Source organism: Lepidochelys kempii, chromosome 2 (assembly GCF_965140265.1).
Source record: "Lepidochelys kempii isolate rLepKem1 chromosome 2, rLepKem1.hap2, whole genome shotgun sequence".
NCBI classification, from domain to species: Eukaryota; Metazoa; Chordata; order Testudines; family Cheloniidae; genus Lepidochelys; species Lepidochelys kempii.
In genome coordinates, this window is record NC_133257.1 from 127,104,069 (window position 1) to 127,248,247 (window position 144,179).

Consider the following 144,179-nt stretch of genomic DNA (forward strand, 5'->3'; position numbering starts at 1 on the left):
CTAGGTCACCAGTTCAAATGTGGCCCAGGATGGCAATGGCCAAAATTTGTTTTCAGTGTCACATAAAGCCTATTTGGTGGTCTAGATGAAAGAGGTAGCGGTCTCAGTCCCACTGCTAGTGAACAAGTGTCCAAATCATAAAAAGGTATCAGTACAATTAAATGCAGTCTCAGTAGAGAGGCCAAGGATTAAATGGATAAGAAGACTGATATATTGCCTCACCCCTAGAATTAAACCCACCTGGCCAGAGTTAGAGCCTAACTCTCTACACCGGCTTTTATAAGGTCATCCATCACTGTGGCATATGAGGAATTGATGGGGTAGTATAAGAAGCTTGCACTAGTAGGACCAGTGCTATTCCTGTGGTTAAATAGAGACCTTCATTGTTCAGAGTTACCAATTTGGCACTTTTAGTAGGAACTAGTTTAAACAAACATCTGAGCTTGTACAGTTGAATTATAAAAGCTGGCAGCAGGCAGTGTAAGAAATCTGAAACAACCTGTACCACAGGAGTACAAAGCACTACTGTTATTAACACTGTCTGTGATAAGGATTTGCTGAGGTACTGTAATTTTCTTTTATGAACTACTGTCGGTGATAGTTGTAGGCTATAACAAGTTTTCCTCTTTGTAACTCACTTTTAACAAAGCAAAGAAAATGCACAAGTCATCAGAACAATTATTATGAAGATGGAAGGGAGTTATGATAAAGATTCTTTCCGGACAGACATAAGAACAGACACAAAATCTCAACCTCATATTTATATTGACATTCCCTGCACTATTACTGTAAGTTTCAATAAGTGTATTGGGTTCTTGGAACTATAGGGCCAAATATTCCACTGTGCCAGATGTCTATCAGAATACATGAGGCAACGGGGTACAAAGGTAGCTTTAAACATGTGGGACTGCCCGAGGCCAAGTCAGATCCAGACACAGCTTAGAGCAGCCTCATGTAGGAATGTACGGACTATGAACAAGTCACCTCTTTAACTTCTCTTTGTTAAGCTAAATATATTGAGCTCCTTTTGTCTTTCAGGATAAGGCAAGATTCCCATCCTTGTCATTCTCAGGGCTCTTAACTGAATATTCCCTAGTTTATTAAAAATATTCTTGAATTGTGGACACCAGAACTGGACACACAATTTTGGTAATGGTGACAACAGTGTGAAATACAGAGGTAATATAACCTCCTTATTCCTGCTCAAGATTACCCTGTTTATACGTCCAATAATCACATTAGCCCTTTTGACCATAATGTTGTATCAGGAGCTCATGTTCAGCTGATCATCCAACATTGATCCCTGGGTCTTTTTCAGTTTCTTCTCCCCAGGATACAGTTCTTTGTTCCTAGATATATGACTTTATATTTGGTCATACTGAAAAACACATTGCTTGCTTGGGCCCAGTTTACCAAGCAACCCAGATTTCTCACTCTATATCAATGCCCTGTCCTCCTCATTATTTACCACTGCCCCAATATTTGTGTCATCTGCAAAATTTATCAGTAAAGATTTATTTTTTTCCAAGTCATTGACAAAAATGTTAAATAGCATAGCACCAGGAACCCATCCCATCCCACAAGGAACACACTACTCAATGATTCCCCGTTCACAAAAAAAAAAAAAAATTGAGACCTGTCATTTAGTCAGCTTTTAATCCATGTAATGTGTACCATGTTGATTTTGTATTGATCGTGTTTCTCAATCAAAATGTTATGTGGTCCCAAGTCCAAATGCCTTAAAGAAGTGTAAGTATGTTACATCAGCACTATTATCAACTAAACATGTAATCTCAACCAAAAAAGATATGAAGTGAGTTTGACAAGATCTATTTTCCCCAAACCCATGCTGATTGGCATTAATTATATTACCCTCCTTTAATTCTTTATTGATTGAGTCTTTTACCAGCTGTTCCATTATTTTGCTTGGGATCAATGGCAGGCTGACAGCCTATAATTACCCAGCATTCTCTGGTCACATTATATGCCAGAGGAGAGGATGGCACAGAGCCAGCTTCACCAAATCTATATCCCAGACTGGAAGGCAGGAGATAGGGGAAATTGGAAGCTACCCTGGTAGAGCTGCTTTCCTGCACATTTGTATCACCAGGGTAGTGAAAAGGGACTAGACTAAGGTGGGGAAGAACGGGCGTCAAGATCGGGACCACTATCTATTCAAACAACACACATACACACACACACAGAGAAAGAAATGTAGTAACATTTTAACACCACTTGAGCTTCTAAAGTACATTTCCATAGCCTCTTATTACTTCTTGCACACAGGATGACTTGGACAGACAGACCTGTAAAATAGTGCTCTGTAGCTCTGACCCGGAGTGGCCATTTACCTCTTTGGTTTTTTGATAGGCTTGCCCGAGCATCTTAAGTTTCACGTGGCACTGCTGTGGGTCCTGTTATAGCCTCTGTCCATCATACCCTTGGAAATTTGTTTCAAATATTTTGGCATTCGTCTTTTGGAACAGAGTTCTGATAGCATGGATTTGTCTCCCCCTTACAGCGATCAGATGCAGTACCTCCCATTCAGTCCATGCTGGAGCTCTTTTGCAATTCTGGGACTCCAAGATCACCTGTGCTGCTCAGCTTGCCACAGTGGCCAAACAGGAAATGAAATTCAAAAGTTTGTGGGGCTTTTCCTGTCTACTTGGCCAGTATATCCTGTCCAGAGCAGTCACAATGGAGCACTCTGGGATAGCTCCCAGAGGCCAATACCGTTGAATTGCATCCACACTACCCCAAATTCATCCCGGTGATTTCGATTTAAGCACTAATCCCCTCATTGAGGAGGAGTACAGAAATAGATTTTAAGAGCCCATTAAGTCAACAAAAATGGCTTTGTTGTGTGGACAGGTGCAGGATTAAATCGATCTAACACTACTAAATTCGACCTAAACTCGTAGTGTAGACCAGGGCTCAGAGTGGGGTAAAAGTGTACTCTCCCACTCCCCAAAAGGGATTCACTGTTGGGGAGGGAAGATGGTGTTTTCACCGCCACACTCTTCTAGGGATATGCCAGTGGACATCAAGCCATTACCCATGGGAACTATTCAAATATGAATCAACATATCCTCCTGCCATCTTCACTCACATATGCGACTGTAGTGGCTCAGTGAAGCAGGGATTGAACTACTGCAAGTTCCCTCCAGGGGAATTTCAAGCTCTAAGAATGTCAAGCACCAAGGGTCTGAAACCTTGGATAAGCAAAAAGAAGTCTATTTTATGGCTGAACCTAGCCCAGTATCTCCACCTAGAATGTCTCTAGGACTTGCGGTATTTTTAAATACAATGCTAACTCTAATTTCAATAATAAGATAAATATTTTTTTAATAACCCCATTCATCAGAGATTTATTTGCCGATAGATGTGGATATAGACATGAATTCAATAGACTTTCTAATATTTCAACACAGTGCAGCATTCACAATACTGGGCAGATTTTTCAAAAAAGAGTTCATCTTCCATAAGTACCAAAGTAAGGGGACATCTATTTAAAACAGTTCAGCAGCACATTGAGTGCTGAACTTCTTTGAAAACCTGGCCCAAAGTGTCTCAATTAAAGAGTGAGATAATCCTCTCACCGCAGAACAACATGGGATTTGTAAGATCCACATCCTGCTCTTCCTGATTTGGGTCAGGAACTTAAACAAGGGTCTCCCATATCCCAGCTGAGTGTCCTAACCAGCTATCAGGTATTCAGGGGCAGGATCATAGAATCATAGAATCATAGAATATCAGGGTTGGAAGGGACCTCAGGAGGTCATCTAGTCCAACCCCCTGCTCAAAGCAGGACCAATCCCCAATTAAATCATCTCAGCCAGGGCTTTGTCAAGCCTGACCTTAAAAACTAAAGGACTCTCAGTCTCGCCTGTTGAAGCTCTACCACTTCGTATAACTAATTAAATAGCTCTTGGCCAGAGAGAAGGATTGACTCTATAGTTCAAGTTCAACTCCCTGCATCTCCCAAGGAAGTACTTAGCTATCAGGGTAGGTCTCGCGCTCTTAAAACATTTTTGTTTTTCTTGAATTGGCATTTTCTGAAGAAAAACAGTTTTGTCAGAAAATTACTGACCAGCTCTTGTCACAAAGGGCGCTGTTGATGCTGATTGTTCTTAAACATCTGGCTCTTGTTGAGGTACTTGAATGGATCAGAGCTCTTCTAAAATCTGGCCTCAATTGTAGGTGCTGAGCACTTGAAAATCTGGTTCTTAATTATTTGGAATCATTTGTTCATTAATCGTGTTCCGCCTGAAGTAAATGGCAATATTTCCACTAACCCCACTGGGTATAACATTAGATCCTTAATACTCACAGTCTGTGATAACCACCATTAAATCTATTTAAATTTTACTTTTGTGTCTCCCTAAACCCCCCAAAGTATTCTGCTAATGACATTAGATTTGGCTCACGTCCGCTAGGCTTCTTAGTGCACACACTTTAATTGATTATTTTTTCACCCTTTTGTTCTTTTTAGTATTTTCCCCATTGTTTATATTTTGGAGGGGGGAAAAAAGGACACGCACTCCACATTACATCTACAAATATCTTGCTCTTTAAAAGTCATACTGATCTCACACCTAATTCTACAGCCTTTACTCATGTTAGTAGTTTCACAGAAGTCAGAGCCAGGGACTACTCACATGAGAAACGACTACAAAATTAGGCCCACACTGCTGTGTATCCTATATAAAATATGTGTCCCAGCTTTGTAGATTCTTTGGACCTTTAAGAACAAGAAGTACATCATTTTTATGTAAAGACTTAGGAGAGACATATCTAGTGCTTCTACTGCAGATAAACATACACTTTAGTCAGTTGAAATATGATGGACCATGCTTATGCATCTATATTCCATTATTTTTATTTTTTCATTTGGAATGGAACTTTATTTCAGTGTCAACAACTGAAACAAACTATTCTGCATGCTCTATTGTAAAGTTGCTGAAGGTTAGAATAGACGCATATCATGCTTGTGAGTGACTGTGCAGCACTAATTAAATACATTACCATGGTGATTGCTATAGTAACATTTAAATTGGCATCATTGCTAACAAATCCCTGCTATTGATCCCAGCAGGCCTTATTTCACAGTACACCTCAAGAATCTAAATAGAATGTTTTACATTCAAAAGGCTTTAAGAATTTTTTTTTTCAATTGCTAATGTATTAAGGAGATTTATGTCTTTCATATGAAGATAATTCATTTACCTGGAACTCCCTAAGGACTTTGATATCAAACTCACTCACTGCATTGGAAGATTTTAATGATTTCAGGTTACTTCCACAGACAGCAAAAAGCATTCATTTTCTACCATTCAAGAGCATCAGATGTAACTGGTTTGCAACCTGAAGAAAGGATGCAGGTCACAATATGTGCATTCAAGTGTCTATATGAATAGCGTGTCATAAATAATGTCTTTAACTCATATGTAACTAAGGAAATAAAGTGTTTTCCATTGTGTAAAACGAAGGATAGATCGATTGACTAGATGGTGGGAAAGACTCAAGCAACAGATGCTGGATAAATGCTGTAATATAGTATCTGACACAGTACATTTCACAAGTTAGAAAGAAAACAAACAAAACCTTTCCTTCCATTCTCAGACTTCCATGCCACGCTGCTCCTATTGAAAATCAGAGAGAGTTTTGCTATCGGTTTCAGTGTAGACATTATAACATCCCACCATTATAACACATTTAACTCTACAGAGAATGCATACATCTACAATATTATCACACACAATGGGAAAAGTTAGATCCATGGTTCATTAGCTCCCAAAACACAGGCCTCTACCGATTGAGATGAAAGAGTTTGGCTGACAGTACAAGACCTATTGCCCAGTAAGCAAGCCCAGTGAACCATTCACTAGAGGGCAGCACCATGCAGAAAGCCAGTTCACTATAGTAGTTTAACTCCTGCCCTGACTGGAATACAATGTGGAAGCAGACAGTCTTTCCAGTATATCCTCTGTTAAAGAATTACTGCTTAGCAGGGCAGAATTTCTCATTGCAGAAATTCCTAGAGCTGCTGCCTTTAACCTCACTCATGGGTAGAGCTTGCTGTTGACTTCAACCTACGTACTACCTAGCTAAGTGGGTTAGACATGTCCATTGGTCCATGGTTCTGCGTTGGAAATAGAGTGTATTGGCCGATGTTGAGTTTCTAGTGTTTTCTTGAGTAGGTGGATTTGGGAGGAATAATTATGTAATCCTAGAAGCCTTAAACAGAAGGCAGATTCTGTTGTGAGATATGTGGATGTATGGGGGTTCAATAAACAACAGGAAAAAGCCCATATATTCCATGAATATAATAAAGTATATTGAGAAAGACATGAAAAAATAAAGAGACAAAGTGGATGAAGAAATATATTTTATTGGATCAACTTCTGGTCCAGCTTTCAAGCTAAACAGAGCTTTCCTCGATTCGGGGGGTGGGGGTGGGGGGATGGAAGCTGAAGAAGAGCTCTGTGTAGCTCAAAGCTTGCCTCTTTCACTATTATTTTCCAGTAAAAGATATTTCGTCACCCATCTTATCTCCCTAATATTCTGGGAACAACACTGCTACAAAAACACTGCAAACAAATGAAAAAATAATTAAGCATTGTAAGTACAAAATAGCAGAAAGTAAAATGTACTCCCTAGATTTTGTCAAGAACACTTTTGTCCAAAAGTTGATCAGAAACTAATTTAATGTTGTATATTGCTCTTGTTGCTTAATGAATATACATTTAAATATATATTTTCACTGCAGAGTATTTGGAGTTGCTCATGGAGCTAGGCAGGAAAGAATTTGCCCTTCCTGAAAACATTTTTGAGATTTCAATAAATGTCCTGCTCCACATCAGGATGAAACAGATAATTTAAAAAAAAAAAAAAGTGAAAAACAAGAGGGACCCACTCCAGACTAGCAAATATCCCAGTGATTAGGGGACTCAGCTGTGATGTGAGAGACTCAGGCTTAAGTCCCTGATTCAAAACAGATAGATGAATACGGATCACCTGCTTCCCAGATGAGTACCCTATGCACTGGCCTATTGGCTAATCTGGGCTCACTCTCTGTTGTTTTGATGCCCTCCAAAAATGCATCCTGGACCTGAGAAACCCTCCCAATTAAAGTTTCAACAAAATGAAACATTTCTTGCAAAGTTATGTGGTTTCAACAAATTGGGATTTTCTGATGAGAAACTGTTTCATTAAAAAGTTCAAACCAGCTCTAGTTGCTGATAATTAAAACGAAACTTAGATGAGTTTGTCACTTAAAACAAAATAAATGATTTTTAAAAAAATAAACTCCATTGGATTTGAGTCAGGTGAGTCTGAGTTTTATAGTAACACACTATCTATTACGGGACACATTCTTCACTTAACAAGTTGGGAATTTACAGGTGTTAAATTAGCCACAGGAGAGCTCTTCCATGGTTCTCTGAACTCAACAGAAACATACTGAGAATAACAGGAGACAAAATGAGATATTGAATATACCTACAGAATTCAAACAAAACATGTTCTCTAATTTATGCCAAGATCTATGTACATGCACGATTTTATGCAAATCAGAGTTCATTCACTGTGTGCTTTGATTCTTCAATTAAAAAAAAGAAATGAAGAAAATTAGAATTTTCCTGCATTATAACTATAATTTTCTGCATAAATTAGACACCTATTAAAATGTTTTCTTTTTGTTTTTAAAACATGATGCTAGAAAGTGATAAATATTTCAAGCCTTCACTTCTTTCTCAGATAAATCTCTGATTGAAGTAACTAAAATACACCAAGGCTTTGATCCTGCTTCAGAATCCCTGTGTCCATGCAGAGGCTCACTGACAAACTGGATTCCCCACAGATGCAAGGATCTGTACTAGCCAGGCATGGTGAAGAATCAAGTCCAACTTTATAATCATTAAGCTCATCAACTTTTCCACTGAAACTGTTTGTTGACAGAAAGTTTGTTTTCAGCTAAATTCACTGTTTTGTGAAAAGTGTCTACTTTCTGCAGAACATTTTAACTTCTTAAAAATACAGACACCTGAAAAACAAAACAAACAAACAAAATTATGGCTGAAAACCACAACTTTGATTCAGAATTGTTGCCACTGTGCCTCATGGCAGTTCAGGTGCCTCATTCTCCTCTTTGGGGCAGGGTCCCCAGCCAGACCACATCTCCCGTGATGCATCATTGCCATGGAACTCTCATAATGGAGTGCAGCTGTTAAGAAAAAAATAAAAAACCATGTAGCTGCATGGGAGTTGTAGTCCAGCCAGGGAGCCCAGCCCATGGAAGAGAACGACGCCGTGGGTCATCTGAAGGAGAACTCCCATGAGGCACCTCAGTGGCATTTGCAAATCAAACATTTTGGTTTTCAAATGAAAATTTTCAACTTTTGGTTAGATTTTTAGGGTTTTTATTTTTCATTGAAAAGTTGAAATTTTCTGTGGAAAAATTAAACAAAAATGACTTTTTTTCTCTTTTTTGATTTTGTTTCTCTATGGGGGGTTGAGGGGTGGGGAGGTGTTGGGAGAGACATTTTCAGATCAGATTTACTCCAAATGCAAAATGACTCCAGTGGAATTTTCGGACATAGATATCTTACAGAATTCATCTAATAAATATAATTAATCCCAGTTCAGGGGACCTGCAGGAGGCCCTTTTCTTCATTTACGCTCTTCTGAACAAATCCTGCATCTATAGCACAGTAAGTCCCTTGGCAGAGGAACTGATGCAGTTCCACTGTATAAGCAAAGGCAGGATTTAGGCGGTGGGACACAAGAGGTGTGTGTCTCTCTGCACTGCAAATCTTAGCTTCTCTGGAACCATTGTGCAGAGGGGGAAGGTGGGATAGTAGCAGGCAGGGGCAAAGCCAAGGTGAGCCATGTGATTGAGTAAATTGAAATCTTTGTTTCTGTGTGGATTCTCCATTAGCATCATAGTAGCAGCTAGGAACTGGCTCTGTGATTAGAACCCAGCTAAACATTGTACCTAAATAATGGGAGCCTGCTTAATTTTTAAGATCAAGAAACATATTAACTGATTCAACAATTATTTGTGCATGAAATCATATACCTGGGAAAAAGAGGGAGAGAGAGGAGGACAGAGAAGACTTAAAGAGCCTGATACATACAAATTAATCTAATTTTAGTAACAAACTAAAATACAGTGGTTGTACAAATGATTGGCCCATTTCCTGTGCTGGCCTTTTGTGTGTGCAGTTTTCTGATTTACAAGCGCAGCTGTGGCAACCAACCGCATGTGCAAGTTAGGAATGCAGTTTTAACAACCAGGCTGCAAATATACTTTAACAAATATTGATCAAGAGATGATTACAATTCACCCAGAAACTTTTGTCCATTTCACAGGTCCTTTAAAAGTGGAATACAACCTTTCAAGAGTTTTGTTCTGGTGAAACAGGAGAGACATCGACCCCAGCAGCGTCCTTTCTAAAGCTGCAAACAATGAGGACTTGCTACTGCTTGTCATTTCTGTTCTGGACCTGTATGCTTCATGTGGTTCACATGACACCATCCCCCAAAAGGACTATCAAGTATTCACAAAAAGGAAGGATACTGGGGTTTTCACAGGATGATGGGAAAACCCTGCACCGCAGCAAACGTGGCTGGATGTGGAATCAGTTTTTCTTGCTGGAGGAGTACACAGGTCCAGATACTCAGTATGTGGGCAAGGTAAGCTTTGCATTTAAAAGACCACATAGGATTGACAAATCAGACAAGTGGTGCTTTGCACAGTTCTTCTTACTTGATTTCTTATATAAAACAGGTGGTCTTATTTTCTCATCAGCGCTAAAGCAAAGCACGCATAATGTATTATAGTTTGAGGGAGAAGGGTTAGGAACTGGGAGGCGGGATGTCGTGATGAAACGGCAACAGTTCAACCTAAACATTACTAATTCCTGGTTAGACAAACACACATTTGTGGGGGTGTTTCAATCACTGTATCATTTCAAGTCCGTGTTCAGTTGTCAAAGATAAATATTACAAGGGAGAGCTAAAAGATAGGTTCCCTCAATGACACCCAATCTTTTGTGATATTTGCAATTATGCAGAGATATATTTTCCACTAGATGCACACAAAATTCCATTTGTTAATAATGAAAATGTTATCCATGTACAGTGGTGACGTTATGATATTAAGAATGGTGGTTGAGAAAAGAAAAGATCTTCAGCCTTTTTTCCAGCAAATAAACTCTAATCTTTACTTAGATTACTTGAAAAAAAGTGAGTCCTCTTCCAGCTGTTAGCTCCAACAGCATCCCTGAATTCTAACTGAATCTTTGTGACTCCAAGTTGACCTCTTGCCTTTCCTGGTGATAATTACATCAAGGAGTTTCAGATTTGCAGCCTTTGCTGTGCCTCACCATCTGCCCTGACATTCCCTGTTTTCTGACAAGGCCTTCACAAAAACAGAAATCTCTGTCTTGGAAAATCTTTTTTAAAAAAACAAGAAATAGGAAACTGCAGCAAATTCGGACCTCAGTCACACAGGTGTGGATACAAAGTAATTTGATTGACTTCAATAGATTTATGCCAGTATAAATCTGGAATAACTGAGATCAGAGTCTGAATCTCTCTCTCTTTCTCTCTCTCTCTTTAAAAAAGAAAATGTATCTATGAAGGAAGGGACAACTTTGTTGAATCTACAGCAGATGGTATGCCCACCTCACCCAGTCGTGCATTCCTTCAATGCCCAAAATTCCCACTGACTTTCAGGAATGCACTACTGGACCAATAAAGACACACCCCATACTATGCTTTACCCTTAAGACCTGAGATCATTTAATGATCTGACAATGTACATAATTGCCATGATTCTGCTCTCAGTGTAAAACAGGAATAATTCCATTTCAGCCAGTTATGTTATCATAAAAATGGTGTGAGAGATGTAGCAGGCCCAAAGTGTGACAAACAGGAAAGTCATCTAAGGGTTTTGTTTTGTTTTTTAAAACAACTCTTAGAGCAATGTCTGTTCTGAGAAAAGCTTAAGTCTCAGTTTAGTATTCTGTCTCTGAATCTGATGGCAATTAGCAAATTGTGTTACATGTGAGGAGAGAACACTTTTATTCAGACTCATGGGGACGAGTCGGTAGCAAGAATTCCTAGCCAGCCCTTCTTTAATATGGAGAGACATAGACTGAAGGACTCTTAGAGTAATATAATAATGTTGTACTACAAAGAGAATGAAATGAATTCAGAAACTCTCATTGTAAGCACACTTGTTAGAGGATCAGATAGTTGACAAAATTAATATTTATTTTTCTCTATAGTGGATTCAATTTCTGATCAGTCCCACTGAATAATGTACAACTACATTAGTGTATTTTGCCTATGACATAACAATGTGTTATTAGGAATCGGCTGGGACTGGATTACTTGGCTGTGCTATCTGCTTGCATATGAAAGATATATTAAACATTATATTTATAGACATCTCATATAGGTGAGCATTATGCTTTTATGTCACTTAAAATTTTGACCTGACTTATACCTGTGGATCCCCATTTACTTTAAGTGCAGCACCAACTAACATCAATTTTGTGTCATTACTTCTGAACACACTTGTAACATATTCCACAGTAACTTTCAACACACTTGTTTCATGGAGTCTCAATTACTGGGATTCCTCTGGAACACATGGGTCAGGCCCGGATTCTCGTGGCACTTCTTTAAAAGTGATGAGACTGTGTTTGTTCACAAGAAGGCTTCCAAAGAGAAAATGTGCCATAAGTACTGGTGTGAAGCTCTGTTTGCATAAGGAGTCACATCAGACATGCTTCCACAGCCATCTCCTAAAAGCCATCTGTGGCTTAGGAGTTGGAAAAGGAAGGAGGGAGAGAAGCAGGAAGAACAATAAAATAAAATCAACAGTATCCATGAGAAGGTGGAAGAGTTGGTGGTAATTGCGGGGGAGGGAGGAATAACCATCCTTATCATTCCCTATCCCCAGCAGCAGCTGCAGCATTCACAGGGTAGCAGTACTTCCCAGGCTCTATCTTCAGTGTGTGTGTGTGTGTGTGTGTGTGTATGTGCATATGCACCCATGTGCATTGTACATTGTGTAGCCTTTTTTTTTAATGTAAAGTGAATTTTGTAATGTGGTGTTACACCACCGAGGGTTCAGCTACAGTTTCAAGCTCAACAGAGTGAAAGTCACATCTGATACTTGCTTCAGATTTAGAGTCTCTAGGATCACAAAGACCAAGGATGGTGACCACACATACATTTCACAAGTATAAGGTCTAGTCTGTTTTTACAAGTTTTATTAAAGTTACAGTTAAAGTTGTGATTACTCATGCATATAAAAATCCTATAAAGCCCTAAGAACAAGTTACAAATATAGTTATACTCACATCCATAAGGATATTCTTAAGATCTGATGGATGCGTTGTCAAGTGACCATTTGTAGAGGGATGGTTCCTGCTGGAATTTTCCATAGGAAACTCAATTTTCCTAATCTGGGCACATTCTTTTTATAATGTGGTTCTGACTATACCTCATTATCATTTACACATATATTGCACCCTGCAGTTAGGGCATGTGTTAGAAAAACATGACTGCTGGGTATCTTGTAAGAAAAAAAAATACTCTTACTGTGTTTTGTTTTGTTTTTTTTGCAATATTGCCCCTTGGTACATCTTTTCCCATAATTTTATGGCATCGGGTTATTCTTCGGTCACTTACTTATGTCAGCATTTCTTATCTGTAAGGCCTAAAATAGCTAAGCTAAAATCTTACAGGCCTCAGCCTACAGGTCTTGCATTTCAGCCTTCCTTCCTTAGATACTTTCTACACAATTATCCCTTCTAAATACTGATCAATCTTATACTTCTATAATCCTACAACTTAACTCAATTTAGCGTACAATGATTACATTGACATAATGTGAGTTAATCATAACATCACACAATAAATGAACAATAAACTAAAGTCATTGGCTGCAACTGCTACACTAAAGCAAAATATAGTCAAACCCATCTCTTCAAACAGGCACTGCAGTGAATATATGCAAGTTATGTAACAGAATCAGAAGCTGTGTTATTAATTGCCACATTACATAGAGGGCATCACATCGTATCACACAAGAATCAGGCCTAATCCTTCACTCACTGAAGTTAATGGGAATGTTGCTATTGACTCCGGTATGTAAAAGATGGATCCCATATGATGTGATATCATGTGAGAGGATTCAGGACAAGAACTCTACCAAAAACAACAGGAGCATTAGCAGCAATATGTCACTCATATAAGCATCACACAAACATATGAACCCCCGCCCTCCACCATCCTGTGACCGGTCAAGAGCATTCACTGCATCCTCTGTATTCAAAATTTCCCCATCTCAATCCTGCTTTTGCCAATCAAAATGTATTAATTATACTGATATTTCTCTACAGCACTGTGGTTTGCCAGTACCAGACAGGCACAGGAAATCTGTTGGTGGTGTCCTTCTTAGGTCTACTTCCTAGAAAATGCATGGGGCTTAATCATACATTCTTGGCTCATGCAGACCACTTTCTACTTCAGAACTATGAGAACCTCTCTTGTTTACTGTGTACACTGGTAACCAGCAAATGTAGTTATTAATGGGACACTGTTTAATATTAACACAGCAGGGGAATCCCAAGTTATTAAAGAGATCTGACAATACACTTTGTGTTTAGAACCAAGCAAGAACACAATTACTACAAGCTGTCTGTAACAATAACTATGTTAAATCTATGAGTCAATTCAATCAACGTACTTGCTCTATGTAATGTTGTTTATAGGATGCACCACAAACACAATAGTTACCCAAATTTTCCTGTCCTAGTGCTGAGGCTATTAAATAAGATAATAGTACGCTAACAGATCACGCATGCCCTACCAATTATTATTGTATTGCTTTTGTTAATAACAGTGGTGAATGGTGATATGTGGTAGAAAAAGGAGCTCAGTAAATTCAGTTAATGCACTTGGCAGATATAGGAAATATTGTTGATTAGGATACACATATGGGGTATTTAATACAGTTGGCCAAAACCAGGGCACTGTGTAAATTAACAAGCTAGGAGACACAGACCACAGTGTATCTTTCACTAGTAGGACACATATGCCACATGCCATTATTTTGTATCAATTGGCAAGAGAAAATTGAATGTAAATCTGCAGAACAGTCAATATATCTGTGATGTGTCTCTCTCCCCTTTCCCACACACTTGGTCAGAAAGGGATCCATGTATTTTTTTTTTTCAATCTGGGATCTACATATACAGCCAAAAATAACACTTGTCCATATACAAAAATGGAAAAGTTTAAAATGTCCTAAAATTCTCTAGGCTCACTACTCTCTCACTTTCTCTCCTGAGCTTCCCGTTCTTTTGCCCTTGAAAGGATCAAAGGCAGACTAAACTAACCTTGCCCTTCTCTGTATTCTTCTTCATCTCAATTATATTATGGTAGTGCCTAGAGGTTTCTGCTGATAACTGGGCCTCATTGTACTAGGCGGCATACAAACACATAGGGAGAGACAGCTTTTCTCCAAAAGAATTTACAATCTAAATAGGCAAAAGTAAGGCATGCAGAGTCAAAGAGCTACTTAAAGGCATCCAAACTGGGAATAGAAACATTACTATGTCACTTAAAGGGATCAGTCACCCAGAAGGTCTATCTAGTATCTAATACCAAAATGAATAATCACATTATTCATCTGAGTAATCCACAATCTTAAATTTGTCAAATACTTGCAAATGATGAGCAAAGCTGTCAAATTCATTTGACAATTCTCAAACACAGTAGTAATGAATTGTTCACTATGAGTTGTTCACCCAGCTATGTGTATACTTGGGATAGATTTCCTTGTTAGAATCCTAACACAAACACCTTTAGAAGAGAGGGGGTAAATCATTTTTTTGAGTTATTCTGGGGACAATAAAAATATTTAATACAAATCACACCCATTGGGTCCATAGGTCCCAAGATCTCCTTTGCCCTCTACAGGGAAGGAACACATATCCCAAAAACTCAGTTCCACTCCCCCACCCCACCATCTATATGCAAGAGTAGGGACAGAGCAGAACCCCTGACTTCTCTGCAGGGACTAGGGAAATGGCACTGCAACTATTATGAAGTCCTATATAATTTAGCAAGGATCAAACTGGTAGAATTCTATAGAATTTACTCCAAAATCTATAGAATTTAATAGAGAATCAGATCTGTTCCATAGTGGATTTTTAACCATTCTATAGAATTCCATGACACGTAAGTCTCATGGGGTAGTCAAAAAGGACCTAGAGAAAGGATCTCATTCTCTATTAAATTTGAAACAACTTGTTCATAAAGAAAGTGAAATAGCCAGGAGGAGAGAAAGGCATTATGATCCGGGAAAGACCTGAGGCCCATGCAGTTTCCTTCATAAACTGCTTTGTTTCAGTCCCATGTTCAGCCTCTTCGGAGAGTAAATCCCCACTGAAAATCTTTGGATTTCCACAAGATCGTATAACTCTCCCCTCAATAATATTTTAAAGTGGCTAATTATCTTTTATTCAGTATTTTTCTTTTCCAGTCCAAAGGAATACTGAGTCGGTGCAGGCACTTCATTAAGCCTCTGAAATCTAGCTCTAACTTGTGCAGCTTGGAAGCTGCTATCCAAAAGGTCAATCGAGAACAGTTTTCTATAATTCAGGCTCACACGTAGCCTAAGAACATATTGCTTACAAAATGAGATATTGGTTTCTATTCTTTCTTTCACTGACTCTTTCATGATCTGGGGTAGGTTCAATTTACCTGCTGCACATATTGCTGCCAAAAGCATTTCATGTGACCTTTACTCACCACCCACTGTTGCCTAAGAGAAGAAGAAGATGTCTAGATTTAGCCAAATCTCCCCAGAAAGCATTAAAACAAACCCCAAAGCATGCATCCAATACAAAAAGAAAGTACCCATAAGGATCATATTCTTTCAGAAAAGGCAAAGCTAAAGTAAATGAAACCAGGCTATGATCAGATAGTCTGTTAGTGATAATTACCTACATTTTTTAAAGACAATATGGAATTCAGGTTCCTCAGTTTTTGGGCAGCCAACTTCACACCCCTTAAATGGGCCTGATTTTCATAAAGTTATGGTGACCCAACATCTTAAATATCAAGACCCTAACAAAGGAGCTTCTAGGTGGCCAAACATTCCAGCAATGAAAACCACTCGTAGTTCTCAAAATTTTGTCTGTTATGACACACTGTAGCCAAGGCAATTGAGTCCTGAGCTGTATCCTTGTGGCTAGAGGTCACTCTGCAGTGCCTTGCTAATAACTTCTCCCTCAGCCCTGGTCTACACTACAGGGTTAGGTTGAATTTAGCCATGTTAGGTTGATTTTATAATCATAGAATATCAGGGTTGGAAAGGACCTCAGGGAGTCATCTTGTCCAACCTCCTGCTCAAAGCAGGACCAATCCCCAATTTTTGCCCCAGATCCCTAAGTGCCCCCCTCAAGGATTGAACTCACAACCCTGGATTTAGCAGGTCAATGCTCAAATCACTGAGCTATCCCTCCCCCATAATGAATGCATCTACACAAGCAACCCCGTTCCGTCGACCTAAAGGGCTCTTAAAATAGACTTCTGTACTTTTCCCCGGCAAGGGGAGTAGCGCTAAAATTGACCTTGCTGGGTCGAATTTGGGGTAGTGCAGATGCAAATCAATGTTCTTGGCCTTCGGGAGCTATCCCAGAATGCTCTGATGTGACCGCTCTGGACAGCACTTTCAACTCCGATGCACTAGCCAGGTACACCGGAAAAGCCCCAGGAACTTTTAAATTTCATTTCCTGTTTGTCAGCGTGGCGAGCTCAGCAGCACAGGTGATCATGCAGTCCCCCCAGAATCACGAAGGAGCTCCATCATGGAGTGAATGGGAGACACTAAATCTGTATGGGGAGAAGAATCCGTGCAAGCAGAACTCAAATCAAAAAGAAGAAATGCTAATATATATGCCAAAATCGCACAGGGCATGATAGACAGAGACTACAACAAGGACACATAGCAGTTCCACGTAAAAGTTAAGGAGCTCAGGCAAGCCTACCAAAAGACAAAGGAGGCAAATGGTTGCTCTGGGTCAGAGCCCCATACAGGCCGCTTCTATGATCAGCTACACAGTATTCTGGGGGGGGGGGGTACTCCACCACCTGTCTGTGGACACCTGCAAAGGGGGAGTCACACCACAAGGAGGAGGATTTTGTGGATGAGGAAGAGGAGGAGGAGAATGCACAGCAGGCAAGCACTGAATCAGTTCTTCCTGGCAGCCAGGACCTTTTCATCATCCTGGAGCCAATACCCACCCAAGGTGGGATCCCCTCCACTGAAGGCAGAGAAGGCATCTCCGGTGAGTGCACATTTGTAACTACAGTACAGGGTTTAAAAGCAATAGTGTTTAATGTTTGATTTGCCCTGAAGAATTGGGATGCATTCGCGGCTAGTACAGCTACTGGAAAAGTCTGTTAACGTGTCTGGGGATGGAGCGGGAATCCTCCAGGGACATCTCCATGAAGCTCTCCTGGAGGTACTCTGGAAGCCTTTGCAGAAGGTTTCTGGGAAGGGCTGCCTTATTTCGTCCTCCACAGCAGGACACTTTACCACGCCAAGCCAGTAGCAAGTAGTCTGGACCATTGCAGCACAAAGCATGGCAATGAATGGTCCTGGGTTTTGGTCGCATTCAAGCAACATTCGGTCTTTATCTTTCTGTGTTAGCCTCAGGAGAGTGATATCATTCATGGTCACCTGGTTGAAATAGGGGAATTGTTGTAAGAGAACAGTAAAAGGACCCTGTTCATGCTGGGCTGTTTGCACTTGGCTAATAGCTACGCGGAGGGGGGAGGGGTGAAGGCATCATCCCCAGTAGCCACGCGGAGGGGTTGGGGCAGGTGTGTGCCTCACGTCCACCCAAAAAACGCAGCCCCTCCTTTTAAATGGTAAACCCAAGTGACATTGCTTGTTACGGGAAAGGAGGATGCTGCAGTTTGAAAACATTCCCACATGTTATGAAGGCATTAGAAGCCAAACCCACATACCCTTTGGCTTACCATGGCTGCCTGGAAACTGAATTCTGTTGCCCAGCCGTGTGTGATGTGTCACCGTACCGGCAGGTGTGCAATATAAAAGGCAAAATGTGACCTTGTACCTAAAGCACATGTGCTGTCTGTTGTGAATTGCTTGATTCACTGTGGAAGAGTCTCCCTTTTGTTCTCAGAAATGTATCATCTTAAAATTTTACTCTCCCTTTTTTTCCCCCTGCAGATGCAAATGTGTCTATGCTCCCCCATCACCTCCATCCCTGAGATTATCGCAGATTAGAAGGCAAAAAATCTGCACTCGCAATGACATGTTTTCCGAGCTCCCACACTGATAGGGCACAGCTGAATGCATGGAGACATTCAGTGGCAGAGTCCAGGAAAGCATTAAGTGAGCATGATGAGAAGAGGCAGGATGCAATATTGAGGCTAATGGGGGGGGCAAACCAACATGCTCAGGTGCCTGGTGGAGCTGCAGGAAAGCCAACAAGAGCACAGACCGCCGCTACATCCATTGTACAACTGCCTGCCCTCCTCACCAAGTTCTATATCCTCCTCACCCAGATGCCTAGGAACACGGTGGGAGGCTCCAGGTGCCCAGCCACCCCACTCCAGAGGATGGCCCAAGCAACAGAAGGCTGTCATTCAAACAGTTTTGATTTGTAGTGTGGCTACAATAAACAATGTGCCTTCCCTCCTCCCCCACCCCACTCTACCCCACCCAGGCTACCTTTAAGTTATCTCCCGTTTTTTTTAATTAATAAAGAAAGAATGCATGGTTTCAAAACAATAGTGACTTTATTTCCTTTGCCAGCTGTGATCAAAGGGGGGAGGGTGGTCGGCTTACAGGGAACTAAAATCAACAAAGGGGGAGGGTTTGCATCCAGGAGAAACACACAAAACTGTCACACCGTAGCCTGGCCAGTCATGAAACTGGTTTTCAAAGCCTCTCTGATGCCCAGTGCTCCTACCTGTGCTCTTCTAATTGCCCTGGTGTCTGGCTGTTCAAAACTGGCAGCCAAGTGATTTGCCTCAACCTCCCACCCCGCCATAAACGTCTTCCCCTTACTCTCACAGATATTATGGAGCACACAGCAAGCAGTAATAACAATGGGAATACTGGTTGCGCTGAGGTCTAAACTAGTCAGCAAACAGTGCCAGCGAGCTTTTAAACGTCCAAAGGCACATTCAACCACCATTCTGCACTTGCTCAGCCGATAGTTGAACTGCTCCTTACTCCTGTTGCCGGCACCCAGTGCCCAGAAGCAAAACAACAGCAGGGGTTTGTTGCCCAGTCTGCGTCACCCAATAAACACAACGGGGTGGAGAAGCAGAAAAGTTTATTTGGAATTTTAAAGAAAGGTACAGGGAGATAAATCTTAAATCCTGCACACCAGAGCAGGTTATTATATACATTTTTATATTTTTTAATTCTACTGCATTACATATTAGCTAATTAAAGCTTTGCACAAATACTTTACCTTTTTATATGGGTTATAATAATGTTTATTTTTTGCAATTTTTAACAAGCATTTTTAGCAACTTAAACAACTAGCACATTCTGTCTGGCCTTGTAGCTGGTTCTTTTTTGTTATTTTTAATTTGGCATTAGCCAACTTTACACTATGAGGCATTATTTACAACTGCAACATTGTTTAAGAGCAAAAGAGCTTACTTAAACCAGCCAGGCCTGAGTTCTATTAAGGGGGGTTGACAAGAAGGCCTTCGGCCTTCAGCAGGGAGATTTTCTCGACCCTTATGGCCTTCCATTCTCTCGATTTAACTAGTGGCCATGCCCTGGGGTTTTCAACACTCCTGTCCAGGCTGCCTGTGTATGTCTTCATGAGCCATGGGAGCAAGGGGTAGGCTTGGTCTCCAAGGATAACTATTGGCGTTTCAACATCCCCAACAGTAATTTTCTGGTCTGGGAAGTAAGTCCCTTTTTACAGCTACTCAAACAGCCCGGAGTTCCTAAAGATGCGAGCATCATGCACCTTTCCCAGCCATCCCATGCTGATGTCGGTGAAATGTCCCTTATGATCCACCAGAGCTTGCAGCACCATTGAGAAGTATCTCTTGTGGTTATGTACTGGTTGACTAGGTGGTCCAGTGCCAAGATAGGTACATGCGTTCCGTTTATTGCCCCACCACAGTTAGGGAAACCCATGGCAGCAAAGCCATCCACTATGACCTGCACATTTTCCAGAGTCACTACCCTTGATAGCAGAATGTCAGTGACTGCTTTGGCTATTTGAATCACAGCAGACCCCACAGTAGATTTGCCCATTCCAAATTGATTCCCAACTGACTGGTAGCAGTCAGGCGTTGCAAGCTTCCACAGGGCTTTCACCTCTCTCTTCTCAACTGTCAGGGCAGCTCGCATCTTGGTATTCCTGCACTTCACGGTGCGGGAAAGCAACTCAGAGAGTTCCAGGAAAGTTTTGCAGCCACTGAGAATCATCCCATACCTGCAAGACTATGCAGTCCCACCAATCTGTGCTTGTTTGCCCGGCCCAGAATCTGCGTTCCACTGTATCAACCAGCCCCACTGCCGCCATGATGTCCCGATTTCCACATACCATGCTTTCAGGAACGTCTGTGTCATGTCCTCCTCACAATCGTCCTCGTGCTGCCGTGTCTTACCCAGGTATGCACCTACTGCAGTATAATGTGTGAGGTGTTTACAAGGGTCGCAATAGCAGTGGTGAGCTGAGTGGGCTCCCTGCTTGCCGTGCTATGGCGTCTGCATAGGTAACCCAGGAAAAAAGGCACAAAATGATTGTCTGCCATTGCTTTCGCAGAGGGAGGGGCAACTGATAACATGTACCCAAAACCACCCACGACAATGTTTTTGCCCCATTAGGCATTGGGAGCTTAACCCAGAGTTCCAATGGGCAGCAGAGACTGCCAGAACTGTGGGATAGCTTCCCACAGTGTGCCGCTCTGTAAGTCAATGCTAGCCATGATAGTGAGGACACACTCCGCCAACTTAATGCACTTAGTAGGGACATGCACGATCGACTGTATAAAATCAATTTCTAAAAATTGACTTCTATAAAATCGACCTAATTTGGTAGTGTAGACACACCCTGCCATTAGACTGCTGCAGTTGACCTGTGCCAGCTGACTCAGGCTCCTGCGGCTCAGGCTAAGAGGCAGTTTAACTGTGGCATAGACATTTGGGCTCAGGCTGCAGCTTGAGCTCTGAGACCCTCCCACCTCACAGGTTCCTAGGCCCAGGCTCCAGCCCAAGCCCAAAGATCTACACAGCAATTAAACAGCCCCTTAGCCCAAGCCCCTTAGCCTAAGTCAGCCAGCATGGGCCAGCCACAGGGTTTTAATTGCAGCATAGACATACCCTCAATGGGCTCCATACACAAACTCAGCGCAGATTTGTCTTATACGTTCACCACCCTTTCTCAGAGTTTATTCACACAAGTAAAGCTCCGAAATAAAATTCAAAGTCTCAAATCAAAATCCATCAGTTTTACCCTCTTGTCGGGGCACTCATGGGCTTTTCCTCCCTCTGGTGTCTTTAGGGAAACCCCATGACCCAGGTCTTCCTGCTGGAGACTGTTCCCTTCCAGCAGTCTCCAAGTCACCCTATTTCCAGGCCTTCTTGCATCTGGCCTTTCCTGTTTTGGCAGGCCACTCCCTGCTGGAGTCTCAAATTTCTGACCCTGACTTCTAGATCCTCTGGTATTGCAGTCATCCCTGCAGGAGCCTTTCTTACTACCTGCAATTTCCTAAATTTTCATGTTCATTTCCATTTTCCTCTTTTTTTCCCCTCTCTCCCCCATTACTGCAGCCAAATGCTGCCCTTCGCAGGGAATGTCCTGACTCCAGTAGGTTAGTCCCAGGCTCTCCAGCCCAGGGGCAAGCCATCCTGTTAAACTCGCTAACAATACATTTCTGTGATTTTTTCAAAGGAATAAAACATGTCCAGTCTTGTTAAGGACACAGCTTGTAGCAATGCTCAACCAGCTATATTGTCTCAACATGAGAGTTAAAATACCTCCATAGATGAAGGACACTGGCTTGCAAAATAAAAGACAGCTACTTAGCAGATAATGGGTGAAGGTCTTGATGATTTCTATTAGAACCCTCATAAATTATACAATTAAAGTCACCAGCTAAAATCTATTATAAGATGGGCAGTCTGATAAAAATCCACTCAGGTTTTTAAAGAAGAATCCTTTCTTCTTCTTCATCATAGGGATAAATGTCACTCAAAATGTTGATCAAAACTATCCCAAACCATGAATGACCTATCCTTAACAACTTTCATGACAACAGATGAATCAGGCTTCACTTTACCAGAAATAAAATATCAACCCAACCAACACTTATACTGAATCCCTGGCTAAGAAAAAAACTCTTCTCTTCATTCAGTTAACCAGCCATTTACATTCAAGACATTTGCATGTGTCCCTTGTTTAAAAACAAAACATGATAGCCCCACTTAGAAATTAATTTTCTTTTGCAACACATATTCAAACACAACCATTCTTTTCTCTATGTCTCTGCACTTGTTAGCATTCAGAGACAGGGCCGGATTAACTTTTTGTGGGCCCAGTGCCAAACATATTTGTGGGCCCCCATGGGGCAAAGTGCAGGGGGGGCAAGATGGTCAGTCTTTAGAGTGAAGGGCGGGCTGGGGGCAATGAAACACAGCGGAACGGGAGCAGCCCAGCAGGAGGGCACTGTTTACAAACCTGCAGCTGCCAGACGCACACTGGCCTGCCCAGCCCAGCCCTATGCTGCCAGCATGCCCCTTCCTCTTGAGGGCGGGCCCGCATCACACCACCCCCCTGCCCAGTGCCACACCCTTATGCCCAGCGCCCCCTCACCCAGAGACCTCCACCACAGATCTCTATGCCCAACCCCCATCCCTCCTAGAGACCTCCCCCGCTGGCCTCCCACCACAACTGCACAGCACCCTCCACACCACCCAACTCGCCCAGCGCCCCCCGCCCATAGACCTCCCCACTGCCCACCAGCTTCCTCACAGTCCCACCATCACACTGCAGAGCACCCCATATTCCTGAGGGGATTCTGAACCAAAAAATTAAAAATTCTGTGCACAATATTTTAAAATTCTGAAAATTTTATTTGTCAATAAATAAATGTGGAGGCTCCAACATGGCAGTGGGGAGCACAGGCCACTGGTTGCATGGAGGTGGGAGATTACCCTGCAGCCTCTCCCTGCCCCACACCCCGGGACAGGGACTCGGCAGTGAGGCTGCACCCAACCCTGACACTGTGCAAGGGCCAGGCCTGCCGCAGAAACAACCTGGGGCCCTGCCCCCCTGTGCCAGGCTCACCCCAGCAGCAGGATCTAAGTGCAGAGAGACTTAGTGTGGGGGGATCCAGGTGGGGGTAAGAGAGTTCTCTGTGGGGCAATCTGGGTGCAGGTGGCTGAGTGGGAAATCTGGATGCACAGAAGCTCATTGAGGGGTGAAGCAGCAATGGGACTCTGCAGGGGATCCAGGTGAAGGTGTTTGGTGCTCAGCACGGGGGGTCTAGGTGCAGGGGAGCTGGGGTTCATTTGGGTGGAGGTCCAGGTGCAGGTGGTTGGGGCACAGTGTGGAGGATGCCTGGGGGGCTCATCGAGGTGGTACAGATGTAGGGGGGCAGGGCTGGTCAGGGTGAGGGATCGATGGGCCTGCTTAACAGGGGAGCCCCAGCTTCTGCCAAGGGGATGCCGTATGCTCGGCTCCAGCTTCCCCCCTTCCCCCACATTCCCCATCCCTTTCTCTTCCCCATCCTATGCCCCTTCCCCACTACCCCATCTCCTCCCCATCCCAAACCCTTCCTTCCCCACTGCCTCTTTTCCTCCGCCCCCGCTTCCCCAGCCCATGCCCCTTCCTCATCACTCCATCTCTGCCCCAGGCTTGGTGGGGGCAGGAAAGAAATCACCCCCAGCACAAGCCAGCAGACCGGAGTGGGCTGGGTCCGTGTCGCTCCATTTTCTGCTGCCGGTGATTGCAGGACGGGCCTGACCCCACACTCATGGGATGGCAGGAAGTGGAGTGACCCAACCGCAGCCTGCTCCGCTCTGGTCCCCTGGCTCCTGGACTTTTGGGGACGCTCCACTTCCTGCCGCCTGGTGAGTGCAGGGCGGGCCCGACCACTGTCACCATGGTAAACCCGGTACTGTTCAGAGTTCCACAAGTAAGGTGGCTTACGATAGCAGTACTCATGACAAGACGAAGGGGAGAGACAAGGCAGAAAGAACTACAGAAGAGAAAACAGAATATTTCATTAGGTTACTAACCCCCCAGCATTGCTGCTATATAAAGTCTCACGATTCTCTGTCTCTCATACACACCACACCGACACACACACACACACTTCAGCCATCAGTTTCTACATTTTTTAAATCTTTTTTTCTTACTTAATTGAGCGGTAGAGTATTTCATCTTACTATAAAGCAAAACAGATTGGGATCTGGAAATTTTCTTTTACATCAACTCCACAATTCCCTTTGGTTACATTAAAAAAACAATTAGCATTTTCCAGGATATATTCTGTTTTAATATGCTGAGTAGCAGAGTGATAGAACACAGAGTCACTGATGGCATCATCACACCCATCACTCCCATTAGGCTTCAGCCATAGAGCTGAAGCAGGGAGCCCCAGACAGATCAGAAGAGAGAGGCTGCTGGCACTGAGGGGATGACACAGTGCTGGGTGCCTAACACCACTTAAAGTGCTGCACTGAGCAGAAACTTCATTTTGCCAAGTAGAATTTTAAAATATTTCCCCCCCAACCTCAAAACCAAGATGAATCTTTTTTTTTGCAAATATGTCATCACTCAATTTATTTTTAAAGATCTCTTTTCACTGTTGGATTTCAGTTCACGCTCTAGAGACTGACCTGTAACATCTATATTGCTTATCCTGAGCAACCATTACACTTAGGAACTCAATTTTTGGGGCATTCTCCCTAGTATCTACCATATCTCTCAGTGCAAAATTGGTGTCACCCTTTCTTGGGATGGATACATGTGAAACATTCTCAGGAGCATCTGTACTTTGCTCCCATCCAGTCCCGGCACAGCTTCAGTTGCAGATTCATCCTAAGACCTATCGGTTGTCGGGCTTAGTGTGTGGGTGCTTGGTGGCGTTGATGGTCTCTGATATATAGGAGGTTACACTACTTGATCTGATGCTGCGTTCTGGTTTAAACTCTATGACTGAGCCTCACTCCAAAACAAACCTCCTGTTAAACTCATGTGCATCTTCAGTTCTGCCAACAGATATAAATTCCCTCAAAGCTGCCTATTTCTTCCCCTGATATTGGTACCAATGTGCCAGACTTCCAGGCCACATATTCAGTTGAGCCAACACCAGTGTAATCACACTTTTCAAGCTTATAGTTTAGAAAATGTTTAAGGATTTAAAAACACAGTTCAATCTCATAAAGACTTCTTGGTGAAAATTCATAACATTTCACCTAATGTGCACTACAATCAAATGGCATCTTTTTACACAGAAGTTGTCAAAAAGTTTTTAAACAATGGTTTTTCATTGAAAAATAACCTTTTTTTCCTAAAACTAAATTTCACAATTCTAAGGAAATAATTCAGGTTTTTTTAAATTAAACCAGAAATGAAAAAAGTTAGTCCTCCCAGTCCTTTTCCACCACCATCCTCCTTTTTCCCCCACCTGCAACTGTCCTTTTACAGCTGTGCAACCTTTCATAAGTTCCAGACTGGCCAAACAAGCAAAGTATCATTTATGCTATATTGCATGCAGTGGCAAAACAGGAAAAGAAAAAGAAGGCATGGGGTGGAAGAAAAAAAGTGGGGAAAAGGCAGAGGAATAAGCACAGGGGAAAAGGATGAAAATGAAAATTCACTGTTTTTCATAAAAAATAAAAATGAAAACATAGTTCTATTTAAAAAGCTGCAGTACAAATATGTCTTCAAAAGTATCTGAATTTTTTATTTTCTTTTTCAACTTGTTCTGTTTTTAAGTGTGCAGTTAGCCTCACCATAACTAGCCAGATCAATAGCCTGCTGGTAATTACCAAATGGTGCTAGACAGGAACTTGGAAATAGTTATCTTAACAACTGATATGAAAAAAGGTAAACCATGAACAAAGGAATGTTAGTTTACAACAGTCTCCTCCTCAATTACTTTATTAGCTAAACTCAACAAACCATGAACAGGTTTGCTCATTTGAGAATCATGATTGCTCAAGAATCTTAGAGCATATGTATTATTTATTGACAGTGAACTGGGTTTTCTACAGACAACACTTCATTGAAACATTTCCTGGAAGCAAGGTCTTTAAAACCACAGCTGTGCTCCAAATCTTAGGGCTTTCATTCAAAAGTGGTGGCTTTCCCTGAATGCCAGAATGGCCAGGAGTTGAAGACTAAAATCCTGATAAGAGCTGGTTGAATTTTTTTAATAGAAACATTTTATAAAAATTCAAATCCCTTGATAAGCTTGTTTAAAAAAAATGATTTTTTTTCACAAACAAATAAATATTTATTATTGTTTTGCAAAAGTAATTTCAGCTAAATTAAAAAAAAAACCTGAAAATGTTTGAAATGGTTAAGTCCCTATCATTCATATCTTTATGCATGTTTTAACTTCATACTCACGGGTAATCTCATTGACCTCAATGGGACTATTCACATGCATAAAGATAAGCATGTCCATTGGCTAGGGAACAAGGCTAGAATTAGGGAGACTTGAGTTAAATTTCCTGCTTTGCCACAGACTTCCTAGGTGACCTTGGGTATCATAGAATATCAGGGTTGTAAGGGACCTCAGGAGGACATCTAGTCCAACCCCCTGCTCAAAGCAGGACCAATCCCCAACAAAATCATCTCAGCCAGGGCTTTGTCAAGCCTGACCTTAAAAACCTCAAAGGAAGGAGATTCCACCACCTCCCTAGGTAATGCATTCCAGTGCTTCACCACCCTCCTAGTGAAAAAGTTTTTCCTAATATCCAACCTAAACCTCCCCCACTGCAGAGGTAAGTGGTAAGTGAAAGGGGTAAGTAGTTTAGTCTCTCTGTGCCTCAGTTCCCCATCTGTACAATAGTGATAATAGTGCTTCACTACATCACCAGGGTATTGTGAGGATAAATATATTAAATAGCATGAGATGTTCGATTACTGGAGTGTTGGGGTGATAAGTATGTAAGTTAGTTAGATACTTATGAGTTTGCAAAATTGGGAGCAAAGTCCACTAAACCGCACATGGGAAACAAAAAAAAAAAACCCAAAAAATATTACAGAAGAAAAAAAAATGTAATTAAACAAACGTACAGCAAAAGGAAAAGAAGAAAAGAAAAGCAGAAGACAATTCAATTGTTGCTCAACCCAGCCTCCTTCTCAAACACTTTCATATTCCCAAGCAAGACAGGGATATTTTACTTAAATTGTAAGATCTTTAGGGAAGACACCAACTTTTTCTTATATGTTTGTACTGCACCTAACACAATGAGTTCCTGATCCATGGCTGGGGCTCCTGGGTACTACTGCAACAGAAATAAAAAATGATAATAATATAAGGGGTATGTGTATGAGAGAAATCAAAGGATATGTGTATGTATGCACAATTGTATAGATATTTGGGTGGTGTGGGGAAGGAAGATGTGTGTCTGGCCTGGTAAGTTTTCTTAAGAATTTTGCAAGGCTAATATCACCACCTTTATCCATATACATGATATAAACTGCACATGTGATAAACAAATGTATCATGCAATTTTTGATGTTCCTCCTGTCCTCTGACCAGCATTCCATCTCCCCTGGGTCTTATTCTAATAGTCCAAGTCCCTGGGCAGCTATAGGCAGCCACCTTTAAAGAAAAAAAATCAATAAATCCCAGAAAAGTTTCCCCCTTTCCACTCAAAAAATGTGGAATTTTCCCTAAATAATTACACTCACCAAAGGCCTCAGATGGGTCACATTCTGTCTTAGACCAGATTTTCTCTCCATAAAAATGCTTTATCACCTATTCCTGCAAGTTTAAGCCACTGGAAATGAGCGTTAGACCATGGAAATTTCCAGATGTATCATTTGCCTCTTGTCAGGCACTCATATGCTATATAAAAAAAGGGGGGGGGGGAAAGGCATTTCCTGAGATGCTTTCCACATTGCATTATATTTAATCACATTGATTACAACATCGTAGAGATGCTGAAAGGGGGAAGCATTTGGACTGTATTGTGGTTTTCTAGTATCTGCCAATCTAGTGATAAAATGAGTGTGAAACCCATCAGAACAAATCAACATGTAACTACCTAGAAAGGGCAATTTACCTGTCTGCCTCAGATGGTGGTATTGTGCAACTTCTTGTTTCTCCCAGGAAGGCTTTATGTAGGGAAAAAAGGGAAGCTGTCAACAAGCAACTGTCAAGAATATCAAATCTTTTCTTTGCCTCCCTGTACACGTCTGATGCATCAATCCTGTCCATTGAATGAATCAGCCCACAAAAAACTGAAACATAGTGAGCCTCAAAGAGTGATATGATATGTCTAGCCAAGATAATCTGTCAATTTAACACTATACCGTACACCAATCAGCAGAGCAATCTGTAATCTCTAATCAGTTCTTATAGGGATGCATTGCTACAGTCAAAGGGTTGCTTTATATGTGGACTAGGCAGAAATCATTTTTTAAAATAATTTCAACAGATAACATTGATGTTTATTTTTAAGCTTTTTTTTGTTTTAAATTTTCAATTATGCAGCATTATGGCTTTTAAGCTTTTTTATTGATTAAATTTCCACAGTGGGGGAAATTATGGAGTGAATCAGAAACAGGAGAAGTGAGACAATAATTATTTAGTGCAATAGACAAAGCTTTATAACCATTACAAAACAAACTGTCAACCACACACCTATAAATATATACAAAGTAAATATCCAAATCTAGTAAATTCTCAAGCAGCGTTTTTCTTACTTTGCCTATCTGTAATTTTTGATTATCATTGATGGAAAAAAGTTGTCTTTTTTAGGGGGAAGGATTTACAGTGAAATTGATATTGACTAACATTTACCACAAAAAATCTAATCCTTCCAAGTCTATTTATATGTATTGCAATGGCAAACAGATTTAGTGTGAGCAAAATTATGCTGTCAGTTACACCAGTCCAAATTGAAGAAACTGCTGAAGTCTCTCCTTTCTGTTTTTATATTACATAGAGGCAAAACGAGTTAGAAAACTCTTTAACCTCTGATAAACAGCTATATTTTTAACATGCCATGAATTATGAGCCCCTCCCTTGATTAATTTACTTCAGATCTCATGGAAAAACTCAACTTGAAAATTAGACCTCATATACTAATACAGAAGCAAAGATTCTGTGTGTGTGTGTGTGTGTATGTGTGTGTGAGAGAGAGAGTGTGATTTGAGAGAGGGGGCTAATGTCAGATTATAATGGAAACTGAGTTTCAGCCTTAACTCTGCACCAACTTTCTTTACGTATTCTCCATTTATATGCATGAACTTCACTTGTAGAGGGAATGCCATCAACTTCTAGATTTACATTGTCTAAAACTTCCCATAAAAAAAAACACAAAAACTTGCAAACTTATTTGGAAAAGCTGTTACAGATCCATGATCCAGGGGGGAGGGATAGCTCAGCGGTTTGAGCATTAGCCTGCTAAACTGAGCATTGTGAGTTGAATCATTGAGGGGGCCATTTAGGGATCTGGGGCAAAAATTGGGGGCCTTGGTCCTGTTTGAGCAGGGAGTTGGACTAGCTGACCTCCTGAGGTCCCTTCCAACCCTGATATTCTATGATTTTAAGGGCAACTTTGAAATTTGGCATCGGGATAGTCCTGGGATCAAAAAGGTGCCTTTTGCTGGACTCCCATAAATCCTCTGTTTGAGGTGAGTTACATAAAGTTAGTCCTTTAGATCAAGCAGAGGCTTGTGCTGCAGTGTTCAGATTTAGAGTTCAGATCCTGTTCCTGATGCATATTGATTGGAAGGAGGGGTGTATTACTGGTGCACATAATCCAATTTGGTTTTGATTTTTTTTCGTTTTCAGAAAAAGAACCCTAAGAAATTACAAACAAAAACTATGTTAAAATAAAATTATTCAAATTGTAAAACTAAGCACTCAAAAGTTAGGAAATGAAGGATTTAAGGTTGTCTGTGAAACCTTATGTTGGTCTCTTTCTGAATATGCCTCATGATACATGATCACAAATTACTTTTTCCACAGGTTCCTTGCCTCATTCAGTGCTTAGGAAATGAATCAAGTTTGTGCAGTGAATGAAGCTGTTATCTTTAGGATCAATTCCTTTTTCATGCTAGAAATTGAGGTAGCTGTGAAAAAAGAGACTGAGGCAACAGCAGGGATGGTCTTGTGGTTAAAGCAGGTGAATGCCACCTAAGATAATGCATTTCTATTCCTACCTGTATCACACAGTTCCTCTGTGATGCTGAACAAGTCACCAAAGTTTTCAACACAAATTGCATGTTCCTCATTTTAGGGCCCTGGGCCCTAAATTTTAGAAACTGTGAGCCTTTGCAATGGCAGCTGAAGTGAATGAGAGTTGTGGATGGATGCTCAGCACTTCTAGCAGTAAGTCAGTGTAGTCTGGAGAAAGGTGTGCTGTCTTGGAAGTCAAGATGTCCGGAAATCTAATTCTAGATCTACCACTGATACATTGTCTGACATTGGACAAATCACTATCTCTCTGTCTCAGTTTCCTCACCAGTAAACTGAGAATACTACTACTTACTCATCATCCTCAATGGAACAGTAATGATGAGTGTACCTACAAGATGCTAAGTACTCAAGAAATCAGGCTCTAGGTTTCTCAACATGGGGCAAAATCACTAAGTCACTGAAAATTAATGTGTTCTTCCCCTGGTATTGCCCTCCCTCTACCCCTTCTACATCCACCCTCAATCCCAAGCTCTTACCCAGAGAGGTGGTCAGGCTGAAGAGCACCATCCCTGCCAGAGACCAGGCAGTTCTGGGTCTCTAGTTCTAGTTCTGCCAGACCTCCTCCTCCTCCTGCATCTCCACTTCCCCAGGAAGCACCAAAAGCTTGGATCCAATCCTCCAACCCTCCTGGGGACTGGGGTTTTCTGGTGCCCCATGCTTTGCTTCTCCCTGGAGGCTGGCGCTGCCTGGTACCCATGGGCACCAGAAGGAATGCAAAGGTGTGGGGAGTAGCAGGGGGCAAGCAGGTGCTTGAGCTCGTAACACCCATGACAGTGAGGCAGCTAGGTGTGTAGCAACCAAGGCAAGGTACTAACAAACTTCAACAGGACTTTATTTTTAAAGTGGAAACCTCTTTACCAAGCTGCTGCTGCACCCTCAGTAGCTCTCACTCTGCCTCCTCAACTTCCCGCCCCTCCTTCCTGTTTCCTGTCCTTTCAGACTCCCAACAGCCAATGCTCCCAGTTCTAATAATAACAAGCAGCATCTAAACACCACATTCCCTCCTCTCTTAAAAAACTCTCCCAATTAAAATAAACATTGTTTTCCTAACCACAGGAACAAATATGAAACAAGACACTATACCGTAGGCAGAAATATTACACTGAAAACAGTGTAGATACTACATAACATAGTCTCTAGTCCAGACAGCTGGTCGTTTGGGTCTGACAAGCCGTCTCTCAAGCCCCGGTTCCAGTGCAATGTCTTGTTGTGTTGATACTACTGTGAAGTCATCCAATGCAGAATGGGTGTTGGCATAATCTCCTCTTGGTGCATAGGCAGGTGAAAATAAGAAGCATTCCATACCCACCCATCAGAAAGTTGATAGGTGTAAGGTCCCTTCTTCTCTATGATTTTAAGAGAAGCTGTGAATTTATGGTCCCCTTTGCATAAAATTCCAGGTTTTCGTATTCTAATGAAGGAACCACACTCAAACTTTGGTTCCTTAGCACCCTGCCACTTGTCTGTGAAAGCCTTATACTTTACTTGGTTCTGTTCAACTGTTTTTCTCACATCATCCTTGGTTGGGGCATCAGGTCATGCCTTTAGCAGTCCAGCAATGTTCAGTTTAGTATTCGTCTGTTTCCCTTGCAGTAACTCTGTGGATGATCTTTGCGTTGTGGCATGTCGTATAGCCTGGTATGCTTGCAAGAAATCAGTAGTGAAGGTTATCCACAATCACCCTTCCAGTTTAGCCGTTTGCAAACTGTCTTTCAAACTTCTGTTAAACCATTTGATTTCCCCATTGGCTTGAGGGTAGTATAGGGATGAACTTCTGTGTAAAATGTTCCTCTCTGCTAGAGAAGTTTCAGACTCCAGGGAAGTAAATTGACTACCATTATCAGAAACCAGTTCTTTGGCATTACCTTCCCTGCTAAAAACTGAAGAGAGGAACTTAATTACTGTAGCAGAAGAGATTTGTGATGTAAACACTACCTCAGGCCATTTACTGAAATAGTCAATTAAAGTGATGGTATAATGGCAGTCACTTGGAGCAGTATCAAAGGGTCCAACAATGTCAATTGCCACTTTTTTCCATGCAGATTCAGGAAGAGGAACAGGCTGTAATGGAGTGGTACACGTCACTGCTATCTTATCATGCATTTGGCAAGTGACACAGGATTTTATGAGCGCTTCAGGTTGAGAGTCCATCCCTGGCCACCAATACAGATCCTGTAGTCTTTGTTTGGTTCTAACAATTCCTTGATGAGTATCATGTGCTAGGTGTATGAGTTTTGACTGTAATTCTTCTGGCACAAGTAGCTGGTATGTACTTCGTAGCACACAGCCATCAAGCAAAGAAATAGAGTTCATCCTGAACTCTAAAATGAGGCAGCAAAACTGGGTCAAGGTTTTTAGAGTTATTGGGCCATCTCTTTGTCAGAAATTCCTGTAGTTTTTGTTGAATTGGACACGCTGAACAAGCAGCTTGAAATTGTTCTCTTGTAACTGCAGTGAGAGTGCTTGTAATAAGTGCAACTACTACATCCTCATCCTCCGGTGGACCATCTGGTGAAGGCAAAGGCAGGTGAGAAAGGCAATCAGCTACCGCATTTTGGTTTCCAGGCTTATATTCCAGTTCATAATTGAAACAGAGTAGTCTTGCAGACCATCTAGCAATATGATATCCTGCTCTTCCCAGTCCTCTTATGGTGAACAACGTCGTCAAAGGGCTGTGGTCTGTGCGCAACTTGAACATGCAGCTCCACAGGTAACTTTTCCATTTTTCAGGAGCCCAGACACAAGCAAGTGCTTGTTTTTTGACTGTAGAATATTTTCTCTCAGCATTATTTAGTGTTCTTGAAGGAAATGCAACAGTTCTCTCTGTGTTGTCCTCTTGAAGTTGTGTGAGGACAGCCCCAAGTCCATAATCGGAAGCATCAGTAGTTACAATTGTGGGCAATGCAGGACTGAATAGTGCAAGTACTGGACTATGTATAATCAAGTCTTTCACCGTTTTGAAACTAGCTTGTGCTATTGTCCACACTAAGGTTGAACTTGTCCATAGTAATTCTTGTAACAGTTCAATGACAGAAGCATAATTGTGAATAAATTTTGCATACCAGAAGGTAAGGCCCAAGAAGGAACATAAGGTTTGCAAATCTGTTGGAGGAGGAGCATTTGAAATTGCCAGGATATGATCTGGATCAGGTTTTAGTCCAGCCTCTGAAATTGTATGCCCAGAAAGGAGAGTTCAATTTGTCTAAACTTTCACTTGGACCTATTGAGCTTGAGGCCTGCTTTGATGATGCAGTTTAGTACAGACTGCAGGTTATTGTCATGCTCCTCAGAAGTATTTCCAAACACAATAATATCATCCAGATAGCACTGAACTCCATGTTGATTCTTCAGAATCAATCACATCATTTTTTGGAAGGCACTCGGGGCAGATGCGAGATGGTATGGAACACGTTTAAAATGAAATAGTCCCTCATGTGTAATAAATGCTGTGAGGTCTCTGCTATCTTCATGTAACATAACCTGGTGGTATGCGCTCTGCAAATCAAGAGTAGAAAACATCTTTATTCCATGGAGTTCTGAAAATACTTATTCTATGTGAGGAAGAGGATGCCTGTCAATCACAATAGCTTTATTTGGCTCCCTTAAGTCCACACAAAGGTGAATGCCTTCACCTTTCTTCTGCATCACTACTGTAGGTGAAACCCATTCTGAGGAGTCAATCTCTTCAATAATGTCCTCTTGAACAAGTTTTCTAAGTTCCTCTGAAACAGCTCCCCTGACTGAAAATGGTAAGCACCGTAATTTCTGTCATACAGGCATCACATTATTCCGCATTTTAACTTCATGCAGAAACCCATAAGCACAGCCAAGTTTCTCCTCAAGCTGGTGTTGGGTCCCAGCTGAAACTGGTGTGTGTACCGCAAGAGTGCTTTGCTGAGGAAGATCAATTCGTTCATTAACTACCCTGAAATTTAAAGCAGCCAATAAATCTCCACCAAGTATAGGAGTGCCTTTGTGGACAACGTAGAACTCTGCAGTTACACAGCAATCACCAAAAGTAACTATTGCTGGCAGGCAGCCATGTACTGGAATGTGGTTTTTCAAATAGCACAGCAAGTGAAGTTGTGTTCAGTAAGAGGCACATCTTTAAAGTAATGCAAATAGATGGAATCAGATAGTATAGAGACTGCTGAGACAGTGTCCAACATTAGCTGAATAGAGCGTGATTTGCCTGAGGGTATGATAGAAACATTTACAGTGCACTTTATTTGTTCTGGAATATGTGCAGTAGTAATTTTGCTCAGCACAGTAACATCTGGAATTGTAACTACATGCACCTGATAATTGAACTAGCTGCTGCGACATATTTTAGCAAAATGCCCAATCTTTTTGCAATGATTGCACTGAGCTACTTTTGCCAGACAGCCTATGTAGCTTGCAAGGTGTTGTGGGGATCCACAGCGAAAGCATGCTTTTACTGTATTTTGAATTTGCTGATTTGGTGGTTTTTCATTAGGTTTCCTCTTGTAATCATTTGTCTGCAGCAGTAGTGAACTTTTCTGCAAAGAAGTCACAGCCTGGACTGTGCCTCTTGTATCCATGCTCATTATTTTGGCTTCAGCTGTAGCTGACTCAATCTGAGTAGCAATGGTTATTGCTTTTTTTAGTATAAGTTGTGGTTCTAGAAGTAAGCTTTCTCTTACACGAAGCATGGTTGTTTTCTCAATGAGCTGGTCTCTAATCATCTCATCTGCCATATTCCCAAAATTACAATCAGACTCCTCAGGGAAGCAATATACTGCATTATAATCTCCCCTGTTTTCTGCTCATGCTGGCAAAATCTGTAGCGATTAGCTACTATATTCACTTTTGGCACAAAAAAGTTCTTTAATGCAGTGAGTGCAGTCTTGTATTTATCATCTGCAAGGGGAAAAGTGTAAAATATACACTGCCCTTCTGCTCCAAGGCAGTGGATTAGCAGAGCACGCTTTCTTACTTTAGAAATCTCTGTAGCACTGATTGCAAGCAGATAAGTCTCAAACATATGGATCCAAACAGTAAAAGCAATTGGAGGCTCACCTGGGCTTTGCAGAAAGGGTGCAGGTGGGTTCAGAGGCAGAAGATCCCATCCTCGTCACCAAAATGTTGTAGCAACCAAGGCAAGGTACTTACAAACTTAAAACAGGACTTTAGTTTTAAAGTGGAAATCTCTTTACCAAGCTGCTGCTGCAATCTCGGTAACTCTCACTCTGCCTCCTCAACTTCCCCCCCTTCTTCCTGTTTCCTCTCCTTTCAGCTCCCAATAGCCAGTGCTCCCAGTTCTAAACACCACACTAGGCCAAATTTCTAGCTCCACTCAGGGGCCACGTGGGGCCCCCTACTTCCTGCACATTGTACCCCTGCTAATAGAGGCAGCAAGATATCCCTGTAAGGCACAGATGTTCTCCTTTGTAGCATGTCTTTATGAGATATTCCGAGACCATATATCCCTAAATACCAGGCTGTCAAAGAATTCTTAAGTTGTTCCATTTATTAACACTGTTCTGTGAAAGGCAAAGTCATCTAACAGAACCTGTTAAAGAAACTGCATCCCAGGCAAAAATCATAATTAGCACACAGTTATGGCTGAAAGAATCTGAGACTCACTTCAGCTGGAAAATCCCTAAGAACATTGTAAATGTTTGAAACCCTGCAATCAACACACCAATCTCCATGACATATTCATGGCTTTAGATTTAGTGGGCTGTCTTGTTCAAGCTTCTAAGGGTAATACAGCTAAGGAGGGGTTCTAGGAGGAGAACAGGGCAAGTCAGCACTCAAGAGAGTGCATCTGAGATAGTGGCTGCAGTGTCTGATTCCCTCTTCGGTGTGCTGAGAGCACTGAGGGAAAAAGTAGGCAGTCAGAATAGCAAATCTTTTATGTTGTTTTATTTGCAAAGCACTCTTTAAATAATCTTTAGTGAACAACACTTCAAAATGTTTTGAGGGTTTGTCTATTGCATGGGAGCACTGAATGGCATTCTTACTCTGGGCTAGGAGCGTGACTAGGAAACTGTGGTTTTTTAATGCTTTCTCTGTTTTCTTTATTAAGTTGACAGTCTGTTCCTTGATTTGTGCATATGTTTTGGGAAAATATTATTTTCCATTGTTTTTGTTATATCATTGTAGTCAATAAGTAGAAGGTTCAATAAAAAAAAAATACCAACACCACACATCAAGTGCTCTCTCTTCCACTAGCACTGGTGAGCTGTCCCAGGGGTTATAGCAGGACATTGTTTTGATTTGTTTTTTAAAGCAATTGCTGTATTTTTCACTCAGAAACTCTTGTACAATATATGATGTTCTGTTAACTAGGACTATATAAAAATGGCATATTCTTAACCAGCGGGTCTGCTGCTGTTAGAATACTTTTCAATGCAGTTTAATCTAGATTCTATTCCTCCTTATGTATCTTTGATGGAGCTGTTTATTGTATTTCAAGTTATACCTGTGCAAACCTATTATTGGCAGTCAGGTTACATGAGTAACACTGAAGGCCAAATATGACCTGCAGAACCTTTAGTACTGGTTTTGAAGAACGGGGAGGAAAGAACTCAGTTTGTTTAGGCCTTCAGTTCCAATAATAGATTTGACAAGTGAAACTCATTGAAACACAGTAAACAAGTGTGCTGATGATGCACAAGAAAAACAGAATCTAGTTCACTCTCTTGAGTGTTTTGGCTCTGCAGGGCTAATAGAATTAAACTAGATTAAAAACTTATTTTCAGTTTGCAGAGCTAGTAGTTCAGGGGGAAAAAAATCTCCTTAGTTATCAGTTAAGCATGTTTGATCTGGAAATCAAGAATCAATAAATATAGAACACAATAGCATCACCTTTGGGGCCAGTTTTCAGGACAGAGCCACTCTGGAAGAAAAATACATTAAAAGTGTTTCATGGTTGGCTAACTGCTAGAGCTCTGTGACTTTTTTGGATGACTAGTTTATTTGTCAAAAAATGCAATTTTGGTTGACCTGAAACTATTTGTGAAATTGATGCAAATTCACCAAATAGTTTAACCATTTTTCCCAGCTAGATTCCAAGGGTATTTTGGCACTGTTCACATAATGGGGGGACAAAGGGGTGGCCTCCTTATAACTTTTAGACAAGTGGTTAGGGCACTCACCTAGGATTTGAGAGACCTCTGCCAGCTGTGAAGAAGTGACTTGAATTTCCCACCTAAAAGTGTCCTAACACTGGACTATGGGACATTCTGATATGCGTAGTCTGGTGAGAGCGTCTCTCAATCTTCCATGCTGTACAAAATAGTTGAATAATCATTGCATCAGAAAGTGAGAACGATTCTCTAGCCCTGTGCTTAGAGCACTCACCTGGCATGTGGGAGATGTAAATTCAAATCAGTGCTTCAATGAATATTTAATTTAGAGCATCTGTGGACATTTTGGTCATTCATAGAAAAGTAGAAGTGGGTGGATGGTTTGGAAATAATCTGAATTAGAATCTTCTGGGCTAAATGTAATTATTATTAATTTGTTTCAGAAGACATAGATTAATATTCAGAGTCTCAGATTGTAAAACCAGAAGGGATTATCTAATCTAACCTGCTGTATATCTCAGGCCATAGAATTTCACCCAGTTACACATGTATCGAGCTCAATAACTTGTGTTTGACTAACCATATCTTCCGAAAAGAGACCTAGTCTTGATTTGAAGACATAAAGTTACCCCTCCCCCCAAACACACACACACTTGTACAGTTTGTCCGCAGGAATGAAGTCCTTCATAGACCCCCTTATGATTCATATATTTGAAGACCACCAGGGACCACTGTGAACTTTTAGTCTGGCCCCCTGCATAATACAGGCTGTAGAATTTCACACAGTATTTTTTTCATTGAAGGGATATTTTCGGAAGACATTTTAAATGCTCTCAATTTAAAATTTCCATGTGATGATGAATTTACCACTTCCCTTGAAGTGAGCTGTAGCTCACGAAAGCTTATGCTCAGATAAATGTGTTAGTCTCTAAGGTGCCACAGATACTTCACTTCCCTTAGTTACCTGTTTCAATCATTGATTAAAGTGACTGTTTCATGCTGTATCATGATGTGATTATTTCAGAATTTTGAAGATACCTGGGGACTATACTGATATCTAGTAAGCCTGGATTCAAAGACTTGGGACAAGCAAATCAAAATCTAGACTGTTTCACAAAACACTGTGATGGGTTAGTACTGTAGGTTCGGGGACTACAATCCAGGGATATATCCATGGAATACGTTAAAGAGGAGAAAACCCTGTGCTTTAGGATCCAATTCTCAGAGTATAGGGAAAAGCAATGAGCCAGCCACATCGTCAGAGTTGGCCCAGAGACCCTGTAACCTGAAGTGCAGGAGCCAGCTGAATGGGGAAGCTGGAGGCCAAGGAAAACCCTGATCTCCAGAATCCTGTCCCCAGAGTGTAGAAAGGAGAAACTGGCCTCAGCAAGTGAGTTCACCAAATATTTTGGACATCAGAAGAACTCAGAAGTTACTGAGTAGGCTCTTCAGCCAGTCCTAATAGAATGGCAATTTTCCGCCCCTCCAGCCCCAGCAGCATCACTACTACTCAAGCAGGAATTGCCAACACATTTCAGAGTACAGTACTCTGAGAATTTGTAACAGTGGAATGATGTACACAAGAAGCATATGCTGGAAAACAGAAGATAAGGAAAGTAAATGTCATTTCTTTTTTTTAATATACAGTCACTTAGGTTACCCTCACACACAGACTAGCAATGTTTAATTAAGAAGTTGGTGCTGATGTCACAAATTCAGATCAGGTAAATATATTACCATTTAGTACATACATAAAACTTTTGCTTAAACACATAGGAATAGGAAATTAAACCAAACCAGATATTGCCACTGTAATCCATACTGAAGACCTACTGCAGTTATTAAGCTGTCTTTAGACTTTTAAATTAGTTAAAATGTTAATGTAGTAGAATATTGGCTGCTGCTGCTGTATAATTGACTGCTTTAAATTTCAAGGGCAGTTATAAAATCTTACAGTGGGAACACTGGCTTATTTCCTACCTGTAACTAGATCTCAAGATATTTTCTGTGAGGTCTCTGGATTGGCTGTGGGATCACAAATTATTATTACAACTGTAAGTTATCTGTATTTGTGATGGCAATTTAATTAATTTCTCATGATTTGTGGACCAAGTCTCTCTCCTTTTCTATCACCACCTTCTCTCTCGCATTCATGTGCAGATTTACCCTGAAAATAAGAATGAGAACAACCAGGGAGGAGTATCGGGTAGTGGTTATGCCACAGGACTGAGAGCTGTGATCCTTGGGGACCACGTAGTCTCTCTACCGATGCAAAAATATATGAACTTGTTTGAAAATCTGTGCTAGGGAGCATCCACACTAAACTCATTGACCATACCATTTGATTGCAGGTCCCATCTCCAGATAACCACTTTGTGGTTTGAATATGAAGACGCTATAGAGTTCATGGCTTTAGGAATATCCTGGTCTGCTGAACACCAAATTTGCACTCTACTTAGATGCTTCCCACCCCCCCCATCCACAACACTAAATGTCTTGGCTTTGAGATGATCTAACATAATTTCATATTAAGTGAATTGCTATACTGTACTAAACAAAGTTTTAAATCTGGAACTATATACTTATGACTCTTTTGCCCTAAACCATAAGAAAAGCAACATTATAAAGGTAGACTAAGGGTATGTCTACACAATGGAGACTGTACTGGCATAGCTATACCAGCTTAGCCAGGCAATGTAGAAAGGTTTTATTTTTTCTCTGTATAGGAATACCACCTCCCTGAATTAAATTAGCTATATCAAAGGAAACCCTCTTACACTGGCATAGCTGCATCTACGCTGTGAGTTATATTGACATAGTTACATGACACATGCAGAGATGCAGCTGGTGTGACCTCGTGATTAGAACAGGAGTCTGGCCCAGCAGCTAGAGCAAAATAACCAGAGGGAGAACCAGAGGCACGATGAGGAAGAAGACAATGTTAGGAGACAGAAGTTCTCAGGAAGGTAGGGACTATGGCTGGAGCACAGCAGACAAGGGTTGGAGCAAGAGCTGGTCAGGAAGCAGGTCTGGCACAGCTGTGGTTGAAGGACAAATTAAGTTGCCACTGTGATGCTGATGCTACAATGCTTAAATGGTGATTTTTTTTTTCTTTTTGGCCCTTCTGTTAAATGAGGGAGCACAGCCTCATAGTAAGGATTTATTGGGGCCACCTGAGCTCATTGTGTTGCAAGGCAACCACACCAAGAGCCAGCTGACTTCATGACATTACACTGGTCAGGGGTGTGTTTTTCACACTCCTGACTGACACAGATATTCCAATATAATTGTTCAGTGTAGACCAAGCCTAAAACTTCCTCCACAGCAATGCAGAATTGTTTGTATGCTAAAAATTAGATTTACAGATTGAACCTTAAATGTACCGGGAACGAGGAGGCTGAATGTAATGTGTTTTGGGGGGAAAGAAACAGTTTTCCATCTGAATTGCGTGGCCTGTTTCAAATATATAAAGTATAAATGAGCAGAAGTATAAATGAATACATGAAGTATAAATGAGCAGAGATGTGCTGAGATGACTGAGTTGAGGGCTCAGCAACACCTACATTACTGATATACTTTGTATGAAAACACAAAACCAAATCCATCCTTGGTTTGGGCTTTAGATTCATTTTTCTCAGTATATTTTTCAGTTTCTAAGTTTCCCCTACTGATGTGTGATAGATTTAACCCAAAATAATAATCTCCTTTTACATTTCAATTATTTATTGCTTTGCTTCCATGACCAGGAAGAGAATAAAATAAACTGCATGCAAACCCCAAGCTCCTTCTCACAAATGATCTTATCAGAGCACACAATGAAACACACCCAGAAGTGCCAGAATGCATAAAAAGACCATGAAGCAAGCCAGCCCTCAATATTGTTAAACTATTTGTCCGAACACACAAAACCTTACCCTCCACATTGGGCAAATAAGAGTAAAATCATACAGCAAACCAGATCTTATGGTAAAATACAGTGGACGTAACAGAGATGAAAGTAATAAGGCTCCATTGAAATTACTTTACAAAACTAAAGAATTCAATAGGGAGTGATGCCCTCTTGAAAGAATCTCGTAACTCTCCTGTAAAGCACTACAGAACAGTTATAGTTCCCTCAGTAATTTTGTACAATAAATAAAATTTGTGGAAAAGTTGTAGCTTTCTATTACAAGTTATTGGATTTTTTTTTTCATAGGGAAGCCGCAAGCATTACTGATATACATTGAAGAGCAGGTGGAAAAGGTAGACAAGCCCTAACCATTGCTGAAACAGAAAAAGGAGCATCCGGGGAGTGTAGGATCACACAGTAAATCAGTCCACAGTACTCACAATATAAAGAGAGGCAAAGGTGATAAACCATCTGCCCATATTAACAAAAATGCATTTTGGGACATGTAGTAAACTGGCTTTATTTCTAGCTTATTCTTATATCACCCTGGATCCCTAAAAGCACCTTTGCATCCACTCAGATCTGTATCTAACCCAGTACTCTCTCCAGTTGAACCTAATCCCGGAATCCCCTAAGTATCTTCCCTCCCTGCCAACAAAGTTCCCCAGATTGACTCGCCACTCTTCAGCTTTGAAAAGGGAATCATGGCGGTTTTCAACCTCTTGATCCCTCTTTTGCAGCTTCCTCCTACTGTATCATAGGGAGAGGAAAGGAATCATCCTCCTCCCCAACATAAAGTTGACCAGAGGGGATCGTAGGCTCCTCCTTTCCCCCTAAGGCAGCACATTCTTCTTTCCATTGCACCCCCTCACTGCTGTACAGTGAACATTGCTAAAGAAATCAACAGGTTCATGAGAGAATCGTATGGGTTCAGCAAATCCCACAGAGCCTGGGAGCAGAGAGAGGGTGAAGGCCACCTGTCATAAATATAAAGGGAAGGGTAAACCCCTTTGAAATCCCTCCTGGCCAGGGGAAAGCTCCTCTCACCTGTAAAGGGTTAAGAAGCTAAAGGTAACCTCGCTGGCACCTGACCAAAATGACCAATGAGGAGACAAGATACTTTCAAAAGCTGGGAGGAGGGAGAGAAACAAAGGGTCTGTGTCTGTCTGTAGTCGTCTTGGCCAGGGACAGAACAGGAATGGAGTCTTAGAATTTTTAGTAAGTAATCTAGCTAGGTATGTGTTAGATTATGATTTCTTTAAATGGCTGAGAAAAGAATTGTGCTGAATAGAATAACTATTTCTGTCTGTGTATCTTTTTTGTAACTTAAGGTTTTGCCTAGAGGGGTTCTCTATGTTTTGAATCTAATTACCCTGTAAGATATCTACCATCCTGATTTTACAGGGGGGATTTCTTTATTTCTATTTACTTCTATTTTTTATTAAAAGTCTTCTTGTAAAACACTGAATGCTTTTTCATTGTTCTCAGATCCAAGGGTTTGGGTCTGTGGTCACCTATGCAAATTGGTGAGGCTTTTTATCCAACATTTCCCAGGAAAGGGGGGGTGCAAGTGTTGGGAGGATTGTTCATTGTTCTTAAGATCCAAGGGTCTGGGTCTGTAGTCACCTAGGCAAATTGGTGAGGCTTTTTACCAAACCTTGTCCAGGAAGTGGGGTGCAAGGTTTTGGGAAGTATTTTTGGGGGAAGGACGCGTCCAAACAGCTCTTCCCCAGTAACCAGTATTAGTTTGGTGGTGGTAGCGGCCAGTCCAAGGATAACGGATGTAATATTTTGTACCTTGGGGAAGTTTTGACCTAAGCTGGTAAAGATAAGCTTAGGAGGTTTTTCATGCAGGTCCCCACATCTCTACCCTAGACTTCAGAGTGGGGGAGGAACCGTGACACCACCACAACACCTTCTAAAAAGCATTTAATAGCAAATAGGGGCAGAGTGTGAATGGAGTAGGACAGCCTGGGGTTCGAGGGTTGGGGAGAGCTGTATGGGTGGAAGGAGATGAGGTGGGGCATGGATGATCCAAAATTAGGGCCTAGGATGAAGACAATGCAAGAATAGCATATTTTAAAACCATTACCGTATGCAGGCAGAATGCAAAGCTTTCAAAACCAGTTGTATACTTTAATGCAATATCTGCCAACATGGAGGATATGTCTACTGCTCTCTTTGTGCACCTTCCTCCCCCTTCTCTCTTTCCTTTAGCAGCATCAAGATTTCTGCTTCTCACCTCATTTCACAAAAGAGCAGGTCTCTATTCTAAACTCCCATGACTAAATCAAGGTTTGTTTTCTCTCTCTCTATTTGTTCATGACAATGTCTTTAGCCACAAGTTGCTCTTTTGGATGGGTTGGGTCCTTCTTTCCCTTTTCAGCTATCACAGGAGTTGAACAGAAATGAATTGCAGATGGCATGTTCAGATTCAGGTGAAGTGTGACAATTTTGGATTCAGTAAGTATTTGTAAATCTAGCTATATAATTTGCCTGTGTCTAGTAGAAGCCTAGATCCTGTTTCTCCTGTCACTTGCATTGATTTTATGTCAATATAACTCCATGATGTCAAGTATCAGGGGGTAGCAGTGTTAGTCTGTATCCACAAAAACAACAAGGAGTCCGGTGGCACCTTAAAGACTAACCGATTTATTTGGGCGTAAGCTTTCATGGGTAAAAAAACACTTCTTCAGATAAGCGGTTTTTTACCCACAAAAGCTTATGCCCAAATAAATCGGTTAGTCTTTAAGGTGCTACCGGACTCCTTATAACTCCATGAGTTACTCCTCAGTTACACAGACATAAATGAGCTGATAATCAGGTCCTTACTGTACAGTTTAGATACATCTGAAATATGGAGGGTGAAATTTCAGTAAGGGGAAAACAGGCAGAATATCTCCTTGCTCCCCTCTAATTGGGCTGTCTCCTTCTTCAACAGCAACCTTCTGTAGCCATATTGCTCTCTTTTACTTTTGACACCCTGACTTCTCCTTCTGCCATATAATACCTACAGCACACTAGACTTACTCCTCCTCCTTCAACAACGTCAACACCCTTTTAGACATTGTAAAGAAAGTATTTTTTTTTTAATTCCTGCACACTAACAATACACACAGGGAAAATAACCACAAATATTGCTGGTGTCCAGACACTTAAAGGCCACATAACTACTATCGGCTTATCAGTAGGAGATAAGGGTGAAGCTTGAGCGAACGCAATTAGTAGTTGATATAGAGGGAATGTGGCATTAATAGGAGGCCAACTGCTGAGATCTTTCCGCTCAAATTTATATTAGAAATAGTAATATTCATAGTAAGATTATACTGACTGGATGTTTTCTGGAAGCAACAACTTTTTCATAGATCAGCATGGTGCATGAATTTCCCATGTTGCAGAAACAGATAGAATAGAAAATATCATTTGAAAGGTACGCTTATCCCATTTAAGTGGGGATGGGGTGTAGTGTCAGGGGGAATTTCCATTTCCATATTTTCAAAGCATGCTCAATTATTCTCTCAGCTAATTCCCACCACCACAAATGTCTTTGTGTCTAACAAATATCAAGAGAAACCACATTGAGGATGCACCCACATAGCCATGTAGGAGACCTAAAGCAAAAGATTTGAATGAGAATAATATTAATAGAAATAGAACAGGATCCTTAAAGTGTATTGTCTGAGCTATGTCTTTATTCAGACATATTTCCGACAGTGTATTAATTACTGAAAACACTGACTAGTGAAAAGGGAGCATGTAGAAGCAAATAAAGCTATATCTTCCTACAGGGAGGAATTTCTACTACTGATAAATGGCAGAGCTGAATATTTTATCAAATGTTACTTACTTCCAATATATATATATATATATATATATATATATATATATATATATATATATATATATATATATATACCAGTTTGAATGTATTAGGGGCCCTTTTGTGTTTGTTTTTTTTTGTGAACACCCCCAAATATATATACTCCATATACGCACGCACACACAAGATACCGAATTTGCAAAAGTTTATGAATTATACGCATGTATATCTGGCATTTGCGTTGGGCTCAACACTATTCTTGTTGACATAAATGGGAACAGGATTGGGCTAATTATTTTCTTCTTATTATTACTTGGTTTTAGTAATAAATGCATATCTTAATAATAGCTTGACAATATATTGTGTCTGTAACACATACATATTTCAAATCATATTTGTATGTGACCCACTGTGGGCTTCTTTTGGAGTAACTGAATCTTGAAATGTTGTAGAAGTATTTTCGATGTCAAATTTTAAATACTTTTGTAGAAGAGAAACAATAGCGGGATAGTGGATTAGTGAAAATTAAATTATAGGACATTGGTATAATTGTATTTATAACTAGATTCATTTGGCTATAAAGATGTACAATACTATCTGCAACCACTCTAACAAAAATAATGCAGTACATTTTGCATTTAGATGATAATGGTGCCACTGCTCCATTTTACAAAGTAGTATTTTATTTCAGTGAGGAAACCAGGTAACTGCTAAATAAAAACAACACAATGATGATGTCTAAAACTATCATACTGCAAGTTTCCTATGTTTTCTATCATAGGCAAATGAATTTTCCTGTAGTTTTTAATACAAGTAGAAAGATTTTTACATTTGCTAGAAAACAAAGATGCACTATGTTGTGATAGTGTTGCAGATTATACTTCCAGTAGTGTTACTGACAGAGCAATGCCAACGGATATGGAACCTTTTATCACAGGCTGCCAGTTCAAACATAGCCCCAAATCAGTAATGTCTGGACATCAAATACTGCCTGGTAGTCTACATGAAATGAGCAGATTGTCTCCACACAATTCCTAGTGGGCAGGTGGTCTCTAAAACCAAAATCACTATTGAAACTGATTGACAGCTTTGTGACTAGTTTCAGACGAGAGGTCAAGGAAACTTAACTGTTATGGAGGGGTCAAAGTACATTGAAGAGGCAGCATGAGCAAACTTTAAAAGTCACTGTCAAGGCTATAAGTGATAAAAGAATAGATAGATAGAGGATTTTACCCTCCAGGGTGGCAAAATCTTTCATGAACACTGTATTACGTTTAAAAAGGAAAAAAAAAAGTTGGAATGGTCCAGCTGTTGTTGTTTTAAGATGGGCTTTGTGCAAAGGAATAGTTAATTTCATTTCATCTTTCCTTAAATTATGTTTTTGACTATTGAAAAGTTTAGTTTGTTGTAAATAGTTCATGTGATATTTCCAAGAGCTGAATCATAAAATAAACAGAGCTGGTTGAAATCTGGAATTTATATTCTTTTGGAAATTCTGACATTTCCAAATTTGTTTTCATTTGCGATTTGAATGGAAACAAACAAACAAACAAACGAAAAATGAAATTTCCTGCAAAATATATTGTTCAAATTGTGTGTCTGTTTGTTTCAGGTCAAAATATTCCTCTTCAGGAAAATCAAAATGTTTCATTCAGATTTCAGACAGTATAATATAAAATAAAAAAGTATAAATTACTCAACAATATTCTATAATATTCAAAATTAGAATGAAACATTTTGATTGTATTGAAGTGCAACATTTAAATAAAAAATTCAAAAAATCTCATTTGAAATGAAAAATCAAAACATTGCATTCTGATAAGGTTGAAATAGAATATTTTCATCTTATTCAAATTATTTTTTCTAAACAAAATTGTTGAAGTTAACACATTCCCACAAAAAAATTATATTTCAAGGAAATAGCATTTTCCAATGGAATAATATGCTTTTGGAAAATTATGGAACTACTATAAAAATAACATAACAGCTCAAAATTAGAAACATAAAAAATAAAATGTACAACCATGTTAAACCTTCTTGCTTTTTGGGCTTTGTAATAAAAATAAAACTGACTTACTGTTTCCTAGAAATATTTCACTGAGTTTCTGAATTTTAGCATCAAGTTCCTATGTCCAAAAGGAAAGTTTAAGGAAGTGATGAGCATTCCTCAAAAAGGTTCTCAGTCGAGGTGTAATGTAATCATCCAAGAGTCCATGGATTTTTATACAAAGTATATACATGCTATCTAAATCTCTTCCTTCTCTATAAGTAGGCTAGCATTCTCACAATAATGATCTATAAGAGCATCTGAAGATTGAGAAACTAATATTTGCCTACATATTACCTTCTGCTGTGACCCCCTTTAGATTTTATCTACTAAGGAGGATTCAAAAGTGGAATGGAAGACCCCTAAAAAAGTACTTTGTTTCTCCCTGATGTGGTGATATTGTTGCAGTGTTACTGGATGTGCTGTATTTTATGCAAGCGGTAAGGCTGAGATTCGGGATCACGTCGGGCTATTAAAAACTCCATGACACTTTTTACAAGAAAAGGAATATTAAATCAATAAAATATGCAATTGTGTAATTGCATTCTCTCTATTTAAATACCTCTATGCAGTCTCACAGGGATGTTTTATTTGTAGAGCTGCCTGGGAAAGGGACTTCCAGGTCCACAAAAAAAAGTCATGTTTTTGGAAAATTTGTTTTTCCACATTGGTACAACTCTCTAAACTTTTTTTGTGTGTGGACATGTAAGTCCATAATATTTTATTTTAGGAACACTAAAACCTTGCCACAGCGGAAATATTTTGATGTTTCCAAAATGACATATGCTCTCTGGGCTTCCAGGCTCCTCAGGATCATAGTAACTGGAGCTCCCAAGCTTTTCAACTTCTCAGTATCCTGCCAGGCAGGTAGCCGAAAAGATAAGGACCCTGGAAGCACAGGAACCACCAGCTCCAACCTCTCCACCACAAGGTCTGCCAAGAAGCTAGATAGGTGGACTAGTGGATCAGAATCCATGCAGGTGTCCATCAATTTCAATTTGGCAAATTGGCAATGATTGAGATCGAACAATGTGTTGATCTTTATGCAAACATAGAGGAAGACAATCCCTTCTCCAAGGGTCTTACAGTCTCAATTGGATAAAGGAAAAAAAGTTCAATATACCTACTACAAAGACTGATGGTCAAAACATCAAGTGGGCTCTACGCACTGTCCCTTCTATTTTGTTTTTAATTAAAAATGAATGTACGACTGGTGGATCATCAAAGAAAGGAGTCATGAAAGAAATGTATGCCAAGAAGGGATGTGAATGAGGAGAGGAAAGTCACATGGAGAACAATGGGCCAAATGCAACTTTGACTTTCCATTAACTTTAGAGGGAGTTGGATAGTGCCCAAGAAAAAGGAGTGGGTTCCCAGGGTAGAAAACAACATAGAAGATATGAAGATAAAAGAGGGCATTCTCTAGTTCATATGCTGTTATATAGTGTCATTGTCCACTAATTTAACAGCTGCAGATATTGAATACATGAGGTGGGTGAAGCAATCTTTCAGTGTCAAGATTGTATATCACTTCCTGTTTGAAAAGGACTGTAATGAAAAGCACTATGTAAATTTGAGTTTTTATTGTTATTAGCTTGACTTAAAACACTTACAAGGTAAGATAAAGTACAAACTTCTTTTTAATCTGAAAAAATTAAGAAGATACTGAAAGCAGAGTTATTTGGCAAAACATACAAAGATTAAAAAATGCTTAAGCCACCCATGAAAGGATTCTTCAAATGAAGATCATATACTGTGTAGAAAATCTTAGTATTTAGATCTTTGAATAAGAATTCAAGCTTGCATTGACGTGGTAATATAATTACCAGATGCAGCCGGGCAGCACAGAAGATTGAAATGACTTCAGTGACTTTATTGACTTCAGTGGGATTGCATTTACTTCTACCAGGGTTGAATTTGGCCCTAAGGATCTTAAGGATTCATCAGTGATGTAATTAAAATAATTGTCCTTAACTTAAAAAATAACAGTGAAAATAATAATTTGAAAAGCACAGAGCATGTAAGCTGCCTATGATACTACTTAATGAAAGCCTAGGGTGAAATGCTAGCTCCACTGAATTCAACAGCAAAACTTGCATTGACTTTAATAGGGCCAGGATTTCTTGCCTGATGTGAAAGCCTTCCACAGGTAGAACTTCTTTTGAAGTTAGTGGGAGCTGCATATACAGAACACTTCTAGAATCAGGCCCAACAGGTGTATTGTATGCAGGCAGATGTGAGATCAGGCCCCAGATAGATATATAAATAGTCCTATTAGGTCTGAACCTATATACACATATTCTATTGCCTGGGAATTCCAAATAAGCATCTACCAGGAAAAATAATCACTAAAAAGGTTACATGAATTTAAGCCAGCAGTTATATACCTTGTACAGTGCACAGATACAAGAAAGAGAAGAAGAAACAAGGGACAATGACAGAAATTACCAGTATATCCAAAATATACAAAGTATGTTAATTTATTAATGCGTGAAAACTGAGTGCGCAAGTTCCACATATGTAGCTGTGGTCAACGTTACAGATAAAATAAGATAACAGTGCGCATGGAAATAGCACTTGATGACCTGTTTGTGATCAATGTCTCTGATTTATTTAACATCAACCTGATTTACTTTAACCTAGGCATTCAGATAAATCCATTTTATTCTTGAAATAAAATGTATCATGACCAATATTTTTTTTAAATTATCTTTCTGCATGGCATTTCCTTATACTCCACATACAGTGGATACCAAAATATCAAAACAGCATTTGGACTTTGTGTGTGTACACAGGCACAAAGTCCAAATACCATATTGGTATTTTGAGATATTGATTTTGAGATTGGGATATATATATATATATATATATGGGTTTCACCATTGAGCCAATGCTACGTTTATACTATAGCTTATATCCTGCTTGATTTGCTCATGTAAGATGTCCCATTGTACAGATCGAATCATACTTCCCTTGATGTAATTGCAGGATCAGGCACTTATGGGTGCAATCCTGACCCCATGGATGTCAATGGTAAAACTTCCATTGATTTTAGTAGGGTGAAGATTTCACTCTGTACTATGTAAACCTTAGAAATGTTAGTAGCCATTAACTACAGTCATGCAACCAATGGTTTGAAGTATAGTATAGATCAGAAACAGGTAGCATTAGCATTGTCATCACACCGTAACTATTTCATCTAGTTGTCTTACTGTAAACAAAGCCACACTGATAACGAGTAAAATGAACAGGTTTTGGCCCTTGGAAGAGGAAAATAAATAGGTACTTAATGCAGAATTCAGTACAGTGACCCTTTGTATCAGTAACTCCATTTTTTAGAATTACTAAAAATCAGTAACTTCCATTTAATATTTTATTCCTCATTTTGGCAAGAACCCAGCCAGTCAGAGTATTAGGAAAATGTAACAGCAGAAGATGTGGAGACAGAAACTGTAAGAGTAAGCGTGGTAGCATGAACATACCAGCAGAAAAATAAATAGTATTGAGGAAATTTTCTGGAACTAGATCTTGAAGAACACCTACTTATAACATGCAGTGTTTGTTTGTTTTTTTAGGTTGATGAGTGCCCATTTAAAAATGGACAGAAGGAATCTTTCTTTTAATGTGGTTTTGTCTAACCAAAATAATATCATGGCGCATCAAGTTATCAAATCCTTGTCAGATGCCAGTAGGATGCAACATAGTTGGGATTTCTTGATGATGAAAACTGTGCTGACTACACATTACAGATGTCCTTAAAAAAGGAAATGTATTTCCATATATGCTGAATTATGAGGATGAGAAGAATAAGAATAAAAGATTTAGCCATGTGGCATCCCTTTAATTTTAACAGGAAGAGAGCTGCTAAACTCCATGCAATGCTCTGAAAGTTTACCCCCTAATGTTCTTGAAAATTGTTTCTTGTATATAGGGGGACCACAGGGTGGGGGTTGGGGGGAGGGAGTAAATCATTAACTGAGATAGATGACCCTCAAGAAAAAAATGGAATAAAACTGTAAGGTTCTTCATTTAGAACTTTTACATGTGCTTTTGGGAATTTCAGAAAGCTCTAATCCTTAACACCAATCTGTTCATCACTGATATAAAGCAACTGGTTCTATTCTACACATAAATCCTAATTTTATCTTACAAAAAGGACTTGAGAGTTTTAGATGTCTCTTATCTTCAATAATGAGACTTCTCTGGGTTTCTGGACAGACTGTTGAAAGAAACATCATTTTTGTTATCATTGGATTATTATAAATGTTACTGTATTATCTTCTACATTCCCTTGTGTCCTTATGAATTTGTTTAGAGATATTTTATGTGTGTGACTGAGTCTCAAATTTATAATTTTTCCAACAGTGAGACAGAAGATAACCACTGCTGACCCCAATTACAGTCAAGATTTGTACAGACTTATTCATATATGCTAAATGATTTGGTCTGTAATAACAATACATATATTTATAGAATTCTTCTTTTCTACCTCCCTGAAGCTACACACTGACCAAGATAAAGGAGATGGAAATTTAAAATACATATTAACAGGAGATGGGGCTGGCAGTCTGTTCATTATAGATGAAAATACAGGAGATATTCATGCTGCAAAGAAATTGGACCGAGAAGAAAAGTCCCTGTATGTGCTACGTGCCAAGGCTATAGACAGAAAGACTGGAAGACAAGTGGAGCCGGAATCTGAATTTATCATTAAAATCCATGATATCAATGACAATGAACCAAAATTTACAAAGGACATGTACACCGCCAGTGTTCCTGAAATGTCTGGAGTTGGTAGGTATAACTTATCCTTATATAAAATGGCTTTTGGGGATTCTAGGATAAAAGTAACTCCTGAGTAGAATGGAGAGGTTGTTATTTGGTGTATTTAAATAGTAGTACAAGCTTCTGTGACTATCTATTCAATAACTCCTGTGGCCAGGAACGTATCACTCCTGATCAGAAACCTGGTTTTGCTTATTTGTTTCATTTTCATCCACTTTTCATGCCTTTTTCCATACCACGGGCTTCTTTATGGCTGTTTTAAACTCGTCACAGCAAAATGGGAATGTATACATAATGGTCTTATCAGTTACTACCAGCTACTTTTGCATCACTTCAAAATAACACTTCTATAACATGTCCAACTAGTGTTTGTATAGGAATATTAACATTCCAATCAATTGGACATTTCTGCATCTTGACACACAACAATCTGTAAATATACAAGTAAAGAAATCATTTTGTACCAAAATGTGTTCTTATTAATACCTCAACTCATTTTGCTCATTCCCACCCCCACAAAAACATTCCACCTGTCTCTCTCTGTCAAGATATAAAACATATGGGAGGGGGGAGGGAGAAAGGAAAGCATTACTATTTCAGTCTAAGGAGATTTTTCTAAATGAAATAAATGTTTTACAGCTATTCACAATGGCAGCATTGAAAAGCAAAACATGAAGTGCTTGTAGGAATAGTAGGGTGAGGAATATGTTCTCAAAAGAAAATAATTCTCCGTTTTTTGTTTGTGTAATATAATGCTTTAGCTATTATCCACCAGCATGCCACTATAGGCATTCATCAAAAGCTCTCATAATTACCTAAGAGTCTAATTGTTTCTTGAATAGAGATGGTCTCTCCAACAGAGCTGGGTGGATATAAAGCACACGTGCAAAGTGGGGCAACTGGTTGTTGTGGATTTATCTGTGCTTAATCACTGTGATTTAATATCATGATCTGCTGTATCAGCTCTGCAAAATGGCATTGTTGAGAGTGGCAAAGTACCAATAACAATTTCTGACAGATACATGTGTTCTCAAAATAACTTCAAGAAATTCACCACTGTCCTTGGCAACAGTAGCACAAATATGAAAGCGTTAGAGAAAACTTCATTTTGTTGACATGAAAGGGGAATTCTTGCATTAGTTTCTGAGCTATAAAGAACACAAATAATGGTTCTCTTAAAGAGATATGGAAAATAGGGAATAAACAGAATTATTTCTAATTGTGAGGTGAGGTTTATTTTGATAAAAGTCTGTAAAGAAAACAGGTTTTGAGAATGTATCTATAGTTTTTCACTTTAAGTTTATTTCTAAAGAAAGAACTACACTGGAATAGTTTGGCATCAAAAACAAAGTGCCCAGTTCTGATTTCATGTACATCAGTACAGCCGCATTAGAGTCAGTAGGGAATGTTAGAGAACAGAATTGGATCCAGTTTCTTGGCAGTGGAGGCTGCTGTCTATGAAATATCCAGAGACTATGGTGATGGTGGTAATATAAATATAAATTTATATAGCTACAGTAGCTGGAGCTCAGAGAGTGGCTCTGACAGAATGAGCACAGCGGAGTTTGGCAGTAAGGGTAGTAGGTTGCTTAATTAGTTGTTTGTGGACTGAAGTAAAATCAGTTGAAAGCAGACAGTTTATTGTGCAGAATGCCTGACCACTTGGCTTGTGTCCAAATGACATACGTGTATGACGGGTGTAAGCAGACCCTGGCCCTCAGAACCTCACTACTGTACGGCATCTTGAGGCCAGAGCAGATTGATGGGATGTGCAGACAGAGGCCAGATTCTGAAGACACTGAACAGAAACACTGTAGGCAGGGCACAACTTAGAACAGTTTTCTCCCTTCCTCTTGCTCAGAAAGCAGATGGCAGATTGAGAAAGAACCAATGTGGGTTGAATGGGTAAACTTCCTTAGATGGGATATGCTTTCCAGGAGACTGGAGTACACTTGTGAGATTTAGACAGGCTGTGACAGTATGGAATTTGATAATTCAAAATACTGTCAGCAGGGTATGTGGTGATCATGCAAACCATTCCGTGACTAGCATATTAGGTGTGAAAGTTGTGGATTTCTTGAAAGAACTTGGGTTGTTTAGCTTAGCAAAAGCAAGGCTGAAAGGGATGATGATTGCTTTCCATAAATATGTCATGGGGGTTAGCACCATGGAGGGAAAGGAGCTATTTAAACTAAAGGACTAAGCTGGCATAAGAACAAATGAGTATAAACTGTCCATGAATACATTTAGCCTGGAAATTAGAAGGTTCTAACCATCAGAAGAGTGAGATTCTGGAACCGCCTAACTTGTTTTAAGATAGAGCATAATCAATTTATGAATGGGATTATATGATATGGTTGCCTGAGATGGCAGAGACTGATCTTCAGGACCCTAGAAGTCCCTCCCAGTCCTATGTTCCTATCTAATTAAATCAAGTTACATAAATTTAAGCCAATTAATATTGCACAGACAGAAAAGGCATAAAAAAAACCCAACAAAAAACAGCAACAAGGGATAATGATAGAAAGCATAGCCAAAATATAGAAGGTACATTAATACATGAATACATGAAAACTGACTGTGCAACTAGAAATGGCACAGATCCCACCTATATGGCTAGGATCTATATTGCATGTGAGCTGAACTGAGTAACCAGTGCATTATGGAAATGACATTTAAGTAGGAATGACCTCTTTGCAATTCAATGTCTAGGATTTACTGATCACCTATATTAATTCCTTTTTATCTCTCTATGCAGAAAAATCAATTTTTTTCTTGAAATAACATTTGTCATAATCACAGCAAAATATTATTTGTATTATCCACATGCATTTGAGTTAATGTATGCCTCATATGCAATATCTCTACTAGCTGTGGTACATACTGGGTATCAGTGAATTAGAGCAGTGTAGAAGAGAAGTCTTGAAAGCTAAATTTAGATTAGAAAGTAGGCTGAAGTTCAGGGCCTCTGCTATAGCTTTCTTTGAAATGTGCCTGGTTCCAAGTACACAGCCAAATTCAAAGTCACAGTGTGTTGATGAGAAGAAGATGTTTGAATTTATCAGGCACTGAACTGGGAACTTTGTGACAGAGACAATGCTAAAGTTTTGAGGGGAAAGGGTTGTGTAAACTAGGAAGTGGGGGGAAACCACCAACTATCAAGTTTCAGAGTAGCAGCCATGTTAGTCTGTATCCGCAAAAAGAACAGGAGGACTTGTGGCACCTTGGAGACTAACAAATTTATTTGAGCATAAGCTTTCATGAACTACAGCTCACTTCATCAGATGCATGCAGTGGAAAATACAGTGGGGAGATTTATATACATAGAGAACATGAAACAATGGGTGTTACCATACACACTGTAACAAGAGTGATCAGGTAAGGTGAGCTATAACAGCAGGAGAGTGGGTCGGGGGAGAAACCTTTAGTAGTGATAATCAGGGTGGGAGAACATGTGAGGAACGGTGTGTGTGTGTGGGGGGGGGGATAAACATGGGGAAATAGTTTTACTTTGTGTAATGACACATCCACTCCCAGTCTTTATTCAAGCCTAAGTTAATTGTATCCATTTGCAAATTAATTCCAATTCAGCAGTCTCTCATTAGAGTCTGTTTTTGAAGGTTTTTTGTTGAAGAATTGCCACTTTTAGGTCTGTAATCGTGTGACTAAAGAGATTGAAGTGTTCTCCAACTGGTTTTTGAATATTATAATTCTTGACGTCTGATTTGTGTCCAATGTATTCTTTTACATAGAGACTGTCTAGTTTGACCAATGTACATGGCAGAGGGGCATTGCTGACACATGATGGCAGATATCACATTAGTAGATGTGCAGGTGAACGAGCCTCTGATAGTATTGTGGCTGATGTGATTAGGCCCTATGATGGTGTCCCCTGCATAGATATGTGGACACAGATGGCAACGGGCTTTGTTGCAAGGACTGGAATTCCACCATGATTTCATGATTTCAACAATTTCCATCCCACCATCAACCTCAGCCTGGACCAGTCCACACAAGAGATCCACTTCCTGGACACTACGGTGCTAATAAGTGATGGTCACATAAACACCACCCTATACCAGAAACCTACTGACCGCTATTCCTACTTACATGCCTCCAGCTTTCATCCAGACCACACCACACGATCCGTTGTCTACAGCCAAGCTCTACGATACAACTGCATTTGCTCCAACCCCTTAGACAGATACAAACACCTACAAGATCTCTATCAAGCGTTCTTACAACTACAATACCCACCTGCTGAAGTGAAGAAACAGATTGACAGAACCAGAAGAGTACCCAGAAGTTACCTACTACAGGACAGGCCCAACAAAGAAAATAACAGAACGCCACTAGCCATCACCTTCAGCCCCCAACTAAAACCTCTCCAACGCATCATCAAGGATCTACAACCTATCCTGAAGGACAACCCATCACTCTCACGGATCTTGAGAGACAGGCCAGTCCTTGCTTACAGACAACCCCCAACCTGAAGCAAATACTCACCAGCAACCACACACCACACAACAGAACCACTAACCCAGGAACCTATCCTTGTAACAAAGCCCATTGCCAACTGTGTCCACATATCTATTCAGGGGACCCAATCATAGGGCCTAATCACATCAGCCACACTATCAGAGGCTCATTCACCTACACATCTACCAATGTGATATATGCCATCATGTGTCAGCAATGCCCCTCTGCCATGTACTTTGGCCAAACTGGACAGTCTCTATGTAAAAGAATACATGGACACAAATCAGACGTCAAGAATTATAACATTCAAAAACCAGCCGGAGAACACTTCAATCTCTTTGGTCACTCTATTACAGACCTAAAAGTGGAAATTCTTCAACAAAAAACCTTCAAAAACAGACTCCAACGAGAGACTGCTGAATTGGAATTAATTTGTAAATGGATACAATTAACTTAGGCTTGAATAAAGACTGGGAGTGGATGGGACATTACACAAAGTAAAACTATTCCCCCCGCCCCACACACACACACACCATTCCTCACACGTTCTTGTCAACTGCTGGAAATGGCCCACTTTGATTATCACTACAAAAGGTCCCCCCCATCGCTTCCCCCGCTCTCCTGCTGGTAATAGCTCACCTTACCTGATCACTCTTGTTACAGTGTGTATGATAACACCCATTGTTTCATGTTCTCTATGTATATAAATCTCCCCACTGTATTTTCCACTGCATGCATCCGATGAAGGGAGCTGTAGCGCATGAAAGCTTATGCTCAAATCAATTTGTTAGTCTCTAAGGTGCCACAAGTACTCCTTTTCTTTTCACCAACTATCAAGGAACACTCAAGTAAGACAGAGATCAGTTAGGGGTGCCAATATTACTAAGGTAACTCTGCATCAGATAGTAAAGAGGAGAATAGAAAATATAGCTGATATGGAGGAGGAACAACATGAGATCATCGCAGAGGTACATTTTATAAATGAGTAAGTTAGTCAATAACACAAACTCAAAAAGCAATTTCTCATTGAAATCAACCTCTATACTGAAGGACTGGAGGGCAATACGTGTTGTAACTATATTTGGATGGAGTATAGGAATTACAGACCAGTGAGTCTTCCTCAAGTACAATGTAAATGCATTCAAATAAGAATTTAAACGAGTTATAAAACACCTAGTCTAACATGATGCAATAGGGACAAGCTAGCCAGTTTCGGTAAAGGCAAATCAAAACAAAATGCTTGGATACATAAGTAATGGGACAGCAAATGAAAACTGAAGCTCTGAAAAATTTATTATAATCACACTATAAATCAATGGTTGTCAAAACAATGAACATTAATTTTTGGCCCCAAGGAAGTCAAAGGGAGTTTTTCCCTTGATTTCAATAGGGCCATGATTTCATTCCTGGAATATTCTGTTCTGATCAACAAGTCTCAGTAGAGACTACTGCAGACAAAGAAGAATTCAGAGATGGGTGATGAAAATGGTCAGAGACTTGGAGATACTTCTACATGTAGAGAAACGGAAAAGATTGTATCTCCAATGGGAACAGGACTTCACACTAGGACTGTTCAGTTTATATAGTAGATACTGAATTATATGAAATAATGAATGACTTAGAGGAGACAAATTGAGTGATGCTATTTAACCGCTCATATAATACAAAAGCAAAGGGAAACAAACTGAAAGAAAGAAGCTTGAAGGACAAGAGGAATATATATTTATTTGAACATATTATAATTAAACTGTGGAATCCACTGGGAACCAGTGGCTTATAGGTGGTTGAAAGAAACTTCCCCTAAGGACATGTATTCCGTATTTGTCCATTATGGAGATTTTTGCACCTTACTCTGAACCACTGACTATTGGCTGCTGTCAGAGATAGTACACTAGACTGTAAGGAACAATTGCCTGGTCTCATATGGCAATTCCAATATTCCAAAGGACACAAAGGACTGATGATGTCCTTCTTAGGATGAAGTATTCAGCTTCTACATAGAAGGAGGTGATTATTCTTTGCACCACATTGGAACGTGGAAATATTACAAGAAAAGTATTCTGTGAAGCATCCAAAGATTTTAAAAAACCTGTAGTACCTTCCAACCTGCATAATCAAAGGTTTATTAAGTACACATTGGAAACTGAAAATAAACTCAGCAACATCATTTCAACTGAGGCTTTTCAAGACAATCTATAAAGGAAAAGGTAAAATGTATGTTATACTGGTGTATATATTTATATCTAGTCTATTATCTTCTTACCTTTCACAATCACAGATAAAAGTTATGTTTATCAAAGGAAAGGCAAGCATGAAAGTGACTTTTCTGAAGTTTTAAAAGAAAGTGTTACATCTGAAGGAAGTTGTGAAAAGACAAGTTAGTAGTAGAAGCAGTAAAGTGGTTGGAAACAAATTGGTCTTGAACTAGGTCAATATTACACACTTCTCTACCTGTCCTCTTAATGTCAGCAAGAAAGGCTTCTAGTCTTCGTCATTCACCAATCTCTAATATACAGTTGGTAAACATCCTTCAGAATATATTTTTTAATCCTCAAATTGACTTCATGTTCACAATAAGAATAGGTGTAATATAAAGTCAAACCACGTTCATTTATCTGTCAACTCCATTAGTGTCAGTCAGATTTAACAGAGGCAACTGAGGGCTGTGTGCTCTCTCTCGTTACATGCACTTGCTACAGCCACACCCACACTCAGATAAACAGGAGGAATGATTGTTTTAAAAATAGTATTATCACTTTTCACCATGTGCATAATCTCCCTCAAAAGACAGACTTTGTGTCTACACGACAGAGCTTTTAGCAACATGGCTGTGCTGCTACAGCTGTGCCACTAAAAGGCGCATGGTATAGCCGCTGTTTGTTGGCAGGAGAGAGCTCTCCTGAATGACAAAAGTTTTGTCTTTCACATGCCAGTGTAGACAAAGCCTAAGTACCATGCTCCCTAATGGCTTTCAATGAGACTACACTGAAATGTTTGCTTTAGAGTATTCCCATCACCTTTCTTCTGCGTTGTGTCATCATAGCTACTGATAACTCAGGGGACATTGGTTATTCCACCTCTGAAACTCTTACAGGAAAAGCTGTGGTGACATATGATAAACCTCATGTTTTCTATTTCTGAGTTTGCTTAAAAGTCAATAAGAATTAATTTAAAGATTTGTGTAAAATTCCATCAAGGAATATTTACATTTTTATGCTACATAGAACACTTTTTCCCCAGTCTCAGGTGCAAGAGGGCAAGGAATAAGGTTGAGCCTCATGGCCTTGTTATGCTCTACAAAACCCATTTCTATTAGATTAAGAATCTGGGAGTGTTAGCTGACAAAATATGCTCTGGTTAAGTGTGTGTGTGGGGGGGGGGGGGGGAGTGTGCCTAGCTTTGAGTTAGCATGAAAAGAAAAGCAACCAGAATGCAGAGAAAAAATGACTTTTTCATACAGTGATATACCACATTCTGTGGTCAGATATAGCCTTTGCACTCCAAACTCTCACACTGCATAGTATAGATATTGTAGACAGAATATTTTGTACAATACTATGACACGTTTTGTGAGAATTAGGTTTCAGTTGGTATTTGCAACTTCAAATGAGTTTCAAATCCACTATATAGTGTCAAAACCTGTAGTTTCCTCAATTGTATGTATGTAATATTGTATATGTATATTTACATTTTTATATTTACATTTTTCCTGTTTTTTTAAAAATTGAGGATTCTTTAGTATTCATTATACAAATCTTTCTTAGAGAGAAATTTTGACATTTTCACAGAAAAATATTTGAAGCAAAATGGCAGTTCTGTGCTCAATTTTTTTAAAAAAAATATCAAGGTAAGAAAGCAAAATATTTCCATTTTCAAATGTGCAAAACAAGTTAAATGTGTTTTTTTCCCAGGGATCGGAGTACTTTTTTAGTATTGATACAGCTCTTTCTACACAGTAACTTAATACTTCATGTTCATCAGTAATTTATATGGGACTCATTGCTAATATTGTGTACTAAATTTGATGAAGAATATTCTTAGTTGGGGAAATCTCCATTTTTCAGGTTATGTTTTTTCATTTTACTGGGAAAAATCCACTGAGGCCTTGTTATTCACTTCTCTAGTCCCATTTGTATTCTCAAATTATACTTATTTCTTCCTGAATTATAATTATTTTAAATAATGTATACAGTGACATATACAATGTGAATAGCACTTTACTGACAAAATGACATCTCTGCCATAAGGAGTTTATAGCCTCGGGCTTTGATCCTGTAGGTTCTGTGCAGACAGACTCTTTTGCATTGAATTCAGTGGGATTTTGTGCAGGCATAAAGATCCTCCTGCATGGATTTGATTGTAAGGCCAAGGATTTATTCTTTGTACAGATTGTATGTCCACTTATGCCTACCTTTTTTTCCTACTGAAACGCCAAAAGGGCTTTTGAGCTACAATAATTAGATGCATTAAATGATATAAAAATGGAGGATTTGGGGACATTAGGAGATAGATCATGGCAAACATGGGAAAACCCACGAGAAGGTAGATTTACAAAAAATTCCAAATTATCACACTCCAAGGAACTACTGACACAGGGAAGGACCTGAGGTCATAGCTCTCAAATTATATAACACATACATTCACATACATATCACATAACTGTCTGGACATATATGGATAGCTTGGGAAGGCAGAGAAGCACTGGTCGAGCGCTGACTATGCATTTTTCACATACAGGAACGTTTGCAGGTTTGGGGGGTAAAGACTTAGCACTTTTCTTCACTAATGTGGTAAATTGACCTAAGTTACGCTACTCCAGCTACGTGAATAATGTAGCTGGAGTTGATGTAGCTTAGGTTGACTTACCCCGGAGTCTTCACTGCGCTCCATTGACAGGATACGCTCTCTGGTTAACTTCTTTACTCTTCTAAGAGAGTTGGAGTACTGGGGTTGACCAGCGAGCGCTCTACTGTTGATTTAGTGGGTCTTCACTCGACCTGCTAAATCGATGCCTGCTGCATCTATTGCAGAAGCGTTGATCTCCCCATGGTGAAGACAAGTCCTTATACAATACATGCTTCTTCACCCCTTTCTTGCACTTATCCCTTTGCCTTGTATTTACATGACCAAAAGGAAACTGGAGCATTTAGCTTAAAGTGATTAATTTATATTGATTTTGTTTGATTTTTATGTACATCTTAGATATTTATTTAATATATTTGCTATTTTCTTTGATTAATCTTTTCCACCATTGTGCAAGAGACACTCCCTCTCCTGCCAGTGACCCTCCATTTTAGTAAAGATCTCGGTGTAAGATTTGGATTGAGACCAAGTGGCAGAAGAAGTTACAGTATGTTCAAATCTGACCTTTACTTCCAACTAGACAGACAGACAGATAGGAGCTTTAGAAAGTGAAAAAATGGCAATTGCTTTATTTTCTGTCTGAAAACTGATTTTCCTTGAGGGTGAAATTGACCAAAAATGACCCAAGTATTTCTTTTTCCTATCTGGTACCAAAAAGTATTGGTAATAATTTTACCAGTTTCTTTGGGGGTATGATTATTTTTGCCTAGCTCTACTTCTAAAAAGTCTCTCTCTCTCTCTCTCTCTCTAAAATAATATATTTCATTTCTGCAGCATGTTTCCTCTTGTAAAGCTTTACTAATTTTATATAAACATGAATCTTTTCACCCAGCATTGGATTGTAATAATCTCCAATATAGAACGACAGCAACCATATGGAAAACTAGTACAGCAGAGGAGAGGGGATGGAACTTAGCTAGTAATATTGGAGTAAACCCTCATCTCCCAAAAAATAATATGGGAACTTTAATGTGCACACAAGTAGAGGACCTTAGTTTTTATAATGTCTTATTTGAAAGAAGACAGTGCACAGTCCATTCTATATCCCTCAGAAAGATAAAGTGCTAAATCGACACTCCTGAGATTCAAATCACTAGTGCTAACTAATCCAAGTAATTCAGACCTGAAACTCAGAATCTCTAAGCCATCCTTCTGTAGGAGGGGACGCTAACAGCTTATCAGGTGAGGGGGCACAGGAGTTGAAGTATGGTAACTAATAACCAGGTGTCATTCCCATAAAGTAGGGTAGATTTCAAAGAAGTGCCCAGGGAGTTAGGTGCTCATTGGCACTTCCCAGCTGATATTCGTGAGAGGCACTTAGTTATATCACTTTGCCCCATGATGAAAACTTTCCCCTAATAACTTATTCCATGGAACCAGAAGGATGAGAGAAAAACATAACTTTGTAACCCTTCCTTTCCAGTGTGTTTAAATGGCATTTGCGATCTGTTCCAAAGGTCAGGGCACTAGTTTAGAATTTGGGAGACTGGAGTTCAAGTTCCAGCTTCACTACGGAGGGCCCTGTGTAAACTTGGGCAAGTTACTTACCCTCTCTGTGCCTCAACTTCCTATTAGTAAAACAGGAATGATAGAACTTACCTAACTCACAGCAGGGTAGTGAGGATTAATGCATTACACACTGTGAGGTCCTCACGTACAAAGATAGATTCAATCCTAGCAAGTGTACAAATTTCCAACCATGACTGATAGCAAATGTGTGGTTTCCCTCTTTATCTCCCTCATATAATATATTGTAATACCATTTGTGTGAATATCTTATTGGGTCATTTTATTTCCCATTATTTCTGCCTAGAAAAGAGAAAGTGTTTCTGCAGCTGACTGGCTCAGATCTTTATATTCATGTTGAAAGTGCTTTTATCATACTTATGCTCAGAAATTGTTTGATGTATCAATTTTCCTCAGTTTTACTTGAGTACTTGTTCAAATATAAAACTCTAACCTCTGGACAAAAATATGATTGGCTTGAAGTCAACACATCAGCATTTTTTGCTCACATCTAATGCTGACACTGCACGGGGATACTAGAGAATACATTCTGCACTGTTAGCAATGCCATCCTTTGGATAAGATGTTAAATCAAGGTTCCTTCTCTCCCTTTCTGATTGATGCACAGGTAAAAATCCCATAGGTACTCTGAAAACAGATTCATTGTTCTGGCCAGTATTTTCTCTCGCACTATAGACATGTTTTAAGGCCAAGACTGTGACCTGTTGTTAGCATCACAAACACATTTTCCTTACATAATATCTGAACTACAACTAGCTAACCCATTGCTTCACAAGGTATTTCAAATAATGGCTCCAATTAAGCTTGTTCATGGGAAGATATATGCCAGAGGGGTGAGTGTAAGGAGCAACTTACCTACCCCCAATGCAATGTAACCATGCAGGGAACAGCCTTTACTGGGCTGCAGATGCTGGAGATTGCAATGGTTGGGATTAGTTACCGCTGCCTGCAGTGCTAATCACTTATGTCTGAGAGAGACATATGTGAGTCATATCCCATCCAACAACAAAACAGGACCATTCAAGAAATACCTTTGCAACAGGATAGAAAAACACCATGCTGTCTAGGGGCACTTGGAAATATTATACCGATAACAAGTGTCAGAGCAGCAGCCGTGTTAGTCTGTATCCGCAAAAAGAAAAGGACGACTAGTGGCACTTTAGAGACTAATAATAATAAATTTGTTAGTCTCTAAGGTGCCACAAGTACTCCTTTTCTTTTTACACCGATAACAAAATGTCTCCCTCTGTGCTGTATTGGACTACAGAGTCCTCCCCTTTCCCAGCGCTCCACACCACAAAAATTCATAATTTAGTCTTTGCGGACAGAAAAACACTTTATGAAACTAAATTCTAACCTGCCTCAGAGTTTACTTTGGAAACATTCCTTTCTGCATTTTGGCTCAGCAGCAGTTGTTAGTAGGTTTCTGGCACAAACTGGAATTGACTAGTCCAATTTTAAATATATCTGAATACAAAAACTATTTCCAAAAAAAGATAAAAACACATCTATATTATGTATACACACACACACACACGTGTATATATTAATTATATTATATTTCACATTTTATTCTCCATCCTTCAAAGCCTGGGGCAAATCCTGCAGTCCTTACTTAAGCAAAACTTTCACTGGAGTCAAATGGAAACTAACCCTTTTGAAAAATAATGCCACTAATTTTGGGTGCATGAGTATGAATTTCAGTGGCTAACGTTAGGTATCCAAGTTTGAAAATGTCAGGCCTATTATCTAACAGCATGTTAAAATGAAGCATATCAAATGTGTCCATTTTGTAAGCAGAATACAAAGGCAATCTCCTTCCACCAGACGTCCCCTACAATTAGATTATTTCCAAAGTGTGCAAATAAGATCTGTTTTTTAGTGCGGCGCAAAACAATATGCTGCAACTTATTTTAATACAATGTAAATTAACATAATGAAGCATCACACAGAACACAGCATAGACAAAGATGCTTTGAACACAATTTTCAGTGTTCAGTGACGATAAAGGACACATCAAATAGACTAATCACAGCATAGGAACAAAGAGCCAAGATTCTGACATCTTCACTTAAGTTGCGTAGAACCTTTTTTTCAATATATTTTTTTCAGTCCCATTGATTGCGACTCGGAGATTAAGGTGCTCTGTGGTTTCAGTGATGGTGTCAGAATCTGGCATCAGCTTTGCTGCAGCACAACCATGCTGACCTAAGCATCAGAAAGGAACCTCTCTCCCCTTAGTTCATCTTGGTCTTTTTCCTAATGCAGACATTAAAATGGCTTTGAAAGTAAGGGGAAAAATATAAAAGTCTGTACATTACTAGGTTTGCTGTTGCTAGATTAGCATGTTTTCATTTTAAAAACAATTTTAGTTTAGCACACAGTTTAATTTTTTTTAATATAATCGTTTTCCACAATGAAGCGCGCAGAGACAAAACTAATAATAGGAGTAAATGTACTAAATAAATTGTAGGAACACAGCAACATTATTATTGCACGAGCATGCGTCTGTGGTCTGTTAGTGATGGTGATTCAGCATGCATTCCATATGACAGTGAAATTTCCCCCTTGTCTATAGTTTGATGCACTGTCTTCACAGAATCAGAGACAGAAAGGTAAAAAAGGGCTGATGTGGGTCATCTGGTCTGACCCCCCAGCTTATTCAAAGGAGTACTTTCTATATTATTCCCAATAATGTTTTATCTATCCCGTTCCTGAGTATCTGCCGTAAGAGTGCTTCCACCATTTCTTTTGGCAGTTCATTCAAGGGGTCTGTAGCTTTCACACTTCACAGGGCAGACACAGGGGTGCTGGGCTTCTGAAACTGCCCATAAAATCTGTAGGAAATTCAAGCACTCAGTACTAAATCCAAGCAAAACTTTCTGCCCAAAACATTCCCGCCCCAAAAAAGCAGATTTGAGTCATCTGAAACATTTAGCAAAATCGAGTCACTTTTGCTGAATTTTACAATCAAAAAATGTCCTAGTAAAAAAAAAATAAAAATCTAAATGTTTTGTTTTGACACTTTCAAAATGAAACATTTAATTTTCTGACTCAAAGTGACTTTTCATTCCAAAATATACTGCAAATCTATCTTAAAAATAAAAATTGAACATTTTGGTTTGGGTCAAACACAACATTTCCCCCCCCCAATTTTGGGGTCAACACAAAAGGACTTTTTTTTTTTGAAAGGCCCACAAGCCGAAAAATGCAATCTCTACTCAAAACGTCTCAGGATTTCGCCCAAGAACCACTTGTTTGCACATCTTAATATCCTCATCTCTTACAGCTCTGAATAAATTATATTCCTTCATTTATATTGTTTACACTCTATAATCATGTTCCCCTTGAGCTCTCTTTTTGAGACTATGCGTCAAATTCATCCCAAATCCGCTGATATTTATGTAGTCACATCAGGAATGAATCTGATCCTATATAATTAGTGTCTGCAATCTCCTCCTTGTATCTGCTTTGTTGGCATAAATTTTATTTTCTTTAGTTTTTCTATACTGTTATAATATGGGACTGAAATTGCTCACATTATATAATAGCACTACAAGACCAAAATTCCAACTGAGGCTGCATCAAGACTATCTAGAACAGCATTATTACTAGAGCTGATGAAAAATTTTTCAATAGAAATTTTTTTCTGTCAGAAAATGCTGATTCATTGAAATCAAAACATTCTGTGGGAACATGTTGATTTTGATGAAACTTCATTTAAAACAAATTGTTCTGATAAGGTCTAAATGTTCTATTCTGTTTCTGCTTAGAGCTTATAAAAACTTATTGGAACAAAATATTTGAATTTTCATATTGAAAAAACTTTTTGTTTCAAAATTTATTTTAGATGATATTATATTATATAACTGAAAATTAAAAAGTCAAAAACCTAACAAAACATTTTGATTTCCTCAAAACTTAGTATTTAAATTAACCCAAAACAAACGCACACAAAATCAAAAATTTCATTTTGCAAAAAAATTAAAAATTCTTTGATTTGTTCCAATTCAGAATTAACACAAATTTCAAAATTGTGGAATTTCCATCAAAATGGAAATTCCTGTTCCCATACAGCTCTGATTGTGACATTGCTGGCTTTCATATGCTCTCTCTGTCTATGAATCCAAGACTAGTAGTGTCTTTTTCCACCACAATGGCAATCTCCAAGCTCATATTGAGTTTTCTATGTGACCTCATATCAAAATATTTCTCAAATCACTTTTCAGCCAGCTGTCTCTATTAACCTCCTATCTATATTATAAAAGATGCTTTGAGATTAAGAACAAGTGTGATCAAGCCCTTTGGGAATAAGAATATTGCTCTTTGTACAATAGTTGTGTGTGTATTAAAACATTTAAAATACCTGTCACCCACATCTAATCAGTTTTGTCAGAATACCTGCCAACTTGTTGTTCATTGAAGCGTTTATGGATGCATGCATGCAAATGCAGTCCATAAAATATCACTGTTGCCAGTAATTCACAGATTTTCAAGACCTTCCCATCACAAGGCTGCCCCAATGAGAACTACTTCACTCAGCCCCATGGCAAATTTTAAATAGTGCATGACAAATAGTGCAATGCACTGGAGGAGCAAATCAGAAGGTTTATTGTCTCATAACACCAATGTAATAATCCAAACCTCTTTAATATAGCCAATTGGGTGAGGGCAGAGGAGCACAGGAAGTGAGTCTTTATAGTTCAAGCACAGGACTGGGAAACCAGGAACTCCTGAGCTCATGGATGACATTTTCAACAGAGCCTAAATGATGTAAAAGACTAAGTCCTATTTTCAAAGTGACTAAGGCACTAAGAGCACAAGTCTCACAGACTTTCAATGAGACTTACTGTATGTCTACATAGGAGCTGTAGGTGTAATTTCCAACTTGGATAGACAGACCAGTGCTAGCTTTAACCAAGCAAGTGTACTAAAAATAGCAGTGTTGCCCATTTGAAATGCTAGGTATGTATTCAGGGCAGCTATCCTGTCCCTGCTGCCCATGTAGACATGGCTACACTGCAATTTTTAGCATGCTATCTTGATTGGAGCTAGCTCTGGTATGTCTACCCAAGCTAGAAATTACACTTCCAGCTCTAGTCTAGACATACTTTTAGACTATGTCTACAGTATGAGTTGTGTTGTGATTCCCAGCTCTTGTACATACCCTTTCATTAACCCAATTGCAGTTAGAACGAGTATGAGTACATGAGCTGGCCATCACATTCCTGCCTTATAGTGCACACATAGCATTAGACTCCTAAGTGCAAAAGTGACTGTTAAAAATTACATTTAGGCACTTTTGAAAAATTTTACTGAGCTCTTGATTCTGACACTGATTCACTATGTGCCCTTTGGTAAGTCAGTTAGACCAACATTTTCAATTGTTAATACCTAAACAAGATTTTCATTATTTATAATATGGTAGTGCCTACAGGCCACAACCAAGACTGGGTCCCTATTGTGCTAGATACTGTAGAAACACAAAGGGAGAGATGTCTTTGCCTCAAAAAGCTTATAGCCTAAATAAACAAGACTGATGAATGGTGGGGTGGGAAACAGAGATGAAATAATGTGTTCAAGCCCATTCAGCAGTTTTATGGCATGTCCCATAATCAATAGGTGGCTTGATTTGCTTATGTGTTGAGCACCCCCATCTCCTCGTGGAAGATTATATATGTGGACCATCAGCAGGACTGAACCCAAAGTTTGTGAAGACTTTTGATGATAAAATGCCTAAATCTAATAATAGAGTAAGTTCTTTCAGTGATTGCTTACTTAAAAATTGATTGCAATCATCTAGGCTCAATAGTAGCTAACTATTTTGTTGTTTTAAAAAAAAACAAACCTTAATGTGACTGGTCTAATTTCACAATGCATATGACCAGGATAACCCTGGAATTTGCTGCATTGCCTTCTGCTTCATACTTTGGATTTCTCTTTCAAATTACAGCTCTTTATTATCTTTTCCACAAAATCCACAGTATCTAACTACTACAGCAGCAAAATGCTTTCATGAATCACGCATTAATGTAAATTTTAGTTAACAATAATATCTTTATTTACAGCAGTCACATAGAAAATGATTATTTGCCACAGTTATATTAATGTTTACAGAACCAGGCTTTATCAACACACAAACACGAGTTTTCTCAGCTGACAAAAATGTCCTCACATCAAACAAATGTAAGGTCAGTCTGGTGTCCTAATAATAGTGCACCATATTTTCACTGTCATGTTAGAGATTCAGGGCTGATTTCTGATTACAGTGTGTCATGTCCTGGGTTGCTAAAGGCTGGGGGCACTGCAGAGATCATTATTTATTCTTATTATAGTAGAATCTAGAGGCTACAATTAAGATTGAGGCCCTATTGTACTAGCTGCTTTTCAAACACATAGAAGGAGTCAACAATCTATCGGTCTTCATAGTCTAAATAGAGGAATAAGACAAAGGATTAGAGGAGCAACAGGCATAGAGAGGAAAACTGTCTTTCCCAAGGTCACTCAGCAGGTCTGTGATAGAATCAGGAGTAGAACACAGTCCCAGCCTAGGGCACTATCCACTGGACTATGCTGCTTTCCTTCTCAGAGACTAAGCATCCAAGCTCTGGGATGGCAGGGGTTTTCTGCATCCCATTTCTCTCAATAGTGACCCTTTTAGTTGATGTAAGTAAAGGAACTATGGGTCACCAAAAAGCTTCCATAAAGTCTTTGTTGGCCAAATGAACTGGACAAAATGGGGAGCTTTGAAGATGAGGAGAAGCAACTGTGCAAAAAAGAAACATCCTCAGGGCTCTGCCAGAGACACACACAAAAAAAAAAACTGACGTGTTGTGGGATTGTCTAGATATTACACAGCTATGATTGCTGCTGTTGGCTTCAGCATTTTCTTGAAAACTATAATTTCACCTAAAAACTTAGTTGAAATTAGATTTGGATATTCTCCCTTTTATTAATCTGAATTGTTACTGATAAGGAGCCATATGGTGGCATTTAGGCACTTTCCCACATTAAGGGCTTACACACAACTGCATCTCAGCAAGAACAATCAAGAAGGAACAATTCCTTTCCAAGTTCCCCAGTGCACAAGGTGTAGCCTGCTCCCCCACTGCATCAGGTCCATTCTTTGGGCTGGCATTTTGGGAAGAAGGGGGTTATAATTAGAACTGTTTTTTTGTTTGTTTGTTTGTTTGCTGGCATTTCCAAAAACATTGAAAGAAATTGTTTTGGGCAGACCCAAAGGGAAACTTTTCGGCAAACCGAAAAGTACAAAAAATAATGTTGTGACAAATGAAACACTGTGTTTGATCCAAAATGCTTCATTTGTATTTTGATCTTTTAAGGATTTAATTTAAAAAAATAAAAAGGAAATTTTCAACGTGAAAATTCATTTCAAATTGAAAAAAAGGAAACATGTTCTTTAGAACATGTCAAAATGAAACATTTTGATTTTTTCTTACAAAACAAGACCTTTAATTTAGTTTTTGTTTTGTTTTACTATTCTATTGAAACAATTTGGACAAAAAATGTTTTGTCCAACATTTTATCCAGTCAGTCTCATCCTCTTGGCTCCTTTTGAGACTATCTGCAGCCTCAAGGATATACAAAGGATATAGTTGCTATACTTCATGCCCCACTGTTGCAGATTTTGGCAACAGACCTGGAGTATCCCTATCGGCTCCGCCACCACACACCTCACTGCTGCCAGCACAGAGGTGCAGCCAGAGTAAAGATGACATATGCAAGAAACCCAGCCTTGTGCTGATTGCCAGTTGCTATTTCAGTCCATGGAGACCATTGGCAGCGAGTGTAACTTAGAGCAGCATCTCCTCTGCTTGTAAATATTTACAGCACATTGAAAAAAAAATGAAAAAGAAACACTCAGATAGTTATAGTTCATTTTTTATGAAAGACCCATCATTTTATATTGTCTCTCTTTAATTACTGAAAAAGTCCCAAATGCCATGCTTTAATCTGACTACTTTCCTTCTCTGATTGTCTCATCATTGGTATGGTATGGTTATGCTAGAAGTGCTTCCTTAGGCTGTACCTATTGGGAGGACAGGGATGAGGAGCCAGTCTCCAGAAAGGATAAACACGTGTGGACATGTACGCATACCAACATTTCAAACTACATCACTCTGTCTTTTCCAGCTCTTTGTTCCCTCTATAATGTTTTTTCAAATTTGCCAGCAGGGCATCAGAGGCATAATTACCACCAAACAAAAACTAAAGTTATTGTACTGAAAGTTGTTGTACTCCAAAGTACTGAACAGCAGGATGGCAAGGGTTAGCAGTGTTATTCAGTTTTAGCCATTCTTTCTCAGTTAGACTTTATGGAATTATTTTATTATTGTAAATGCATTATATTTAGTGGCAAGAGCATTTACTCCACACAGTATTTCAGACAGATTAAATATACAGCAGCTTAGTCATATTACATCTGTCTATGCGGTAAGATTGCCTTATGGTCCTTCAGTACAAGTCCTAGTAATGCAATTGAGGAGAGCATTTCATTTCAACATACAAAAGAAAGCTTTGGGGAGAAAAAAAGAAAAATGAAAACATCTCATATATGCTAGAAAGGACAAGAATGATATCATCCCTACATTTACAAAATACATGTATTTATGAAATACTGCCTCCATAGTGGTGGGAGATTTATGCTAATAGAATGAATTATAGGTTTTGTGGGGGAAAGAGGGTTGCTTTTGTGAGAGGAGGTAGGGTTGTACTGTGCAACAGTTACTTATGTTTTGCATGTGGCTCCTGATTAAAGCTGACCCAAAAAAGGGGAATCCCTTTTTGCCACATAATGTGCAGTTTTGAATAAAAGAAATGTCCCAAACTGGGACAAAATGTCAAAAATACAATATTTTTTCACAAGAAAGGTTTTTGCAGGAGTGCGTGGGTGAAATTCTGTGGCCTGCGTTGTTCAGGAGGTCAGACTAGATGATCATAACGGTCCCTTCTGACCTTAGTATCTATGAATCTATGAATCTATTCTGTTTTAGGAATTCGGGGTGCGGGTGGGGAAGCTTTCTGACTGCTGTAGAGGCCATTCAGCCTTCTATTCTGGAATACTGTAACTCACTTTTCCTGATTAGACAATTAGTTCACTAGAAAGCAGCAGCTGATACATTGTGTAGTGGCCAGTTTGCACAATGGTACAAATCAAAGAAAGCATATTTCACCAGTATTTCACAAACTGCACTAGAACCCCGTTCTGTGTCACATCCAATTAAAGTTCTGATACTGGTCTACCCAGCTCTGACTAGAATAGGTTACAGTTCCTTCTGCAACTTCCCCCTGTTTGGGTCTGACTGTCCCAATGATTGAGAGAGCAAAAATAAACTCAAAAGAAATATAAGGTAGAGGTTTCTCAACACAAGCCAGACCTCACCTGTGGATCACTTTCCCTAAGAAAATCATCTTCAAGCTATACTCCAAGGTTCACCTTTTCACCAAAGCATTCCCCAAATACCCACATTTGATGAACAAGGTAAATATATGTTTAAAGTTTCGGACTACAATTTAACACAAAGTACACCAGAGAGTTATTCATCCTCCTCAATAGGTTTTTGTTTTCTGCAGTTCTTATTTAACTCCTAGACACCACTGTAGCAAGCATATAGGGATGCAGATCAGTTGCTGGTTGGGAATGTGTTCTGTACACACAGCCTGAACTGAGATCTGGATCTTACCTCGTAACTGGGACAGGAGGAGGTGGGTGGGGGTAAAGCACCAAACTTCCTTCAACAAAGGGCCATATTAGCCCCTGTGGTGGCAGAGGCCTAATTTTACTTTTTCAACTCAGCATCTGATGAGACCAGTTATGTTCTACATATGTCTGTGAAAGAATCTTGTTCACCTTGTGAATTACTTAATCCACAGACTGGCTGGATGCTCTCATTATCTTCTGCCCTTTACTGACACAGTTATCCTTAAACACCCCCTACTTCTGCATTATCCTTACAGCTCTCATTGGTTTATAGATGACCTTTGACAGATTAAGCAGGTAAAGAGAAATCTAAAGAGCGTGGGGCAGAAATTCTCCTCAGAGTTTGACTGATTGTGACATAAAGCATTTTTATAATTTTACTACTTGTTTTTGTTGCAGAGGAAGAAATATTTCCTGTCTTCTACTATGCCACTCACAATGCCCTAACCAGTAGGTACTGTTGCCATATCACAATGGTAAACAGAGTTGCATCTAACAAGACCCAGTAGCAGTATCTGTCCTGCTGGCCTTGCCATATGGGAGTACCATAGAGTTCTGCTCTGTCATTCCCTTTGCTTAATGCATACGTGAAGCACTGAAAGGAATTATAGAACACCTGTGTTCCATCAATTCCAGATAATGTGGACAAACTTTTTCCTAGTGTCTAGTCAAGACTGGTGCTTTGCTGCAAGGGTAGCTGACTGAAGCTCAACCTAGATGAGATGGGGGGGAGAGGGGGGGCAACTATAGGAAATGACAGAGGTGATATCTCCCCTTCCATGGATGGATGGAGTATACCCACACCTTTTCTTATTCAGGATCTGGAGACCCTACAGGATATCCAGAAAGAAGATGTGGCCAAAAGGGTGTTTTTCTCCATCTGCATTTGGCAAGGAGTTAATGATTTACTTTATGATTCTGTACTGACTGCATTTATCCATTCATTTGTCCCTCCCCCTCGCCCCCAAACTTCCAAAAGGGTTACTGATCTGCTCAGAAACAACAGCTAGTGCCAAACATTTTTTCCCTTTTATAGCACTTATTAGTGCTTTGCACAGAAGTCATTTATACCTGTGTTTCACAGGATTTTAAATCTTAATCTGTGTCCAATTCAGTGTATTGGTTGTATAAAGCTATTTATGGCATGGGTCCTCTGCATTTCAGAGACCACCTCATCATTGTGGCCACCACTTGAGATTAGCTGACATGTTCCAGTTGAGAGCAGAGTGTTTTCAGAGGACAATCCTCAGATCTTGGATTTGCTGCCCCTTGATCAATAAACTCATGATGTGTTGGACTTTCAGATCATGCATCAAGGCCTATCTGTTTACCCAGACTTTTTTCTGAAAGATGCGTTTAAGGGAGGCTTATTTTGTTTTGTTTTTTAATTCTGAGAAAAATGTGTTGTTTTACATTTTATTTTAATTTTGCATGGAGAAGGAATTATTTTGTTAACACTGGATTAGTCTGATGTATTCTGTGCCGGTTTTGATTGTTCTATGCATCTGGTCATTATATAGATTTTATAAATAGAAGAAAAATATGTACATCAGCCTTATGATCTAAATTATCTCTTTTCATATGATAGATTCTTTGTTTTTGTTCCTATTTAGGAACTTCTGTTATTCAAGTGACAGCTACAGATGCGGATGATGCCAACTATGGAAACAGTGCCAAAGTAGTGTATAGCATCCTCCAGGGACAGCCATATTTCTCAGTGGACCCAGAGACAGGTCAGCAACCCTTTCTGTTTTACTTGTCATAATTACAGAAATACACACAGGGATAAAGATCCTTCTCACTCAAGTATTTATACCCAATTTTATAAAAATTCTAATTAAATTGTTCAAGTACTGTCTAATATTTGTCCCAAACTCAGAATGAACATGGACTATCTATCTGGTTTTAAGCAGAAGACCCCCTTGATTTCTGCTTGAAAACTGATGGCGTGATATGGCCCCATATTATTAAGGCAGTGAACCTACAGCACCATAAAATGTAAGTTTTATTTTCTTAAAGTAGTAGGAATAGGGAGGGTATTTTATACCTGTGTTTGGCACTGGTGAGACCACTACTGGAATACCGTGTCCAGTTCTGGGGTTCATGCTTCCATAAGATGTTGATACATTGGAGAGGGTTTAGAGAAGAGCCCTGCAAATGACTACAAGATTGGAAACATAACTTATAGTGAAAGACTCCAGGAGGTCAGTGTATTTAGCTTAACGGAGAGAAGGTTAAGGGTTGACTTGCTTACAGTCTATACTTATCTACTTGGGGTCAGAAATCTGATAATAGAGGGCTCTTCAATCTAGAAAACAAAGGTATAATAGGATCCAGTGGCTGGAAGTTGAAGCTAAACAAATTCAGACTGGAAATATGGCACAAAAATAATATTGAGGGTAATTAACTAACAGAACAATTTATCAAGAGTTGTAATGAGTTCTCCCTAAAAAAAATCTTTAACTCAAGATTAGATGTTTTTTTCTAAAAGTTATGTTCTAGTTCTGCCACAGCTAGTGGACCTGAAACAGGAATTAATTTATAGAAATCCAGTGACCTGTGTTATCCAGGAGGTCAAACCAGATGACCCCAGTGGTCCCTTCTGAAGTTAAAACCTATGAATCTACTGAAGTTTGAAATAGTGAATCCAGGATAACACAGAATTCTGCCCTGTTAATGAAAAAGTGGTATAATACAGAGACCACTCCAGGGTCAGAGCTAATAACCTTATCAAAATAATAGCCAGGGAAAATACCTGAAAAGCTCTCGTTAATGTGACAAACCTAACATTTTTTTTTCCTCATCAAAAGGATAATTACATGGATTTAGCACAGTCCAAACACTGAATCATTGCACTGCTATATTTCTCTCTTTTCTTGCAATCACATTAAATCGGTCATGGATTAAAAGCCTTATTTGAATACACCTTCAATTTTATTTGTTTGCCTGGGATTAACATCCGTACAATATATTTTACATTTTAAAACTCAGGGATTAAAGTGTTTTTTGTTTCTCCCCTCTTTTCTTTTATCCAAGGAATAATCAAAACTGCTTTACCAGACATGAGCAGAGAAAACAGGGAGCAGTACCAAGTGGTCATCCAGGCCAAGGACATGGGAGGACAGATGGGAGGATTATCAGGGACCACTACGGTGAACATCACACTGACTGATGTCAATGACAATCCGCCTCGATTCCCCCAGAGTATGGAGCCTTTAATAGTTCTGCTGTGTTTCAAAAAGCTTCTTTAAAATTGTTTAACCATCACCATCTGGGATACTTTTTCACATCTACAGCTGCACTGCTATGTCTGCTTATGCTGCAGCTTTGTCAAAGCACATGGGAGTCCACTTTAAAAATAAAAGACAAACAAACTTCTTTAGCAGAATAAACTTACTTCCCAAACCCTTAAAATAATTTCAACAGGAGCCAATAACCCATGGTAATTGCAATGTTATGTCTGAAACAATTTATCGTTACAGCAAATACATTGTAAAATACAAGTCAGCTTTTCAAAATAGCTCAGTATCCAACCCACTTGGGCACCTAAATGAGTGGTCTGGTTTTCCAATCCTCATAATGGGCATTATTGGATGGTTAAATTTTGTTGAAAATCTGGCCACTTCATTAGGTGCCAAAAATCTAGCCCTAGCTGCACGTGCTGAGTAATTTTGATAATCTGGCCCATATTTTACATGATTATATTTTTGAAAGAAAACCCTTTAGGCTGCAAAACTGACAACCAAGGAAAAGTGGGATGGTAGAGGGGATGTGCAATGTGATGTGGACCCTTTAATCCTAGACTGCTGGTTTAAATCTGATCCCAAACGGATTAGCAATCAAAAGTTGTTAAAAGCAGCACTTGATGACTGTTAGGTAAACTATATGAAAATAATTCAGAGTTTCAGTTCAGTATCTGCTAGGAAAATATCCACATTATTCAATTACTATTGCCTTTGGCTCTGATTGGGGTCCTTGCTTGCACTCTCATCAGACCCCCCAAAGACTGAACAAACATCAAGGCTGATTTAGAGACCACCTTTCTGGATTTATGGAAACCTGTAAGGCACTCAGATACCATGGTGATGAATACAGGAAAAATACCTTGTCGCCCAGTCCAGAATGCATTATTATGTTGTGAGTTTGCTAACCTAATGACCACCTTCACAGGGCAAGCTCAGGCCACTGATTTCTCAACAGAATGCTCCCATTTGACTTTAACAGGGAGTTCTGCTAAAAAATAAATCAATAGCATAATATGGTCCATGAGGTTTTATCAGATTGGAGATGTTGAACCCAAAGATGGGGTATAGTTCTTTGCACTGAATTACACGATTGGCCATGGAGTTGCAATCTAAAACTAAAGGCTATGTAATAGTAAATAGTTGTAATGTAACTTTGGCATCTGAAACCCTGGAGCCTTTGTTCCTGCTGGTAGTCTTCAAGGTTAGTAAAGGACCTGTCCAAAGTCTATTGAAATCAGTGCAAGCCTTTATGCTGACTTGAATGGGCTTTGGATCAGGCCCTTAATTAGAGTGAAAGTTACACCAGTGCAAAGGCCACATACAAGGCCCTATGCAGTGCACTGCTTAAACCTCACTGAAACACAGAAGGTGATATGGAAGGCCTTATCTGGGCTGGACACACTGAGATGATTGTAACATTGGTAATGACCAGTCCCCTTTCTTGCCTTGCTTCCCAGAATGCTGGTTTCCTGCTCCTCCTGCAAATCAAGAAATGAATGGAAAATCTACAGGTTTTCATTCCTCCTCACACAGTAATGAACTGGAGCATGTTTCCAAAGGATGCTGATTTTAAAAATCTGCTCCTCCTGTATCCAATTACCTCCCTTTCTTCCCTTTATGTGAGGCTATAGGATACGGGGAAACTAGGCCCAAAGGGGAGGAAGAAGTTGCATGTGAAAGAGACAGGAATGAACTCCAAAATACTGAAAAATAATTTGATTTATTTGAGAGGCCAGAAAGAAGGGAAATTGACAGACTCTCACGAGAAGCCACCATGGCTTGGACTAAGTATTTAAAGAAAGGTTTTTAAGAAGGTACAGTTGTCTGCACACAACTAGTAGACCTGAGCTATGCACAATATAAATGATAGGAAGGGCAAGAGCTTTACAAAATTGTACCATATGATCATGAAAAAATGGACACTTCAGGAACTGAATTATACCCTAAACCAAGTTGATTATCTTGTATGCTGACAATATGCAGGTCACTGACATCATCTCAATTACAGTGACAGCTTTCAGAATCAAACTCACCCAAAGGAGGTGTTCCCCTGATATTTCTGGACTTCTCATGTCAGAGAAAAATTGAAGTGTCATGACTAAGTTTGTGCCTCTAGGATTTCTGGCTCAATTGCCAGAATGAAAAGTTTAGATAAGCCTACAAATGGAAAAGGTCAGACTTTTGAAGGCTGGTTGTCATAAGATCTAACTTCTAAACAGTTTTCAGCCTGTTGTAAGAGAGTAACATGAATTTTGCAGCCTTACTGGTTTGCAGCCCACCGCTAATTTTTCAGTCATAGGGTTGACTTTCTAACAGCAAATACAATTCAGCATCATACTATATCACCCATTTTTTTCACAAATCTCTAAAGATAAGACATTTCCAGTGAGTCAGAGACTGTGATTTAGGTGCATGATACTGGGGATAGACACTCACTTAACCTTCTTTAGCCCACACAAGGATCTGTTATGATCAGTGTACTTGGGAAAACTCAGAAACTGCTCTCTCAGTGTGACACAAAATGGATGAGAGAGAAGAGAAAGGCCATGGATGCATCGTTAGAGGAGAACTAGTCATATCAAGTGATATAGGCCATACCTGCTATAGGCTGGTGTAGCTTGTACAGTCTGTCTGTTCATTAAACCACTTAAATAGGGATTGTATCTTCTTCAGGCACACTGCCTTCACCAAGGTTGTCTTGGTCAGGCAAGGCTTCACAACATATCCTATGGGGTTCCAGTTTCTAATTGTTACGAGTGGCATGTTGCTAGTAACTAAGTGAGCTGTGCAAACGACAGATAACAAATATTCAACAAATTGGCATGCAAAATGTCTGCAAACTTCTCACACCTTCTTGTTACTACTAAGTATTTGCCAACACCGTTTTAAGAATTATTTTAACGCCATATCTTGCTAATGGAAGTTCAAGTTATATTTCCTGATTGTGACTAGTCAAAAGACTCATGTGATTTTATTCCTGTTCTGCAGGAGCCTAACTTTACAGTTAGGTTTTTGGTACATATGCTGGGAAAAGATAAATTTAAAATTTACCTTCTGTACTAAGATGTGCAAGGTTAAAATTCCTTTGTCAATAGCATCCAGGCTAGTAAAACCTGATTCCACAAGCATTAACAGAAATCAGGCATGAAAACAAACGTGTCCAAAGTGAATTAATTCAAGAATCTGAACACATTTGTACAATTTCATACAGTTCAAGCAGTTAGCAGGAATATTACATATTACACATCTCAATTGCTTTTTGCGATATATCTGTATTATGTGTTTCCATGAAAAACTTACATCTCACATAAAACACACTTAAAACTGTTCGAGGCAATTTCAAAATAGAAATCCTTGTCTATTGTATTTTAGTTTCTTCCTCAGATCCGCTATTTGTTTTGAAAACTGTGGTTCCTAGAGAAAAAATAACTTCTGCAATCATTGAAAACGTCTTTAGAAGATAGACAAAATAAATAAATCCATTAACTACTCAGGGTCATAATCACTGCTGTATTATTGTGTTTCTATCAATGTTCCTTTCATCTGAAGTACAAAAAGAAAAGTACATAAAGAATACAGTACTAAGTGCCTTTGAAGTGTCACACTTTCATTAAAAAAAACAACAAAAATTTTAATTGACAGTCAAGTCATCTTTGTTTTAAAGTTTACTCCTGATGACTAAGAGCACTTTTCTTAGAATGTTTCAACTTTCAAGGCAACTGAAAGAAAAAAATCTAGGGGAAACAAAAGGCATTATTTAGAGAGATGAAAGACTAAAAAAAAGTTTGATTTAACTTTTCCAGGTACTTACCAATTCAGCTCTCCTGAGTCTGCATCACTTGGGACTCCTCTCGGCAGAATAAAAGCCAATGACCTCGATGTGGGTGAAAATGCTGAGATTGAATATAGCATTTCCAAAGGGGAAGGATCAGACATGTTTGATATCATCACTGACAAGGACACACAGGAAGGGATTATAACCATCAAAAAGGTTTATTTTTCCTCCCTCTCTTTTTATTACACTTAGCACTCCAGGTGGGTTTTTTCTTTCCTCAAGGGGGAGGGCAAAGGAAAGTCTTACCTGGGGTCACCTGATGAGAAACTGTATTAGTTTTGTTGTCCTCTTTTTTCATCAGCTATTGTTATTCCCAAGGCTTGGGGGAATTTTCTTGGCATGTCATTTCACATAAAGCAATATTCTCAACAGCTGCTGTCTATCAAAGAGACACTCTCACAAACAATAGTTTTGAAGTAGAGGCATGAAAACCTGGAGGCGTTCAACATCTGAACTCTGCAGCGTGGTTCACAAGGGATTGAGGTGAACAAAATGTTGTAGGTTTGCCTGAAGGTCTGAGTTTGATGAACTCGCACCTCTAAAGAGAACTAACCCACCATAGATAACCTATCCTCCTGTAGCCTTCCTGTCTCTCCACTGAGGGATTTCTTCTAGAGCTGCAAGAAAGGTTCAACTCAAACCTCCAGCCTATTTAAAATCTGCCCTATTTCCATCATACCTTGACAGTTACATGACATGTCAACAGGTGCTCTCAGATAAAAGGAATATACAGAACTTGAATTCACAGACAATCTGTGATTCTTTAGGGCTTGAAATTGGCCAGATAAGCATATTGAAAACTATTTTGAGGTTATTTGAATACACATTTTAGGCTACAGTTCACACTATTTTGGGTTTGTCCTTGGGCTGTTGAGACAGATCATATGGGGTAACTCATGATACTTTCCATTTCAGCCATTAGCCTCATTTTTTTTCTACTGAACATGTGAACCCCTGAAAATATGAATAAAACCGTAAAACCCAAACCTTGCATGCAGGTACATAATTAGATATGAACATAAATCCAAAGTCATTTAAGCTTCATCAGCTGAGAACCTTTGCAAAGTGCTTCTGATAAAGAATTGGCAATCCCATTTTGAAAATGAAAAAAATTGGAAAAATTATGAATAATTTTCACATTTTTATGCAAAATAAGGCTGAGTGAATGTGTCTGGGCTACTGTAATTCTGATACTTCCTAAATTTTTGAGTGCTTGACTTTGCAACCTTAACTTATTTTAATGTATTTTTTTTTAATATAACAAATATGTGAATCAAAGTTGAAACTGGAGCTAGAACAACTCATTTTTATTTTATTTTGATAGAACAATATGCTGGATATCATAGTCAAGATCTACAAAAAACTCAGACCCACATAGTTCATTCTATTCCACTTTTGATTGACCCAGTACTCGATTATAAATACAGTTTTATAAATCATGTTTATGGGGAATATTTGCATCAGAATCCTATAAAAATAATATACATATTTGTAAGAGATGAAATACAGCATAGAATATAAATGGTAAAACCAAGCTAACCACTGTCATAATTATGTAATTATTGATGGACACAGCCTCATAGCTAAACCAACCTAAAGTCTGGCAAACAAAAAAACCTTTTAAGAAAACCCACATCACTCATACTAAAACCTTTTTCCTTCCATTTTCTGCCCTTCTTCCAAGTTTCATCTCAAATCTGATGTATCAGATTGCCATTAGAAAAGCTTTTTTCCCATGGTATTCCTAACACTGGCCATAATAAGGAAATTCAAAAATACACTCATGAGAAAGCTCTAGCTCTAATATTCTGGATTGATTGTTCTAAAAAGCAATTTTATATAAATTTAGGCTCAACATGCAAGCCTTTAGAAGCTTATCCCAAATGATGATGCCTTTGAGATTTTCCCATCACTAGTATTAATCCCCTTTACAAGATTTTAATATGGAATATGTTCATTATTGTATGTCTAGAGTATAGCAGATTTTAATTGCTTTGAAACACGGTAAGAGTTTTCAAGTACATAAAAGGTTGTTACAACCTCTGAGGATAGGACAAGAAGCAATGGGCTTAAATTGCAGCAAGGGAGGTTTAGGTTGGACATTAGGAAAAACTTCCTAACTGTCAGGGTGGTTAAGAACTGGAATAAATTGCCTAGGGAGGTTGTGGAATCTCCAGCATTGGAGATTTTTAAGAGCAGGTTAGACAAACAGCTGTCAGGAAGTGTCTAGATAATTGGTCCTGCAACGAGTGCAGGGGACTGGACTAGATGACATCTCGAGGTCCCTTCCAATTCTATAATTCAATGAAAGGAGAAAGTGACTTTACCAACTTCCTAATCACTATTACCAAGCTACATTTTGCATAATAGGATGAAGAATCCCCTGTCCTGTACCTTAGTCATCTATAATTGGCTCTATATTGCTGTGACTGATGAGTTGAGTATGTGCATGTAAGAACCCTGCTAATGTGGTCCCTGATAACTCCTGCCCCTATTATTTTAGTGCTGTATTTTTTTTTAACATTTCTTGTAAACTGACCCCAGTTTTTTATCATTTGCTCTCTAGCAGTTGGATTTTGAAAACAAGATGCTGTACTCCTTAAGAGTGGAGGCAGCCAACACTCATCCTGACCCACGCTTTTTCCACTTGGGGCCATTTAAGGACACAGCTCTCATCAAAGTTTCTGTGGAAGACATAGACGAACCTCCAGTGTTCAGCAGGAGCTCTTATATAATAGAAGTAGATGAAGATTCCAAGGAGGGAACTATCATTGGGCAAGTGATAGCTCAAGATCCAGATACTACCAAGAATGCAATAAAGTAAATATCAGTTCATGCATGGTGTAAAATGCTTTAGATGTAGATGCTCATTTCATCTTTCTCTCAAAATGTAGTAAAGTAAATGGCATATGGTCTGATCCTCAGCAGTAAATAGCAGCTTTAATTCCAAATGAGCTCAGTGACAGTAGAGGACACAAATGAGTGAAGTGACAGTTAAGGGCACTTAGCACATTACAGGATCAGGCCTACAGTGATCAAGTGGAAAGAAACTGAGCAATCAAATATCTATGGAGATCTAGTGATGGCAAACAGAATTAATACATCACAATATGTCTTTTCAAATGGAAAAATATGGGGGTCAGGCAAAAGTGTATAAGCCTGATTATAACAAACACACACTGCTTTGCAGAACTCTTGCTTATATCATTTTCAGGGCAATGCTATTTTACCTTATTTGTCCCTATTGGCCTGCTTATCTAAGATGTTCAAGACGGTGATTTCTGTTGGATGAACATGCATCTCTGCGGGTCGATGGAACTCAGCATTCTGCATCACACCTTGCAACAGGCCCAGTGAATGAAACAATCCCCTGTAGAGATACACCATCTACCATGTTCTACTTCTTAAATATTTAATGATCAACATTTGTACAGCATATTAAATAGGAAACTACTGTGAGAAAGTCATAACAATTAGGAGGTAAATGTTTGGCCTTGTGCTACTGCCGTAACTGTTAGCGTATCTGCTATTATTGTCTAAACCAGAGGTGGGCAAACTATGGCCCGTGGGCCACATCTGGCCCACGAGACCGTCGTGCCAGGCCCTTGAGTTCCCGGCCAGGGAGACTAGCCCCTGGCCCTTCCCCTGGTGTCCACCCTCCCCTGCAGCCTCAGCTAGCCGTGTAGCCAGCGCTCTGGGCAGCGCTCTGGGCAGCGCAACTGTGAGGGCCGCCAGCCTGCCCTGGTGCTCTAGACTGCGCGGCAGCATGACCGCCGGTCCTGGTGCTTTGAGTGTCATGATAAGCGGGGACCGAGGGGGTTGGATAAGGGGCAGGGGGCCCCAGGGGGAAGTCAGGGGACGGGGGGGATAAGAGGTAGAGGTTCTGGAGGGGGGCGGTCAAGGGATGGGGAACAGGGGGGTTGGATAGGTTTGGGAGTCCCAGGGTGCCTGTCAGGGGACGGGGGTGTGGATAGGAGTCAGGGAAGTCAGGGGACAGGGAGCAGGGGGAGTTGGGTAGGGGGTGAGGTCCAGGGGGACGGTTAGTGGCGGGGGGTCCTGGGAGGGGGTGGCCGGGGACAAGGAGCAGGGGGGGTTGGATGGGTTGGGAGTTCTGAGGGGGGCAGTCAGGGTGGAGGAAGTGGGAGGGGGTGGATAGGGGGCAGGGCCAGGCTATTTTGGGAGGCACAGCCTTCTCTACCTGGCCCTCCATACAGTTTCAGAACCCCAATGTGGCCCTCAGGCCAAAAATTTTGCCCACCCCTGGTCTAAACTGACATGCATAACACTGACCATTTGTACATTAGTGCATAGACCATGCAAATTATTGTGAAACCTGCTTCAGCTACATTTCTGATTGAAAGTGAGACAACGCTGAATGATCTACGTGCACATTTTTGGGCAAAATGACGTCATCAAGCAAATTACGCATACGCTCTTCACGCAACAGGTTTGTGGCTAATGGTCACTAGCTCACTAGATCAGAGGATGACTATAAATGTAAGTTAATCTTTTTGGAAGGAAAAGAGAGCTCAACAAATGCAAAAGCCAAAATTTAAAAAATATTTTTGAGTGATTTTCTGCCCATCCTGAGAAAAATCAAAGGTGCCTTGTCTTCAGAGAGCGGATGCTCAATGGTTACCGAAATTAAATTCCTGTGATGATGTCTGAGATTAAGCACCGAAAAAACTGAACATCCAAAATCTCTAATCATTTGTGAAAATCTTAAAGACAATTCAGTCTGAGTTAACTCACTATCATTCCAGAATTTGTAATATTTCTGGGCTAAAATATATTTTGTAAAATGACTCATACTGAATAGCTTCCTATACAGATGTGTTACCCTTTAATCCTATTTAAGACCAATGCCATGAAACTGACATTGTATGGGCTATGCTAAGCATATGGAGTTTACACCCTATCTTTCAGAAAGAGCCAACGTCTTAAATAACTTAACTCAATATTTACAGTACTCTGCACTAGTTATTCCCTATAGTAAGTACAGGGAACCTTAGGTAATACCATATTGCAAATTTTAAGGTAGCCTTTCCTAACGTAAAACTGGAAGCATTTAATGGTGGTTAGTAAGCAAAACTGGAAAATATAATAGAAGAGGGTGATACACACTTGTATTATATCTTGACAGATATTCTGTGGATCGACACACGGACCTCGACAGAATATTCAACATCTATTCAGGAAATGGGTCTATATTCATCTCAAAGCTACTTGATCGGGAAGAAAACCCCTGGCACAATATCACTGTTATAGCAACTGAAATCAGTGAGTTGGAGATGGCTTATCTGAAGAGAATGTTAGAACATGAAAATTTGGCAATTCTATAACAAATTTCTGTTTTAAATTTTTTTACCAGATTCACCCTTGTCTGTCTTTAAAAATTTCAGCCAAGCATATAATTTGCTAACTACAAGCCAGAAAACTCAATAGGGGTAAATTTTAATTAAAAACTTATTATTTCATGATTTTCTTACTTTTCCCCATAGTTAAAAAAAAAATTCAGGTCCATTTCAGTTGTGCAGAGCAGCACAAAGCCAACATAACTGGCTTCCTGAGGATTTCCCTTGCATAAATTGGTACAGAGCCAGCATAGTGATTCTACATTGCTCCCTCAGCCTCTAGGGGAAAGGGGAAATTTATAAGAAAATGAGGGCATGGTTAGAGCATTCCAGCAATTCCAGACCATCAGAATGGTCCTTTGGGAACATGGGCAGACATTAGATTGGCCTTCAGGCTGCTCTAATTTACGCCAGAGATCAACCCAGCCCCAGTCACAACTAGAGGCCTGTAAAGTTAATATATTACCCTTCCCCCCGGGCAGAAAAGAAAATCTGACCTTGTATCTTCCAAAGTGGCACACCACAATTGATTAAGTGATATGTTCTATGACATTATTTTTCTCTTCCTTACAACTTCTTCCTTCACTTTGGGAAGTAGTGAGATTAACATTGTATGAGCTGTGATGAGCATATAGGATACACAGACCATCTTTTAGAAAGAGCCATACCATTTTTTCTTTAAGAAAACTATTTTCTCCAAACACAGGCCCAACTGCCAATATTTGCTTCACTTTATTCATCCCATTGACTATGGTTTGGCCTAGGAGGTTACTTGGAGTGGCACATTAATGACAAAGGTGTCAGATACATTCTTCCTGCCTTTGTAGCTAGACAGGGCTTTGAATTGATCCATACAATATATCTATCCCCCCTGGATTAACCTCAGCAACTCCATTTTAGGACACAGATCCCAGAAAATAAGCATGTATACACTCACTGCTGATTGGAATACATTGGCAAGCCAGACACCTTGGATAATTTAAAATTCTGTTTTCAACTGCAAATCAATTTAGACTAAGATAGTTTTGCCTTAATATAACATTTTTCTTTTAAAAATAATGTAATGGGTTTAAAATGTAAATATGAGTCTTAACTATATTAAATTATATACCAGTAGAAAACTGAACATAACTGTAAAGATATGAACATTTCTTTTATGTTGTGGGGTAGGGGAGAAATTAGATGAAATATACTTGATAATTTCACTTCTCTTACATGAACTGTAAATCTTTCCAATCCTTTTATTCCTTAGCTAAATTATAAATTATTTTCTTGTTCCAGATAATCCTAAGCAAAGTAGCCAGATACCTGTCTTCATCAGGATTTTAGACATAAATGACCATGCACCAGAATTTGCTAAATATTATGAAACTTTTGTTTGTGAAAATGCAAAAGCAGGACAGGTAAATGCATATTTAATCTACCAGCAAATTTATGCCTGTATCTTCTGTTGCTGTGTTTTATTCATTTCTAGAGTTACTCACAAGGGAGACTAACATCTTCATGACAATCTTGATTTGCATGGATGAAAAATAATAAATAATAAATCTTCTGACTGTATTTCCAAATTCAATAGACATTTCAGGTGGACAAGGAATGCAGGATTTGGCTCTAATATAACACATACACAATATTTTATTTTTAGGTAATGATTTAATAGCCTTCATCACAAATCTCTTTTATAGAAGGAGTCATGGATAAGTCACTAAAATTTCATATGTTTAGATAATTCTTCTTGTCTGCATGCTTACCAAAGCATTATATGATCTATTGATAACTTGAAATATGCAAAAATCCAATTTTGGAAATCTCACATATTTATGGTACCTGACAGAAACAAGAAATTGTGGTATGGAACTATAATTTTAAAGCTAAAAAGATGTGTCAACTTTATCAGACCTTGGTTAAGATTCAGTTTGCGTTAGATTTGAATTTGTGCAAAGGTCCAGGATGGCTCTTGCTTTATACAAACTGGATCAACACATCCTTTTAATAAACTAAAACAGATTTAAAGAGGAAGCAATTTACTAGCTTGGAGAAAAGAGAATAAAAGTTCCAGGTAGATAGAATATTTCTCTATATCCATGATATGTGTGTTTTGCTGCACTATTACTATTGTAATTATTACAATCTTCTATTTACTATGGATGGTTGCAGCATTGTTGTAGCTATGGTAGTCTCAGGATATCAGAGAGAGAATGTGTGTGAGGTAGATTTTATTGCACAACTTCGATGTTTATGTAGTGGTCAGAGAGCTATAGATTTGAGTCCTTTGGGGATGATGTTTTGTTTGGTCCTGCTTTGAGCAGGGGGTTGGAGTACATGACCTCCTGAGGTCCCTTCCAACCCTGATAGTCTATGATTCACTCATGAAGTAGATGTCACTGGTAAGTTTTGCTTCCTTTCTCCTCATGTTGTGGAGATTTCATTTCAAACAGCAAAATTTGTTATCTTCCATTGCTGTTTGCAGTGTTGTTGTAGTTGTGTTGCTCTCAAGACATTAGCAAGACAAGGTGAGTAAGGTACTATTTTTTATTGGACCATTTTCATCACATACTGCCATGTACCAGGAAGAAAAAAAAATCAGGAAACATACTCCATGATCATTCAAGGAACCCAAAACAATTATCAAAACAGAAGTTGGTCCAATAAAAGATATGACCTCACCCATCTTGTCTCTCTGTTTATCATGGGGTCAGTTGACATTTCAGTTTTTAACACCTTTGTTCACAGAGTTATGCCTTCACTATAAACATTCACTCTGTGTGGAAACATTGCATTAAAAATATCTCAGTATGGAATGGATTTCTAAGGAATTAAAAGTTAAGGGCCAGACTGTATTCAGAGGCAGAAGCCCATGATAGAAAAAGTGTAGAGCCCTCTTGGGTAAGCTCTGTATGTGTAGATTTCACCTTATAAACTAGGGAACGTCAGGAAGTACAGATTGAGTGTAAGGTAGCAATTGAAACACGAAGCACATTTGAATGTTACTTTGGAAAAGGAAAGAAAAAAAAGAGGTGGCAGATGTGCAGCCAATGGCTCAACTGAGTCACATTCTGTTCACTTTATTCACCCAGTGTCACCAATTGTATGAGCCAGGCCGTGAGTTGGAAGGATAATATAACATACTTTGACCGGAATTGCCTTGGTTTGTATCAAGGGCTTTCACTGCCAATATGATTCTTTTTCATACAAATATTTTCATTACTTTTGATGCACATAATACAGTAAAATAATATATACAGTAACAGCAATACTAAATTAAATGCAAATAATGGTAGGAATTATAACAGATAATGAAATAAACACATGAAACTCTAAGCTTAATGGTACACCTTGTCACAAAATAATGTGATGTTTATAATTAGGATACCACTGTGACATACATTTTCATGTGTGACCAAGGTTTGAGATCTATGTAATGAGCTTAGAAATTTCATCCAATTACTGTTTATTGTACTCTGGTAGTTTTGTTTTATAATGTATTAATTACTTTTTCAACAGAAATACATTCAGATAATTCTGGCCAGCAAGTCTGTATTGCTGGTATATGACCAGATTTCTGTCTGTGCAACAAAACCTCTTTGTATAGTACAAGATTGTGGACAAATAATTTTTAGAATCTCAGTTCAGTGATTGATATCAATGTGAGTCATGGTAAAAGCTTTAATAGAACTGGGCAAAGCAAAGCAAGATTAAGCATATGTAATATTTTGAGTGAGGGAACTCAAATTTGGGGGTATGGTCACAGAACAAGTTCCTCCCAGACTGGCTACTTGTCACCTCCTCTTAAATGATAGCTTTCCAAATGCCAAATGTATGGAATACTCAATAATGCACAAATTACAATTTAGCTTCCCAACTAAATGTGTGGGTGTAATTCACAACACTTTCCCATTCTTTGGGTGTAAATTAGGGCTCGGATCTTCAAAGTGACCTATAAGACTTAGTAGGAGTTGGACACTGACTTTCCATGGGAGTTAATTGACTAACTGCCTACATTTTCCTTTTCCTTTTGATTCTTCAAGTTCATATTCTGCAATAATACTTTAGAGACAAATATTTTGCATTTTGCAGTTGATTTATCTACTTGATCACTCCTCTTCAGAAACCTTAGATAAACTGGAGTAAAGGTTGAACATAATTTATCACTTAACAAAAAGTTTAAGCCTTCAAAGAGAAGGCTGTTTTGAAGTTGCTGTTTGGTCACAAATACAAGTGTTAGAAAATCTAGATATTCTAATGTGAGGAACTACTTACCTTGCCTCCTCCCCCCCAAAAAATATAATATATTCAGTGTATTAGAAAGTACAGTTAAGCTCATTTAATATCACTCAAACAATCTTAACTCTGCCCCTGCATCACCTGGTTGACAACAATCAGAAATTTTGAGACAATGTGATTCTCAAGGAGCACAAAGGACTAAAGCAGCATCACCCAAGATGTATCTACATAGATACTTTTATCCCTTTTATATACTTTTGTTTTATTATTTTATTATTTCCTCCATTTTGTTTTTGGCCCTCAGATCTTTCTATATTATTTATATTGTGACAAAGTTCCTCCTCTACCTTGGTGCATCTTGCGCTTATTGGTGGATTTGCTTGCCTCCGAGATTCATGGCAGCACTCAGTTTGGCCGTTTTCGTGAACCCAGAGTACAGGTCAACTCCTCCTGTGTCTGACCAGGAGTTGGGAGGTTTGGGGGGAACCCGGGCCAGCACTCTACTCCGGGTTCCGGCCCAGGGCCCTGTGGAATGCAGCTGTCTAGAGTGCCTCCTGGAACAGCTGTGCGACAGCTACAACTCCCTGGGCTACTTCCCCATGACCTCCTCCCAACACTTCTTTATCCTCACCATAGGACCTTCCTCCTGGTCTCTGATAATGCTTGTACTCCTCAGTCCTCCAATAGTCCGCATTCTCACTCTCAGCTCCTAGCACCTCTTGCTCCCAGCTCCTTACACGCCCACCGCAAACTGAAGTGAGCTCCTTTTTAAACCCAGGTGCCCTGATTAGCTTGCCTTAATTGATTCTAGCAGCTTCTTGATTGGCTGCAGGTGTTCTAATCAGCCTGTCTGTCTTAATTGTCTCCAGAAAGTTCCTGATTGTTCTGGAACTTTCCCTGTTACCTTACCCAGGGGAAAGTGACCTATTTAACCTGGGGCTAATATATCTGCTTTCTATTACTCTCCTGTAGCCAACTGTCCTGACCCTGTAACAATATTTAAGAGCTTAAAGATTTTACTTGACTTTGGGTAACATTTGTGTGGATTCTAGTAAGTCAACATTCTTCCCATTACATCCCCACCAAGTTTTACGTTGCTAAAAAGGAAGAGAGCAGATTTAGAGCAAATGTGTGCATTTAAAAAAAAGTAGCTGTCAGAGGCCTTGTATTTAGCTATTCAGATGCTCCTTCCAAATAGCATGAGCTCAGCATGTAATTCCAGAAATTATTTTCCCCAAATGGCAAATTCAGTAGTAATGCTACAGACATTATCTGCATCAAATATTATTCCCCAAAGTACTGCCTCCGACTTGTTACATATGCAGGGATGTGATATTTGCAGGTTTCTGTGGCTGCAGGAAAGTAGGAGATTCAAGTAAAAAATTTCAAGCATGGATATCTAAAGTTAGGCACCCAAATTCATATTTAGGCACTTATGTAAAGTTGGCTTCATTGGGAGCTGCAAGGGCTCAACACCTTTAAAATCAAGTCACTTTTAATTAGATGTCTGAATATAATTATGGATTTAAATGCACATAGTGAACATTTTGGACATAGTATTTATATTCCAAATAGTCTTCAGTTTTGTTGCCTATTTTAATGTACTGTACAATACTGTTATTGTATGATAGCGCATACTGTACAATATATTAGAATATACTATTATTCATTTCATACTATTCTACTTTATTTTAGAGCTCACCTAAAGCAGCCAACCTGTTAGAATTGTAATTGGTTCCTGTTGCACCACATCAGTGCATTTAACGCTGATGGTTACAGCAGGAGGGCTAGACAGAGAAGATAAATATATTTAGTTAATTTTAAGATTTTCTTTTAATTGAGCTTAGCTGTTAATCACACCACTTTCTAAATCTCATTCACATCAGGAAGCAGCCAGAAATATCAATTATTCCTCTCCATTGCCAACTTACAATACCTGTGTTCAATGTCAGCCAATATTAGAGGGTAGATTGTGGCATATATGATGCAGCTGTGTGGCGGGGGAGCAGTACAGAGTTGCAATATCCAGGGGCGGCAGTGATGAGGAGAGTCTATTGAGGAAGGGCATCATCTCTAGAATTGCTTTTTTCACATGGAAATATAATCTCTGCTTCATCCATTAGGATGAGTTCCAGATCTGTTCCACAGACTGGTAATGTGGGCTAAAGTGGGAGCAGCAGGATCCTGGCCCCAACTCATCTTTGTCCTTTTTTAAGTGTCACTTTTTCTGTGATGGAGCTCCAGAAGCACAAGGACTGCTATTGTGGAAGGCTCTTGCACAAGAGCCTCTCACAACCTTATTCTATGAGCTCATTAAGAGCAGTACATGATCCTGAGCTGAACTAGGGGCAGAGTCAGGCAATTCTCTACATGGAAGCCAGGGAGTTTTACCTTAATGGAACTGCAATGGAATGAATCAATGATTGCAAAATTCAACTCCAGGATATCAACTCATCCAACTCCCTATATTTGCTGAGACCACATTAACAATAATGATCAACAACTAGACTGTTTTGCTCATTGGTGCTATATTCTCTCTTGCCATTTTTGAGCTCCCAAACATCAGAGCATGGATAGAGCTCATCTTATTTGGGAAAATGATTTTTTCCTTTCATTATTCTGTATTTTCTCCACAGGCTGGGAAGGAGCAGGGAAAGGCATAATTGTCATGACACCATTGATAAATATTGATCATGCATTGTTGTACAGACCTGTAGCTGAATTATGGGTAGGCATCCATTGACTTAGTAGGGTTATATGTTAAAACTCAGCAATCCTTTTAAACGGAGGAAGAGGGGAAAGATTTTCTGACCTCTGACATGTTGGTAATTATCTCTGGGGTTAGAGCCAACTTCTGATGAGTAAATCATTTGCCTTCAAAATGCATCAAACTACATCAAAGGACAGATATTTTAGAAAGAATTCCTAAAAAGGACAGTCCCTCCCAGATTCTTCTACATCTTCATCTTTTCCACTTACCATTATGATTGATCATTGATATACTCAGGGGATAGTGGAGTCACATCATCCCAAGGGGAGCATGGTAGGAAAGTCTCCTTGTGCCCTCCTTCCTACGCATTCAGCAAAGTCCAATGACAATCTCCCCCTCAGCATATTTTTCATAGTTTATCATGGATTTAGGGGGGGGATTTTTGTGGCAGATCCTTGACAAAATATGTGCAGCACATAACTAGATGAACAAATGTCAGGAAATGATAATACCGTGATTGAAGGTTTGAGATTTGTGATATTCACTCCTAGGCCTTGTTTAGACTAGTGGTGGCATGCAGGGCTCATGTAGCCACATGACAAAATGAAAAGCAGGCTGTGTGCACACTGCACTCTGTAATGACAGCGTGCCAGTGAAAGGCTCTAGTAGTGGGGGGAGACAGCAGGGAAAGTCTTTATCAAGAGGATGGTAGTGGGACCCTATATTGCTAAAAATAGATGTGGGAGGCACTGCTTGGGCGTGTAGAGAGCCACGTTGGGTATATACCCTGCTATTTATACCTGTGCTAGGAGGGCAGGCAGTGTGTGTGCTTTACATGCCACTGTAAGTGTAGACATACCCCTACACTGAAGTTAATAAAAAATTGGTCAATCAGGGGACTAGTAACATTTTTGATGTTTGATATCTCACAAACAGTCAATGAGAGAAACAAACAATAGTGTAGACATTTGAAAAGCCATCTAGTGTTATGCAATATCTATGTTCATTTCAGGCAAAGTCACAAATTACTAGAACTTAAAGCTCAAATCATTCAACTGAATTCAAGGCTACACTCCAATCAGCTCCGTAATATGTAGCAGAACAAAAGCAAAATTCGGAAGCCATGACAGTTAAGCATCCCCAGGTTAAGAATACATTATCATTATTGCAAAGTACAAAACTTATGCTGTAAGTTAATTGAGTTGTTTGAAAACTCCAAAGAAGGGACTGTTTAAATAAATTAGCCTCCCTGAACGCCTCAGGAATCTTCCTGGTTTCATAGCAAGTGACATCACAGCTACCTTATGCAAAGGGAATGAAAACTGCTGTTTTCAAAGAAAGGTGTCATGTTTCATAATGATAACCAATATACACTGACAGTGACGTTTTGAAAAGGCGTGTGTGTGGCAAAGTGCCAAACATCTCATGGACGTGTTGGCTGTCTCAAGTTTTTGTTAAAATATTATGGTAAATATATTTTCCCCAAACATTTTGCTATATTTTCTGTCCCAGCCCATTGCCTTCATGCATATTCATACAAAAGACTTACTTGGATTTTTATAAAGAAACTTTCAGTTCTGCCTTTAAGAGAATCGTCTAAAGCATGCTGAGTGACTTACAATTACAGTAGTCTGGAGCAATGAGGAGAAAACACCATAGCATCGAAATCATCTGCAGTATGTGAAAAAGAGATGGCACTCTGTGACAGATATATAAACAGGGGCCGAATGTACAGGGGTGTTGGAACAATCTGTATAGTTGGGGTCCTGAGAGCCATTGAACCAAACTGTAAACCCTGGATATAATGGAAACCACTTCAGGCCGGTGTGTGCTGCAGCACCCACAGCACCTCTAGTTCCAGCACCTACACATCTGTGGAACCCCACCTCATGTCTGCGAGCATTCACTCATGGGGTGTCCCTCTGACTTCGGTTGGAATAAGACCCAGATCCTCAAAGTTATGAAATCACATAGAGACCTAAATACCTTCAGGGATCTGGGCCTAAGTGCTCATGAAGAAAGGTTGCACAGCTCGGCCTACATTGTTTAAATGGCTGTACAACTACTCTGGGCTGGATATAAAAATGAAGTGTTTGTATGGACATCCCAGGTTTACATTATCAGCACTTGAAAAACTGAGTGATCCCTTCAGGAATGGGAATTTATCCTATAAATCCCAAAGAGCTGCCTCACACTGATTCTCCTAAGAAAGGTAGAAATACTGACAATGCTGAATTTTTCAATCTGAGTTCATTCACCAGGCCAGCTAAACGTAAAGGAATGCATTTTTTCAATAGGTCTGATATGCTTGAAATCACATTTGAGTTGAGTAAAAGTCACTTTCTTGAAAAATTTCAGAGTAGCAGCCGTGTTAATCTGTATCTGCAAAAAGAAAAGGAGGACTTGTGGCACCTTACAGACTAACACATTTATTTGAGCATAAGCTTGCGTGAGCTGTAGGTGCCACAAGTCCTCCTTTTCTTTTTTCTTGAAAAAAAACTCTCATAAATCGTACAATGTCAGGCATCTCTCTGAAATCTCTGTGAAGCGTGAGTACAACTCCAAATTCAGAACTGTTTCAAAATGGAAAAAGCATGTATTTCATTTTATACCACAAACTTTAAATAGCAAAACATTGTGCCCTAGATTTTACAGTATCACTACCATACCAAAAATCAGAATGGCTAAATCTCTTTAATTTTTGCATCTAGGATTGCCTTTAGTCTGTTTTATTCATGATTTTTAGATCTACAAAAGCTAACCTCATAATGTTTCTATTTTTTGTTTGTTCGTTTTGGAAAACTTTGCCTGCAATATTTTTTTTTTCATTTCCCCCCCTTTATTCTTCCATCTTTTCAAGACAACCAATACCTTTAACAAATAATAAGGGTTGTTTTTTTTCCCCTTTTCTGCAGAATTATTCTCACAATATTTTTTTAGTGTAATTAGGTTCCTCTATTTCTGCCACAATTGTCCACTCTTGATATTATTTTCACTTGAAGGGAATCATATGTGGATCTTACAAACATCTCACTGATTACATCTTGAAAAGCCACATGATACTCAGCTACAATGCTTTGGTAGCTATTCTAGTTGGGTATTTTCTTACGGGATGTTTCCTAGCAATATCTGGACGAATATCCACACTATTCTAATTCTCTCTCTTCTACCTGATGTTTTTGTTCTCACATTGTCCTTCAGACCTCTACAAAAATTCAGGAGGAAATTTTTTTCAGTCAATTTGATACTCTGCTAGCCTTCCACCATAAGGAATTTCTGCTATAATGGCACTGGAATTGTAGGCTTAGGCGACATGGGGCTTAAAATGTTGTAGCTACCTAAACCCATGCCTACACTATCACATCCACCATTGCTACTGCCAGTAGCAGTGGTAGCAACACTGGGAATATTTAGAGAAAAAAGTGATAGTGGAATTACAGGTTCAATGACGTGCCAACAGAGTCCTTTGTAAAGAGTTTCAGAGTAACAGCCGTGTTAGTCTGTATTCGCAAAAAGAAAAGGAGGACTTGTGGCACCTTAGAGACTAACCAATTTATTAGAGCATAAGCTTTCGTGAGCTACAGCTCACTTCCTCAGATGCATATCGTGGAAACTGCAGCAGGCTTTATATATACACAGAGAATATGAAACAATACCTATTCCCACCCCACTGTCCTGCGGGTAATAGCTTATCTAAAGTGATTTCCAGCACAAATCCAGGTTTTCTCACCCTCCACCCCCCCACACAAATTCACTCTCCTGCTGGTGATAGCCCATCCAAAGTGACAACTCTTTACACAATGTGCATGACAATCAAGCTGGGCTATTTCCTGCATAAATCCAGGTTCTCACATCCCCCCCACCCCCATACACACACAAACTCACTCTCCTGCTGGTAATAGCTCATCCAAACTGACCACTCTTCAAGTTAAAATCCAAGTTAAACCAGAACATCTGGGGGTGGGGTGGGGGTAGGAAAAAACAAGAGGAAACAGGCTACCTTGCATAATGACTTAGCCACTCCAAGTCTCTATTTAAGCCTAAATTAATAGTATCCAATTTGCAAATGAATTCCAATTCAGCAGTTTCTCGCTGGAGTCTGGATTTGAAGTTTTTTTGTTTTAAGATAGCGACCTTCATGTCTGTGATCGCGTGACCAGAGAGATTGAAGTGTTCTCCAACTGGTTTATGAATGTTATAATTCTTGACATCTGATTTGTGTCCATTTATTCTTTTACGTAGAGACTGTCCAGTTTGACCAATGTACATGGCAGAGGGGCATTGCTGGCACATGATGGCATATATCACATTGGTGGATGTGCAGGTGAACGAGCCTCTGATAGTGTGGCTGATGTTATTAGGCCCTGTGATGGTGTCCCCTGAATAGATATGTGGGCACAGTTGGCAACGGGCTTTGTTGCAAGGATAAGTTCCTGGGTTAGTGGTTCTGTTGTGTGGTATGTGGTTGTTGGTGAGTATTTGCTTCAGGTTGCGGGGCTGTCTGTAGGCAAGGACTGGCCTGTCTCCCAAGATTTGTGAGAGTAACATTCATAAACCAGTTGGAGAACACTTCAATCTCTCTGGCCACGCGATCACAGGCATGAAGGTCGCTATCTTAAAACAAAAAAACTTCAAATCCAGACTCCAGCGAGAAACTGCTGAATTGGAATTCATTTGCAAATTGGATACTATTAATTTAGGCTTAAATAGAGACTTGGAGTGGCTAAGTCATTATGCAAGGTAGCCTGTTTCCTCTTGTTTTTTCCTACCCCGCCCCCACCCCCAGATGTTCTGGTTTAACTTGGATTTTAACTTGAAGAGTGGTCAGTTTGGATGAGCTATTACCAGCAGGAGAGTGAGTTTGTGTGTGTATGGGGGTGGGGGGGATGTGAGAACCTGGATTTATGCAGGAAATAGCCCAGCTTGATTGTCATGCACATTGTGTAAAGAGTTGTCACTTTGGATGGGCTATCACCAGCAGGAGAGTGAATTTGTGTGGGGGGGTGGAGGGTGAGAAAACCTGGATTTGTGCTGGAAATCACTTTAGATAAGCTATTACCCGCAGGACAGTGGGGTGGGAATAGGTATTGTTTCATATTCTCTGTGTATATATAAAGCCTGCTGCAGTTTCCACGATATGCATCTGAGGAAGTGAGCTGTAGCTCATGAAAGCTTATGCTCTAATAAATTGGTTAGTCTCTAAGGTGCCACAAGTCCTCCTTTTCTTTGTAAAGAGTGTGAACTTGGCCAAATGTATTTAAAAAGTTCCCCAAGTGTCAGGGTCCTAATTGCTTTCAAAATATAGAGATCTTAATGTGTACTTGAGAGCCTCATTAATTTTAAGAAATATTGCATAATCCTGCTTTAACTATATTCTGTTCATCATGAAGGAACATGACATTCATGAATTCCCTCACAGGTTCTGTTCTGATAACAGGAAACCATAAAGACCCTGATTCTGATCTCCCCAACGCTGGTGTAAATGAGGAATAATGCCAAGGAAGTTGATGAGCCAAATTCTCCATTCACACCTGATTTACAACAGTGTAACTCTACTGACTATAATTAAATTACTCCAGAGCCAACTATTCATCTAGTGTTTTACTATATTTTCTTGCTGTATTGTCAGTAGAGTCTAAGTTAGGTCCCAAACAGAATAACTATATAAAATATTGAATGAGTGTGTTTAATTCGCATTGAAATTAATATTCAGAAAGGTGTTTTAAGGGAACTGTCTAACTCAATTGCTACAAAAGCTTAAGATAGTATTATTTAGCAGTTACTGCTTTTGCTTGGACAGTTAATGCTATGCATGTGCTCTGGAAATCTCAGCGAAACAAGCTGCATGCATAAACCTTTTGATAACAAACCCCTCTGAAGTCAGTGGAAGCGGAAGATGCCCAGTACAATGGAGACACTTAGCATCTCAAATGAGGCACTCAGCACACCGCAATATCATAAAAAGCAGGTCCATCTTCACAGCATGTGCTAAAGGAGCTCTCTGCCCAGGAGTAAAGAAGTGGTAAGGAGAGTTTTCTGCTGAGACTTATTCTGGAGTCCAGCCACAAATCCTTTCTCTGAGAAATCCACCCACTCACTCATGCCACTGAGCTATCCTGACACCTGATTAAGCCCAAAGCTTCTCCTTTTGGATAGAGCCACAACTCCGGCAGCAGGACATTGCAAAACATGCTGGATTTCTGTGGTACTACAATAGTTAGTGAATGTAAACAATCCAGTATTCATTTTTACCGTACATATGAATTATCACAGTTTATAGCATAGTAAATGTAATGACATCATGTTATAACTGCACAATGCTTAATATAATATCGGTACTGAACTCACTCTTCCTTACTGTGTTCGCTTTCCCAGTTTTAGCAACTTTCAACATCGTAAATTAGTCTGAAAAATACCAGAGTACTTGTTTTCTTTTTCTAAAATTATTTTTAATGTGGCAGGGGAGAGAGCAGGTGCTAAGCATAAACAGACTAAGCATTGCTTAGAGCCCCGATCAGCTCAAGGGGCCGCCTATTCAGTTTTTATTATAAGAATTTTCCTGTTTTAGTATTGTGGGGAGGAGGGGCAAAATATTCCTGTTTAAGGCCTCCAGTGAGTTAGCACCAGCTCCGCAGGGGAGTCTTCTGCATTCCAGAAGGAACCCTTAACATTTTCCTCCTCTTTATGCATGCTGGCTCCCATGGCCCTATGACAGGGCTACTATCTTCCCCTCACAACTGATCTTGACTGCCCTCTCTTTCCACCAGTGCCATTCCACAACCAGAGGTGTCCATTTAAGGTGATGCAAGAGATTTCTCCACCCTCTCCTTCCCCCAGCCCCCAACATCTAAGAATTCTGCTTCTGCAATATTCTAACTTTATCTCCAGGAGCAAAAATATGTGGACTAGGACCTGAACCCATGTTTCCCACTTACAGAGCACAGTGTGTGAAGTAGCTGCTGACTTATGTAAGGGCATGGGAGGAGGCTGGATTGGCCAGAGGGGCACCCTTCACACAGCAATGCAGGGCACTGAGAACTAACTAGAATAGAAAGCTGCCTGCTGCCACCAGGAGCAGACCCTTGTTTGTGTGCTGTTAAGTGGATGTGAAGTTAAAAATGAAAGAGCTGATGTGTTTAACAGAAGCTCTTCTTGTTTTAACGTGAGACCACCACACAGCACACTTATTCTTGGGCACTGGGTGGCTTCTTCAAATATAATTGCATAGAGTATTTTACAATATGCTATACGAAAATGCTATCTTATTTAAAAACAAAAAAAAACCCATTAAGAACATAACACCTTGTTTTCCTTATAGCTGGTCCAGACTGTTAGTGCTGTGGACAAAGATGAGCCTCCTCGAGGCCACAAATTCTTCTTTGAGTTGGTGCCCGAATTTGCAGTTCATCCCAACTTCTCTGTTGTCGACAACAAAGGTAAACAACTCTGGTCCTGCATGTCATAGGCTTGCCAACTTTGGTTGGATGAATTTCTGGATGTTTCATCACATGATATTATCTTTAATTGAAGATTAATCTTTAATTCCTGGAGACTCCAGGGCAATACTGGAGGGTTGGCAACTCTAGCATGTCAACTCACTGTTTTCCCCCATGCCAGAGACCACATCACTTTGTCACACACAGTTATTCTGCTTCTCCATTTCAGATAACACGGCAGGGATTCTCACTAGAAGAAATGGATACAGTCGCAGTAAAATGAGTACCTATCTCCTGCCAGTCTTAATATTTGATAATGACTATCCAATCCAGAGTAGCACCGGCACGCTGACAATTCGAGTGTGTGCCTGTGATAGCCGGGGGAACATGCAGTCCTGTAATGCCGAGGCCTTGCTTCTTTCAGCTGGCCTAAGCACGGGTGCTTTGATTGCCATTCTCCTCTGCATCATTATACTGTTAGGTAAGTGATCCTTGTGACCTATATGTGGCCATTTTCCACACTAACTGCTTTTTAATAGGTGGGTGGACTGTAAGTCATTACAACTACTCAAAAGAAAGCTGAAAACTGGGATGAGAATGTCACTGTTTTACTAAGATGTGATATGAGGCAAATAGTAACGTAGGACTAGATTCTGCTATCCTTACTCATGCAGAGTATTATCTTACTTGACAAGTAGTCCTCCATTTAATGAAGTTGAGTAATGTACTACTCAATAGGTGTACAGATGACAGAATCAGCCTCCTAATACTTAAAAATTAACAATTAAACCAGTTATTAAGTCATTTATATTTTCTATATTTTAAAATATAATGGAAGAGCTATATATAGAGAGTAACTTTCAGACATTTGCAAGTGGAAGGGGGTGGAGGAGGTAACTGGTGGGCATGGAAGGGAGAAGAACAGGGAGAGAGTGGAGGGACATCAGAAGATATGCAGGGATCTAGGATGAAGTCTGGTGAGGTGGGGTTGGGGAGATGAGGAGGGCTTTGACAACTGGAGAAAGTGCTGAGGAAGCAGACACTGGAAGCTGGTAAATCAGCATGAATGCCATGCACAGCTTATGTAAGAGGCACTAAGCATCTGACTGTGAAAGATACTAATTCACAGAACCTTTATAAGCATATAAATAAGGGGTCTGCCCTCATAAATGCCTCTGGTTCTTATAAGTGAAGTTCTTAAACATACTTGACTAACCACTATTCCTGGCTAACAGGGGAAATTGAACAAAAATCTAAAAATGGCTGCTGCACACACAAAGAAACTATATAGAACAGAACTGTAGCACCATCTCCATTCAGTGGATCACATTTAAGCATATAGCTTCTCACCATGTTCTCTCTTGTCCCCAGCATGCCCTCTCCTCCTTTTACTCACCAGTGCTCATGTATAAGTTGGCTCATCTTGCTGAGCACAAATGTAACCTACTTCTTAGCATGAGTTAGGCATCCATTTCTACATCTGATCCACAGATGACCTAACTGTGCTGTAACTCCTAGCTACTGATCTTAGTCCTTTAGCTCCTGCTGCAGAGGTTCACACTTCAGCTTCAATTACGCCATCCAAAGGTGAAAATTGCTATACTAGTATTTCTTAAAGCAACAGGATCAGTTGTTTATATAAGTGGCTGTTAGTACAGACCTAGATACCAAGTCCTGCAAGCACAGAAGTCAATAAATGTTTTGGCATCAATGACTGTAGCTTCTTAGGGCAAGATTTTTTTAAAAAAAAGCCTAAATGACTTAGGCTCCTAATTCCTATTTTCAAAAGTGAATTAGGCACCTAGGACCCAAACGGCTGGTTTACACTCCAGCTGCCAGTTGATGTAAACTACGCAATTTAAGTTACGTTAGCCTATCTCAAGCCAATGTAGCTTAGATCTACTTACTGTGGGGTCCACACTATGCTATGTGATGGGAAATGCTCTCCTGTCAGATTGTTTCCACCTCTCATTAAGCAGGAGTACAGAAATTGATGGGAGAGCGCTCTCTCATCGATTGAGCATGTCTTCACTAGACCCGCAAAACGGATGCTGCTTCATCGATTGCAGCAACACCAATTTAGCTCCATTGTGAAGACAAGCCCTAAGTCTCACTGAAAATCAATGGGATCTAGGCCATGTATAAACTAGGAGAGCTTTGCCAGTATAGGTATACCAGCATACTATCCAAACAAAACGCTCCTAGTGTGGACACAGCTACACTAGAGTAACCCCACTTTTGCTGCTGTAGCTTGTTTCAGTCCCCATCTCCCAAGTGAAATAAGCTATACCAGCAAAAACTGTGATCTTTGTCAGTATAACAGCATTTTTGTGTCCTTTGTCAGCACAGCTATACCCTGTCAGAGATCACACCTCTTCATACCCCTGGACAACATAGCTACGTCAGCAGAAGCTGTATTATACTGTGCCTGTCACTTTTGAAAATGGGGCCTTAGGAACGTAAAGCTTGACCTACACTAAAAACGCAGGTGCCCCTGAGAGACTCAGTTAAGATGACTCAAGCACAGGTATAGACAGCACTAGGTCATAATGCCAGAAGGGACCACCAGATCATCTAGTTTAATGACAGAAGGGACCACCAGATCATCTAGTCTCTCCTCCTGTATATAACAGGCCTCCACCACCACCCAGCACCTGCACATCAAATCCAACAACTCAAATGAGACCAAAGCATTACAACCCACAGGAGACTAGACTATGATGTGCCAAAGGCAGAGCACAGGAGGGACCAAGGTGCACCAGTGCCTGAGGCCCCCACAATAACAAGGAAATGATTAAGTGAGTTATACCTCGATAATGAAGGAAAGTCACCTGCACCTACACGCTGCAGAGGAAAGTGAAAAACCTCTAAGACCCCTGCCATTCTGACCTTGGGGACAATTCCTTCTTAACCCTACATATAGTGATTAGACATAGTTAGACTCAGAGCATATGAGCAAGAACCAACCAATCAAGCATGTGAGAGAGAAAATGCTTGGTGCCACCTCAGAGCACTGTTCCTCCACATCCAATGTTCCATCTCCAGCCATGGGCGTCTCTGATGCTTCAGAGGAAGGAGATAAAAAAAAAACCCTCTCAGAATATATTGGAGGGAAAAATCCCTTCCTGGGCCCTGCAGATGGCTGGCTGAAACCCTGAAGCATGAGATTTTGGGAATGTAAGGCAAACTGGATGTGAGCCCCAGGGCTATTGAGCCCGGACTCCTACCATCACAAGCAATCCGTTATACAATCACACACATAATTGTCCAGCTCTATCCTAAAACTAAATTAAGTTGTTTGCCCCCCACAACTCCTCCTGGGAGGTTGTTCCGGAACCTCACTCCTCATATTGTTAGAAACTTTCTTCTAATTTCCATCCTGAATTTGTTCATGGCCAGTTTATATCCATTTGTTCTTCTGTCAACCTATCTACTTCCTCTCAAAGGGGTGCATTTACTGCAGTGATTCCATTGCTGTAGCAAGTGTCTATACCAGGGGTGGCCAACCTGTGGCTGCGGAGCCACACGCGGCTCTTCAGAAGTTAATATGTGGCTCCTTGTATAGGCACCGACTCCGGGCCTGGAGCTACAGGCACCAACTTTCCAATGTTCCGGGAGGTGCTCACTGCTCAACCCCTGGCTCTGCCACAGGCCCTGCCCCCACCCCACCCCTTCCCATGCCCCCTCCTGAGCCTGCTGTGCCCTCGCTCCTCCCCTTTCTCCCCAGAGCCTCCTGCATGCCATGAAACAGCTGATCGGGAGGTCCGGGTAGGGAGGGGCAGGCGCTGATTGGCGGGGCTGCACGTGGGTGGGAGGTGCTAGGAGTGAGGGGGGGGGAAGCTGATGATGTATTACTGTGGATGTTTGGCAATGTACAGTGGTAAATTCTAGCTCCTTCTCAGGCTCAGGTTGGCCATCCCTGGTCTATACTATAGTGCTATAGCAGCACAGGTGTAGCCATACACTCACTTGTGAAAATGTTGCCCCTAAGGTCTGCATGACAAGCACCACAGAACAGAAATGAAACAAACTAAACATTATTAGGGACTATGATCAAAGAAACCTCCTCTCCAGTGTGGAACCACACAATGACAAACATTAGGAACAAGATTTTGCTTCCTGCTGAAAATGCAAATTCTAATCAATAATACAATTCCTTAACTTTAACCTAACTTTAAAATTATATATTTGTAATTCTTATATCTGAATCAACATTCACTTTATTATTGTTAGACAGTAGTTTTCCCCTATTTTCCAAACATTCTCTCTCAGTTATAAAATTATTTGTCCATTGCAAATGTGCATTAACTCCATTTCAGTGCTAACTATTTTGTTCATCTCATTATTTAGGCTACACTGCATCTCATTATCTATTTGTTTTCAGTTTTAGTTGTGCTGTTTGCAGCACTGAAGAGGCAGAGAAAGAAAGAGCCCTTGATAATCTCAAAGGATGATGTCCGAGACAATATTGTGACTTACAATGATGAAGGAGGTGGAGAAGAAGATACCCAGGCTTTTGACATTGGAACACTAAGGAATCCAGAAGCAAGAGAAGAAAGTAAGATGAGAAGAGATGTTATCCCAGAAACTATATTTCAGATAAGGAGGACTGCACCTCTGTGGGAAAACATTGATGTCCAAGATTTTATTCAACGAAGGCTAAAGGAAAATGATTTAGACCCAACCGCACCCCCTTATGATTCACTAGCGACATATGCCTATGAAGGGAACGATTCAATAGCAAATTCACTTAGCTCTTTGGAATCACTTACTATGGATGGCAACCAAGATTATGATTACCTCAGTGACTGGGGACCTCGATTTAAAAAGCTGGCAGACATGTATGGTGGAGATGACAGTGACCGAGACTGAGAAAGTAATCTGTTACTTGGTCAGTGTTAGTGGAGGTAATGTCTATGTTACTAGATAAAGTGGCCTACACTCTCTTACTTGGAAAAAAATACAAAAAATAAGTGTTGTTTTAGTAAGGGTTTGCTTAATCAATAAGTCAACGTAAATGAATATGATTGATTTAGATATAAAAATAAAATCTATACTTCACCCTCTCTGCCTAAAAACCCCTGAAGGAAGATTCTCACAGACAATGAGAAGACACTAAAAAAAGGCTTTTTGTGCCTTTAATAATAAATAGATGGAAAACTTATACTTTTTTTTTTAATTGCTTTGCATCACATTTATTACTAGCTGGGAGATTGTGCACCCGTGTTGTAACATAATCTGAAAAAAATATACCTTAAAAAAAGGAATTAATATTACTGCCATATTTATTGAGTTAAAGAATGTCTGTGTTGATTCATCATGATATTTTTATATATGCATATTTATATTTTTGTATTTTTATTAAATAAATTAGTATTTATAAAAACATTATTTCATTTACTTTGCCAGTCATAAATTACTGAACAGGAGGAATCATATGCTGTATGGATTTTTTCTTCAAACTAACGTCTTTACTTCAGAATAATGGCTGTACTGTAAAATGAAGAGAAGAAAAAAAAACATGAATGCGTTTCTCTTTGACAGAGCTACAGTGTAGAAAAAAATAAAAAGCAATTTTTCTGGGTAAGTCCAAACACAGGTGATTATAAATAAATGTAGTCTTACTTCAACATTGTACTGTTCAAAGGCATCAACATATAGTTTCACTGTTGATTCCACCCCTCCAGCATCCCCATTTACTGGCAGTTGGCCAATAAAAGAATTAAATACATGAATTACAGAGGACTGAAGAAACCATGAAGGTTTGTTTCAGTAGATATGTTATTCAGGCAAAAACAAATTCACTGTGCTTTTTATATTTTGATGAGAAAGCAAACGTCAGCAATCCAAGAAAGTCTGCTCCAAGCTAATCTTTTCTTTTTTTCCTCTCTCTCTCTCTCTCTCTCTCTCTCTCTCTCTCTCTCTCTTTAAGGCAATTTTTAAGGCTAATAATGCTTCTTCTTTTTTTAAACTGAAGGGCAGTTAACAGGAATAAAAAAAAAAAAACCTTAATAGTTTTAAAAGATTTCAGTGTAGTTTTCCTTCAGATAAAAAACCCTAGCAAATTGCATGGAATACATTTTTATCACCTAGAACACATTTACGCATTTCATAAATCTATGGATAATACTGTGCAATCAGTTTTTAAGCAATGGAGATTTTTCATTGACATCACAGGATGACATGGCATCATATTAAGGTGGAACCAGTTGCAACACGCTAATTAAGGTTGCAGCAAAGGTTTCATTTTAGAAAGTTTTAAACCTTCATTTTGTTAAATAAAAAGCCCTCATAAAATGGCAAAAAGCAAAACAAAGAATGTAAAGTTTGTGTAGCATTTCAATTTATCAACATGATTTGATAAGTGAGTATATACAGAGAAAGTACTAAGTGTTCCAAAATCACTGTAGTTTTAAATTTTCAATGGGATGCCTCAGTTTATTTTTGGATTTTGTTTCCAAGAAATTTGAAGCCCTCTGGGCTTTGCTCCACTTGTGACAATTTCCAAAGTATTATATGTAGATAGGTAGCGTTTTTGCACAGAGTTTATTTTGAACATTTGAAAATAGCTGCAAATATATGCGCCAAGACAAGCCTACTGTATTTTGCATTGAAGACAGAACTGCTGTTGTAATACAGATTAACATCTGGAACTTTGACATGAGAGAGAACCTCACCAAAAACTGCTGTCACTTCAGAGAAATTCTCTGGACTGTCAGGCCACAAGTTCAAATCTCTTTTCTCCCATTTGTATTTCTGTGCACTTCACCACCCTCATAGTGACCAAGACTATGAACCCCAACCTAGCAGACAGTCAAGTATGTGCTACTACTGCATCTACGCACCCCTTACACAGGTATGTTAACAATACGATTACACAGAGTCACTTCGGGAACAGCTGCAAACAGAATCCAGACCCAAAGTTTATTTACTCAGCCATGCTGCTTTTCAAATTCTTTGTTCAAATGTGTGTGATTTGGTTATATCTGTAACCACTACACTGTACTCTCCTCCCATACCAAAGGATAGGATCCAGGATCCCTAATCTCCACTTTTCTGCTTCTATTCAACAAATAAGTGTATAATCCACAGGGAAGTATGTGTCAGGTGCACATTAGTGGCTGCTTTACATTGAGGTCACTCCTGTGGCTCAGATGCTAAGGATGGGACTGGTAGATCAGAAATTACGGGGTTCAAATCCTGCTGATGATTCATATGAAGGGAAGGTTATAGTTGCGTGTAGTAGTACTATATATTCCAAATTAATCAAATTTACATTCAGATGTAAAATTGTAATGGCAACCTCAGCAACTTTAAGGCAGAATAACTTCCCAGGGGCATGGAATGAGAGAACCACATCTGTTGGCATAAGAGGTCAGTGTTGAGGTTTGTTGTCAACTTGATGAAGTTGGGGTACACATTATTTTCAGTATCTACTGGAAAGGGAAATGAAAGCTTTAAAGTTGGAGTGTAAGCAATATGGAATTTGCAAGGTATGCAGGATGTTTTCCCCTTAACTTCTGGTTTCCAGGATTTTAAAGATTTTGTGTTGATGCTGTGTATCGCTGTCAAGGTTCCTTCCCCACTCTGAACTCTAGGGTACAGATGTGGGGGCCTGCATGAAAAACCCCCTAAGCTTATTTTTACCAGTTTAGGTTAAAACTTCCCCAAGGTACAAACTATTTTACCTTTTGTCCCTGGACTTTATTGCTGCCACCACCAAGCGTCTAACAAATATAGAACAGGGAAAGAGCCCACTTGGAAATGTCTTTCCCCCCAAAATCATCCCAAACCCTACACCCCCTTTCCTGGGGAAGGCTTGATAAAAATCCTCACCAATTTGCATAGGTGAACACAGACCCAAGCCCTTGGATCTTAAGAACAATGAAAAAGCAATCAGGTTCTTAAAAGAAGAATTTTAACTGAAGAAAAAGTAAAAGAACCACCTCTGTAAAATCAGGATGGTAAATACCTTACAGGGTAATCAGATTCAAAACATAGAGAATCCCTCAAGGCAAAACCTTAAGTTACAAAAAGACACAAAAACAGGAATATACATTCCATTCAGCACAACTCATTTTATCAGCCATTTAAACAAAACAGGATCTAACACATATCTAACTAGATTGCTTATTAGCCCTTTACAGGAGTTCTGACCTGCATTCCTGCTCTGGTCCCGGCAAAAGCAACACACAGACAGAGAGTACCTTTGTTTCTCCCCCCCTCCTGCTTTGAAAGTATCTTGTCTCCTCATTGGTTATTTTGGTCAGGTGCCAGCGAGGTTATCCTAGTTTCTTAACCCTTTACAGGTGAAAGGGTTTTTCGTCTGGCCAGGAGGGATTTAAAGGTGTTTACCCTTCCCTTTATATTTATGACAATCGCGAAGCAAATTGAAGTCACGAGACAAAGATTTTGTTTGTATCAAGTCTGAAAGCTTTGCTCAGGAAAAGCTCCCATTGACTTTGAAGGAAATCTTACTTGTGTTATGATGCCAGTCAGTGGTTAAAGTAGATCAAAAATAAAAGGGAGAGGTCATCAGTTTTGTCTTACTGTAAGGGAGCATTGTCAGTATTGCCTAGCAGTTACAGCTGAGTTGGGTTCCACGTGTGAGCGACAGTAGTCTGTGCAGAGTTCGGAGGAATTGCTACAGATGGGTTCAAAAAGCAAGAGTTGGGGTCAAAATCAGGCTGAGAACAGAGACCAGTGGTAGTACCAGGCTAGAAGCAGTGTCAGGGTCAGGCTCCAGTCAGAGATCACAGATCAGAGGTAGTAGCAGGCTAGAGTCAGGAGGTAAGAGTCAGGGTCATACTGGGATCAGAGACGAGAGATCAGGAGATGAGGTCTGGAGCTGCAGCAGGTGCAAAGTCTGTCTTGCTGCCCAGACAACTTCTGGGGGCACCCTCCAGAGTTAAATAGGATGGTTGTCCAACCAGAGGGCTGCAGGGTACTGTCAGTCTTGGTCCCTTGGGCAATACTTCCTGTGTTGCTTATTTTCTCTAGCTATGGCTCCACATGGCCTCCTGGTGGCACTGTGGGAAAGTCAGCCATCCCAAGCTCTGCAGACCCAGCTTCTAATTCCTGAATCCTTACATTACCCCCCTCTCCAGGCACACCCTTCCTCCTGGCAGGCACTGGGCCTGGTTTATCCAGGTGTTGTTGATGAAATCTTTTTTTACCAGGTCAGGGTAATGGACATGGACATTAGCAGTGGATTCCCAGGAGCATTCTTTAGGCCTATAGCCCTCCCATTCTATTAGGTAGTAGAGTCTCCCACTCTGCAGTTCAGAGTCGAGGATATCAAGGACTATATATACCTCAAGCCCTTGGAGCTAGACTGGCATGGGAGGCTGTTGGAACCAATCAGGAAAGGGGTCCTCTATGTAAGGCTTCAGGAGGGATACATGGAAAAGAGGATGTACCTTCAGGGATCGAGGGAGCTGCAACTGAAAGATGAAAGGGTTGATTTGCTGATAAATCTGGAATGGTGCAAAGAACTGGTAGTTTAGCTCAAGTGACAGCCTGTTTGTATGGAGGTGTTTTGCTGTAATCTAGACCTTTTGACCTACCATGAGAGCTGGGACTTCCTGGCATTGACAGTCTGCATATCGCTTATAGTCCCATTTCATGTCTTAAGCTCCTCCTGTATATGGAGAATTCATTGGACCCAGTCAGCAGCTGCTGGGTTCAGGGAGTCTGCGAGCAAGGCTGGGTGAAAGTGAGAGTAGACTCCATAATTTGCGAGGAAAGGACTCTGCCCCATGGAGGTGTGGTCGGCATTATTGTATGAGAATTGGCATAAGAAAGGAGGGGGAACCAGTTATCTTGGTGATAGTTGACAAAAGCATCATAGGTATTACTCTAATACTTGGTTCACCCCCTCCATCTGCCCATCTACCTGGTGATGGTATGTGGAGGATATAAAAGCACAATTAGCAGAGTAGTTCATGCCAGAACTGCAGGCCTTGGTCTGAGGGGTGATATGGTCTGGAAGGCCATGAAGACAGATCTCATGACCCACTAGAAGTCAAGCTATTGTTGCTGCAAAGGCCAGGCTGTGTTTTGGTCAGAGGTAGAGACTGGATCAGACAAGAGTCAGGCTGGGATCAGAGATCAGGACACAAGGTGAGGTCTGGAGTCACAGCAGACTCAAAGTCTGTGTTGTTGCCCAGACAACTTCCTGCGGCATCCTCTGGGGTTAAATGGGACGGTTGGCCTCAGAATACTGTCACTCTGAGTTCCTGAGGAAGTGCTTCCTCCTGTGGGAAATATCAGGTGGTCCAGGCTCCGAAGACACAGGTTTTAGTCCCCATGTTCGTACGTAGATGTTGCTGTTGATCTTAATGTCACTTATTTAAATGGAGAGAAAGGGAATTGGTGGAAAAGACAGATTAATTGTCTGTTAGAGGAGAAAAGTTTATTAGAGAACTATGGTAAGAGACCTCTTCTTCCATGATAGGTGCTGCTGCCCCACCTACAATCCCTTGGGAAGACTCGGTACCCCAGAAACTTCTAAATCAGGCACCAGCTTTTCCCGTAGCTGTGTCTTCAGATTCCCTTGCCTCTTTTGTCTTCACCATATCAGCCAAGGAGAGGGAGCTCTGCAGCCTATTTTCAGCAGAGGAGTGAAGCTGTGCTGACCCATGCTTTCCCCTTATTTAACCCCTAAATTCAGGATGCAGCCTAACTAACTCAGGACTTGGCTGTATGGGCCCAATCCTGTGCCACTGAAATCAATGGGGATTTTTAACATTGACCTGAACAGGGCAAAAGTAAGACCTACAAGAACTACATACAGAAGCGTCTCTTAGCAGTTTTCTTCTCCTTTGTGGGGAGGGAAGGAAGTGAGAGAATGCACCAAAGGGTGTGTGTGCATGTGTGTGGAAATCAAAAACAATTCATTTTTCCCCCTTTTCTTGAAATTTCAAAGTACAAAATAATTCAGCCAACTCTTGGAATAATAAATAATAAAATAAAATAATAATAATAATAATAAGACAGTGGTGTATTCTGGATAGGAAGGTGGCACCAGCAATTTTTCAGAGAATAAAGCAAGTTAGTAGTGTGTGTGTGTGTTTATTTTATATACAACAGTTAACCAAAAGGAAATATTGGGGCCACTTCTACCCATGTAAAGACAATTTCTAGGCCCAAAGGAACAGCAAAACACAACGTATGTTCAGCTAAGTACATACTAGAGATGAAAGGAAGGGACGTGGTTTCATGTTTGGTTATTGAATAATGGCCTGTCAGGATATGGAATATATTAAACTGTACAAGTTTCCTCGGAATAATGGTCTCTTAAACTAGAGATGAGTCTGAAACCAGACCCCTAAATACCTCCAGCTATGGGCAAGTTGGGATTTGCATCTTCACTATAATTTCACAGAAATCCAAAGAGTACAAAAAGCTTATTGTTCAGCTTCAATTATGTTTCTGCAGATGTGACACTCTTCAGCAGCAAATACATTTTCATGATAACCCCATGAACTCAAAAATAGGTACAGTCCCTGTTATTGTTCATTTTGCCTTGAAATTCTGCACAGCTCTAGTCATAACATATTAATGTACCCTATTTATGCTTTGAATATACATAGTTTCAAATGCAATTGCTTTTACAGCTGATGTGCCAAGCATTTCTTCCTTTTCCTCTTATGGCAGAATGACAAGCTGAGCCTGCACAAACCCCGATTTGCAGATTTTTTGGTGGGTGTAAAAGGTTAACAGTGCTGTTCATTAGGGTTTTATCCTTCAATTTTCTGTTAGATTTATTCGCCGCCACTTAGATTGCATTAGAATCAGTTTATTACCCCTTACAACAGAACAAGAATTGCTATTGACCAGTACAGGATCCAAATATATATATATTGTCAAGGACCACAACCAAAAATAAGCCTAGAGGAGGAATAGGAAGTAGGAAGATTTTCATGGAGAATGCAGTCAATGGTTTTGGTAGCTAGAAGTATGATTTAGAGGCTCTTATCCCTGGAAAAGAATGCAGTGGAGAATATGGCAAGTGAAAGAGGGGGCATGTTAGGCATTTTTGTCACTGAAGGGGACATGGAACATTATTTCAGCTGCTGGGAGGGGGGCACAGAGTGCTTGTTGCTAGGACCAAGCATGATAGTTTGGTATCTGGGGTAGTTTGGGGATGCCCATCCTTTCCTCCCCTAACTACTAACTTTACTTGCAGCCAATCTATAGCTGCCCCACAGCTTCCAGACAGCCCACATCTATATCCACACCTATCATCAGCACCATGATGCTTCTGTGTTTAGCCTTCTTTTGGTGCCTTGCAACTGAACTGATGTGTGTTCTAAGGCCCATCCAGGTGTGTTTAATTCCAGAGAGAGAGGGAGATGGACAGTATTTCAGATAGCTCACAGAATATAGCAACTCAGCAGCAATCACATGGTTTTTAGTCCCGAGTTAATCTTTCAGACAGAGAAGATGACATTGGGGCAGAAGGGGATCATAGTGGAACAATATCAGGTTGCGGAACTCCGCATCAGCTGGTCCTCAATCCTTGTAAAAACAGTCATTTTTGTTATGATTTCTTCCCTCTCTTTTAATTTAACTTCCAGATGAGAAATTATCTTCTCATTGTAGAACAAATACCAAGTTCCCAAGGGTGCCCAGCTAGTAATTTTATAACAAACCTACAGGACTAAACCCTGCCCTTTGTTGTGTGGATGTACAGAGAGAAAAAAGCACATGAAAAGGCTTTCCCCCATTTCTCCCATACAACTGAAAGGCCCTGTTTCAACTCAGTACTCAAGGAGTATAGAATGTGTATGTCAGTGTACCATCGTCCTAAGGGGCTGGCCTGCCAGCTAAAGGGCAAGAACAAGCTCCTTCACCTAGTAGTGCATATACTGTCCTCTACAACATACTCAGAAGGAACTTTGATCTCTTCCGAAGGAATAACAGAGTGCTTTTCTCTGCATGGTGCACTGACTGCCCTCAGCCATTCTGTCCTGTGGTGCCGGAGTACTTGACACTGATGTGTGGCCAGCACTGCACTGTTTCACAGACAACCTTTATGGAGCGCTGCCAGTAAGGGGGAGATTTTACCAACAGTAATTCACTTCCAAGTTCACTGACTTGCTGATGTAGCCCATCATACCAACACAGAACGTTATATGTGATTTTGTCATAAAGTCTTGCAATGCGATTTGTTACAGGAAACAATAACCTCCTCCTAACACAGTTATTCTCTCCCTCCCAAAGCCCCAGTTTGTATAAACCCTCTTTCAGAAAGGTCTTAAGTTTGGTTGTAAATATTAACTCATGTCTGGAAATTTGGCACAAGGTTTCTTAATTCACCTTAGGTATGTATTTTATCATATTTTTTTTAAAAAAAAGTTTTGTGGTATTTAAACTGGATGGACATATACAAATTAGAAGATGATTTCACCAATCACATATGGAAGATTTCTATAAAATTGAGTGGGTTCTACAGATACTTAATAATATTCTGTATTCTATATACATTTTGTTACAGAATTTAAGCAAGAGATCCTTTTTATAGTTTTTAAACGATTGTACCAGAATACTGTGCTTCTATATTAAATTATATAAGCTAATTCAAAGCACCTATGGAAAGTTTATACATTTCTACAAAGTATTCTTGGTCTTTTCCATACAGGACATAATGTACTTTTAGGTCCAAGTGTCAGTATAATTAAAAATATTTTGATATTTAATATAAAATAATATAATCTAAAATATTAAATAAATAAAAACACATTTGCAATGGTCTGTATCTTCATTTAGAACCTGCATCTTTCTCATTCACCTTTACAATGAAAGCCGCAGAGGACAACAGTTACATTTAGGAGAAAGCACTCTTGATTTGAAACTGATCTCACTTTAAACCATCGGGGCAAAAAGGTGCTCACAAACTATGCTGGTAAAAACCATAAATGTAGATGGAAAAATTGAAATAATTAAATCTAATCAAAGCAGTGGCTGCTAAATGAAGAGATAAGGTATTTTACACCAAAAAGAGTCTAATATATATTTATTACACCTATAATTTATATCTATTCCAAATACATTTTACTATCTAATTGAGTGATACTTAGCCTGTGACTCTAAAGTCACACTCAATACTTTAAAGCACCACATGTAGCTCTTGTGAAGTCAGTAGGTTTGATCATAGCAACCAGAAGAAGTAAACTGTACGTAAACTTAAAACCTATAAGAAGTAACTCCACTGAGGTCTAGGGTGTCACGTTAATATATGTGAGAGGAGAGCGAAGCCCAATACTGTTTAATACATAGATGTGTACTACTACTCTTTTCTAACTCAAACACATTACTGGTTTGATTTTAGAATATGCTGGATTGCTTTCCCTCTCTGAGATCAGGAACAGCTGGAAGTGGAAAAAGCAATGCGTCTTACAGCAAATATTCTCCAAGAAACAGAACATGTAGCTACTCTAGAGAGGCTCTTTCTCCAGCTGTGGAATTAACATGGCCTGCCAGACAGTTACCTAGCTGCACATAACTTACCAAGTAAACAGATCAGGACTCTGTCTAGTGAATTTCACATGTCTAAGGAGCCTGGGGATTGGAGTCTGTGGGAAAGAAGGCAGTAGGCAGGAAAGGCATAGCGGGAGCTGGGTTGAGGGGCTGGCTGGGGAAATCTAGTTATCGATTGGATCTATGAAAACAGATTAGGTAGCCTTCCCCCACCCATCCTTATTTGAAGTTTTGTCTGTACATACAATTTTATGACAGATTAAAAAGATGATGATAATGATGATGATGATGATGGAGTAAAACAAGTGGACATATGTTTTAAATAAAAAAAAAAACTAGTAAAAAATAAAGGATTAACTAGGTGTAGCTATTGCACATTATTGGTATCTGGGTAACATGCACAATATATACCATTACAGTAACAGCAGAAAGGTTTGCTCAGTCAAAGGCGTTCCCAATGTGTTTCATACATGGTATCTTATACTTACTTCCCTCATTACTTTGGAAGGTTATCAAGCGAAGTGGTGGATTCTCCATCTCTTGAAGTCTTCATTTAAAAAAATCTATGTCTTTCTGGAAGATATGCTTTATCGAAACACAGGTCAGACTAGATGAGCAAATTATCCCTTCTGGCACCAAAAATCTAGAAAAAGCCAGATTTCCCCCACCCCCCAAGTATGGATGCTTTATTCTTTTGTATTTTTAATTGTCCCATGTCTCTATAGTCAGAGAGGTGAATGTTTCAACCAGAGGGACGCTTTTATTAAATTAATTAGGGGATGCAATTTAACCTCAGAACTCTCATTGACCTTGCTAAACTTATTATGTAAAGTAACCCAGTAGATACAGCTGATCTATGCAGAAGTTATATAAATCAGAATCCACTAACAGGGAGTTAGAGGCCACTCTCCCCTGCTGGCTGCAGAAGCTAGCAGTCTCTGAGGCTGTAAGCCTGATGCTGTCTGGAGCTACAAGGTGGTGGGAACTTCTAGTGTAAATAAAAAGCACTGGTGATTGCACCAAAGCAGAGGTTTCTGGCTGGTTTGTGGGTGCAGAAGCTGCAGAAGTTCGAGGGGCCCACCTGTGCCCTGTTACAGGACCACACATTAGAAACCATTGGAATAAATCACAAAAGGAGGCTACATCGAGACAAAAATGGAAGGATCAAATTATATTGATAAGGATTAAGAGGATAATGATATTGATAAGGAAGAAAAGATAATGGCAGAAGTTGGCAACAAAAAAAGAGAAGAAATGAAACATTTCTCAAACTGTAAATGAATCTTCTGGCCTTCAGGAGAGAGGATGATCAAACTGAGGAAAAGGATAAAGATAGACAATTGTCTACCCAGTAATCAAAAGCAGATCCTTGTAACTGAATCCCTCCCAATGATCTGGTTCCAGGTAGGATCCAAAACTGGAAGGGATTCATTTCAGGATCTGGTTTCATGGCTCACAAGATTGTAGAAGTCTTATAAAACCAGCTAATCTTGTACAATCTGTATCACCTGTAGTCAAAATAAGATTATACTGTCTCCCAAGATGGAAGAACCTGAACACTCTTTTTTACTAGCTTATACAAATAAAAAAATCCCTCTTTAGAATCATACGAAGCTACTTTTTGGTATAATTCCTTCTCCCCAAATGTTGATCTTATTATATTGTTGTCACTGTTGGAAATTCATTCTAAGACTGATACGTAACTGTAACAAATGGTGGTTCTATATTTCTAATCTGTCAATAACTTCAAGTTCATATCAATTCATTATATTAGTAAAAGGATTATTTTGATTCTTATCAATGCTCAAACTCAGCATGGAATCAGAAAGTCAAACTGTGTTGTTGGTTTGTTGTTGTTGGGGGGTTTTTTGGGGGGGAGGGGGTGGTAATTGTTTGTTTTTTTGCTCATGCATTGCCAGCAGTATTTCTGAAATTAGAATTTAGTTTCATTTATTTATTCTTTATTTCAATGTATTAAAAAGTTTTAAAATAAAACTCATAGAACTTCAGTTCATTGTGAGCTGAAAAATAATCTAGTTTTTGCTCCCTGTATGGGCTCTAAAATGCTAAGAGCAGTAAAAACAAGTGTCATTTTTAAATAGTCACTTTTTACATTAGTGAACTTTAAAATATAATTCTAAGAAAATTACAAAAGACCAGAAAAAGAGACTCAAAATAAAAGAGTAGGTCATCAAAATTTGTCAAAAATGTAGGATTATCCTTGAATGCAATGAAATGAAGACAGGGAAAACTTCAATGGAGTATGAGGGAAAAAGCAACATCCTTTCATTGAGATCTGTTAGATAGTAGAATAGTCTCTAAGGAACAAGGGTGAAAATCCCATTACGATTAAACGAGGAAATCCCTAATAAAATTAAAACTAATTGGACAGAGCTCTAGCAACCACGTAGTACAGAACAGTCCTGATAAGGCAGGAGGGGAATACAGAGCTCCCAGAAGGACTTTTCAACAACTAATATTAATGATACCAAATGGTTCTAAAAGCAGATTATTTTTAAGAAATGCTACTGAGGGACATGACCCTGATCCTGCATAGATTCTGTGCAGACAGACACCTACACCTGTATGAAGCCACAGTGAGTTTCTCTTTGAAGAGCCCAAGTTTACTATTAATACTACATAAGCAAAAGCTGTGTGTGTAAATGCCAGATTTACAATCCTGCTGTGCTTTTTATGCATTTGTTTTCAAAAAGAAATGTTTATGCTAATATAGTGAAATGCTTGAATCAGCCCAGCATGTGGTATTTGTATATTTTCCTCCACTTCCAAGAAACATAGAAATACGGTATTTCATAGGCCCTAATTTCAGCATTATGCAGCAGAAATTACAAGAAAATATTAAACAATTTGGTTATCTTTGACCATTATTAGACATGGCATTCAATGAATCAGCTGTTAACAGTGTACATTTAATGTGGTGTTTCTCTGGATGTAATAAAAGAAAAACAATTCACTGATATGTCAGATATGGAAATTTAAATATCAACACCGTGTACAATCTGTCTTATGCACACTTATATGAATATTAGTATTCCATGATGGACCTTCACTTTATTCATTCTGAATTTCTTTGTAATATGAAATTTTGATGTATTTTAATATATTGCTATTATTGTACCAGGAAACTTAGATAATAACAAAAATAATATGAAAAAAACAGTACTTTTTTCTATGTAGGCAAAGACCTATTAAGGTATTGGCCCCTATGACTGGCTTCCAGCACATTGGCCTGCTCTGGTTCTCTGAGTATGACCTCTGCCATCTTGCCCAACACACTGAACAGGGGACCTCTAGAGCTAAAAGTGTGTGAACTGCTACAGCTTGAGGTAAAGAGTCATGGCTCCCTAACTAGGGCTGCAGCAGATTCATATCCTCTGTCAACTGGGCATAGTGCGGGAACTGTAACACACGCTCACCAGTAGGTTATATAGGCATAGGTCTTGTCTCCTCTGCCATCCAGTAATGGTCCCATACTGAAAATTGGCAGGGGAAGGAATAGGATAACATCAACAGGATCATTTTTAAAAACTCTGTGAGGACGTGGGATAAAATCCTCCCGCTGTGTCCTTCACCATGGTTAAATCCTTTAGCTGCTCCTTCCTTATCTATGAATCCCCAAATTCATAATGTCACCACCTTCCACAGTGTAGGAAATGAGGAGAAACAGGTATGGCCCTATGTTGTTTGCTGGTCAGAGCATAAAATATTTTCAGCACCCCATGAGTGGATCAGGAGGAGAAAAATATGACCAGCTAGTCAGCAGAGAAAAAAAACCTATGGTCGACCAACTGAGCAGGACGAGTATGTGCCCCACCTCAATAACAGGCCCAGAGGAAGCAGCAATTTCCAGCAGTTTCCTCTTCTAACCAACCTAAGGCATAGATCACCTGGATACTAACCCTCTTGCTCAGTAAAGAGGAGGGTCTGATCTGACTTTTGAGAGATAAATACCATTCAGTGTTAGTCAGTGTTGTCCTTTCTCATGATTTTATCAGAATTCTCATGATACTTGATTTTTTTTTAGATCCTCATCTCTTGTAGAGATGTGATTATGTCTTAGCTTTGTGAGTGTGAGAGAGATTATATTTGTATTGACATTCATAAAGAATTGACAATGAAAAGTACAGAAAGATAAATGACTTACAGTTTGTATATATTTCCAAATATCTTATGCTTCACAGGATTGTCAATAGAATTTAAGGGAAGAGTAAATTTCTAGGTTTCATGGTGCACAAAATAGCTTGAAAATATGAATCCATAAAGGCTCAAAAAGCAGAAGACAAATAAAAAGAACTCAACTTTTATTGTTTTTAAATTCTCATAATTTCTATCCTAAACACATTGTTTTGGGGGGCCAGAATCAAGATTTTGAAAGCTGAGATGGGCAGTATTCAGTAAGCATAAATAATAATAAAGTTATAAGTTGAGCTAATTGAACATTTTCTAATAGAACATTTTTCCTTCAGAAAATTGAATTTTGTCAAAATCTCAATTTTTGAAGGAACATGTCAATTTTCAATGTCAACAATGTCTAAAATTTCATTTAGAAACAAATCAAACTAAAGCATTTTTGATAATATTTGTAATGTCAAAACAGCATCTTTGGAGTGGAGTGTTTGGATTTTTCATTCAGAAATGACTTCTCACTGCAAAATTTATTTTATATGATAAACATATTTACATTTTTAAGTCAAAATTAAAATTAAACATTTTTATTTTAAACAAAACATTTTAATGGACCCCAAATGATTTTTATTTAAAAAAAAAACATTTTGTTTCATTGGAAATTTCCATATTGGAATTTTGTTCTGATTTGGAACTAATTTATTTTTAAAATGTCAGAATTTTCCATGGAATTGAAATTCCGGTTCCCAACCAGCTCTAGTTATCAGTAAGGCTAAAATTTTCTCCTGGCTATTTTTAGTAAAAGTCATGGACAGGTCATGGGCAAAAAAGAAAAAAATCTTGGAATCTGTGACCCGTCCGTGACTTTCACTAAAAATATTCATGGCAAAATGGGGATCTTCAGGTCCCCACACCACCTGAAGCAGGACAGCTGCACAGGGGCTAGGAGCCGCCTGCAGCAACTGGGAGCTGGCGAGGTATCTTTGCTACCTGCAGCTCCAGGGGTCCCCCTGCTACACATGGAGGCTGGGAGCTGTGGGGTGTCTGTGGTGGCTAAGGGCTGCTAGAGGAGGAGGAGGAGGTACCCCACATCTCCCTGCTCCCACAGACAGCTGGGGATCCTGCAGCTCCTGACCACTGCAGGTTGAAGGCATGGAGGTCACTGGAAGTCACACATTCCGGGCCCCCTTTTTGACATCCCAGTGTACAATCCATCTGCTTATCTGAGTGGCATGGGATACTGCTGGAAAATTTGAATGGAGATTATAATGGTCTCATTGAAATACAAGGCATATTTAAGAAAGAAATATTGTCCTAATATCAGGAACAAGACAAAAATGTGGGTGGGAAAATATTGTTCATTTTATGATTTCATCATTTTTTCCACAAGTTTTACTATATTCTGCAAATTGTAACCTGTTATTAAAAATAATCCACCCTAAGGAAGAAACATATCAACATTTTGAAAAGTGCTACTGCCCTGTTAACTTGGTGTGCCAGTAAACTCTGTAGCCAAACAGTCAAAGTAGTAAATAGGAATTTGCCCCTCCTAACCCATATCACTCCAAAAAAGGAACTTCAAAGCTACTTTGGATCATTGCTAAGAGAACACTAGAACTACTACTTGTCACCTAACATCAATGAAAAACGAGAGTGCTGTTTTGCACACACGTAAGAAAGACAGAGAAAAATTAGGAAGAATATATTCTTGCAAACTTGCTTTTATCAATTAAATCAACAAAATAGGCTTCCACAAAGATAACACAAGGTGCATTTGTGGCACCTTTGAGACTAACAAATATATTTGAGCATAAGCTTTTGTGGGCTACAGTCCACTTCATCGGTCTTTAGCCCACAAAAGCTTATGCTCAAATAAATTTGCTAGTCTCTAAGGTGCCATAAGTACTCCTGTTCTTTTTGCAGATACAGACTAACATGGCTGCTACTCTGAAACAAGGGGCATTGTTTCTTAACAATCAACTCTGACATCACTAGCAGAGGGAAATGGAGACATAGTGAACATATTGACCAGTTGTTACTAGGAAAAGATTCAGAAATAGAAGAGGAATTGAAAATTAGTTGACATCATTCTAAGAAAGAAAATTGTTATCCTTCTTTACTGAACTAGAGAGGGTAGTACCAATGGCTGTGTTAATGCAGAAACTTAATTTAATAATGATGGGGGACAATAAAAAAATCTATAAAGGTAAATGAAGTAGTGGAGGAAGAGACAGCTGCTGTTCCTGACAGCTGCTTTTGAACAAACTAAAATCGCAAGCATTCAAAAATTGAGATGTATCACTTAAAAGTAACAGGGGAGATTGTGATGTATGGAGCTTTAAAAAAATGTTGATTGTGTGTGGTGACTGCACCCTTAAGGTTTAGAACCTTCTGTGTGACCGAATTAAAAGGACTTAGCAGCTGATGCAGCTAGATTTGGAAGTTGGAGAGTGAACATAGGAATGGGACAGGAAGACTGGATGCAGCTTGTAATAAAAAAGACTTTCTCATGGTGTTACCATGATGCATTTTTGCAGTTACTTTATTTTTCTTGTTGTTCTAATCCAAATAAAATCACTGTACTTCGTTAAAAAGGCATATTCGGCTTAGAGGATTTTGGAAGATATAACAGTCGTCCCTCCACATGGCCCTATAGGGAATAAGGAGTGACAACTTCCACACTGCCACATCTTAAGGCAACAAACTGAATGATCAGTTCTCAACTCTCTTTAGAATTGAATAGCACAGAATAGACCCCATTATCCTCTCATACTGGTGTAAATTAGAAGTAGCTATATTAGATCCAATGGAACTACATTGGTGGAAATCTTAGGAGCATTAGATCCAACATTTGAGTGCCAATATAATGCAGTTAACTTGCTTTGGTTAGCATATGGTAGATAGGCAAAGTAGGGAAATAGTCCTCTGAGGGGGTGTCATGCCACTTGAGCCATTTCCATAGCTGTATAATTAAGGAAGGTTTAGTGAAAATGAGATGGGCAGATTGTCTGTGGTCTGACTCTGAACATGATTTATATTTGCCAATGAACAGTTGATGAAAATTTTGACTCTAATAGATTAATTGGGGTAAGATTTTGAACAGGTACATAGGAATTCAATAAGTTGGATCTTCCTAAGATTTTGGTCAGCTTACTTTGCTTTCCAGTAAATATGAACCATGGTTGTGTGCCCCTGCGGATAGTGTTGCAGGTACTAGCATCTTTTCTAAAATAGAACACATTGAACCTTCCATTTTTAAGTCAGTTACTTTAGACCAGGAGACAAAGCGTATATATTTCTAAATCTTAACTGTCTATACATCTCTAGTAATAAGATAATATAATGTGGTAACATTAATTCACTGTTTACTTCTTAGAATAAGATTATTCATGCTAACATCATTTAATATCGATGTGGGTATTGTATTTTCACAGTGGTTAGATGACAATGACTGTAGTTTGAAAAACTTGGGTTGATCTCACTATTGGACTTCTGAAGAGCTGTTTTTATTTCTCAGTCTCTAAAATTTCTTCACAAGTAAGATGGTATTCTACAATTTTTCTTTATTAATCTACTCTCATTTCTCTATTTCAAATTACATTAAAATATGCACAACCTTTGTCATTAAAGCTTCAGTGTAATAATTATCAGTTGTGCTCACTGAATAACTAATTATTTAGAAATAATGTTAAAAGATATTTAAATGTAAATATATATCATCTGTAGGGGTTATCTGAATCCCTACTAAACTTACTATACAATTCTGCCATCATTCACCTAGAAATAATTGTGCTACATAGCCTGTTGTTAATTCATATGTGAGAAATATAATGAATTAGTGTAAAGTTTTCACTTTTGCATTAGTGAAGGAAGATTTATTAAAGATATGTTCTGTGACATCTTCATACTGTCATTTGAGATGTATATAAAGGTGTTACTAAAAACTATTTTCTTTCATACACATGTTCTATAATGTCAAAATACTATGTAATAAAGGTCAGTGTTTATATTAATATCAGTTAATGGTAGACAAATCTGTATTCAAGCACACTATGAAAAGGATTCTGGTACCTTTGGATGTTAGAAAAGTCTTGTAGGCTGCAGGATGGAACAGTAAGGTTGTTAGCTTTTTAGGCACAATCATAATTCTTTCATCCTTTCTGGTGGTTTTGCATCAGTGCCAAAAGCTGTTCATTAAACCATTGAAAATAATGATTCTGGACCAGTGAATGTCACTCTCAGCTATAGCTCATTCTAGAGGCAGTATTTCCAGTAAATATATTGTGTGTCACAGCACATCAGAGTACCCATGGATAACGTATGTAGAGGGAAATACATATAGGAGGATATTTACAACTGTTAGTTAAATATAGCTAAGAGTAAAGCTACCTTTTGCAGTTACAGTCCTTTAAGAAATTGGTTATTAATATAAGCAACTACTGTTTATTAATATAAACAACTACTGTATGCTCACTTGAGAGGATCTTAACCCCCTTCAGTATGCTTACTTTAACAGCATTTTTAATACCAGAGGTCACATCCTTTTTCTTCATTAAAATGTATGAATGAAACTATCCGATTTATTATTATAACATAATATTTGGGCCCCACCCAGAGTGGGAAAAGGTGTCATTCAAGGTGTTGAAAGTTTTATAAAATTGAGTAACGTCAATATAAATGGTTTCAGAGTAGCAGCCGTGTTAGTGTGTATTCACAAAAAGAAAAGGAGTACTTGTGGCACCTTAGAGACTAACACATTTATTTCAGCATACACTTTCATGAGCTACAGCTCACTTCATCAGATGCATATATATAATGTGACAGTCAATATAAATGTGACAGTTATTTTTAAACCAGAATAAAGATGATAAGAAGGAAGACAGACATGGAAACATGGAAGATCGTGAATTAAGCTTTGCTTGATGCCAGAGAGGAGCAATGTTAGCACAAAAGGAGGATCCAAAACTGGAAATGGCGAATAAAAGGTTAGATTACTAGGAAACATAATCATGCGATGGATTGCTATGCAGGCTATGCAGGAGGATGGAGTCATCAACATTGTCAAACAGTGGAAAGAGGTCAAAGAGTCGTCATTAGCAGAAAGTGAGGCGTCATTAACCACATTGGGGAAGTTTCCATGGTAGCCACAGCAAATTCTAAACAGAACTGGGTCATGAACACCCTTTTGAGAAGAAATTGGACACATTAGAGGTAGTTCCTCTTCAATGAGAAAGGAAAAGATATAATGACTGCACCACACCTGAAGTGGGAGGGAGGGAGGCTTACCAGAGGAAGGTAACAGTGCTTTATCGGGGGAGGGGGAGAGGTCAGAAACTGCTGCAAAAAAGTGCATAGGGGTCAGCTGGTGACTGACTCATCTCCTGGGAATGTAAGGGCAGAAGGTTTTAAAAGGTGCACACCCTGGAATTAGAAGCCATTTCTCCAGGAAGCAAGCAAGGCAGCATCCATCCTTGCTCCCCTAGAGGTGCAAATATCAGGTTGTGTTAGGACTTGTTGTGGGCATTGCACTAGCCTCTTCTTTTTAAGAGGGTTGGGAAGGAATTTTCTGTTTTGGCTTAGGTGGAATGGGCTTTTTCACCTTCCTCACAGCAGGTGCCACAGGGGACCTATTATAGAAAGGAGGAAAGGGGATTATGCTGTATGTCACAACTATTTTGTAAGTGTGGGGTGGGTGTCCAGTGAAAGAACTCCATAGGGAAGGCATCCAGTGATCAAATAAATTGCCTGGTGAAGGACATAAAAGGAAATGCTGGTTAAAGGAATGGAATGGGGGTGGAGGGTCAGGGCTCCTATGATTGGTATGGCAGCGATTTCTCCCCTTTCTTATAGCCTACCTTAACCCTTGTATGCGGGACAGGGAGGAAGGGGGGGGGGAGATGGTAAGGTCCAAATCATGGATTGGCTGGGGGACCCTAGGTGGAAAATGAAGTAGGGCTAGTGGAAGCCCCGGGTAGTTATTTGAATGAACATATTTGAATGAAGTGCCTGCGCTGTACGTTTTTATCAGACAGGTAGTCCAAGACATCTAATGATAAAGTTGCAGCCTGATTAAATCCATATCGCGTGTCTCCTGTCCTTTCAATGTAGCTGAACAATGTTTTAATGTCAAGAAAGAGCTTTTAAGTACATGATAAACAATGGCTGATTTTACAGAACTGGGGGAGTGCCAGAGAATCAGCTTTGTAGAGAATGGTGACTCTGTGTTTAGGAAGTAAAAGTGGGCAGCCAGGACCAAACAATGAGAGTGAAGGATATCAAGAGAAGAGGTAATTATCTTATTTTGGGGGATTTTAGGAATTTCACAGCAGGGCAAGGAAAGTGAAGAAGAAAGGATCAGTGGATGCACATTGTGAAAAAAAAGTCATTCTAAATTAAAGTAATCCTAAATTGAAGCAAACACCTTGTCCTGGACTGTAAGGACACGATATGCTAAGTCAATGGTGATGGGAATTGTACATGGAATTGCATGGAAGAGGAAGTGAGGATGACCAGTATTTGGAAAAGAAGAAAAAGTATAAACTAGGTTTTGCAGCCCAGAAGGAATCCCAGTGATTATTCTGATAACATTTGCCATAGCGGACATGTGACGGCAGTACTTTTATGACGTCAAATTACTCCAGGTCACTGGAAATGTGGGCATTAATGGATATTGTCAATTGATGAGTCAATATGGATAGCTAAAAATAGCTAATTTGAATTTCAGCCTATAATTACCACACTGTTCTAAAATATTAATGTACAGCAAATTTAATATTTACTTTCAAAAGGGCTTCAAAAATTCAAAGCCAAGATGTCAAAAACATGCCGTAGGTGTCACATTCAAGTAGGTTCATTATGCCCTTAATAAAAAGCAGTAGCATATAGGAAATGCAGGATTATTGGTAAAATATCATGGGAATGCTTTCAAATATTGTAAGAACATAATTACTTCTCCTCACTTCATATAATCATAGAAGATGAGCGTTGGAAGAGACTTCAGAAGGCCATTGAGTCCAATCTCCTGCTCAAAGCAGGACCAACCCCAATTAAATCATTCCAGCCAGGGCTTTGTCAAGCCAGGCCTGAAAAACCGCTAAGGAAGGAGATTCCACCACCTCCCTAAGTAACCCATTCCAGTGCTTCACCACCCTTCCAGTGAAATAGTTTTTCCTAATATCCAATCTAGGCCTCCCCCACTGCAAATTGAGACCATTGCTCCTTGTTCGGTCATCTACCACCACTAAGAACAGCCTAGCTCCATCCTCTTTGAAGTATACATTCTGTATTTATTTACTAATGTCATTCATGATATAAAGCCTTCTGTGTAATTAGCATTAGTACTGGTTAGACGAAGAAATTACAATAAAATGGATGAAAAAACCTGCTGAACTACTGAAGCCATGGATAAAAGACAGCAGGCAGCAACAATTTAATAAGCAATATAACAAAAAAGAACTAACCTGTATAAATACTACAAAACAGGGCCACAGTTTCTGGACCAGCTGTAAACCAGCCCAATAGCAGCAATTTTACAGATGTGTTTATGTTAAATCATGATTAACATTAGAGAGAGCAGTTTAACTTGGTAAGCACATGTATGGTGTTATGCTGTTAGCTGTTATTGTTTTAATGAATTATGCTGTTTTACTTTATAGATAAAGAGAACTACACATTGGTATGGTCCTAACATGCCACTTTTATACCCATTTTACACTATAACACCACAACAGGTAACTAAACCAGCATATATATAACATAAAATTTAAATAAAAAGATTTTTAGACGGCTGACAACACACAGGAGTGAATTCTTAACACACATTTCTATTATATTCTGTAAACAATTTTGGTGGTTACTGTGATTCTTAAGTATTCATCAGTTATATCTCAAGCCAGTAAATTGGCAGAAGTTTATTGTTGTCACACTGTCATTCAACTGAACTAATCATTTATTTTGCTAAAAAGCAGTCATCAAAAATATGTTATTGAGAAAACAATGCTGAGTGCAACATTTCATATACATAATCTAGAAAATGTATGTAGTATATGTGTGTTGGTGGGTTTTTTTAAAAAACACAAAAATTGTACAAGATATAAGGAAAATCACTCTCCAATCCATAAAATGATGAAAATGTGAGCTTCTGTGTTTGCTTTATACATTGCCTAATAAAAAACAATGTTATAACAAATCTATTTTGCACACTGGAGACGGGCAGTACTAGAATGATGCTAGAGATTACCATTGGTACATAGATATTTTTTGTCCTCTCCACTTCTTTTCTTAAGGATTTGTTTCAATGAGGAAGAATCCACTAACATGAGAAATAAAACCCATATGGATATACTTTGTTATTTCAGATTTTTCAATATAGAAATGACGATTGGCAAATCTATAAGCATACCCAATGATCAAATGAATGCTGACCATGTGGCCAATAGTATTCCAGATCTGATTTATACAGTAATAATAAATTATAGCAATAACTAGGTCATGGCAGTCGGTCCTTTAGGTCGACCTTGCTTTCACTATGGGCACTTACAGCACATCCTCTCACATTCAGCAAACTCTCTATGAGTTGCTTATGTGGAACCCATTAATGTAGCATTTGAGCACCTCTTGATCTTCAGTGCATGGTAGGAAAGAATTATTATCCCTATTACTCAGATGGGAAACTCAGGAACAGAGAGGTGAAATGACTTGCCCTAGACAATACAGGAAATCTGTGGTGAGTAAGAGACTTGAACACAGGATCCCCAGCTCCTAGGCCAGGGTCCTATCCACTGGGCCATCCTTCTTCTAGGATCTGAAGGCAACTGTTTTCACACCAATTTATTTAATTATTTAAATTTGTGTGCTTACCCTATAACCAATAAAGATTTATTTTCTTGTAACCACTGACATATTTTATTCAAAAATATGGAGGTTTTCAGCCTGCTAGTTCCAATGCTTGTGATATTTAAAGGTAAAATTAAAAAATAGAATAGACATTTTATTAAAAAATAAAATGTCACCAATCCTTATAGTATTATACAACTGAGACAGGAGAGATGGTCAAATGATTTGTTGCAAATAATTTAGTCAATCAATCAATGTAGCCTTGTTTGTCATTCTTGACTGAATCCTGACTACTGCAAATGTATTTGTCATTTCTAAGTATTTATTGAGGATTAAATTTAGCATCATGCAAAAGGCTGACACAAGGCCTAAGCAATAATACCATGACCCCAGCACTCTTATATAGTGCTTTTCAACAATAAATCTCAAAATGGGTTACAAAGTATCACTATCCTACTATATAAACAGGGAAACTGAGGTACAGGGAGGTGAAGTGGTCACCATGCTGGCTAGAAGCAGAGCCAGGAGTGGAACCCAGAACTCTTGAGTGCCATTCCACTACTCTACCTACTAGGCTTGTGTATATGATGGTGAAGTTCACAACCAATAGTTTGGATGAACAACTTTCAGCCTGTAGATAATCACAATCCAGTTACTTTGACTATTGTTTATTTATGTCACATGATTTGTTTTAAAATTTGCTTTTCATTTTTCATAATATATAAACAATCACCTAAGACTCCTGGCTTTGTTTCTGGTTCCTGATTGGATGACAAACTTTTTTTAACCCAGAGAAATGAAGATTAGCCACAAATGAATAACAGAAATGCTCTGATTCATTTACATATGCCTTTGGTTTTTATCTGAATACATCTTTGAATGAGCAATAACCATTCCCCAAATGTTTGAATAAAATCCTCTTTGTTCAAATGTTCATTGGGGAGGGGGAAAGGAGGCATGAACATGGCTGAACTGAGCAGCCATTCAGAATTCAGCTGAATGTTCAGACACCATTTTTCTAGTATCTGACAAGCTCAAACAGACAGGTTATATTGATATTAGAGGAATGTATATTTCTTCCTGTTTCAAGGTTGGTCAGTGCTATGTTGGCAGCACTTTATGTAGGATTAGTTCGCTTTCTTTAAAACTAGGGTGACCAGACAGAAAGTGTGAAAAATTGGGACGGGGTGGGAGGTAATAGGAGCCTATATAAGAAAAAGCCCCAAATATCGGGACCGTCCCTATAAAATAGGGACATCTGGTCACCCTATTTATAACAGTGCTGTGTAACTGCAGATCTAAATTACAGTGGAAAACCCAACATTAATGGAATGATAACATTGCAAAGTCGAGCATTTTAAAATTAGGAAGTGCCATAATTAAGGTTGCTTGTGCAATCCTAATTTGGCGCTGTTGTGTGTATGCATTAAGATACAATCTTTAACTACATGACCGCATGCTATTTTTGCCATAGGACCCTAGCTTCACTCAGTGCCGTAGGATGGATGGTGCTCACTGAATGGATAGCTGTTCAATATTTTGTTTTAGCCTCATCATACAATGTGTGACCCATTGTATTATTTACTGAATATCCTTCAGACACTCCTCTGAATATAGAGTTATTAAGTTCCTCTCCATAGCTCTCATCACTATATGAGATAGATCTGGCACATCCAGCTGATACTGTTATTCAAACATTTCTCCAGAGCAGAGAGACCAAACCTTCAGGGTCCAAGGAAAAAAATAACATTTTGCATCAACAGAATACTAGTTGCTCTCTACCTTATGTTGAGAAATGACCTTGCCATGAGGCTTCACATGTACATTGGAGCTAAAACAGACTATTGAGGGAGTCTGTGTGCTGCAGGTGGATCATTATTGTATATTTTTTCAGTCATTCAGAGGAAACGAAGACCAGAAGGCTTGTCCTTCAGCTCCAATACATGTTTCAAACACTTGAGCTGCAGGATAACTCCCCAGCTGCTTGCAGTAACAAGTTCCTTGTTCTTTATATGAGCCATTTATTAGAGAATATCATTATTCAAAATATACTATCTTACTCTGTCATTACCCTCACTTCTTAAAAATGTACACGTTATTTCCAGTATGAATTTATCTATTTTTAACTTCCAGCCACTGGATCATGTTATACGTTTATCTGCTAGATTGAAGGGCTCATCATTAAATATTTATTCCCCATTGAGGTACTTATAGACTGTAACTGAGTCACAAATTAACTTTCTCTGTGTTAAGCTAAATAAATTGACCTCATCGAGTCTATCACTATTAAAGCGTGTTTTCTAATTCTTTAATCATTCTCGTGTCTTTTCTCTGAACCGTTTCCAATTTCTCAACATCCTTATTGAATTGTGGACATGAGGACTGGACACAGAATTCCACCATCAGTTGCATAAGTACCAAATAAAGGGGCAAAATAATCTCTCTAACTTCTACCAAGATTCATCCTAGGACATCATTAGTCCTTTTGGCCACAGTGTCACACTGCGAGGTCATTGATTATATTCCATGACCTGCAATTCTTTTTCAGAGTCACGGTGTCCCAGAATAGAATTCCCCATTGTGTAAGTACGATCTACATTCTTTGTTCCTAGATATATACATTTAAATTTAGCTATATAAATACAGACAATGTTAAAACAAACACTGTAAAGTAGTCTAAGTATATTACATTATCACTACTACCTTTATCACCAAACTTAAAAAAAAAATCAAGTTGGTTTAACAGGATCTATTTTCTAGTGTGATTAACAGGATCTATTTTCTAGTGTGATTGAAATGGTTATTACAAGCTCTGTCTCGAGCAACTGCAGAGATTTTCTTACATTAACATGAAGTCACAGCTCATAAGAAAATTGTCTGGGATTTCACAATGACGAAGTATTTTTTTTCCTTGACACTGTCCTCATGCTGAGAAAATGCTAAATATTTCAAAACATTATAATAGCCAGCAAATTGTAGAGAAATTATATAAAGAAACAGTGGATTTGTCATGCATTTTCTTTCTCACTTAGGCATTTCAGAATAAATATTTATTTTGTAATGTGTCTTGCCACATTATTCAACCAAATCCACATATTGAACATGGTGGGGAGTGAGGGCTTTATCTTGCTTTTTGCAGCAATTAATGAAAAAAAGAGTTCTGTGGTGTCAAACATTCCCTTGCGATTTTCTATTTGGGGTCTGGGCTAGCCACTCAAGTCATACCCAGGCAAGTTCCAGGCAAGCTTGTACAGCCTGAGCTGCTGCAGCTTCATTGATATTGCTATTTGAGCTAGCTAAATTCCAGCTACTTGGAGTATGTCTGCATATGCCGCAGTCACACCTCCAATTGCACTATAACCGTACCCTAAGACTGGCCATCATTATATATCTCCACCCTCAATTTATTCTGCAAATTGAGCTTTGCTGTCCTGTCCCTCCCCTCCCATCCTTTGTTCTCTACACACATTCACAGGGTGGTGGCTGGATGAGTTAGGATTGTTTGGGAGGGTGGGGTGGGTAACCTGGATGGTAACCTCCTTGCCCTCCTAACCAATAGTAGACCACGTTCATCTCAGGCATGACTAAGTCAGACTAAGACTCTGACTCTTACTGGCTGGGAAGTAGCTGTCCCCTGCCTTAGGCTAAGTTGAAAGAGGAGCAAAGAGCCATGTAGGCTGACCTCTTTCTGCAAAGAGATTTTGCATTCTACCCACCCACATCCGTAGGAGCAGGGCATAGGACAATCACTTAGTCCTTATCCTTGGGAGATCATATTGGCATTTAGTGTATGATGCTGTTGTTGTTGCTACAGTAACTTATCACCATGCTTTCTTCTCTGTTCATGTCATGCCAGAATTCATTTCAGACACATGTTCAACTATATTATGCCACAACTTTAAAGGTGGACTTTGTCTTCACAGGGGATATATTTATTTGGCTCTTTGGATGGGAAGATAGGTGGAAAAAAACATCTCCCCAGAAATGTGAGATTCAGTGTGCAGCTTACAGAGAGACTCATCGACAGAAATCACCCCTAGTTTCTCTCACTGGCAACTTGAACATTCACTATGTGAAACGGCATGGATTGGTATAAGCTGCACGCAGAAGCCTGCATGAGCCAGAGGGTATCTCTGGTCTATCAACCCTTGGGAGAAGGGATGTGGTCAGGCTCTCTGGCTACAGCCATAATTTGCTGAAAAGCCTATATTAATTCATCTCCTTTATACCTTGTTAGTTTATTTAATAAAGTCATACCATAAATTATCTCTACCTTGTGAGGTGTCTTTCTGGGGAATAACCTGGGCAATAGGTGAGATTGTTTATTTAGAGAACTGGTACTTTACTGTTTGTCTTACACATTTACTTCTTTAGTGTAATCTTACTGTTGAGAGATTTAGAACTTTACAATAACTTTTCAAGGCAAAACTAGGTATTACCAGGCTAGGTCTGCTTGCAGGAAATATACACTCAACTATGATTCTGTGTTCCTTGTGAATGCCACATCTCCTGATTACTTCAGTGGGAGTTATAGCTGTGAAAGGAATGTAGGATAAGGCTTTTAAATACAATATGTAGCAATTGTACAAGCCCCAAAAGGCAGCTAGAATGTAAAAAGACTTTTAAAGAGGATTATATTGAGATTGAATTAACTTTTTTAAAGTACCTGGTAATTGCTATATAGTTCATAAGTGCTTTGGGATCCTTCAGGATAAAAATCACTATATTTAAATGTAAAAATATTAAAGAGAAGGGAAAGGAAAGCTAATGACCACTCATAAATGGTGCAATCTTGAAAGTGGCTGAGCCCCTCTTCTGAGGGCACTCTACACCACCCAGACAGCATTCCCCATAATGCAGAATTCAGCCCTTAATTAACTAAAAATTCTAAGGGTCTCTCATCTTCATACCCTAGTGAGCCTAAACCCCAAAACAAATTTCACACTAAAAAGTATCAAGTTGCTTTTAATTAACAGTACTTCAGAACTCTGACTATGGAGACAATTTATTCTTATGCCTCAAGTGTATCTCACTTCATAATTAGTTAAACATAGATCTGGAATCATGTTGCTTTTATCTCTTTGTAAATGCATACATCTGCAGCTGTCAACAGGGTGGACTGCTGAGGATTGTCCTAGTGTCCACCCCCTTGCACCAGGGCACCAGAAGGAGACAGATTCAGACTAGCCACCATCATCTGACTAGGGATATATCTACAATGCAAGTGCTGCAGCACTATAGTATTGCTACTTGCTACAGCCATGGAAAGGGTTTCTCTATCACTGTAGTAAATCCACCCCCTCAAAAGACAGTATCTAGGTCAACAGAATAATTCCTCCATTGACTAGTAGTGTCTACAGTGAGGGTTAGGTCAACCTAATTATGTTGCACTGTCCTGAGCAATGTAGGTTAACGTAAGTTTTAGGAGTAGACCAGGCTAGGACATGGATGAATCATCACCATCAGCTGGCACCCTGCAGCCACCACAGTAGTTGTAGAACTCGGTGCCATTGGGCCATGAGGGAGACAGAAGAAGGGGAATGCTGGAGAGGACATTTGAATGGGCGGTTGGAGAAGACCAGGAGGACTCCAGATAGGGTGCGGGTAGAAGGAGGAGTACTCAGGAAAGACCCTTGTATATAGAAGTGTCGGAGTGAAAGGGAAGAGAATACTGGCATGACAACCTGAAAATACCTGGAAGCTGGAGACAGCCATGGTTATATCAAAGGCTATAACACAATGGAGTTTCAGTGGAGGGTGGACGTGACTGTTTTGGTGAGGAAGAATTCATTTTGACAGTGAGAGGAATGTGAGCTGGGGGATAATTTATTATGATTTGTCTGTGTGTGTTATAGGGTGGCCCCTCCTGGAGTACCCTCCAGTAGCAGGCTAGGGCAGAAGCAGCATACCTACCTCATTTGCCCCTGGTAGGGATCCCAAAGACTCTATGATGTTCTCTTTTGACTCAACAGTAGCCTCCTTGGGGCCAGTTTATTTCTAAAATATAGCCCAAATAGTCCATAATAAAGTTCCCAAAACATAGCCCAGTTATCACACTGCATATGCTCCTTAAAACCCCACATCATCTAGTCCATCAGAATAGCCCACACTACACACTCTGTATCAATCCTCTCCTGTCTTTTTACCAGAACAGCTACCCCAGCCGTTCCAGCTGGAGTGCAATCTCATTCTTCCTAGCAGGAACCACCTACACCTCCTGCTTACTGTTCTGGGAGTTCATCCTCACCCAGGGAACATCCCCCACGCACCCTGGCCCTTAGTCTTCTCCACCCAGGAGACATAAGAGGGTAAACTCCTCCACTAGTCTCCTGCCATCAGCCCTCTCTGGCCCTTGACTCCAGCTTTACCACCTAAAAGTCAGCTCCCTCTGGTGCTCTTTGGATTTCAGCCCTGGCTTGGTGATGCCAGCCAGGAAATGCCTCTCGCTGCTTTCCTGCCTTCAGTCTTCCCACAGGAACTATCTCCTCTGTCCTGGCTCTGACAGCTCTCACCTGCCACCTCTCACTCCCAGTCAGCTCTCATCTGAACTTTCCCTGACCGAACCCTCCACTGTCTCAGTTTCTCCCCATTCGTATGGCCCAGGTGCCTTTTTTCAGCCCCTGTCTGTTGCTGACTCACAGGTGCACTGGTCTTTTCCTTCATAAATGGCCAGTGCCACCCTGAGACCAGGTGAGACACATTAGTTCTCAAAAACTGATTGGGGGCAAACTGATAGTGAGGCAACAAGCAGAAATAAGTTACAGTGAGAGGGAATTGATTGTGATTTGGGTAGAGAGAGAGATTATATAGATTCTCTCTGCACAGACGATGAAAACTGATCTTCTCTATAGCCAGTTTTCCTTCAGCTTCATGCAGGAGGAGTTTGGATTTATTTTAAAGTACAGGAACGTGGCTATTTGTCCTTTATGGAAAACAAAGGTCAAAATTAAAATGTAGAGCAAATTTAATGACAGCACTCCTAAAAGCAAAAGGAGAGAGAAAGGAACAAGCTCAGATAATAGCTCTCTAATTTTGTTAGTAATTCTGAATGGTTTAGAAGTGGGAAAGTATTTGGATCTTAAATTCAGAAGTACACTCGTATTTATAAAACGGGAGGAACACTTTGAATTGTCAAGTGCCACTGAATGAGCCTCTTGTGACATATTGTATGCAACATTTATGAAACCCTTTGGAACATGTCTGAAATTCACATACAATTCTTGCCTGAAGGCAAGAGGTGTGCTGCTGTTGCTTTTAAAGTCACAGTCTATCAAGTCCAAGTTACAGGTACCTATCAACAGCTTATATTGTATAACCCTGCCATACTTCACTAAAATGTTAAGCTTTCAGCACTTTCACTTACAATATGATAATTAGAGGCATCTGAGCACTAAAGCTGGTACATTTGTCTTTCAGAGGATATCATAGTTTAATTAATATCCCACCCCCCCACTGATTACTTTCTAACTAGCAATAAAATAAATGTGAAGATGGGTAACAATGTGAACCAGATGGACAACTGAAAACACACCTTTGCTCCTTCTTTCCTTGCTGCTATTTACTTGTTAGGCCAAACCACACGTGCTTCCCTGCCTTTGTTCCTTTCCAACCATATGAAAATGTCAGGACATCTGCTTTGATGTTTCCAAACAGGGTCTTCAAGCCTCTTTAAAATCTCTCTATATAATTTTATAAAACCTTTAAAACTTTAAATGTTTTAAAGGCTTTCTAAAATATAAAAGGCTTTTAAAATTTTATATTCACAGGGCTCACCCTCTCACATCTCTGTTCAAGAATGTTATGAAAACTATGCCAAATGTCCCTTTGCTTAGCATCACCCTCCTGAAATTGCACACTTCCTGCATCAGCAGAAATAAGACTTTGTTTAATAAAGAACGCCTTGAATGTTTTGCCACTCGGAAGTACACTTTGGTTGTCAAACATTTTGATTTTAAGAACATTAGTTTATAATGCTGTATGGATTGTTTTTATTTTTATGATAGCAATTACAGGCTTCTAGATGGCATTTTGCTTTCTTAAAGAATATTTATGGCTTTTAGAAAGATGTTAATGGATGAAGCAATTGAGAAAATTCTGGGAAATGCTAAAAGATAGTAGCATTAACATGCTAACATAGAATGATTATGATGGAATTGCTCTCTTAATATAGCCACCTACTTGCATTTGAATTATACATTTAAGTGCCTTTAGTTACAAAAAAACATTAGGGACTATATTCAAAAAGATTCCCGTCCCATTGGTAGGGTCAATTTTTAAGTGTCAAATGCTTAAAGTAACTTTCCTGTGCAATATGTAAGACAGAGGCATTCAGATTATATCACTCATAAAATGCAAAATGTGGAAAAAATAAAAGATTGTTTTAACAGTTATGCATATTCCTAAATTCAAAACTTACCACAATGCTTTTAAAAAAGGACAAATGCCAGGCTAATAGGTATGTGTCTTATATAACGTGGACTGTTCTCATCCTGTAGGATGCATCCTCCACAAAGGATCATGAATGGACACAAAGGAGTCACAATGACCATGTAATGGGGTATATAAACTCCACACTAGTATGGAAAGATTAAAAAGTTTCTTTGAGCTGGCATTCTCGACAGCCCACCCTCACGCACCTGTGAATCATGCCAGGACTCCATACAGAGTTAAAAAGAGGGAATGCCACTCAGATGGGGAAACCATGTTGAGCTTCTCCAGCCCTGGACAGAGCCCCTGCCATCCAGAATAAGGGTGCAGGTCCCTTGAGATGAAAAGCAAAAAGGACTGAGGCTCACACTGGAAACCCATTGAACTCTGAAGTGGCAGTGATATCCCAGGGCCCCTCTGAAGTAAGAGAGGCTGATATCCTGGAAGAAGCTCCTTACAGGCTTTTCTTTTCCTGTCTTTTGCTCAACCCTGTTTGCTGGCTGTGAGTGGTTTTGTGGCTTCACTTGGGACCGCGAGAGGGGATGAGACAGTTGAGAGGCCCCTGCCAGAGGGTTAAGTGCTGGCCCAATAGAAAGATACCCCGCTGCACTCTCTGGAGTGGGGGCAGGATGGAGTAATTGGACTCACGTGTATGCACTCCCCATGTGCCCTACCGCAGATAGATTGGTTGACAATTGGTGGAGAATGCAGGCATATTGATCATCCCTGGTATAAGGGAAGGGACATTGCTTAAGAATGGATCTGGATTGATTATTAAAGGGGGTTACGGAGAACTAGCAGCAACAGGCTGCCCAACAGCAGCAGCAAATGGTGCAACATCAGCAATCATAGGAGGGGGGCATTTACAAACACTAGTCAACAAGGTCCAAGTGTTGAGAGACTAGCCAGTGTCCATGATGAAGAAACATGTGCTCCTTCGGTCTGTTGGGATTCTGTTCGCGATTCATACCAAGATTTGCCTCCACTTCAGACCCATTCATTGGCCTCTTTTGAAGAATAGATGTCCTAGGAAGGTCCACTGGTCAGAGGCCTGTGATAAGGCCTTCAAGACTTTGTATGGAGTGTTTATGTCTCGAGCCTGCCTTTTTTAATCTGGACCTTTCAAAATAATTTATCCTGAAAACTGATGTATCAGATAGAGGACCAAAGGCAGTCAATTCACAGGAGATGGAGGGAGAAGAACACATGGTACTTTATATAGTCTGGAAGCTGTTTTCTTGATAAAAGATATGCTCTTTCATAGAGAACAAAGTGCTGGTGGTAAAATGGGCAATGCACTCCCTACAGTATTATTTATGAGGCAACCACTTTCCTTTAGTCACAGATCACACTCCGCTCAGGTGCCTGCACACTATGAAACCTCAGAAACAACTCTGACATCATAATCAAAAAGGCTGACAAAGGAGGTGCTGTTGTCATCATGAATAGGTCGGAATATGAACAAGAGGCTGCTAGGCAGCTCTCCAACACCACTTTCTACAAGCCATTACCCTCTGATCCCACTGAGAGTTACCAAAAGAAACTACAGCATTTGCTCAAGAAACTCCCTGAAAAAGCACAAGATCAAATCCGCACAGACACACCCCTGGAACCCCGACCGGGGATATTCTATCTACTACCCAAGATCCATAAACCTGGAAATCCTGGGCTCCCCATCATCTCAGGCATTGGCACCCTGACAGCAGGATTGTCTGGCTATGTAGACTCCCTCATCAGGCCCTATACTACCAGCACTCCCAGCTACCTTGGAGACACCACTGACTTCCTGAGGAAACTACAATCCATCAGTGATCTTCCTGAAAACACCATCCTGGCCACTATGGATGTAGATGCCCTCTACACCAACATTCTACACAAAGGTGGACTATAAGCCGTCAAGAACACTATCCCCGATAATGTTACGGCTAACCTGGTGGCTGAACTTTGTGACTTTGTCCTTACCCATAACTATTTTACATTTGGGGACAATGTATACCTTCAAATCCGCGGCACTGCTATGGGTACCCGCATGGCCCCACAATATGCCAACATTTTTCTGGCTGACTTAGAACAACGCTTCCTCAGCTCTTGTCCCCTAATGCCCCTACTCTACTTGCGCGATATTGATGACATCTTCATCATCTTCATCATGGAAAAGAAGCCCTTGAGGAATTCCACCATGATTTCAACAATTTCCATCCCACCATCAACCTCAGCCTGGTCCAGTCCACACAAGAGATCCACTTCCTGGACACTAAAGTGCTCATAAACGATGGTCACATAAACACCACCCTATACCAAAAACCTACTGACCGCTATTCCTACCTACATGCCTCCAGCTTTCACCCTGACCACACCACACGATCCATTGTCTACAGCCAAGCTCTGCGATACAACCGCATTTGCTCCAACCCCTTAGACAGATACAAACACCTACAAGATCTCTATCAAGCATTCTTACAACTACAATACCCACCTGCGGAAGTGAAGAAACAGATTGATAGAGTCAGAAGAGTTCCCAGAAGTCACCTACTACAGGACAGGCCTAACAAAGAAAATAACAGAACGCCACTAGCCGTCACCTTCAGCCCCCAACTAAAACCCCTCCAACGCATTATTAAGGATCTACAACCTATCCTGAAGGATGACCCAACACTCTCACAAATCTTGGGAAACAGGCCAGTCCTTGCCTACAGACAGCCCCCCAACCTGTAGCAAATACTCACCAGCAACCACATACCACACAACAGAAGCACTAACCCAGGAACCTATCCTTGCAACAAAGCCCGTTGCCAACTGTGCCCACATATCTATTCAGGGGACACCATCACAGGGCCTAATAACATCAGCCACACTATCAGAGGCTCGTTCACCTGCACATCCACCAATGTGATATATGCCATCATGTGCCAGCAATGCCCCTCTGCCATGTACATTGGTCAAACTGGACAGTCTCTACATAAAAGAATAAATGGACACAAATCAGATGTCAAGAATTATAACATTCATAAACCAGTCGGAGAACACTTCAATCTCTCTGGTCATGTGATTACAGACATGAAAGTTGCAATATTACAAAAAAAAAAAAACTTCAAAACCAGACTCCAGCGAGAGACTGTTGAATTGGAATTCATTTGCAATTGGATACAATTAACTTAGCCACCCCCAGTCTCTATTCAAGCCTAAGTCATTATGCAAGGTAACCTATTTCCCCTTGTTTTTTCCTCCCCCCCCCCCCCAAGATGTTCTTGTTAAACCCTGGATTTGTGCTGGAAATGGCCCACCTTGATTTTCATACACATTGTAAGGAGACTGATCACTTTAGATAAGCTATTACCAGCAGGAGAGTGGGGTGGGGGAGAGAAAACCTTTTGTAGTGGTAAACACCCATTTTTTCATGCTTTGTGTGTATAAAAAGATCTTCTATACTTTCCACAGTATGCATCCGATTAAATGAGCTGTAGCTCACGAAAGCTTATGCTCAAATAAATTGGTTAGTCTCTAAGGTGCCACAAGTACTTTTCTTTTCACACTATGAAAGACACTAACCAGCAGATAAAATACTGGGACCTGTCATTATAGTTTCCAGATGCTTCACTGGGCTGGGAAGAATGACTTTCTTTTCATGAGAAACAGTAGCACTCAATCCTGAAGACAATATATTTGCCACTGAATCTCATGTTAGTACTGAAGGGGTTAATGAGCTACTTTGGGCTGGTGTGACTGTGCCCCACCACACCCACATATGCTAGGACTGCAGGGGGATTTAAAAGGAAGGAACTCCACTCAGGAGAGAAGGAGGGTGCAGAATCCCTGAATTGAAGAGGAAAAAAAAACTTCCACTGGAACCCCAGTGATTCTGAAGCAGCAGTAATACTCCCTGGGCTCCTCTGAAGTAAGAGAGACCCATTTCCTGAAGAGGGCTGCTTACAGGTTTTTCTTTACCTTTCTTTTTTTTAATCTCATTTGCTGACTGCAGCCTGTTTTGTGGTCTCACCTGGGACCCTGAGAGGAGATAAGATGGTCGAGAGGCCTTGGGCATAGGGTCGAGCACCAGCCCAATAGAAAGACGCCGCTCAGTACCCACTTGAGTGTGGGGGCTATTGGACTCACATTCATCCCCATAGCCTAAAGGGAGCATTCTATCATGGACAGTTTCATAACAGACCTCTTCCTCCTTTCTGGAGAAGTGGGAGAGTATAAATGAGTGCTGGCCATGGAAATATTACAGGTAACACTTTCCTGAGAATAAACTGTTTGAAAACTGTCTCTCCATTGTATTTGACCTTGTGTCTAATCCAATGCAACCATGATGTAACTTTATCAGCTTCAATGGAGTTTACACTGAGATGAATTTGAACTAATGAGAAAGGTTTAGAGCATGATATGTCTTCATGTTTCACCATCACCCTCTCGGTGGTCAAGAGATGATACCGTGGTATAAAACATGAAAAAGGAACATGAACAAATTAGATGGAAACTGCCTGAAGGAGAAAATCAAAAGCCATTATAGCAGTATGGAGGTTTCTCAAGAATACCCTGTTAGGGGCACTAAAGTTATGCATCAGGGTTACATTAAATTTTCACAAAGAACCAAAAATCTATCTGAAATCCTGGTGGATTAAAGAATTTGTGTATAAACAAACACCAGCCCAGATTCATGAATACACTCTCACCTAAGGCAATTTAGCTTATCAAAGAAAAGAGTAAGAGGTGACTTGATCATGGTTTATCAGTATTTACACAGGAAGAAAACATCAGGTATTAGAGGGCTTTTTAATAAGGCACACGAAGGCATAACTAGATCAAATGCCTGGAAAATTCAGTCCTAGTGGAAAAAAGATAAATTATCAACAGCGATGTAATTAATCATTAAACAGAAATTAATCATTAGAAGAGTAATTAATCGTTAGAACACATCACCAAGGACTGGAGTAAATTCTCCATCCCTTGGAGCCTTACTGTGATTACTGAATGTCTTTATCAAATATATGTTCTAGGTCAACTACAAGCTATTGAGTTTAAGAGTATTCTCATATATGGTAGGTAAGAATAAGTCCATTGCCTGTGTTATACAGGCAGTTAGATTCCATGATTGTAATGGTCCTTTCTGGCCTTTCAATGATGAATGATTTGCAAAAATGGACTAAGGTTCATTTTCCAAACATCCATCACATCTCTGCCCTCTCAATAGGTGTTCCCGTCCACCTTCAAATCACCTTCCTACATCTGAACCCTGGGACTGCCGCTAACCTTGACTCAGCTGTTTCCCCCCTAGTTTTCTAGAAGTGCCAATTGGCCATTCACCATCAGCTTCTGCGGTGTACCCTAAATCTCCCAAGAACAGAAATAGGATGCACTGCCCCAACATGGAACAGCAGGAGTAGGGGGAACATTTCCAATCCCACACCATCTGCCAACTATCCTTTAAGCAGAAGAGCTCAGAAATGGACCAGAGTCACTAAGATTGGATAACCTGTAATTCCTAGCATCTGATTGGTAACGAACCTATAGAGGATTATAGGTCACGTTTGCCCTCATGCTCTGTGACACTTTCTTGGGGCGTCCAGGACTGTGGGTTGCTGTTCTACCCTCCTGCCTCTAGTGAAAGTGAGTGTTTCTTATGGTAGTTTGATGTCAGCTCCCTGACACTGCCAGCCCTTCAGCCACCCAAGCACTCTCCTTTGGGATCTGCCAGTCCCCACTTTGCCTTGCAGGTAAACACTTGGTATGTCCTCAGTCCCTGAACATCTCAGAAGCATCCTCCTGTTGTGTCCAGCCCCTGTCAGTACAATAATTACCAGGTTTGCTACTCACAAAGGAATAGTAACACACATCAGCTTGATTGATTCAACGGAGTATCAGCTCTAATATAACAACACAGCACTGTAATCTAAGTATGCTGAAAACAAATGTAAATTGTGTTAATGAAGGTAAAGATTTTAAGAGAAAGTGAACAAGGGTAATGAGAACAACAGGTTACAAATAAAGCAAAAGCATACCATGCTTTTACTAGACTAAAATGCAACTTTGACAGGCTATAATCCTTTCATCAAAAGCCTCACATCTAAGCTTTTTCTGCAGATCTTGCTAGTTTTCAGTCAAACCAGGATCCAAAACATTCACCAGTCACCCCTCATCTTTCAAGCATGTTCCTCAGTGAAATAGATACCAAGATGGACTTTTGCTTCTCCTTATGTTTCCCACAGTTAATTGTCTTTGTTACCACTGACAGCATGACTACTTAGAGTTCAGACTTTGGTGTGCTCTCCCCTGTTGAGTTCACGTCCCATTGTCGGTCAACATCTGTAAATGGTGTTTCCGTTGTGTTGGCTTACAATGCTTAATTCATCTAGGCAGACAGATAAATCAACATTTCTTTGTCTAGGAAAAACTGTCAACCCTGCCTGAGGGACAGATCCTAAAATATATTTTCAATATGCACATACAACTTCTTAAATGTCATCCATACATACATCAACTGAGGGTCAGTATGACATAAATTTCCATTAGATACCTCACATGACCCTTCAGGGGGAAAAAATATTATAGCAGTTTGGTAGCTGTAGTGAGTTTGTCAGGCCTGATAAAAGTTGCTGTTACAGAATAGTGAATCCTTTGCCAGTTGGCACTCAGGGTTTGTTAGGGTCACATCCTCACAGCAGAGCTGTGTTATAGGAGATTGAGTATTTCCATACTTCTGCTGCCATGTGAGTGTGTGCACATTGTTCTCAATAGATAGCCAACAATTGTAATGGAAGTGTTTACCTGTTCCAGTTGTCACACATGCGGGTTGATGCATTGAGCTACTGTGGGAGTCAACATGCCAGACCAAATAAATCACTGTTCTCTTAATACAATAAGAAACTATCTGCATTGCTTTTCTTTACCTTTTATTTCTTAAGAAAACGTATTACGGACAATGTGAAGAAACTTGCATCCTTTACATTTGTTTGAGAAATTTCTGTACATACTGGCTTGTAATATTATGGCATATTGATGCTGATACTATACAGGATCTCCTCTTGGTCATTTCTCATTTCTGTAGGATTTGTCTTAAATAGTTTAGGGACTGTAATGGTAACATTTGCAGTGTTCTCCTGAACTGCTGTCCATCTTCGAGGACTAAGCCTTGATTCTCTTCTTTGTATACTGAGATTCACACTTTATCCATTGCTTCATTTTCTACAAGCCTGCAATGACACCAGCAATAGAGAAAGTGAAGGTGGTAGATTTTAGCTCATCAAATTTGACAGCATCAAGATTCTGAGTATAAACAGCCTCTATTAAAAGAGTTCTCTTCTTTTGTACTAAGAAACCAACTATTGTTTGCCGCTAGTAACACAGAAATGGAGGCTGCTTCTTTGTTGCTGAACATACAAAGGTGAGTATTCTCTCCTCAATAGGTGAAGTAACTCCCACTGAAAATCAATTAGACTTATGCAGGGTCTAAAGGATTCATTGTAAGACTAGCACCATTTCTTACTTTGCTCGTAGAAGAAGAAATCCTTTGTGTTAATTTAAAAAAAAAATCTGCTCTTAATACAGTGTCTGGTCCAACCCTGATCAGATGCTGGAATTACAGATATTCTCTTTGTGTTTAACAAAATGCAGCTAACATGCTTTAAAAAAATACAGAAAATAGTACTTCAGAGCATCCAGCTGCATTACTGTGTTTTGAGTACCTGTTTTCTCTGTGAATGAAAACTAGAAATGATCACTATAGACATTCAGTACAATTTATTTTATAAATGTATTAAAAGGGATGGGATCATTAGAAATGCCTTTAATTTAGTAAAACAAAAAATGAGAATTATGCAGTATGAAATTTAGCAATGGTAAATTTAGTTTGAATGTCAAGAGCATTTTGTCTTTAGTGATCTGTGTTTGATGAAGAACTCTCTCCCAAAAGAAGCCCTATTCAGAATTCATTTAAAAGTGAGCTGGACAAAGTATATGAAAATACATAGACCATAGGGACTAATTTAGCTTTGGAAGTGAGACAGAGTAGATGGCCTAGTAGGACCTTCCCTTCTCTAATGTTTACAATTGTATAATCCATCTATTTCCCCTTTTAAGAATCCAACTCCCCCTTTCAAAATAAAGGATGAAATACAATGAAAAAAGATTGAAGTTCAAATAACATTTATTAATTTAGAAAGTCTTTAAGTGGGTGGCTTCCCACCCCCTACTTTCTGTCAACAATACTCTCTAAAGTGTTTCCTTTACTTAATTTATTTTTTTTCTTTAAATATCTTTCTGGGCAATCTGCCATTAGAGTTGAACGTACCAGGCATTTTTTTACGGCATTATACCTTCTCTATACCTAAACAGAGATAGAATATGATAACAGCAGTGCTCAAAGGGAACAAGAGAATAGTAATACGCAAAGGGGAAAGAATAGCAAAGTGGGAAGAGAGAAAATAATGATTATTACTAGAGTCTATTGTGGTAGGAAATAAAAGTGATTCCAGTCTGGGATTCGCAGTAGAGGATGCAGTGCAATAAACCTTTAATTATGGCAACTAAATGTTTTATTTGTGTGCAAATTCCTGAAAGGGAGGAATTGCACAGCTGGAGAATCTTGCAGAAATTTCATATGGTGTATTTTCAAAACAAAATGCAATCCCGGCAGAAATTGTTAGCAAGGTTTCAGATGACTCCACTTTTACTTTAAAATGTCTGGCAGTTGCTCAAACTTCTTCAGTTCAAAATTTTCCGTAAAAAAAAGAAGAAGAAGGTATCATGATAAAGTTCATGTGCTGTTTAGTGTTTGTTCCTTAAAAAAGCACAAACAGACTTTGG

General features: G+C 39.6%; 1 protein-coding gene across 2 annotated transcripts; it reads left to right on the plus strand.

The window, feature by feature from the left end:
- Positions 1-9,429: 9,429 nt before the first annotated feature.
- On the plus strand, positions 9,430-104,709 carry CDH9 (cadherin 9). Of its 2 annotated transcripts, XM_073329465.1 has the most exons (11): positions 9,430-9,696; positions 51,803-52,097; positions 74,292-74,411; positions 75,715-75,882; positions 79,727-79,914; positions 82,325-82,578; positions 84,902-85,038; positions 86,394-86,515; positions 99,365-99,482; positions 99,712-99,963; positions 103,867-104,709. In XM_073329465.1, the coding sequence occupies exons 1-11, from the start codon at positions 9,469-9,471 to the stop codon at positions 104,352-104,354; spliced, it is 2,370 nt and encodes a 789-aa protein (XP_073185566.1). In that variant the 5' UTR covers positions 9,430-9,468; the 3' UTR covers positions 104,355-104,709. The 2 variants fall into 2 exon arrangements, with proteins under 2 accessions (XP_073185566.1, XP_073185565.1); XM_073329464.1 differs by lacking the exons at positions 9,430-9,696; positions 51,803-52,097; positions 74,292-74,411; ... (1 more) ...; positions 79,727-79,914; positions 82,325-82,578 and adding exons at positions 83,196-83,238; positions 84,063-84,205.
- The last annotated feature ends 39,470 nt before the right edge of the window (positions 104,710-144,179 follow it).

Coding starts and splice junctions, on each gene's coding strand:
- CDH9 (XM_073329465.1), top strand. CDS start 9,469: ATGAGGACTTGCTACTGCTTGTCATTTCTGTTCTGGACCTGTATGCTT. Junction 74,412..75,714: donor CTCAGTGGACCCAGAGACAG/GTCAGCAACCCT, acceptor CTTTTATCCAAG/GAATAATCAAAACTGCTTTA. Junction 86,516..99,364: donor AAAATGCAAAAGCAGGACAG/GTAAATGCATAT, acceptor TTTTCCTTATAG/CTGGTCCAGACTGTTAGTGC.